Consider the following 144,179-nt stretch of genomic DNA (forward strand, 5'->3'; position numbering starts at 1 on the left):
TGTGGCTACTGGTTGTTGCTAAGGATGTGACGGGCAAGGAAGAGTAGAGGTAGTGAAATACGCTATTAGAAAAATTACCCATGGGATAGCATATTGGGTATTATAAAAAGTGCGGTGTTAGAAGGAGTGGAATTAACCCCAGAAGTAAATCTTCAAAGAAAGAAGGGTTTGACTTGGGGGTGGGCAGATGGCTGTAACAAGAAGAGGTAGTGAATGGTGTAGACTTGTGGATGGCAGGAGCTTCAAACCTGGAAGTTTGTAGGTAAGAGGGAAGAAGAATGATCTGGAAGCAGAAAAGAGTGCACAGAGGATACCTAGCCTACTTCTGGTGGGTCACCCAGCGTGAGAGGAAACAGAGAGCTTCTTGAGAAGCAGAGTCCTTCAGCAGGAACCATGTTTAGTTAGAGTCAGAACATGTAGAGAAGAGGTTAAGGATGTGGAGGGATGTGTGACAACTGCCTGAATTCCAGAAAGTGTATGGTGAAAAGTTTCCAAGAGTTGGATCATGGTATGTTGCTGAAACTCAGTCTCTGTTCACCAGTACTGAATAGAAACTCAGAGACAGAGTTTTGGGTGAAGTAGAAAAGACTAGCTTTTATTGCTTTGCCAGGCAAAGGGGGCCACAGTTGGCTAATGCCTGCAAAACTGTGTGTCCCGCCCTGGAGAGGGTAGTGTTCAAGGAACAGGGTGTGGTCAGCTCATGGACATTCTTCTGATTGGTTGGTGGTGAGGTAACTGGGAGTCAGCATCATCAGCCTTCTGGTTCCAACCGGTATGGGGTCTATGTGCTTATGGGCAGCAAACAGTTAACTTCCTCCACCAGGTGAGGGTTTCAGTAGCTGCAAAACAGCTCAAAGGACATGGCTCAGGATATTATCCATAGTCCTTGAGGAAGAACTAAATGCCCTTGACTTTGTTTAATGGCTAAAGTATTATTATTTTGTCTTGCTTGACTGTTTTCCTTTCTTTCTGCCTTTTCTCACTTCCCTGATTAAATTTATTCTTTCACTAAAGTTTTTCTACAGGCAAAAAGCAGGTGAAGGACATGGGTGGGGATCTATTCTGGGAAGGCCTCATAGGGTCCTTCTCGGTTACAGGTACAAGAAGGGAACAAAACTAGGGGTGTGCATTGCACACAGAGACACAGGGATGGCTGGGTTTCTCATGCAGCTGATGTGATCAGGTTTAAAGGGCATGTTGAGATATGACACACAAGGGTGGCACGACCTGAAGGGAGAGGAGCCTGGGGGTTCCTGCCGGGGCTATTGCATTTCTTGTGACAGAGGCATGGAGGTGGCAGTGTGGCAGTTTCCCTCTGACTAGATGGGGCTGATCCCATCATGAACATGGATTACGTACCAAATGAGTCCCCTCATCTTCCAGCTTCTCTCACTGCCTCACAGTCAGAGCTTTTCTGTATCTCCGTTAATTTTCTCCATTCTCAGAAGAGGCCATGTTCTTTCTGTTGTTGCTTGAGCTTTCGCTGCCTGCTTCCTCCAGGACTTTGCTCCATTTTCCTTCCTACTGGTTCCTTCCCCGAGTCTACAGACGTCTTCACGTCTATCCTGTTACAGACTAACAAGGGCACCTCTTTGACTGGACTTTCCCTTCTAAGTACTCTCCATCTCTCTTCCTCCTTCTCACCCAAACGTCTCAAAAGAGAAATCTCCAGCACCATCTTCTCTTTCTGCCTTTCCATTTAGTCCTCCGTCTATTACTCTTGGCTTTCTGTCCTGATCACTAGCCTTGGGTCTTATAAAACCAGCATTACCTATCTGACATGCTAATGAGACGATCTCATTCCCAATCTACAGCACATGGTTCTCAGTGTCAAAAGGACAGGACTCAAGCTTGATTCTCACCCAGTGCTGTTTTCCATGCCTTCACTCAGCTGGTTTCTTCAGCCTGGAAGACCCTTATCTTTCTCTTTACTAGGACTTAAATTCCAGGTGCTGCGTTTTATGGAGCTTCCCAGACTGGGTAGGCATCCCTTATCGCTTTTCCCTTCCTATTCTGTGCGTATGCTTTTCCGACTTGTGACTGGTCTATTGGCTGTTTCTTATTTGCTGTTATATCTCTAGCTCCTGAGTACCTGTCACACAGCAAATGTTTAACAAAATGGTTTTTGAATGAATAAAGAATGAATGAAAGAGAAGGTATATCCTCGAGAAGAGGCATTGGTATCCTGGCAGCAACAAAAGTAAACTTTCAATTTTCAATTCACATTTTAGCATTCTCATTCATGATATATGTCAGAAGTTTCACACATGCTTGGTGATTATGAGTCACACTGAACCTGCTAACCCAGAGTTAAATGGATAAAAGTCCTTGACCTCTGTGGGGTCATCACAAACACAGCATCTGGTCTGTTTTGAAATTAACTTTTATCCATGTTAACTTGCAACATTCCAGCAGCTCAACTTGCCAAGCTGCTCTTCTGTTGCCATGTCCTACAGTAGGATCTTCCTTGGGTTGTATTTCTTTCTCCGATAAATATTTTCACAAAAAAAGGGTCAGATAAACTATGAATATTTTAATAGATGTTCTCTTTGCCAACCATACACATGATCATAGGACAATAGGCAATTTATCAAAATAAATGAGATAAATATAATATGTAGAGAGTAAAGTCAAAATAAACCTTTGATAAGACTGAAAGTCTAATTTATTACGTGTCTCATAGGTCTCTTCTGGTGATTCTGAAGCCAAACCTCTGATCTTCACATTTGTCCCCACTGTCAGAAGACTACCAACCCAGTCCCAGTTGGGTGACACCTCTAAATTCATTGTTAAAATTCCTGAGGAACCAAGTGATAAGACTCCAGAAACTGTAAATAGGGTAGGATTATTTTTTACTATTTTTTATATCAAGCAGTTAACATTAAATTATCCATCATAATGACTTGCAAATTTGTATGGTTGTTTATTTTCTCTGCTTAAAGTGAGATAACTGGGAAATCTAAGATTGGCTAAAAATATAACTATGTAATAGGAACTTCAGTGTTATCAAATTTCAGGTTCTCTCCAATACATTATTCTCAACCCTTTTGATTTGATATCTTTTTGTTTGCTGTTCACGTGATATATTCGGCCTCCTGACACCTCCCCTCCCAAATGTATCTTAAAATAATAAAAACAAAATATTTACAAAGTTTAAATTTATCTTTAAAGAATACTAGATAAAACAGCAAGGTGTTATTTTACGTGTAACAGATTAGCAACATTAAAAAAGTGTAATATCTGAATTTGGGGCAATTGTGGATATGTTGGCAGGCTCACACTTTGCTGCTAGTTTTGTGAATTTGTACAATTTTGGTGGAAAACCCTTATCCACAGTCATACAACTGTGTATAACCCTTTAATGTTTAAACTCTTGGAAATGCATCCCAGGGAAATAGTACAGAGGAAAAAAAAGTGTTATATAGGAAAATAATTAGAGAAAAATAAAAGGAGCCTAATATCTAACAATTAGAGAAAAGCTAAGCATATGATAATACATCACCTTGACAAAGTTATAATTATAATGGTTATGTAATTTCATGGAACATGTTAATCTTACAATATTAAGTGATACAATAGATTATAAAGTTGTATTTATACCCTGATTGTACATATCTAAAGAGACACCAAGACTGAAAAAGAAATTAAAACAGACAAAAACCTAAAAATGACTTGTGTTAAGTAGTGACATTTTGGGTAAAAAATTTTTCTCTTTAAAATGTATTTTAATACTATCTTGTTATAAATAAAATGTGACTGGGGGAACTTTGTGGTATTTTTGAGCCAACTTGTAGGAGATAAAATTATCTGATTCTCGTTGTCTATATGAAAACATCTTATCTAGCAAGAAGTAATATATAACCTGGGACTTACAATGTCATCTTATTTCAAAGACTGTTGGGACCAAATTATTTCAGAGAAATTCTGAATGCCACATAAACCACTTCTGGGAAATTTCTCCCTAACAGTACTCAAGTACACATAATATATTCATGGGATCCTTTGTGATTAGGTGCTATTAGTGTGGGACTATAGATGTATGAATCAATCTTGGTTGCATATCTCTGAAGCCTCCGAAGATAAGGATACAGATGGCAATGGTATCTACACAGCCATAAGTTTTGCTTGACCATTAACTAAACCCATGACACATCCCCATTTGTTTTGTGAATGTCTTTATGGAAAACATTGCTCTCTTCCTCTCTTTTTAAAAAGTCATACCAGGATTTATTTGAAAACAGGTTTTGCTGACTTTGATCCTGAGCCCTAAATTGTTTGGGCTTGGACCAGGACAAACAAGTGGGTTAGTAAAAGTAAACCATTAGCTTCAACCCAAATCTCTCCTATGCCAACCTGATTTTTAGATATATTTGTAAAAACTTTTGTCCTTGGGGGTTATAAGCAGATTAAGGTTTTAAGAAAGAGTACATGCAAAAAAAATTTACCAAAGCAACATCAACGCTTTTATGTCTCTACATTTATTGCAGTCTGATTCCAATGAGTACTTGACCTTGAATGTTGGGAGCCAACGGGAGAGAGACCGAGGAACATTGACTTATCCTTTAGAGGTCAAGGACAAGGCTTCCCAAGGAAGGGGATTTAAAGCAAACGAACCTCAAGGAATGCAGCAAAGTGACCTCTTCAAAGCTGAATATGTCTTTATTGTGGACTCTGAGGGGGAAGATGAAGCTCCAAGCAGACAAGGTGAACAAGGCCCCCCAGGAGGGATGGGCACCACAGCTGCTCGGCCCACGTCTCTAGCAATCTCCTCCAGTCTGGTCTCTGAAGTGGTACGCCCCAAAACTCGGGGGGCAGACCTCCAGGTTCTGTCACATCCTGAAATGCCTCATGGGATGGCTCCTCAGCAAAAACATGGGCCGGTAGGTTTTTCTCCTTGTCATTAAAAAAAAAAAAATGTTTCATACCCTTTGTCTGCAAAGACCTTTCTATTTATTCAAGGCAGCAAGGTGTACAAAACTCTCAAGGAAAGAGATATTAAAAAACGAAAATCGCAAGATCATAAACCATCACAGTGTAAATATAGATAATAAATTCAAAAGAAATAAATTTCATAAGATGAAAAGGATTATATACAATTATGCTGTGAACTGGCTGAAGAGAATATGTAAAACACTTAGCTGGAGTGGATTTGGGGGAATATTAACCCTTCCTTCTGAAAATTCTTGGAGAAGGTCAGTACAGGGAATTTCTTAGGAGAGAGTTCTTGGTGGGCTGGGTGCATGAAGAAGCACATTTCAGAGATGAGAAAGATCCAGCAAAAAGACATCAACTGGATGCAGACACTTTACTTTTAAACTAGTAAAAGAGTAGTAAAAGGATACACTAGGAATTAAGAGTGTGTAAGGAAAATCATTTCCTCCTGTGTGACTTCAGGGAAATATTGACTGTATTCCTGGAAACCACCAGAAGCAGGGCTGGCCTCAGAGAATTGGGGAGAAGATCCCACCCCAAAGCTTAGCAGCAAGATTGAATGGTTCCTTTAAGGTGTCAAGGGTTTGATACTGTAGGAGAAGACTCATAGCTGTGACGGCAGGAAAGAAAGGGGGTGAAGAGGGTGGGATTTTGAAGGGAAAAAAATAGGATGACTGGCTATTTGTTGTCATGAAGCTATCAGATGACTTTGACAAGGCGTAGAATGTTAGGAATGCAGAGACTGGCTTGGCTTTGGGAGTAAATAATGGGTGCAGAGCTCCCTGTGACAATGAGGATGAGTCAGTACCAAGATGTTCTATTTAGAAACTGCTAGACCAGGCACTTGCAAGCATACCAAAGTAGTTGGGAGAACATTTTTATTGTTGAGTTGGCCTTTTGGTACTACTAGGACCTATGCAAAACTGTAGCTTAGGCATCTTATCTTTGGTGCCACCTTATCTTTATTTATGCAGCCTTCACTGGACTTCCTGATGATGTATTTATGTCACTCTCAAGCATCCAGTATCCTCATGCTGTCTTTTGGTGATAGAAGACTCTCACTGGGGTAGCACCACCCAGGTCTATTGGATTAAAACATTTATTTCTTCTTGAAATTTATTCTTAGCTAGTTATTGGGAATATTCTAATCATATAATTAAACATATTCTCAGTAAGTGGTGGTAGGCTTAAACATTTCTTTCTTGCCTTAGGAAAGATGATGAAATAAGCAAGTTGGCAATGTGGAAGTTTCCATAGTGTGTGGAGTGTAGTTTAACATGGCCTTTGAAGACATGGTGATACCAAATATAAATAAAGAAAAGTATTCTTAATGAAGCAATGTTTGGATTTTCAATTTACTCTTTTCCCCAACTGATAGATTTCTTCTGCTGAGTTGGTCATTTATTTTGTTTTCATGTGACCAAATATATAGAGGGCAAGCCAGAGACAAAACACACATTTGGGATCTTTTTGCCAAAATCAGTTAGTTAGAAGTAGGTTATAGCTCATGGTATCAAAGCTCCAAATGAAAAGGCAAAGCTCAGCCTAATTCATTAGTGGTGGATGAGCATTATGATTACTGTAAATGGAGGAAAACTGGGTCCTGAAATGTTTGGGAATAACCATTGTTCCGGATTCCATTTCCTATAGTAATCCATTTGAGTGATGAATAGTAGGTCATCATGAAATAAACATTAAAAAAAAAGAAAAGTGAAAATGAGATGACTGTTAAATGTAAGCTAATCAGAAATGGCCAGAGCATTAAAGAAGTCACTCTGAGAAGTTAGTACAGTCAGTAGTCGAAGCTTAGTGTAAAAAGCCCAAAGATTATCCCATAATTGGATTACCTGATGCCAACAACATCAGCTTTTCAATCAGAAATGTAGTTAATTATTTCTGGTAAAAATGAATCCATGTACAGAATTGTCTATATATTATCACTATCAGTTAGTCAGGAATAATTTATGAAGCTATTCCTAAAAAAATTTACTTAGCTCCTAGTCTGACCTTTATCCTTTCTATAACCTAGCCTAGATGTCGTTTTCTATCCACATTGGTACTTCTATTCTTCAGCTCTCCTGAACTGTCATCGAAGTATACACGTCATACCTTTGCATCCCTGGTCCTTGATTCCTCTGTGTGTGATTCTTCTCTCTTCTCAGCCCATCTACATGTGGCCACAGCTATTTGATGCTCTAAGCTCAGCCCAAGCAGTACCTTTTCCTAGAGACATTCCCTTTGAAGATGAGTTAGTTTCTCTCCTATATCTTTGTCATTTTCCTTGTAGTTTGTAGTCGTTTTAGAAAATCTCCAATATAACTCCTTTTCACCTGATTATAATGGTGGATTTTATCTTTCTTCCTCACTAGACTGAGAACTATTTGAAGTCAAGGCCTGTCCCTTGTACATTTCTGTACCTCTAGCACTTAGTAGAGTGTCTTGCATATACATGAGGTTCAGTAAGGTGTATGAAAAGCATAAATATTTAAAAATTCACATCTTTGAAGTCCTTGCTCAGATATTGACTCCTTCATGAAGCCTGCTTTGGTTCCTTCAGTGAAAGCAAACTCTCTCTCAATATAATTCTGGTAGCTTTTTCTGTACATCTTCTATAACAATTATCCTATTCCAGCATGCATTATAACTATTTAGGTTCATGCCTTATCTCACCTAACAGACTGTGAAGTTTTTAGAGGTAAGGTCCACGTTAAGCCCATTTTTATTAAACACTTTTTTCTCTATAGTGGTTACTATATTATCTTGAACAAAGTCAGTATAAATATTGGGTTGAGTGTATTTTGTGTTCCAAATACTTTTGCTGAGGTGGCATGTTTAAGCAAAAGTACATTATGTTAAAAATCATTAAAGAATTTAAAATTTTAAAGTGTAAGTCAAAATTAAAAAGACTGTATAATATAAGCAGTTGAATCAAAAGCCTTTCAAATAAAATTCAGAAAGAAAAGAGTAATGTTTTTGAATGTTAATGTCTTGAATGTTGGTGTAGATGGCTAAGAATTGACTTTCCTAGGGATAGTATTAGACTTAAAAGAGAGGTGAATATACACGTATAAAAACAGAATGATTTGTCTGAAAGACCTACAATAAAGCCTGGAGCTAAGACAGTGTCTGTGGGAATAAAAAGAGGGACTTTGTGGGGGTAGAATGAACTGGATTTGTTCATTGACCACATACGGAAAAAAAAAATCAGTGATGAATGAAATTTATAACCAAGGAAATTGAATGAATGTTGGCATTAACTGAGGAAAGAATAACAGGTCTTGGGAAGGGATAAGAAGAGATGACATATCTAATGTTGAGTTTGAGATGCCTGGTGGCAGAATGCAATGCTATCAAGAAAGAAGCTGGAAATATAAATCTGGACATAAGAGGGAGATGGGAGACTGGAAGTATTTCCCATATGAGCTGAAGCTATGAGAATGGAGCTGTTTACTCGTGGAAATAATGCAAAACAGGAAGATACAAGATACAACGTAGGACGCAGTCAAGTATAAAGGGTCAGTGAAAGATGAGAAGCCAAAGAAGGAGGCTGAGAGGGGACCAAAGAAGTTGGAGAGAGGGGTTTCATGCAGGGAAAGCTAAAGAGACTTTCGAATAAAAGGTAGTTTATAAATGAGGCCAAATACATAAACTATATAAACATTAATTAATTAATCAATAATTTAAACGTAGCTCAGTAATGTTTTCTTTCTAAAACTCAAATGAATCTGTTATCAATCATATCCATTCTGGGATACAAAATACCAACCGTGAAAGAACGTTCGGGTGGCATGACATGTTTTGAGAATGAACATGGAATTATCACATAGGAATCATATGGTTCTCCCTGTTTTACGCCGGGAGACCTCCTGGAGAATGCAGCTTTCCTCTCCAATATTGTACTTTCATATTTTCTAGCTGCCTTGATGACAGATTTTCTTACTGTCCTGCAGCAAGTAATTCTGCCAAGTGGGACAGCCAGGTTAATATATGCTGCTGCTTGATTTAGAGAAGATTAGAAGCTAGGAGATCAAGAGGCCAAGATCAAAGGGAAGGGAAGGATCAAAAGGCCTTTTGCTGATAGAGTTGGAGGTGAAGCACTAGGGGTCCCTGCAGGGAGGTGTGTCCTCTGCAAGGAAGGGAGGGGACCCTCTCCTGCATGATTATTATTAGAACCAGATGTGTAGGGATGGGGCTAGGGATGCGGGGTCTGACCTGGCCGCTGTCTCAATTTGGGATATGGGAGCCCTTCTGCTCTCCCAGGTTAGAGCCCAGAGTCTGGTCCCATTACCTGCTTGGACACACACCTCCTCTGGGCTCCTCCTCTGGGAGAGGGGATGGGATTGTCCAGCATGTGACCAGCTCTGCTCCAGAAGAGCAGCCTGGCACCTTCTACTAAAATATTATTCTATAATATGATTTATGAAAATAATATAATATATAACACAATAGAAAATATTATAAATTTAATACAAGTCAAAATAAAATACAAAACAAAGCCAAATAAAGTAGGGCCTTCAAAGTCCATTAAATATAGGACTTAGGAGGTCATTTGGTGACCTTGATGGGAACAATGTGAGTGGGGTGATGGGGCAGAAATCAAGTTGAGGAATGGATAAGTAGTGAAAGGGAGATCACACAGTAGAGAGATGGTATGAAAAAGCAAAAATGAGACTGGCAACTTATGTTCACACTCCTCTGGGCAGTTACTTGAGGTCGTAAACTTTAGTGTCCTCATTTGTAGAATGGGGTGATGCTATCAACCTTCCTTGGGAAGATTAAATGAGATTAAATATATGGCCTAGAACAGTTCCTGGCCCATAAGTGTTCTCAGGAATGATTCAGTGTATTTAAAAAGTTGGAAATGGCAGCATGTTTGGGGGCACAGGGTAAGGAACATGGGAGGAGGGAAACATTTTATATATTCGTTCAAACATAGCTTGGATGTCAGAACGGAAGAAAGGACACAAAAAATAAGATCAGTAGAACTAGTGGTGGCCAAATAGAGGAGGCTCTTACAAAAAATTCTGGGAAATTTGGACATTGGCACACATATTAATTAAGAACCTAGATTTTAGGGATCCATGGAAAAGAGATTGCAACAAATTATTTGGACAGGGCATCAGACATAGAAACCTTTTTTATAGTCGTGGGCCTTTGTTCTATAGTGAAATACCCTATTCATACCAGCACATTGTATCAGAGTAGCTTTTATATGTCTCTCTTACACCAGTAGATTTGTGAGCCCTGTGATGACAAAAAATCTTCTCGCCTTCTGTCTGCATCACCTAACTCCAATGCCTGAGACACTATAGGTACTAAGAGAGTATCTGATGAATGAATGAATGAATGATCCTCCTTTTCCCATGACACTGCCATATAAATAGGGAATAGACATCATTACGTAACTCTCTTAATTTACAGCAGAGAAAAATTATATTAGAGGAGGGAAGACAGCCTAGGACTCCAGCCTCATAGCTTGGCTGTTGTTTTGTATGTTGCCTGTTAAAACACATTGTCCATAGCTTTGGGCCTAGGGATTTAGAGGTTTAAGACTTTGAAAAAAGCTGGGAGGTTAAACTTCCATGTTAGTTCTGCTAACTGCTAGTCTTCTGCTACTCTAACTGCTGAGAAGACTAGCTTGGAGACACAGGTTCCTGAAAAATGGCATGTTTCTATTAAAATGCAAGGAAGTCATTTGTACATGCCCATCAGCAGGATGACTTCCTAACTGTAGGCAGAGCAGAGCTACATGGGGCCCAGCAGCAAAGAAAACAAAACAGGAGTCTGCCTTGCACAGCAGGTGGGAGGTCATCCAAGTAGTATCGCAGATTCTGGCTGGGCCCACTTGATCGTATAATTGCCTTGAGGCAGTTGAGATGATTAAAAATGTAGAGGGGGCTTCCCTGGTGGCGCAGTGGTTGGGAGTCCGCCTGCCGGTGCAGGGGACATGGGTTCGTGCCCTGGTCCGGGAGGATCCCACGTGCCGCGGAGCGGCTGGGCCCGTGGGCCGTGGCCGCTGAGCCTGCGCGTCCGGAGCCTGTTGCTCCGCAGCGGGAGAGGCCACAGCAGTGAGAGGCCAGTGTATGGCAAAAAAAAAAAAAAAAAAATGTAGAGGCCCTCATTCTTTTAATTGATATACATACCCCTGACCAACTGATTTTATTGCTTTAAAAACCTTTCTCTAGCGCTCTTCCCATTGCCAACTCCCCATTTCCTTTCTTGTTTAGGGTGAGTATATGATTCCATCCTATTCCACTCACTTAACCTACGTTGTCACCGTCCATGGTGAGTGACACTGGACACACCAAGGAGAGTTCCTCTGACTCAGTGGGGGACCCTGGCTCTGCTCTGATGCTGGCAGAATCCCTGTGATGCCTCGCTGGTCGTTGGTTGCTTCTTCTGGTTGAGATCAATTGTACCAATAGCCCGAGGGGCAGAGGAAGTGCATTTATGGAAAATCAAGTTGCTTTGACAATTTCAGCAGAAGGGTGAGGAAGACTTTTAAAAGGAGGGACTCCCGACTTTTGGTATCAGAACTCAAATATTTGTCTTGCTGATGAGGAAAAGACAGACCTGTGGATCTAAGAGCCATCAGTCTCTCCACCCTCATGCCCAGAGTCTGGAGCAGAATAAGAGGGGCCAACTGTGGAGGGAGGTGATGATGCCACTGTGGAGGGAGGTGTCAGGATGTGACACCACACCCTCCTCTCTGGCTTTCTGTTCCTACACCCACTTGACACTTTATTCCCTCATTCCTGCATGAAGGTAACATGCCAGACATTAGACACTAGGAGAGTAAACTTTAAAAGAACTTAGTACCTGCCTTCAAGGAGCTTGGAAAACAATTGCACCTGAAAATGATGCCAATGAAAGGTGACAGGTTCAAGGAACAGTGGGACGTCTAGAGGGAGGACACCTAGATCATCCTGGATCACCAGGAAGGGTTCACATTGTCTGAGCTGAAATGTGAAAGATGAGTAAAAGTGTTCTTGGCTGACGAACAGGGCCCAGGCATTCCAGACAGTGAGAACAGCCAGGGAAGTACTGACACACAAGAAGAGGGTGGAAAAGAGAAGGAGTATGATAAGGGCTCATCAAATATACTAGGAAATACACTAGGAGAGAGAGATGTTATAGAGGCCACAGATAAAACAGTTTTGAAAAGGAGGAAGAGATTGCAAGTCAGATTCTGTAGAGAAATCAGAAGAGATAAGGGATTCAAGTGCCTGAGGGGCTTAGGAAAAAATAAACCATTGTAGATATTGGTGATAACAGTTTCTGCAGAAGAGCTGGGGGTAAAATCTGTTAAGAAGTCAGGGGAAGTATATTACTTTTCTATTGCTGCATAACAGATTATCATATATTTAGTGGCTTAAAAAAAACACCTATTTATATTCTCCAGGGATTTTTAGATCAGAGGCCTGGGCACAGCTGAGCTGGGTCTCACAAGTTTGAAATCAAGATGTCAAGTTCATCTCACCTGGAAACTCTCCTAAGGGAAGGGTCCGCCTCTAAGTTCCCCCATGTTATTGGCAGAATTCATTTCCTCGAGGCTGTAGAATTCATGGCAGCTTGCTTCTTAAAGCTGCTACCTTGATCTCCAGCTTTCTGACCCTCTTTTAAAGGGCTCATTTTATTAGTGTTGCCAAGTCTGAGCTCGTACTGTTCACCGCATGTCAGGCTAATAAATTGAGAGATGAGTTGTTGGGGCCAGGAATAGTGACTTTATTTGGAAAGCTAGCAGACCAAGAAGATGGCAGACTAGTGCCCCAAGGAACCAGCTTCCCTGAGTTGGAATTCAGTCTTCGTTTATCTAAAAAGGGGAGGTGGTTTAGTTAGTTGTTGCAAACTTCTTGGTGTTGGAATCCTTTGTTTTTGCAGCTGTCCACATAGGTCTATAGGTCTGGTCACAATGTTCCTATAAACCTTCAAGACAGATGTTACTCTGTTCTGCAACTTTTTATCTCTATATGAATGGAAGAGTGTTACACCTTTAAAGGTTAGAGCCTTGAGAATGCGCTATCCTGCATATTTCAGGCTATAGGCAACATTCTTAACTTGTAGCTAAAGCAATAGATACACAGGTTAAAGTAAAAGAAACACATCCAATATGGAGTCAGATTTGTTCTTCCCTATTGCATTAGGGCATGCCTACTCAGGAGGATCTCTTATTTGATTAAGTTAAAGTCACCTGATTAGGAACCTTAAATACATTTGCAAAATGCCTTCACCGTTGCCAGGTTCTATTAGCTAGAATCAAGTCACAGTCTCCATCTACATTTAAGAGGAGGGGATTAAGGCAGTCTGTGTGGGGGCGGCTGTTTGAGAAGTCATTTTAGGGTGTGTTGGCCAGAATAAGTAAGTAAATCAACACAGTGATGGTAGGGAAAGGTGTGGCTGAGAAGAAATCTACATAGACCTGTAACTAGGGCATTTACAGGCACCACAGATCTTGGTGCATGTGTGTGCATGTGTTTTTATCAGTTAGATTTTGTTGCTTAACAAACAGTACCAAAATTGTGTTTTCAAACAGCAACCATCTATTTAGCTCAAAAATCCGCAGGTCAACAATTTGGCTGTGTTCAGCTGCGTGGTTCTGCAGCTCTGGGTCAGGCTTGGCTGATCTTTGCTGTGGTTCACTTACGGGTCTGCAATTGGCTGCTGGGTCAGCTGCTGGCTGGTTAGCTGTCTGGTGGTTGGTTAGCTGAGATGTGGTCTGGCATCTTCCAGTGGACTAGCCTGGGCTCATTTACATTGTGGTGATGCTCTGCACTCAGCAAGCCAGTAAGCCCCAATGCACAAGTGCTTTTCAAGCCACTGTGTCTTGTATCACATTTGCTAACATCCCACTGGTCAAAACAAGTCATATGGCTAGGTGAGGTTAAAGGGTGAATGAGGAAAAGGACTTTGCCTTTCTTACGAAAAGAGTAGAAAAATGTGGACATTTTTACAGTCTACTACATGATAGTTATTATTATCTTTTTAATGATGGGAAGTATTCTGCTTTATGTTAGGATGAGAGAACCAGTAAAAAAGAAAAAGGATGAATACATAGCATACAGGGGATAGTTAATGAAATGGGATCCCTGAGAAGGCAAGAGCTGCTGGGATTCAGAGTACAGAGGGAAATTTACTCTTAAAAAGGGAAAAGACATTATTTTTCTTTAGAATGAAGGAAAGGGGATAAGAATAGGTCTAGAAAAAATTTAATTTTCCCAGTAATCATAATTTTCCTTGGAGAAAAGGAATTTCAGTTATCTGTTGCACACAGTGAGGGAGGTTCTGGGAAAAGGGTTAGTGAGTGCTAACTTTGTGGAAGGCTGTTGTTTAGAACAGGAGAGGAAGCTGAGGTCAAAATATAAGAAAAGAAAAAAAAAATCCCAAATGACCCACAAAAAAGCTGAGTGGTACACAGCCCAGCTGAGACTATAGACCTTAAGTTTATGATGACACAAATTTACAGTGCCTTACCCAGCCCATGTGTGAATTAGAAAAATGTACCCCCTCTGCTTAGTGTAGGAAAGTTCAGCCCCACTCTCAGCTGGTGCCCTTGTACAGGACAAGTTCTTAAATCAAGTGCAGTGGCCCTGGGTTCCATTATATTTTTAAAATAACAGCTTTAAGTAGACTAGGTCTAGGAGCATAATTGATTTAAGAATAATGATTTGCCAAGTGGATTAGCAAAAGAACAAGATGGCTAGAGTGTTGACAATATTGGCAAGAAGGTTGAGATTAAATAAGTATTTCTAAAACCTAAAATGCAAAATAGCAGGGGATGAGGGAGATGAGACTGGCTAGGAGGAGAGGGGCTCTGTTGTGAAGGAACAATCTTGAGTTCTTGGCAGATGTGGGAAAGTATTGGTGACATCTTGAGCATCGGTGTGTTTTGATTAGATTTTTTTTTTTTTTCTGTATGTGGGCTTCTCACTCCTGTGGCCTCTCCCGTTGCGGAGCACAGGCTCCGGACGCGCGGGCTCAGCGGCCATGGCTCACGGGCCCAGCCGCTCCGTGGCATGTGGGATCCTCCCGGACCGGGGCATGAACCCGTGTCCCCTGCATCGGCAGGCGGACTCTCAACCACTGCGCCACCAGGGAAGCCCTGATTAGATTTTTAACAGGTCAGTCTGAAGATAGGTGCAATTGGGTGCAACTAGAAATAGGAATACCAAAAAGATGACTTAAATTGTTCAGGTAAGAAAGGCTGAGAATCTGCTCAGTCACATTGCAAGTGTCCATCAGTGAGAAGAGGACAGATCAGCAGGTTTGTTTAGGAGGCCAAGGAGCTATAATGTAATGATTGCATGCAAGGACAAAGGAGAATCGGGAGTTTCTGCCTTGCAGAAACTGTACAGATTCAGGAGAAAGATCACAACTATATGGACCAACATGGTTTAAATCTTGGGAACTATTCAGACCATCAGGCAGCAGATCAGACATTTTCGTTTTTATTCAGATGTTTTGGAATCTCATGGACACATTAGGAAAAACTGAATATACACAGAAGCAGTTAATTTTATTTATTTATTATTGAACTATAATTTATTTACAATGTTGTGTTAATTTCTACTTTTCAGCAAAGTGATTGTTACACATATATATACATTCTTTTTTTTTAATATTCTTTTCCATATGGTTTACCATAGGATACTGAATATATTTCCCTGTGCTATACAGTGGGACCTTATTGTTTATCCATTCTCTCTATATATAATAGTTTGCATCTGCTAATCCCAACCTCCCAGTCCATCCCTCCCCCAACACCCTCCCTTAGCAACTGCAAGTCTGTTCTGTATCTCTGTGAGTCTGTTTCTGTTTCATAGATAAGTTCATTTGTGTCGTATTTTAGATTCCACATATAAGTGAGATCATATGGTATTTGTCTTTCTCTTTCTGACTTACTTCACTGAGTATGATAATCTCTAGTTATATCCATGTTGCTGCAAATGCCATTATTTCATTCTTTTTTATGGCTGAGTGGTATTCCTTTGTATATAATACCACATCTTCTTTATCCATTCCTCTGTCTATGGACATTTAGGTTGCTTCCATGTGTTGGCTACTGTGAATAGTGCTGAGAAGCAGTTAATTTGAGATTGACTAAAGTGACAAGGCAGCTATACTACAGAGACTGGTTGTTAAAATAACTGATAGCCTCTATTATGCAGGATCCAATATGGATTTAAGATTAAGACCATCCACTTGATGAGAGCAGAGTATTGTAAGCATCCTCTGTTACAGAGATTACTGTGAATGTATTCAGAGCTCAGGATAGTTTTTCTAGGAGAAGAGAGTTCTGAAAATGATTTTGGAGGAGGTATGTGGTAAGGGGGCTCAAGGAATCAGAAGAGGGCTGGGGATTGGAGAACATAGTCAGCGGTGATTTTAGAGAGGTGCCTGAAGCGAAGACATCAACAAATATCAGGTTAGAAATAAATGGTGGAGAAGACAGAGAACAGGTTTGAGAGAGAAGGAATTAGAGAACCTAGAGAACAGAACTGGGGTTATTAATGGGAGAGGATGGAAAGATTGATATAATTTGTAGGCATCATCAGAGAAGTTTATTATCATCAGTAAGGGATTTACAGGAAAGAGCTAAAATAAAGGGCCTATTTCGAGCTACTTGACTGAACATTTGACAGGTATCCATCCTTTCTTCCTGCATAAAATCATTCATGTCTTTACTCGCTCTTTTTTTAAAGTTATTAATAAGAGGAACTCAGGAAAATGAATCTTTTTCATTAAAAAATGCATTCCCTTCTCCTGGAAATTTTATAAAAATATGGTGCCACATTTTTATATTAGTATAAATTAGGATAAGATCAAATTAGAAAAAAACATATTGCAAATGCTTATTAATACATCAAATAGGAAAATATAATAAAAAACATTCTTAGACTTTTCAGAATCTTTCCCTTTGAACTTTTCTTAGAAGTTCTTCAATGATAAGCTATTAGAAAGTACAGTAAAATTAAGAGTTACTTATATTAGGTAAGATATGACTTCATGTAATAGAATGTTTGGTAATTAGAAGCCATAGTCTTGGGGAAATTGAAGGGAACAGTCTTTTCCTCTGATGAGACCCTCAAAATCACAGTCCTGAGATTTTAACATGATAATTTGGTAGATAATCAGGATGAATTAATGAGTTTGTTATATAAACTGAAGTTATTTGGAAACATGACTGAAAAGGTAATGGAATTTTTGTGGCTGTTATTAATTTACAATTTTTTTATAACAAAAGCTATGGCATAGCATGCAAAGAGACTGTACATAGCCTCGAAATTTCTTCATTCCTTCCATGAGGACAGACCAATCATAGGAAACAATTAGAGAAGACCTTTCACTTATGGCTAAACACAAGAGTTGATTTTACAAATACTGGATAAGCGAATTGTTTTTAAGCAAAACTTATGTGAGGGAATTGTTAAGCTTTCTTTTTCAATTTTATTGAATTGTTTGATTTTCAATTATTGATGATTTTCAGATATTCTGGGTTGCATGCCAAAATTATTAAAAAATAATTTATGTGGCAAGAATTCTGTGTTGCAAATACACAAATGAATTTACATATAAAAAGAGAAGAATATTTTGGGTACATTTGCTCAGAAACTTAGAAGTTTGGGGTGAGTTGTTTGAATTTATCAGTCTTAAATATTTTTAGAACTCAAAACTCTATGATGTGAAAATCTTTGCATTAGGTCTGATGGACACCTTCTTAACATGTTATAGAGCAAAATCAAGAAATATCTTTTACTGAGTTTATAAATGAAGCTCTTGCTAAGTTTAATTATTATGGTCGTACACTTTTCTGCTATGTAATGCAATGTATATAATATTATACAACTTAATATATAACTTAATAAATTAAGTATATAACTTAACAAATACAAATTAATATTTTGAATAACAGATATTCCCTAAATTCTGTATTAGGTACAAATATTTTCTTTTCTCTTATGGATCAATAGACTCAAATCAATAATTTTAAAGGGAAACCTCTGTTTAAAAGATTTGGCTTTAGAATCATTTATAATTTCAGTATTTGTCTTAAAGTACTGGATAATTTTAAAAATAGGGCAAGAATAGAGCTACTCAGTTATTTTACAGGCTCTCCCTAGCTTCTCTTGAAAGTGATACAATATTTCTTTATTTTCTTTTTATTTGATGTGGGATTGGTGGCTTGCATTGTTTCAGGCAGATTAGATGAACCTATTTGCAGGGCACCTATAGAGACATAGACGTAGAGAACAGACATGTGGACACAGTGGGGGAAGGGGAGGGTGGGATGAATTGGGAGATTAGGTTTGACATAAATACACTACCATGTGTAAAATAGATAGCTAGTGGGAAACTGCTCTATAGCACAGGGAGCTCAGCTCGGTGCTCTGTGATGACCTAGATGGGTGGGATGGAGGCAGGGGTGGGAAGGAGGTCCAAGAAGGAGGGGATATAGGTATGCATATAGCCGATTCACTTCATTTTACAGCAGAAACTAACACAACATTGTAAAGCAATTATACTCCAATTAAAAAAAAAACAGATAATGTACTCTGGTTTCTTTCCATATGAAAGAGTATCTATTCATTCCTTCCAACATAACTCACATCATTTATTAACTGTTCATTCTGGCAAGTAATTAGGGAAAATATTTTTCATAAGCTAAAACTCCCTCTCTGTTTCAGCCTTGGCTTTCAGTCTCTCAGTTTATTACAGTTATGTTGATGTTAAGCACTGCATCTTTTGAATTCTGGGCATTATTTTCAGGTTTACAATATGTAGGAGTAGTCCAAGTTTTTAGAATTTTTAACATTCAAAGTGTGGTAAAGTTTTTAAGGATTGTAGTCATTATTATTATATTATGGTTTATATTCTTGCAATGGAAGAAGACCTATTTCCTTTTCCAAAGTGCATTTTGAAATTTATATTGACGGTGATTTAAATCTTTTCAAATCACACAATTCCAAAAGAAGATAACTCTTTTAGATTTTTGTCAATGAATTATCTTCCAAAGGGAGACATGCAAATACAATTTTATATTGATGTTCATTCTGGAGAATAAATGAGATATAGTATCTAAGAGTTCACTGTTTATTTATATTTTATTTCAAATTCAAAGCAATGCCTCATTAGCAAAACAGAATTTCTGCCATTTTCTCAGAGGTTTAAGGGCCTCTTTTTGTGTAAACTAATAAGACTGTTTGCATAAATGCACAAGTGACAAGAATGTTTTGACAGTTTCACAAATGATGTCCTATGACCCTGTCTGTTTCTCTTTCCTCTAGTTAACTTCTCCCACTGCCTCTGAGCAGCTTGCCTATAAACCACCTGCTTTCTCCTTTGTTTCTCCAACTAATCAGAAAACACCACCTGTCCCAGTCGACCTAGCCGGAGCCTCTGTCCTGGAGGAGTTCCACCCGAGGAGGCTGGATGTCAGTGGGGCCCTGGTGGAAGAAACAGCCATGTACTTTCAAACTTCCGCTCACTCTGCACCATTTTTTGCACCGAAGGGCACGTCCTCGACGTCACAGTTCCCCCATCCCGCTCAATTATCAGGTTCTCACTCATCCAGTCCAAATGCAGTCCAGCAAAAACCTGGCCTGACGTCTGAAGTCCTCAAGAAGACTGTCACCTCGCATGTCCTTAGTCCCAGAGAAAGTCCGAGAACCTCTTCTCCTTCGCTGCCCTCCGGTGCTTCTCTGAAGTCGAATTCAGCCTCCTACATCCCGGTCCGCATCGTCACGCACTCACTCTCTCCGAGTCCCAAACCCCTCCCCTCCCCTTTCCACGGCTCTTCTTCCACTGTCTGTAGCGAAGTGTCATCCAGCGGGAACTTCTCAACGTCAGGGGTGAAATCCCCAGTGCCCTCCCGGCTTTCCCTCCTCACTGCCATCCTCAAATCCAACCCTTCTCACCAAAGACCCCTTTCCCCGGCATCCTGTCCCACCTTCTCTCTCAACTCCCTGGCTTCTTCCAGCCTCACACTCGATCAAAAAATTAAACAAACCTCTCCTACGCCTAAAAAATCCCTCTCAAGTTGCTCCCTGCGAGCGGCGTCTCCAGAGCAAAGGGAAAACCAGGTTTCTGATCTCAGCCAGCAATCCTTTCCCTTCCCTTTTTCCACTAAAGCTGCTCCCCTTCCTCTGGCATCCTCCCTTTCTCCCCCGAAACAGGGCAGTAGCAGCCTTGCTTCTTTGAATGTAGAGAAAACGCCATCCCCCACTTCTTTAAAGAGCAGCCCAATGATTTCCCAGCTGCAAACCAGTACCTCCAGTTCTACAGGTCTGCCTCCTGTCCCTCCAAGCTTTTCTCCTTTGTTTTCCAAGGGCAGACAGGATGCTGACCTCAGGGGCCCAGGAAAGCCCAGGGATATTTCCCCACATCCTTCTACGTTAGCCTCGTCGGCATCGTCTTCGGTGTCTCCTCCCACCAACCCAAGAGCCAGGCTCCCCTCTCCAGAGAAATGCTACCATCCTTCCCCAGCTCTTTCAAACCTGATAAACAGATCCAAGAGAGCATCAGCACCTCTCTCTGGCCCGGGGCAGACACCTTTAGCTCCTCCCCCACACCCTGTCTCCAGCGCTGGCTCTGCCTCTCTTCCCCAACTGGGGTGCTCCGCTCTCCCTCGTGCTAATCCGCCCACCGAGGTGCGCCACCTCAGTCCCTCAGCGCTGCACCCAAATCTTACCCTGCCTTCAAGACTTGGGAAATCCGAAAGCTCCATATCTGACCACAGGTCATCTGTTTCATCCCCATCACCTCCCATCTCTCTAACAAGAACCAACGAGCTGATTTCACCTTGTGCATTGTCCATGTCAACAGGCCCTGAAAATAAGAAACACAAGGTATTTTTTTTTTTTTTTTTGCACGTTGCATGGTGCATGTTTCTTTTGAAATACGGAATCATTTTTTTTTCAGGGGAAAAATCATCAATTATGATATTCTTTCTGTTCCTACAAGGAGATAGTGCAAGGGGATCTAAGATTTGGTATATTTGAATGCATAGATGAATTATAAATGGTCTAAAATTGTGTATGTTTCTGAAAGCCTCTTTGATGTTGCAAATCCTCTTATGGTAACCTTTTATATCTGTGGCTCCAAGGGCATTTTTTTCCAGGCATAATATGAGTTATATTATTGATCCCGAAGATGGAATTTAGAGCAGTTAGATGGAATTTGGGAATATGATACATTTCTGATTCTTTAATAACATGGACCCTATTATCCATCAAAATATCCTGTACTGATAAAATAGTAGACAGGATTACTGTAAAATGGACTATTATCATATATCAAGCCCCATATAACTGCCCAGACAATCTGACAACTTTCTATTTCCTTTACTGGCATTTATTTATTAGTAGTAATTTTCTTCCCCTTCCACCATGATGATTTCTTTATTGCTCTCCATATACCTCAAGCTAAATCAATATGGATTTAGCTATATATATGTTGGGCAAAGAGAATAGAAATTTCCTTTGTATGTGAAAATTATTTGATTTATTATGAACACTGAATACTTAATGATTATAAAATACAGAAAGGATGGACAGGCTGGGTAGAGGGAAGTAAAGTTAAGAGAGGAGAAGTATTGACTTTTAAATGCTCTGAAGCGACCCATTGAGGAAGGATGTGAAATCAGCATTTACTTTAATATGAGAAGGGAAACATTTGAAGGAGTTACCCATAGCATTCATTGTTCCTTTTTCCTGGAGGAAGGCAACTCTGCCCTAGAGTGTAGCAGCTTCCCAACTGTTCTTATGTAATTTAAGATATGGAGTTTAGACACTTAGGGTTCAGTCAGTATTCTATAAATGAAATAAAATTATGAAAGTGTCTGTATTAGGAGGGGGTTTGGATTTTCAGTTCAGTGCATTGAATTAGCACCATTTTAGAGTGTCCAAGTTGATTTCATGGAGATTGTATTCAACTCTGTCACTGTTGGGATGATGAACTTACCATGGAAAAGATAAAACAGCCCACATGATGCTGTTAATATGTTACAGTACAATTCAACTTAAAAAGCATGCATTAGACATCTACTGTATGCCCACCACCATACTAGCTTTTTTGTGGATGTGTTTTATTTTTAAGGAAAATAATCCTTTATCTTAAAAATATATTTTATTCAGCAAAACAACATATACATATATATAATGTGGAGAAGCTATAGAGAGTTATTAAATCTACAGTAAAGCTAGAAAACAAGGATAAGGCAATATTAATATAACGTAATACAGATTGTGTATAAGAGTTCACTGAATTCAGTATAAGAGAAATATTATTATGGGATATGTTTAGTAAGGGAAGTTATCATAAATGTCAGGCCTGTCGGAAATGTTTAGGATTTAGCTTAATGAAGAGGAAAGCAGGTGGCATTTCAGAAATGGTAAACAACTCCACCAAATATACAGAAGACGATCCCAGAGGAGTATATGTGGACATGTAAGAAGATTGGCCTTATCATCGAATAGTGATGATAGTAATGATAATTACAGTAACAGATATCAAGTACTTTCTGTGAGTCAAGGACTATCCTAGTAGTTAAGCAAAGTAGTTAAAATTTAATTAACAGGGACCGTGTTAGTTAATTTTGTCATGACCATATGAGATTGGTAATATTATTTTCTTCATTCTGTATACCAAGAAACTGTAGTTCAGTGAATAACTTGCCCAGGTTACATTTCTTATACTGGCAGAGCTGACATTTATATTAATTGAAATCTACTGATTCCTGAAGCCATGTTCTTTATTACTGAGATTTATTGCTACAAAGCAATAACTCATATTAATTATCATTTTAGCCTTATTTATTAATTCTTATGAAGGAATGAAATGATGATTAGAATTATCAATTTGTATAATATTTGAATCACTTTAAAATGTATTTTTCAAGATTATTAAGTCCTTGTATTTTAAACTTCAAAGCAAATGGGATGGAGGAAATCTAACTTTCTCTCTAACTCTAAGTTTGAAAATATGATGTATTTGAGGTGAAATGACCTGGTGATTATCTTTTCAATACATATGTGTGATTATGGTATTCATTTGTAATGTATTGAAAAAAAACCCCTGGTGATCTAAACATTACTTTTTCCTGAATTTATTGGCAATTGTCTCTTAAACCATACTGCCTTACACTTATTCTTTACCTCTATGAAAAGTAGTGTTACTCCACAGGTTTCTTAGAGGGTTTCTGTTTGTGGTTCACTCTGTTTTGTTCATGTTTTGTCCCATTTTTGGAGAGTTGGAAAAGAGTGAGCCCAGAGCGGCTTCTGATGAAGTCCTTTTTTGCCCTAAAATCAAGTTTTTTGAAGACCTGTTCCTCCCCAGCTCATTTACTGCCCCCAATATTGAATTTTCAGTGTTAGCTTTATTTTTTCTGCTTATTTTCTTTATATCCAAGTTAATAAAGTTCAACTTGTAGAAATGCTTCTTAAATTTGATGAACATGTATGAAAATATGGAGAATGATTATAACTAATCCATTTTTATCTGTTCCTTTGAACAGAAAAAATGTTTCTTATAATGGGTAAAATTTATAATAACTTTTGCAAAATTGGTTTCTCTCGAGACATATTTGTCATATTTATCATATATATATCATATTTGTCATATTTATTTCCTCCTTGCTTCTTGCTGTTATCTCTGTAGGTAAAAAATCAGTATGTGTATATATATATATATATATATATATATATATATATATATATATATATATAACTATTCTTTGCAAGAATTGTACCTTGAGTGTAAAAAGTTCAGTAAAATGGACACTGTTGGATACTGGAAGAGATAAATCTTATCGCAGTTTCTTTTGATGTTTGACTCGTTTTGTTTAAATTGCTAAGATTACTTTATAGATTGATAGGAGGAAATAGACAAAAGCTTTGGGATATCAAAGAATTTATATGCTTTTAGGGACTGTTTCTTGTCTGGCTCGTTCCACTGTGGTGCTAATCTGAGCACAGGACCCTCTTTGAAGTCAAAGAGTTTCAGATTTAGATCAGCTTCACTCAGTGCCAGATCCTGAAAGGAAAGAGGTCCTAGAATACAGATAGCCATCAAATTAAAACATCAATGCTTGAAAGATATTAGTTCCAAGTCTGGCCTTACTGTCCTTTGATATGAAAATGAACTGGAACAGCTAGCTTAGGCTGAGCTAAATTCAGGTATAAGGTATGTTTGATGTTTCTTTCTCATAGATAGAATCTTAAAGTTCTGAATCTGCTTTTATTAGTATAACGGCTATATTTTGATTTCAGATATGGTTGAAAAATATTATTTCACATTAGAATCATGGTCCTAGACAGGATGGGTGTCTCCCTGAATGTTGCTCCCATGGCTCTTTGATCAATGTGTATATTGTCTGAGACACTTTTTCCCCTTGGGAAAACCTGAATATCAGAAAATTAATCTATGGAGTTGTATTTGGGTTCCCAATATCTTTTGCCTTCATTATAATTTACATTTTTCTCCTAGTGAGTTATTATGGTGTTCCAGATGGAAATTTGGGATGGCCATTACATCAAAACCTCATACATTTTGCCCCTCAATGATGATTGTCTGAAGCTCTGTGCGGGCTCCAGTGGTGTCACTGTCCTGGCCTGAAAGCTAGATGGACACATGGATTGGTTAGGGAATCAGTTGGGAGCTTTTAGATATTTTATGAACTTTTATAGTTGATGTTTTATTTATAAACTCTCATTCTTTTAAGGCATCATAACATTTCCAAGTATATCACACTGAAAACTTGGTGGTTACAAGCCTCTATGTGACTTTCTCCATTTCTGCTGATCCTTACATAATCTGGGAACAGAATGAAATGTACCTCTATGAGCAAAAATGGTCAATCTGAGTTCAAAAAAAATCACTCATTTGTAAAATAAATACGTATTGAGTGCTCATTATGTACAAGTTTCAAAGTTGTGAAGATGCTGAAACAAATAAAATTGCAAAAAATGCCTGCTAAAAGAACATTTATATTCTACAGTGAAAGAGAAACAGTCCACGACCCTCCCCCTCCCCAATAAGTAAATTTTCTTGTATGTTAGAAGATCATAAGTATAGAGAAAAGTATAGCAGGGTAAGAGGTGGTTGTCACCAATTTATGTTGGGTGGCGGAGATAGGTTTCTTTGAAAGGGTGACATCCAAGGAGGTGATGCTTCTTGAGAGAGTATGGTCAGGCCCTTCCTCAGGGTCTTGTTGTTTATGTAATTTGAGGTCCTGCCATTTACCTGTACTTAAAGTGTAACCATGAGTTCAAATCCCTGATTCTCAAGGCAAATAGTACAGTTTGTTTTGAGATCTCATAGGTCTTTATTACTAGAGCCTGTGGTGAATTTTATGTGTCAGTGATGGGGGTGGTGGTGAGGAGAGTGGTGGGAAATATTTTCTGAAGGGGAAGGGTGTGTTCTTGCTATCCCCACCTTCACACCCAAGATTTATGTTACAATATCTAGCACTGCCTATAAATAGAATTAGCTCTGATAAACTTACATACAAAATACAATTTCCTTTTTTTTTTTTTTGCGGTACGCGGGCCTCTCACTGTTGTGGCCTCTCCTGTTGCAGAGCACAGGCTCCGGACGCACAGGCTCAGCGTCCATGGCTCACAGGCCCAGCCGCTCCATGGCATGTGGGATCTTCCCGGACCAGGGCACGAACCCGTGTCCCCTGCATCGGCAGGCGGACTCTCAACTGCTGCACCACCAGGGAAGCCCCAATTTCCTTTTTTAAACCTAAACTTTGCCCTGTACCTGTTATGTAGTGAATATTTAACAGATATTTATGGAAAGATGACTAAAAACATAGATTGCAAATTGCAGAGATATAGTAGTTATCACTGAATTTTTTGCTGGATTCAAAGTCAGGCTGGTCGGTTCTACCTTGTATGACTAGCTAATGGTGATTCCAGCCTATTCCAGCCTATTCCAGCCTATTCTTATTATTTAAGTTATAATTACAGTGACTAGAGTGATCTGTAATTTTAAGCCAAGGAAGGGAAACAAATGAATTTGCTTTCATACCTGGAAGCCTTGACATACTAAAAAAGAAATATGCTCCAAATTTGGATATTGTTAGGAGAACCTAAAAGAAATATACTGAACACAAAAAGTATCTCTTATGGCAACAAGAATGATGTTTGGACTGAGAAGGAAAGGCTACATATGTCTTAGAGATGCATAAAGCCCAAGATAGATGAAGAACTAGAAAGGACAACTAGTTGCTCTAAATAAGTTCATATCTCCTGGTCTAGATAAATCGTATCTCAAAAAACACATGAAATTTCTAATTTTATTGCAAAAGAAGTATTGTAAATGATGGGAAAGAGGAGATTTACCAGAAAAAAGAAGCAAGCTGTTTTTTTAACACAAAAAATGGAAGGTAAATTCTGAAAATTATGGCAAATTCTTAGGTTGTGAATGTTTACCAAAACAGTTATAACTGGAAGTCAGACATTTTCTTCAGCAAAAGACATTTATTGAATTCTTTCCAGCTTCTAGCTTTTGTGATGTCTTTCATGATATCTTGAACAAGGAGAGATATTTGAGAAGTAGCGATATATTTCTGTGAATTCTGAATGCTTAATCCAAAGCATCCTCGAGATCACTGTCTATCTCATCACCTTATTTTAATTTTATGCATATTATTATCTCTCTATGGCTTTTCTTTTGCTTTCTTATTTATTTGTTTGTTTATTATTTGTTTCAGTTCATTAAGATGTAAGCTCTAGAGAGTAAAGGCTTTGTGTGTTTGTTTACTGCTGAATCACCAATACTTAGAGCAATGCATGTTACAAAGTAGATACTCAATAATATTTTGTTGAGTGAATCTATTAGTTGAACTGCCGTATCCAAATAAATTTACAAGATGGATTGATGCCCACCAGGTTGGCAGAATGCAGTAGGCAAGAGCTCCCTATCCTTGTATGTGACTTGAATGAAGATAAAGATGATATGCCTAAAAAATGGTTCATGAAATAATATAAAATTATTATCTTTGAAGTTTACAATGACTGACAAATCTAATCAGTGAAATTGGATAGAGATAATACCTAAAGTACTATTTTTGGATCTAGAAGGAAAAAAGCATAACTACAGGATAGAGGTTAATTTCAACAAATGTTAAGAAAAAGATGAAAGGATTAGGAATTTTAGGTAATAGTATACACAATGTGATCCAACAATATAAAATGACCTCAACTTCATTCTGTGTATTCTAAACACACCACAAAAACCAAGGAGGCAATGCCAATGAGTATCATCTTCACTGTATTAATTGAGTTTATTGTCAATATCATGTCAGTGATGATGATATTCTACTTCGTGTTAAAAATACATCTAGATAAACACACCTTTAAAAAATTTATATATAATAGTGTGTTAATCTCAAATTCCTAATTTATCCTTCTTCCCACGTTTCCACTTTGGTAACCATAAATTTTTATTTTTTATTTGTTTTTAGAAGAAATGTAAATGTTCTTTTATTTTATTTTTAATTTTTTTTTATTTTTTGGCTATGTAGGGTCTTCACTGCTGCGTGTGGGCTTTCTCTAGTTGTGGCCAGTGGGGGCTACTCTTCGTTGCAGAGTGCGGGCTTCTCATTGCAGTGGCTTCTTTTGTTGCATTGCATGGGTTCTAGGTGCGTGGGCTTCAGTAGCTGTGGCACGTGGGCTCAGTAACTATGGCTCATCGGCTCTAAAGTGCAGGCTCAGTAGCTGTGGCACACGGGTTTAGTTGCTCCGTGGCATGTGGGATCCTCCAGGACCAGGGCTCAAACCCGTGTCCCCTGCACTGGCAGGCAGATTCTTAACCACTGCGCCACCAGGGAAGTCCCCATAAATTTTTTTTTGAAGTCTGTGAGTCTGTTTTATAAATACGTTCATTTGTATCATTTTTTTACACATTGTAAATCAACTATAATCTAATATAAAATAAAAATTAAATTAAAAATATTTAAAGGAATATTGACAGAGGAAAGGGATAGTGAAATTCTTCAGCTGAGGATCAGTAAGGAAGGGGTAGGTGGAAACAGCAGTGTAACTATCACACAGAAGAGAGCTTTTAGTCCAAGCAGGGAAAAAGAGGACCAAAGTCCTATAGGAGTAAGTTAGCAGGAAACATATTTTGGCTCAATATAAAGGGGAATTTTGTACCAATTCTAACAATTAGACCTAAATATGCTGCCTTGGGAGGTAGGCAATTGTTCATGGTGTGCCTGAACAGAGAATCAGAGAGATTGATGCCTTGGATGAGGGGGTTGAAACAGATTGCCTTCAATATCACTTCTAATTCTAAGATTATATGGCATTACATTTATAATAAGATATTGCTCTGTAGAGGCTTCGTCAACTATATTCTTTAGGACAGCTGTGGATAGGAGAACAAGCATTATAAATGATCACGCATCCTGAAAGGAGAGGCAAGAGCATATGGCAGGTAAATCACAGTTGTTGAGCTGGAGCACCCTTGTCCAAATCCCAGCTATGATTTAGTAGCTAGTGACCCTGGATAAGTTTCTTAACATCTGTTTGTTTTAGTTTCCATATATAAGGTAAACATAATGTAATACCTACATAATAGGTTTGTTGTGAAAACTAAATGAGATAATACACATTAAGGTTTCAGAAGAGTACCTGGATTGTAGTGATTGTTATCTATTATTATTGTTGCAACTATTGCTACAGTTAAATATCCACAAACCATTGTGGAGTATTAATAACATATTTTATTCTGCATTATTTGTCTGTTTAGATATTCCTTGGGAAAAAGTATCTTATAGAGAAGCATGGATATTGGATCCAGATGGACCTAGATCCCAAATCTGTTTGTTTTTATGGGCTGTGGTCTTAGATGAGTCACCTGAGCTCACCACATCTTCTTTTCCTAATGACTCTTTAGTTATAGGGATTCTGCAAAATTAAATGAGGCAATGCATGTTATTCGTCTAGTCATAGATGTCAGCTCTAATTCCACATGCTGAGATGGCATTTTATTTTAGTACTTATCCAAATACATTATTTTCTGGAGACCATAGCAGTGCTGGATCAATAGAGAGACTTATAATTAATGACTTTAGTCATTAATTATAAAATTACAGAATTCTGCTTCAGTAGGTAAGCTCAAGTCTTGAAGGGACCAGAGACTTTCTTCTTCCAGGTCTGGCATTTTGATTTTTTTCTACTTGAACTTCTTCCTAAGGAATATGAATGTGCCAGCCTCTTACCTTCCTCACACCTGTTGAATGAGGGTACACCAATCCCATCCATAAAATTCAAGGTTTTATTTTACTTGATTACCATGTCTTCTTCTGTAGATCCTTTGGTCTTCTTTCCAGGGGACGAAGACAGCCTGGAGCTGTGTGCCAGTTTCCCGCTGGCTCTGGGCGAGTGGGGAAGTTGCCTGAGAGCTTTTGAAGTGAGAGGAACCTTGAGCTTAGTTAAGCAGCTTGGGACCCAGAACAATATCAAAACTGGGCCTTTGGTTATGTATATGATACTGGTTTCTACAACTTTCTCACGCTCAACCCTCTCCCCCAAATACTTCCCAAAACTGAACTAGATTACTCTGAGTTTTACTTAAAACTCAGAATGTTGGGCTTCCCTGGTGGCGCAGTGGTTGAGAGTCCGCCTGCTGATGCAGGGAACATGGGTTCGTGCCCTGGTCCGGGAGGATCCCACATGCCGTGGAGCGGCTAGGCCCATGAGCCATGGCCGCTGAGCCTGCGCGTCCGGAGCCTGTGCTCTGCAATGGGAGAGGCCATAACAGTGAGAGGCCCGCGTACTGCAAAAAAAAGAAAAAAAAAAAAGAAAACTCAGAATGTTTTATCATTTGATTCATTAACATCACTGTATTAGAAAGTGCAGGAAAGGGTGATGAGGTTTAACAAAATGAAATTAAGATCAAGAGCACAGCCTTCTAGTTTTTCCATTATGGAGTTAAATTGCTGATATCACTTCTATTCAAAATATACTACTCTCTAAAAATTACTGCTAAATTTTACGTGTTCTGATCATTGTTTTTATGAATGATGCAAGAGAATGTATTGAGTTCAATTAAACTTATTGGCATAATATTTGTTAATTATGACACTATAAAAAAAGAATTGCTTTCCTTTGAGAATCAAGCAAAAATACCCCAAATATTTATACAATAGTATTCTTCTCAGGGTATGCTGCTAATGAGAAATCTATATATAACTTTGTAAAAATGAATGTTTTTAAGTTCTGAAATGATATAGCATATACTTGCCTATAATCCCTAGGCTGATATTTTACTGTGATATTTCTTTGCTTCTCATTCTAATAAAATATTACCATGATAAACTAATTTTTTTCTGTCAAAAACAAGTTGTTGAAGTATAATCACTGTTTTCTTCACTTGATAACATGTGGTTTAACTTGGTAGAACTAGTCTAAATTTATGTCACGTTCTTTCCCCTTTTCAACTCCACTCTTGCTTTCTGGTTACCCCCATTCTAGCAATACAAGACCAAGTCCAGCTACAAGGCTTTTGCAGCAATCCCAACAAACACATTGCTTTTGGAACAGAAGGTCAGTGTTGGCTCAGAAGCAGAGTGAATTTTGGTGATGTTTTCTAAAATTGCTTATGTCATTTTTGTTATGTTTTAAAAAAAATTCTGTTTTCAAGTTCTGCCTTTACTAAAATAAAATGCTGCTCTTAGTTTAGGATGACATAGTGAAAGCATCTTGGATAGAATCGGAGACATCACTGATTTATTGGTAGAGTCTTGGTAGGAGCCTGGAGTTATCCAAGCTACTAAGCAGCTCTGAGAAACTTGATTCAGATTTGGGTACATCCCTGTCCTTTGGAATTTTAAATGGTTATTAATATTTAAGAGCTTCTACCTCTATTCACATTGATCAATAGAGTAGAGGTAAAATGTGGTTACGTGTGGGCAACTGGCCACCTTTGAAATTTGATGATTAATAGTGGCTTCCACAGGGTGGAAATATTATAGCCAAACATCCAACTTAGCCTCTTAAATCCCATCACGGTGTGAACATCTTTATCCATTTTCCTCAGCCATTGATCTGACCTCCATGAATGGGAGGGAGGGGTTGAGATCCCTTCCAATGACCCAGCTACTTTTACATGGCTCCAGGGTATTTTTGACTTGCTATTGAGTCATTAACTATAAAATTACAGGATTCTGCTTCAGTAGGTAAATTAAATTAAAGCCCCTTGTTTCATAAGTCATTACAAATACTCAAATGAAGCCCCAGTGGAGGATCATATCAGAATTGAAGTGAAATCAATTACCAAGTCTATGACATGATACATTTCTTATGTTATTTTTATGATATTTATTTTGGCAATTTATCTTTGCATGAAGCCCATTTTTTTTCTGTGCAATTATAGTGTTTCAAATAATGTTATAATTTGTCAGAATGTTAATGTTTGCAACCAGGTGGTATTTTGACCACTGGCTTATGAGCCTATATTCTTGTTATTTTAGCATGATCTGGAGAATAAAACTGTTATATATTCTTTTGTCTAAAAAAGTAGGAGTTGTTAGTGGGATATTCTAAGTGGTATATAGGTGAACATTGGTTGGCAGTATCTCTTATATCATGTATCTCTGATAACAAATTCCCAATTATCCACCTGTGGCCCAGAGTCTATGCTCTATATATCTGAATGCCTTGAACTGGAGGTGGGAGGTGAGGGGGCCATCTGTAACTTTTTCTCTAGCTTCTCTTCTGAATTTTGACCTTCTATGGTTCACTGAAAGATAAGATGGGCGTAAAACACCAATTTCAGGAGGTTTCAGGTGGCTTCAAGAAGTGACACCTTCACCAGATGCCCCTTATCCTATTTTCTAGAGTTAAATATTATGTGGAGTCATAGTAGAAGTGTTCCCTCACCATAGACCTTCTCCCCATTTCAGATGGACATTTCCAAAATCTGGTGACAAGTGCCTGCCTTCACAGAAATGGGAGAAGCTCTCCCACTCAGTAGCCAGGAAGACAGAATAGGGGCTGTTCTGCCACAGGGTCCTTCCCTCGTGCTGGCCAGCTCTCTTCTCTTCCAATTCAGTGGATTTTAGAGATTATAATCCATTAGTCAGTCATTAAAAATGAGGAATGATTAGCTTAATTTCAAATTGCATCACAAACCCATTTCATAAATGTCTATGGTGGTATTGCTTTGCATTGAACCTAATGCAAGTTCATTTGGGAGAGGTTTTGTGTTTTTAATTTTGAATAAAACATACTCTTCAGTAAAATTATTATTTTTATTTTTAGTACCACAACATGTAAATATCATGATATCTAGTTTAAAATATCTAAGTTTAAATATCATGATATCTAATTTAAAATATCTAATAAAATTATCTAGTGTGGATAATGGTCTCTTGACTAAGATGTTGGTTTTGGACAATAAATATTTGAATTCTTCAAAGGTCACAGGATATAACATGATGTTTGTTTTTCTTTAGAGCCTTTTATAATTCCACTTTTTTTTTTTTTGCTGGCTTTCCCATGTTATGTATTCCTCAATAAGAGATTTTACTTTGTAAGAATTTTTAAATAACAAAAGTATTATCCCAAGATTTATGAGAGTTTATTTCTATTTTCAGTAATATTTCTTGAATGGTATTGTGCTGTTTCTTTCATGGTTGTTGTTTTTAAAAAATAAATCTGGTAATTTCTATCTTTTTGCCCATCTGTTTATACAATAGAACTCATCCTATGCCATTAAAATCAAAGGGACTTATTTCTGAGTTGAGTGAGTAAATTAAAACTATAATCATCAGAGACTCATCTATTTGGGAGAGGATTAACATTTTGGAATATTTTAAATCACAGAAGCTTTTCTGAGATCCCTTTAATATCTTACAGAACAGCACAATTAAGGGGTAGGATGATGGAGCAGTGTCATTACAATATTCTGTTAGGGTCTGTGCTGTGGAACACCTTGAAGATAGAAAAAGCACATTTACTTCGTCTTAAGATAGATGGACAATTAATTCTCTCCCCCAACCAGATTTTTTAAACCACATTCTGTTTTATAGCATATAGTATAATTAATGAGGAACCAGAATCACTTTAAAAAATAATACTATTTTTAAAAGCAAAATTTTCTCCAAATTGAAATACAGGCATCCCTTCCAATCAGACATTAAGCTTTCATTGAATCCTTGGATTGGTTTCAGTTTTAATCACCCCTTGATGAAGCCCATAATTTTCAAAAGAGTACATTTTGTTGGCAGGGGACATGAGGTTTCTGATACTTCAATTCTGTAATTTATTGTCTGTGTCAAACTTAAATTTATAGCTTATTCCATTTTCTATCATTTTTTCCCCTATGAACTTTTAGGAGGGAAGAATTTTTAACTAAAGCCTTAACTAAGGCTTTACAGCCATCATATTTTAATGTGTTGGTGTTGGGGTCTTTGACTTAATCTCCTGCCAATAATCATCTTCTCTAAGATTGAGATGAGGATGTAATACAAGTGATTATAAAGCAGGAACAAAATAATCAGATGAACGTGCATTTGTGACTGTCCTTATTACAATATGTTCAACAATATACTGGACTCTGTAGAGGAAATAAGTTTGATATAGACATTATTTTTTAGTCTCAATGTGGGTACTGCTGTCCTTTTCAGAGAATGTTGAAGATCTCTCTCTCTCTTATTGACTAATTTTTCTTCTTAATCATCTGAGTCTGATAGCAATAGGTAAAAAGTTAAAATTAAACTGAAGGGCACATTTTAATATTCTAAATAAATGGATTATTATTTTTATTGAGCAATTGTATTAAGGGAAGGAAAGATGAAGGGATATTTCCTTGAAATCAAATATTGCGAATATATATTGTCTCAGAGTGATTAATTTTTTTCCATGAAAGAATACACTTTTTCCTTGTAAGTAATTTATCTGTTCCCTTCCTCACAATTATTTCTCAGGATAAAATCAAGGCTATGGTTAGGTACTGTTTCTCAACAAATGATATCACTATGCATTTAATTCATAAGCTTAATGTGTTTGAAAGAATTTTAGAGTAGCTCAATTTTATAAATAGCACCTATAAGTTATAGGATTAATTATTTAAATGAAAGTTACAGGAGAAAAATTATTTTATTTTTCCTGGTGGAAGGAGGATAAAGAACAACTGTTTTGAAGACAGTAGCAAAAACTGTGCTACAAAAATAGAAAGGTAAAGATTTGAGATATCTTGTCAATTGTCAAATCATTTTATTCTAAGTTGCCAGTTTAATTTTTTAAAACATGAGTTGGTAAACTCCAATCTGATTAAACATATGCCTTTGGGTGAGACTATTTTAGGATCTTTGCATGTCTCAAAAATTTAACAAAATCTGGTTACCGAATTAGCATATGGTCTAGACTAGAGAGACATCTCTTCATTTAGGTTAGTTCAAGAAGTAAATGTGTTCCCAATTTCTTTAACAATGGAAAAGTGCCCAGGACCCAAATCTATACCAATTGGTTCTTCTTGGGCAGTTGTCTACCATGCAACTATTTCTTTTAAGGCGCTTAGTAAACCATATTAAAGTATGCATACTGGTTTTTTTTTTTTCTACTATAAACTATTTGAGAAAACATAGTCGTTTTTGTTAAACATTCATTGAATGAATTAATTTAGTTTGCACCTGGGTAGGTCTCTTAAATTTCCAATTTTATTCCACACGATTTTAAAGCAATTTTTTCCTCATAGGATTGTAAAAATAAGGGGGCCTCGTATATGGCAATTAGGATGATGATAAGCATCTTCCTTTAGGGTAGAATGAGCTTCATCAATTCTAATTCCATGGAAAAGATATAAAAGGCCTTCTGCTACAAGGAAAGTAAGTTGGTTTTAGACTTGGTAATTTTTAATGGTTAAATAATACAATCACAATGGCTGCCATACTGAGTACTTTAGCATGTCAGACACTGAGCTAAATGCTTTACTATCCTCACAACTCTGAAAATTTTGATGCTCCAAAATGTCAACTAAATTTCCCAAAGCTGCAGGGCTAGTGAGTTGTTGAAATGGACCTTAAGTGGGATCTGATTATCCCCTAGCTTTTCCCTGTTCACCATGCAACAGTGACATCAATTAGCTAAAGTGAAATATTGAGCAAGAGGTGATGTTTTGGATAATTTTTTATTACTTGCTAGAATATATTTAAATCTTCATTAAATTAGAGCAGCAAAAGTTTATTTTTTTTATTTTTTTAATGAGGAAGAGTTAAAGGGAATTGGAAATAGCTTAGTTCTGACAAGACTTGAGTTAGTGAGGGTTTACAAAGCAGCCCAATTTTTTGAGTTATTAAAAGAGAGGTGGTGAATTACAGTAGAGGAGGTGCTGGCTGGGAATCAGGAACACCCTTCTGATATACTTGATTAAACGAAGAAAAAGTCTGGTGGCTTTGCCATTAAGTCTTCAGGAACAGGTTTGAAACTGGCCGTAATGACTTGCCAAAACTCCCTTCCTTCTGTGTGAGAAGAACAGACATTTAACCCTCCAGAGATCTTGGGATTAAAAACACCAAGTAAGTTTCCTCAATTCTTGAAATTTTTAAACCAATCATATGAAAATAATCTGCTGATAAATATTCCTAGACCTTTAAAGAAGCTGTGATTTTATATATTGGAGGCCCCTTTGGCTTACAGCATACATTTCCCCCTTTTCTTCAGATCTGAACGCTATTCAGACCTGAATCTCCAACTAGAGAATCAAAATGAGATTTATTTAGCTGAGAATATCTCCAATCCTACAAATGGTTTTGTATTAATGACTGAAAATCAAGCAAATCTCTTGTTCTCACAGGATTTATTCTACCAAATAGCTGGTCAGATTAACAAAGTATAGCAGTTTTGGGGTTTCTGCCTGAATTGTTTTTTGGGAGGTTAATTTTATCTTTATTAAAATACAGTACTCGCCCATTCAATTTTTGAAATCCAATCCAGTTAGATAGTCCAGGCATCACAAAAAGTTTACAAGCCCTTTTAGAGTATCCTCTCTTTGGAAGCAGTTTACTTTCTAACTCTTAGTGCAACTAATTCAATTTTCAGATTTTTAGAACTTAATCCTAGTTCCAAAGAGAGCAGGTTCTAATCAGTCTGCTGATTCAATATATCTGACTTAACAGTGTTTGTAATTCCATGAGAGATGCTCCTTTTGGATGGGGAACACCTATTACAGTGTGCGGTCATATATTCTCATAAAGACTTTGATTTACAATGCTTGCTCCTAGTTCTTGCCTCTTAATTATAATGTCATGCTGAGCTCAGAAACTATTCTCTTCTAAAAGGAGATTCACTATGTCTCTTTTCAAAAACTGGGCCCCAAAGTTGGTTGTGCTGAGTAAAATATAACCACTTTTAATGAGACTATTTCTAACTATTAGTTAAGAATCTTTAAAAATAGGATTCAGGGCTTCCCTGGTGGCGCAGTGGTTGAGAGTCGGCCTGCCGATGCAGGGGACACGGGTTTGTGCCCCGGTCCAGGAGGATCCCACATACCGCGGAGCGGCTGGGCCTGTGAGCCATGGCTGCTGAGCCTGAGCGTCCGGAGCCTGTGCTCCGCAACGGGAGAGGCCACAGCAGTGAGAGGCCCGCGTACCGCAAAAAAAAAAAAAAAATTCAAAGCATGTTCCATTTATGCCTCACTTGGCTATCGGCCAGTTTGGTAGAAAATATGTTTTTGAAATAAAATCTTTAATTGGAGAATATTCTGAGAGAACTTCACTCAAAATGAATAAATCTAAAGAAACATCAGTACAATCCTGCCGGGCTAAATTGTCAAAAAGCAATCTACGGTCAGGCTTCACATTAATGGAGATTTAATATATTTTCTTTTAATACATTTTTGTACTACAGAGAAAAAACCTACTTTTTATGGCTGCTAGAAGGAGTGGATCAAGATGATATATTTGACAGAGAACTCCTTGTCAATAAAAAAATCAATTCTAGTGAATTTCAAGGCTATTCAAACTTAGAATAATCCCCCTTCCAAATTTTAATGCAGTTCGAGTATTATCTCCATTTCAAAGTTTCAGCATTACTGACTGAATACTAGTTATCTTCCTTAATTTTCCAAGCATTCTGAGTAGGTAGTTTTTTCATTCTTTGAGTAAATTTCAATACTTTAAGTAGCATAATAAAAGTTGTGTTTGCCTATAGTAATTTCCCACGAAGTAACCAAGATAATAACCCTATTTGATTTTGGCTGAAAAAATATTTGCTCATTATATTAACATGGATCACATACTCAGATCTTTGATGGTAAACACATTTAATTGAAATATGGGAAAATAAATTGTTACTTAAAATATTCAGAGTTTAAACTCCTTCTCTAGAGCATTTTGCCGAGGCATATTAAGATCATCTTCTTTCTATGATTCATTTATTCATTTAACTCCATTTATTTGTCAGTCTGCCCTTTCAAGTCATCCTAAAGATCTTTACTGAAGACATATCATGTGTTCTATCCTGAGACTGCCAAGATAAATACCATAGTTTCCTAATTGTTATAGGACAAATGGTCCAGTAGAGAGGAGATACAGTTGAAGAGTAATGATGATACAATATGCTTAAGGCATGTATGGAATGATGCAGTGCCCCAAGGAGGGAGGGGCAGATTTTGCCTGGTGCAAACGCCAAAAAATATTATAAAGGAGCTGGATTAGGATTTTTAGGATGAATACGAATTCTAAGTGAGCTGAGGATGGAGGAGGGATAATCTAGGCAAAGTTAATAACGTGTGCTTGGAAGGTCAGCACAAGTTCAAAGAACTCAAGTGATCCATTGTGGTTAAAGAGCAGCATGCAAGTGAGGAGTGGGTAGAAGGTGTTGTTGGAGAGCAAGGAAGAGCTAGACCAAGGTTCTCTCCTAAGGAGTTTGTTGTTAATCCTGGTCACTAATTTTTTTCTTCTTATTTTTTTTTTCTTTTTTAACTTTGCAAGTATTTTCTCCCAGTCTATGGCTTTTTTTTTTTTTTTAAATATAATTGCTTTACAGTGTTGTGTTAGCTTCTGCTCTACAATGAACTGAATCAGCTATATGTATACCTATATCCCCTCCCTCTGGGTCATTAATTTCTGACTTTTTTCTTCTCTATAATGACCGTCATAGTTAGAAGCCATGTGTAGTGTAAAGTCTAAAATTAAAGCCCAATACTACCTGCTTGGCACCTGGTAGAATTGGGAGGGCCTCAGCTGGTCTAATTGCAAGCTCACCTCCCCACTCTGCTCCCCCAGATAAGGTCCCCTAACCGTCCCTATCAAACCGACCAGGTGCAGTGCCTACTTATTCAAACAAGCCGACCACACCCTTCTAAGGAAGCAGGGATGCCTCACTCTCTTGATCCTACAAAACGTGCCTTCCACAGTCCCTGTTGTTCACTGTTCCCCGAGCACCGAGCACAGCTCTTATGTGGCCCTGATGGAATGCACAGTTTCTTCCCCTGGGCCGTGGCCACCTCTGACTATTAAACTGCTGTTGATTTCACCTGTCCAGTGTCAGGTGTCATGTATTCGGCCATCCCCATCACCACAGAGTGGGAAGCTCTTCCTCTCCCCACCAGCAGGGTAAATAGGAGGTGATTAGAACACCATGTCAAGGAAAAATTAAGCTGTCTGAACACCAGCAAGGAGTTATCTTTACGACATCTTCTGTTCCCTGCTATCCATTACTCATGATTAATCAAAAATATAGAGGATGGGCTTCCCTGGTGGCGCAGTGGTTGAGAGTCCGCCTGCCGATGCAGGGGACACGGGTTCGTGCCCCGGTCCGGGAGGATCCCACATGCTGCGGAGCGGCTAGGCCTGTGAGCCATGGCCACTGAGCCTGCGCGTCCGGCACCCGTGTTCCGCAACGGGAGAGGCCACAGCAGTGAGAGGCCCGTGTACTGCAAAAAAAAGAAAAAAATATATAGAGGATGGAGGAGGAGAGGAAAAGAGATTTTTTTTATGGTAGGAAAGAGGCAGTCTCAAGGGTTTCTATTAGGTTATCATAGCCAATATTTTATATTTTATTTAATGCAGAGAAATAGATTTTGAAAAAATGATTTTCAGACAGTATTTTCCTTTGTGAGTTATTGAAATAAGGGGGATAGCTTAACATAATAAATGTTTATTTCCTACCCACAACACAGTGAGGTATAGCTCAACTTGGCCATTCAGTATGGCTCTCTGTCGGTGACTCAGCGATGTAGACTATTTCCATTTTGCATCTTAGGTATATGCTAATAAAAACATTTGGTTGTATCAGGCAAAATAGAGATTAAGACACAAAGCACTATTAGGGATATAGAGGGTTACCTCATAATGACAAATCTTTATTTCATGAGGAAGGTATACTTCTAATTATGAATGTAGCTAATAAAATGGTTTCAAACCACATTGAGAAAAATTGCTAAGATCACAGGGAGAAATTAACAGACTCACTACAATTCTGTGAGATTTTATGGTGACTTTCAATTAATTGATGATTTTCAATTATTAATAGAATAAAGAAAAAGAAAGAAAGTAGTAAAACTAAGATGATTTGAAAAAAATGAAAAATCGTGATCTGATAGATACATACACACACACACACACACACACACACACACACACAGCTCTGCAGCCAACAGTTAGAGAATAGATGTTTTCTTTAGCATAAATGGAATATTTACAGTTCTCTAATTGTAACTGGAATATTTACAATTAGAGAATAGATGTTTTCTTTAACATAAATGGAATATTTACAAAAAACTAATCATGTCTTATACCATAAATCTCACACTACATAAGAAATGGCTATTTTGAAAAGTTCTATGGTTATAACTAAATAAATAGGTAATTTAAAAATTGGGGGAAAAAAACCCTTATATTTTAAAAAAATTAGAAAGAAAAACTACCTTAATGGAAATACCTAAAAATGTATTTAGAATTGAATGACAGTGACCATACAACATATCACAACTTGTAGAATGCAACAAAAGGGATTCTTTGAGGGAAAATAGGATAAATCCAAAGAATGTAGAAGGAAATAAATAGTAAAGATATGAACAGAAACTACTGAAATGGAATGTGAGTATGCCGAAGAAGATCAAAGCCAAAAGTTAGTCCAATTAAGAGATTAGAAATGGATAATTCTACATGGAACTTGATTAAGAAAAAAGCAGGTGGACACAAATAGTTATTAGAAATGATGAAGGGGATGGACCCAGATGGCAACATAGGCAGTTTCTGAACTTCTCTCCTCCTAGGGACACATTGAATATAAAGCTGCACATGGAGAAATTCCCTCTGAGAGAAATCCAGAAACCAGCTGAGTGACTCCAGCATCTCAGATTAATAAGAAAACACCCATACGAAACCTGGCAGGAATGGCTGAGATACATTCTTGCCAGCAACCCCATCCCTGGCACAGTGCCAAACAATTGGGAGGGAAACCCCAGCTCCCAACTTTGCCCTGAGGTTTTAGGCTGTACATCTAATGTCCCAGCTTTTAAGGCTCCCACCCAAGGGACAAACCCCCAAAATACCTAGCTACAAAAGCCAATGGGGCTTGTGCCCACAAGAACTACAAGACTCCTTATATTGGAGATACTAGTTCCACAGGAGAAAGTAGGCAGTTGTGGGCAATGCCTCCAGGTCAGAGAATAGCTCATCAAATGTTTCAAAGATATTTCTTCTTGGAAACATTGAGACATACAGGGCTTTCTTTGAATTCAGAATTTACTACATGTATATTTGACTAAAATCCTCACATGAGAACTATTTCATTTATTATCACTAGGCACTAGACGAACCAGCCAAGACAGAGAGCATCTCCAAGGACAACACATTAGATCCACCTCTGGAGGTAATGGCTTCAGATCACCTCTGCTTTTGAAATGCAATCGCGAAACTCATTGCTAACCCAGTACCTGGTTTCAATTCTTCCAGTTGTGTTTCCCTGAACAGCTCAGGCAGCAAACTGAAGAGCTCTGTGCTACCATTGATAAGGTCTTACAGGATTCCTTGTCTATGGTAATGCCTTAGACTAGACCGTGCAATTCAAACCTTTGCTTTGCTTCACTTCATTTCCCTTTGCTTGGCTAGGATGGATGCATCATAAGCTTGTCCTTTTTTTTTTTTTTTTCCTAGCATTCTTCTGATTCTCCTTCAAGTTCCCTACAGACATTTTTGGGTTCTGACACAATGAAAGTATGTATGTATTTAATATAATTTACTGAACCATAATATAGTAATATTAATGATTTTTAAACTGCAGGTCAAGGCCCAGTAGTGATTTGGGAAATCAGTGGATAGCAACTAGCATTGTGGTTTTTTTGTTTTTTGTTTGTTTATTTGTTGTTAGCAAACAGCATATTAAAATAGAATAATAAGAATGTAAACTATCAATCAGACTGTATTATTCCAAGCAGTGAGTAGGTATTGTTGACATTTATTTCAATTCGTTTACATATACAGGTATAGGCATGTGTATATAGATTGCAGTAAAATCTATTTCTAACTGTAGGTCAAGTTCAAAACAGTTTGAAAGCCAAAGTATTAGACTGTGTTGTTATATGTTGGCATTTAGGATATAGAAATGTATGTAGAATTTGTGACTTATTCTCATCCCAAACTATAGCTTCAGTCCTTATGTAATTCAGAGCTCTTACACTTGTAGAAACTGAAAATGAGGTAGACTAAAGTAGTGTTAGTCTTAGAGCTTTAACACTGGTATTATTTCTGGAATTCTTTTCTTTTGGTTAACTGAATTTATTTCATTGTTCGTTGACTCAGAGGGACAGAATCCTGGATATTTTAGATAATTTGAGGACTACTAAAGCATTGTTATAATTGAATATTTAAGTACTCCCTTCTTATCATGTAGCCTTTTTCATTTGTTGGGATAAAATATTACATTTCTCCAAGTTATTTTTTTTTTGAATGCTTTGTACAGATCTACTTACCCAAATTTCAGAATGATTGTGGTTTTTCTTTTATTGATAATTGTTAGGTTTTTTTGGTCAGTTTTATTTTCTCTCTTGGAATTAGTATAAATACTTTTTGCATATTCTTTTTCAAAACTGGACATTGTATGTATCAAGTAGATTTTATTGTATTTTACTTATTGAAAATTTTTATTAGTTGATTTACAAAGTTGTGTTTCTTCAAACACAGATTTTAAATGTACAGATTTTAAAATGTACACATTTTAAAATGTAGATTTTAAATGTACAGAATTGCCTATAACTAAAACAGTATTTCTAATTTTCAATTGGAACATTATAGATGAATATCCTTTAATAATGATGTAGAAGCCAGGTAATCACTCATTGTCAGTATTATTACATTTCAGTAGAGAGAACCTGCAAATGGATAGTTATAGCTTCTCTATTTGTAACCTATTTTGTATATTCTTTAAGTCTTTTAATCTAAAGATAGAAAAGTTTGATTTGCCAGAGACTATATAAATTTTAAATGTATTTTTTTCTCATTTCATTTGTTGAACATATAAAAATACCCTATATTACATTAAATGTAATAGGAATAGGACTTAAGTAACATGTGAGTAATAACCTGTATTATTGATTTATTTAACAAATATTTAACGCTTATAGTGTTAAAGATACATTATTCTAGGCCATTCAATTTAAGGCAATTTTTCATTTAACAAATATTTATTAGTGCTTACTATGGGCTTGGCACTGTGAGGTACTATGGTGATAAGTGTGAGCAAGGCAGAGTAATCGGAGAGGCGTATTTCTTTTTTTTAATTGAAGTAGAGTTGATTTACAATGTAGTGTTAGTTTCAGGTTACAGCACAGTGATTCAGTTATACAAATATACATATATGTATTCTTTTTCAGACTCATTTCCCTTATAGGTTATTACAAAATATTGAGTATAGTTCCCTATGCTATACAGTAGGGCCTTGTTGTTTATCTATTTTATATACAGGAGTATGTATATGTTAATCCCAGCTTCCTAATGTACCCCTCCCCACACCCCCTTTCCCCTTTGGTAACCATAAATTTGTTTTCTATGTCTGTGGGTCTGTTCTGTTTTGTAAATAAGTTCATTTGTACTTTTTTTTTTTAGATTTCACATATAAAGTGATATCATACGGTATTTGTCTTTGTCTGACTTACATCAGTTAGTATGATAATTGCTAGGTCCATCCATGTTGCTGCAAATGGCATTACTTCATTATTTTTTATGGCTGAGTAATATTCCACTGTATATATGTACCACATCTTCTTTATCTATGCATTTGTCAGCAGACATTTAGGTTGCTTCCATGTCTTGACTATTGTAAATAGTGCTGCAATGAACATTGGGGTTCATGTATCTTTTCAAATTGGAGTATTCTCTGGATATAAGCCCAGGAGTGGGATTGCAGGATCATATGGTGGTTCTATTTTTAGTTTTTTAAGGAACCTCCATACTGTTCTCCATAGTGGTTGCACCAATTTACATTCCCATCAACAAGGTAGGAGGGTTCCTTTTTCTCCACACTGAGAGGTGTACTTTGGATATAACGATCTGAAAGTAGGATTCAAACTGAGACCATGAGGGAAAGAAGCCAGTCATAGAAAGATCAGGGAGAATAGCTTTCAGGAAGAGGAGTAAACATGTGCAAATATCCTGGCAGGAAAGAGCTTAGTGTGCATGAAGAAGGCCAGTGTGGTTGCAGTATGGTGAACAGTGTGAAATGAGGTGAGAAAGGGGTGTAGGGATGGCGAGGATACTTACATGCCATGCCATGAAGTTTGGATTCCAGGGAAAATGGGAAGATATAAAAATATGGGGGGAATAATATGAAACTATTGAGAAAGCTGGCTGATGGCTGCTGTGATGAGGCTACCGAGGTCAGAGGAACCATGACAGTGGCCTGGTGCAGAGGAGCTGCAGAGAAGCACTGAGTATGAAAGAGATATTGCAGCCTTGCTTGGGTTTGGATGTGTGCAGAGAAGGAGAGGAGAATCGTGGAAGAGCTCCTGCTCTTTGCCTCGACTGTAGACAAACGTGAAGGAGGCTCAGTGTGGTAGAGGGAAGAGGGTTATGTTTATTTGGATAAGGTAAGTTCAAGATGTGTGTCAGGGAGGCCTTAAACCTGTGTGGCTGGAGCTGGTACGAGAGATCGGGGAATGACTGGTACATCGATGCTGTGGACACCGGGTATGGAGCTCCCAGGAACAAAATATTGCAGGTCCAATCAAGGAGAATGAAAGTCTGTTGTGCTCAGAGCAGTGTGGTAACATGGAAGCTACAAGAGCACAGTGTTTAAGAGAGTGTGATCGTGGTGATTGTTGCCAAGAAAAAGAGAACGAATAAGGCTAGAGAAGTGTTCATAAGATTTGACTTTGATTTTGAAACTATATTGCTATTGCTTATGTGTTTATTCTCATCATTTTGATTTTTCTAGTCTTTATTAGCCTATAAAGTCCTTGTGAACCTGAGGCTGTTCTTTTTAGTCTCATATGAAAATTGTGACCTTATATATTGATACATAACATATATGTAATTTTTAATTCATGTTTTCCTAGATGTATCTTTTATTACTTTTTTCTATTATTATTATTTTTTTACTATTTTCTATTACTTTTTTTTTATCTTTTTGTACACTCATCTTATTTTCTTCAAGACAACATATTTCTGGATATCACTTTTATAGTTGATCTGAAATTCTGTTTATCTGGGACCTTAAGCCATTAGCAATTACTGTAATTCTTCTTATATTAGGACTAATATCTCCTATCTTATTTTATATTTACTACTTGAAATGTTTTCTTTTTTGACTTTCCTGCTTTCCTTTGGATATTTTGATATTTACTGGTTTGAAAATTTTACTTTGCTTTTTTGTTACTTTTCATATTTACCTCTAAATTATTAAAGACAATAATTATGTTTATTTTCCTATCAATTTTAAAGCTTACATACATCTTTTTCTAAACTTAAGTACCACAGGATTTTGCACTTTCCTGTTGTTTTTAATCAAGATCTATCTATCTATCTATCTATGCATATGTATGTAGACGTAGTTTGTTAGTATTTTTTGGACTTCTAGATCTGAATTTTATATGGTTATATTTTTCTTGATTTCTTCTTTATTTAGACACATACTTTATTTAGATCCTTATTTCTTACACATTCATAGCTTTTTCCTGGATTTATTTTTCTTCTTGTTGACCTCTTGGTTGTATTCAATAAGGTCTTTTTGTATTGATTCTATTGCCTGTGTTCCTGAGATCATCATTATTTTGCCCTTTCTTTTATTTATTTATTTATTTTTAGTTAAATTTATTTATTTATTTTTTAATAGATCTTTATTGGAGTATAATTGCTTCACAATACTGCATTAGTCTCTGTTGTACAACAAAGTGAATCAGCCATATGCATATATATATCCCCGTATCCCCTCCCTCTTGAGCCTCCCTCCCACCTTCCCTATCCCACCCCTCTAGGTTGTCGCAAAGCACAGAGCTGATTTCCCTGGGCTATGCTACTGCTTCCCACTAGCTATCTATTTTACATTTGGTAATGTATATATGTTGATGCTACTCTCACTTTGTTCCAGCCTTCCCCTCCCCCGCCCTCCATGTCCTCAAGTCCATTCTCTTCTATGTCTAAGGCTTTATTCCTGCCCTACCACTAGGTTCATCAGTATCATTTTTTAAAATTTTAGATTCCATATATATGCGTTAGCATATGGTATTTGTTTTTCTCTTTCTGACTTACTTTACTCTCTGTGACAGACTGTAGGTCCATCCACCTCATTACAAATAACTCAACTTCATTTCTTTTTATGGTGAGTAATATTCCATTGTATATATGTGCCACATGTTCTTTATCCATTCATCTGTGGATGGACATTTAGGTTGGTTCCATGTCCTGGCTATTATTAATAGTGCTGCAATGAACATAGTGGTATGTCTCTTTTATTTAAGATTTTTTTTTTAATTTATTTATTTTTGGCTGCATTGGGTCTTCATTGCTGCATGCGGTTTTTCTCTAGTTTGGTGAGTGGGGCTACTCTTCGTTTCAGTGCGTGGTCTCCTTGTTGCAGTGGCTTGTCTTGTTGCAGAGCATGGGCTCTAGGCAGGTGGGCTTCAGTATTTGTGGCACGTGACCTGAGTAGTTGTGGCTCGCAGGCTCTAGAGTGCAGGCTCAGTAGTTGTGGCTTAGTTGCTCTGCAGCATGTGGGATCTTCCCAGACCAGGGCTGGAACCCATGTCCCCTGCATTGGTAGGTGGATTCTTAACCACTGCACCACCAAGGAAGCCCACATGTCTCTTTTAGAATTATTGTTTTCTCAGGGTATATGCCCAGTAGTGGGATTGTTGGGTCATATGGTAGTTCTATTTTTAGTTTTTTAAGGAACCTCCATACTGTTCTCAATAGTGGTTTATCAATTTACATTCCCACCAATAATGAAAAAGGGTTCCCTTTTAACCACACCCTTTCCAGCATTTACTGTTTCTAGATTTTTTGATAATGGCCATCTGACAGGTGTGAGGTGATTGCTCATTGTAGTTTTGATTTGCCTTTCTCTAATAATTAGTGATGTTGAGCATCTTTTCATGTGCTTCTTGGCCAGCTGTATGTCTTCTTTGGTGAAATGTCTATTTAGGCCTTCTGCCCATTTTTTCATTGGATTGTTTGTTTTTCTGATATTGAGCTCCATGAGCTGTTCGTATATTTTGGAGATTAATCCTTTGCCCATTGATTCATTTGCAAATATTTTCTCCCATTCTGAGGGTTGTCTTTTCATCTGGTTTATGTTTTCCTTTGCTCTGCAAAAGTTTTAAGCTTAATTAGGTCCCGTGTGTTTATTTTTGTTTACTATTTTGTTTTCTATTTTGTTTTTATTAATCTAAGAGTTGGGTCCAAAAATCTTGCTGTGGTTTATGTCAAAGAGTGTTTTTCTTATGTTTTCCTCTAAGAGTTTTATAGTGTCCAGTATTACATTTAGGTCTTTAATCTATTTAGAGTTTATTTTTGTGTATGGTGTTAAGTAGTGTTCTAATTTCATTCTTTCACATATAGCTGTCCAGTTTTCCTAGCACCACTTATTGAAGAGAGTTTCTTTTCTCCATTGTATGTTCTTGCCCCTTTGTCATAAATTAAGTGACTGTATGTGTGTGGGTTTATCTCTGGGCTTTCTATCCTTTACCATTGACCTATATTTCTGTTTTTGTGCCAGTGCCATACTGTCTTGATTACTGGAGCTTTGTAATATATTTTGAAGTTGGAGAGCCTGATTCCTTCAGCTCCGTTTTTCTTTCTCAAGATTGATTTGGCTATTTGTGGTCTTTTGTGTTTCCATATGAATTGCAACATTTTGTGTTCTAATTCTGTGAAGAATGCCATTGGTAGTTTGATAAGGATTGCACTAAATCTGTAGATTGCTTTGGGTAGTATAGTCATTTTCTCAATATTGATTTGTCCAATCCAAGAACATGGCATATTTCTCCAACTGTTTATGTCATCTTTGATTTCTTTCATCAGTGTTTTATAGTTTTCTGAGTACAAGTCTTTCACCTCCTTAGGCAGGTTTATTCCTAGGTATTTTATTCTTTTTGTTTCAGTGGTAGACGGGATTGTTTCCTTAATTTCTCTTTCTGATTTTTCATTGTTAGTGTATAGGAAGACCAAAGATTTCTGTGCATTAATTTTGTATCCTGCACCTTACAAAATTCATTGATTAGTTCTAGTAGTTTTCTGGTGGCATCTTTAGGATTTTCTATGTATAGTATCATGTCTTCTGCAAACAGTGAGAGTTTTATTTCTTCTTTCCCACTTTGTATTCCTTTTATTTGTTTTTCCTCTCTGATTGTTGTGGCTAGGACTTCCAAAACTATGTTGAATAGGAGTGGTGAAAGTGGACATCCTTGTCTTTTCCTGATCTTAGAGGAAATGCTTTCAATTTTTCTCCATTGAATATGTGGTTTAATGTGGGTTTGTCATAAATGGCCTTTATTATTTTGAGGCAGGTTCCCTCTATCCCCATTTTCTGTAGAGATTTTGTCATAAATGGGTGTTGAATTTTGTCAAAAGGTTTTTCTGCATCTATTGAGGTGATCATATGGTTTTATTCCTTAATTTGTTAATATGGTGTATCACATTGACTGATTTGCATATATTGAAGAATCCTTGCATCCCTGGGATAAATCCCACTTGATCATAGTGTACGATCCTTTTAATATGTTGTTGGATTCTGTTTGCTAGTATCTTGTTGAGGATTTTTGCATCTATGTTCATCAGTGATATTGGTCTATAATTTTTTGTGTGTGATACCTTTTCTGGTTTTGGTATCAGGGTGATGGTGACTTTGTAAAATGAATGTGGGAGAGTTCCTCACTCTGCACTGTTTTGGAAGAGTTTGAGAAGGATGGGTGTTAGCTGTTCTCTAAATGTTTGATAGAATTCACCTGTGAAGCCATCTGGGCCTGGACTTTTGTTTGTTGGAAGATTTTTAATTACAGTTTCAATTTCATTCCTTGTGATATGTCTGTTTATATTTTCTAACCCTTCCTGGTTCAGTCTTGGAAAATTGTACCTTTCCAAAAAATTTTCCATTTCTTCATAGTTGTCCATTTTATTGGCATATAGTTGTTTGTAGTAGTCTCTTATAATTCTTTGTATTTCTGTTGTGTCAGTTGTGATTCCTCCTTTTTCACTTCTAATTTTATTGATTTGCATCCACTCCCTTTTTTTCTTGATGTGTTTGGCTAAGGGTTTATCGATTTTGTTTATCTTCTCAAAGAGCCAGCTTTTAGTTCTATTGATCTTTGCTCTTGTTTTCTTCATTTCTATTTCATTTATTTCTGCTCTGTTCCTTATGATTTCTTTCCTTCTACTGAGTTTGGGTTTTCTTTGTTCTTCTTTCTCTAGTTGCTTTAGGGGTGGTGTTAGATTGTTTATCTGAGATTTTTCTTGTTTCTTGAGGTGAGATTGAATTGCTATAAACTTCCCTCTTAGATCTGCTTTTGCTGAGTGCCATAGGTTTTGCATCATCGTGTTTTCATTGTCATTTTGGTTCTATGTATTTTTTAAATTTCTTCTTTAATTTCTTCAGTGATCTCTTACTTATTTAGTATTAGTAGTACACTGTTTAGCCTCCATGTATTTGTGTTTTTTAGAGTTTTTTTTCCTGTAATTGTTTTCCAGTTTCATAGTGTTGTCATCAGAAAAGATGTTTGATATGATTTCAGTTTTCTTAAATTTTCTGATATTATTTATTTTTATTTTATTTATTTATTTATTTATTTGCGGTATGTGGACCTCTCACTGTTGTGGCCTCTCCCATTGCGGGGCACAGGCTCCAGACGTGCAGGCTCAGCAGCCATGGCTCACGGGCCCAGCCACTCTGCAGCATGTGGGATCCTCCCAGACCGGGGCACGAACCTGCGTCCCCTGCATCGACAGGCGGACTCTCAAACACTGCACCACCAGGGAAGCCCTGAGGCTTGATTTTTGACCTCAGATGTGATCTATCCTGAAGAATGTTCTGTGTGCACTTGATAAGAAAGTTTATTCTGCCACTCTCAGGTGGAATGTTATATAAATATCAGTTAAATCTATCTGGTCTATTGTGTTAAAGCTTTGTTTCCTTATTTATGTTCTGTCTGGATAATCTGTCCATTGGTGTAAGTGGGGTGTTAAAGTCCCCTACTATTGTTGTGTTACTGTCGATTTCCCAATTCATGGTTGTTAGCATTTGCCTTATGTATTGAGGTGCTCCTATGTTGGGTGTATAAACATTTACAATTGTTATATTTTCTTCCTGAATTGATCCCTTGAACATTATGTAGTTTCCTTCCTTATCTCTTGTAACAGTCTTTATTTTAAAGTCTATTTTATCTGATACGAGTATTGCTACTCCAGCTTTCTTTTGATTTCCATTTGCATGGAGTGTCTTTTTACATCCCCTCACTTTTAGTCTGTACGTGTCCCTAGGTATGAACTGGGTGTCTTGTAGACAACATATATATGGGTCTTGTTTTTGTATCCATTCAGCCAGTCTGTGTCTTTTGGTTGGGGCATTTACGCCATTTACATTCAAGGTTATTGTCAATATGTATGTTTATTACCATTTTCTTAATCGTTTTGGGTTTGTTTTTGTGGGTCTTTTTCTTCTCTTGTGTTTCCCACCTAGAGAAGTTTCTTTAGCATTTGTTGTAAAGCTGGTTTAGTGGTGCTGAATTCTCTTACCTTCTGCTTGTCTGAAAAGCTTTTGATTTCTCTGTTGAATCTGAATGAGATCCTTGCTGGGTAGAGTAATCATGGTTGTAGATTTTTCTCTTTCATCACTTTAAGTATATCCTGCCACTCCCTTTTAGCCTGAAGAGTTTCTGCTAAAAAATCAGCTGATAACCTTATGGGGATTCCTTTGTATGTTATTTTTTGTTTTTCCCTTGCTGCTTTTAATATTTTTACTTTGAATTTAATTTTTGTTTTTCTGATTAATGTGTGTCTTCATGTGTTTCTCATAGGGTTTATCTTGTAGGGAACTCTCTGTGCTTCCTGGGATTGGGTGACTTTCCTTTTCCATGGGAAAGGATTATAGTGGGAAGTTTTCCACTATAATCTTTTCAAATAATTTCTCAGACCCCTTCTTTTTCTCTTCTTCTTCTGTGATCCCTATAATTTGAATGTTGGTGTGATTAGTGTTGTCCCAGAGGTCTCTGAGCTTGTCTTCAATTATTTTCATTCGTTTTTCTTTATTCTGCTCCTTGGCAGTTATTTCCACCATTTTGTCTTCCAGCTCATTTACTCGTTCTTCTGCCTCAGTTATTCTGTTATTGATTCCTTCTAGTATATTTTTCATTTCAGTTATTGTATTGTTCATCTCTGTTTGTTTATTCTCTAGTTCTTCAGACCTTCGTTAAACATTTCTTGTATTTTCCTACTCCATGCTTCCATTCTATTTCCGAGATTCTGGATCATCTGTACTATCATTACTCTGAATTCTTTTTCAGGTAGATTGCCAATTTCCTCTTCATTTATTTGGTCTTGTAGGTTTTTGTCTTGCTCCTTCATCTGTGACATATTTTTTGCCTTCTCATTTTTTTTTTTTTTTTTTGATGAGTGGGATTGTGTTCCTGTCTTACTTGTTTTTTGGACTGAGGCTTCCAACACTGGAGTTTGTAGGTTGTTGGGTATAGCTGCATCTTAGTGCCAAGATGATGACCTCTGGGAGACATCACTCCAATGAATATTCCTTGGGGTCTGAGGTTCTCTGTTAGTCCAGTGGTTTGGACTCAGAGCTCCCATCACAGGACCTTTGGCCTGACTCCCGGCTTGTGAACCAATATCCCGCAAGCTGTGCAGGGCAGCAGCAAAAAAAAAAAAAGAACAATAATAACGTAAAAAATAAAATTAGACTAGGAAACTAACAGATATGTTAGAAAGAATATAAAGATAAAAATATAGATGAAACAACAACCAGAAGGCAAAACAGAACCACAATAGTAAGAAAGAGGAGGAGAAAAAAACCAAAAAGGTGGAAATGGCCTTGGCTGTGAAAGGCGTGTCCTAAGCAAGGGTGGGGTTTGAGCAGTGGGTGGGACCTATGCTTAAGACACAGGGCTGGCAAAGGCCCTGGGAGGTATGGGGGGTGGGGCTTAGGCTTAATGGAACAGAAGGGGCCCAGGTGTGCCTCCCACCTCTGGTCTCAGAGAGCAGGGGCCCCACCTGGGAGCCCAGCAGGCTTCCCAGGCTCAAGTAGGCAAGGCAAATGCCCTCCGTGCCTCTCCTTCTCCTCTGGTCCTGGAAGGTCTCTCCCTCCTGCCTCTCTTCTTCTCCCCCCAGCCTCCATCCTATGCCCCCAGGACCAACGCAGCCCAGAGGGTGACTCTGAATGCTTAGGACATGGCCCAAGAGCCAGGCAGACTTCCCCAGCCTATTGGGCAGGGGAAACTCTGGGTGCACTCCCCCCAGTCCAAGCCCCTGAGGGTCCCTCCACTTGGGAACCCCTCCCCTCTCTCAGCCACCCCTCAGGGGCACCCATCCTGTCTGGCCTCCACTTCTCCTCCCCCCTCAGCCCCCCCACATCCTACCGGTTCGCTTGGGGGTTCCTCTCATTTCCTTGGGCATCGAGGTCCCCCACCAGTGTCTGGCACGTACTCTAGTTGTGGGGAGACACAAACTCCACATCTTCCCACACTGCCATCTTGACTCTGCCCTCCCTTCTTTTAAATTATGGTTTTGCTGGATGTAAAATTATAGGTCCCCTCTTTTCAACAGTTTTTGCCCTAGGTTCTTTTTTTTTCAACAACATAACTTGTGAAGTATTTTGTCAGCATGATATTTACTCCTCTGCTACAGAGTGATCATTTACAGAGTGGCACTGTGATCTTTTAGAATTTTATATTTATCTATGATGTTACTGATTTTTCCTATTATGTGTCTAAATGTGCTTTGTTTTTCTCTTATGTATCTCTTTGACCTTTCATCTGAAGTTTTCACTCTTTTTCCCCCCTTACATTTAAGATAGCTTTAGTCATTATTTTTTTTCAAACATTTCTTTCCTCCTAGGACTCTTACCAGACTGATTTTGTCACTTTTGCTTCTGTATTCTATAGCTCTTAATCTTTAAATATTTTCTTAATTTATTGTTTCCTAATGCCTCTAAGAGGATTCGTCAATCTGATATTCCAGTTCAAGGATCTGTTCAGTATCTACTATATTCTTCAGTCCCTATGTTCAGTTCTTTATTATAGCTTATATAGTTCTGTTTTAAAAGTCAGGTTTATTGAGGTATAATTTACCTAATGTAAAATTTTCCTTTTTAATATATAGTTCTATGAGTTTTGACAAAGCATAGAGTTGTGTAACCTCCACCACATCCAAGATATAAAACTTCCATCAAAAGAAAAAGTTTCCTTGTGCTCCTTTGTAGTCTATTCCTCCCTGCAACCCAAGTGCACTTGCATGTATCCATAGCTAATTTCTTATTTTTTATTGAAATATAGTTGATGTACAATATTAGTTCATAATTTTTAATGGAATCAGTTAGCTTAATTAAGAGAGTTTCCTCAGCCATGTTTTGCATCTCCAGTACAAATTTAGAGAAAATATATGATACGGTCCATCCAGGTTTTTGTTATTGTTGTTAGTTTTTGTGAGTTTGTCACAAGGAGAGAAGGAAGCAAGATAAATTAAGGTACTATTAAAATGGCTGAGAATATGAAACATGTAATGAGAGAGGCAGTAAAGCCATAATGGAGCTGGGAAGGCTCACTGATTTTGAAGTCTCAGTGAGGCTGAAGAACTGTTGTTTTGGGATATTTGAGAAATGAAGATGGTAGATGAGAAGTAGAGTTCTAAGAGGAGGATGTGAAAATGAAATTTCAAAAGTTTTCCATTTTATTTGTGAAGGTAACATCTAGGAATGGTCCTGGCAGCGGATGATTGAAAAGGAGTGGATAAGAGTATCTTTGGAGTTGAGCGGCTCAAAGAATTGAGGGGATAGAGACTTCTGTGTGAATTTTGAAATTGCCAAAATTACATAAGGAACTATTATGATCCATGAATGAACATCATCAATAAATAAGATAAAACTTCCTAGAAAGCTGATCAATAACAACAATGAAAAAAACAATAAAGTGATAGTATTTAATGAAATAATTTCAAAGGGACAGGGGGTTTTGTAAAGAAAACAGGGAGCAATGGTTAGAAAGTCTTAATAGGAAAAAAAAAGGTGAACATATTTATCCCAGAAGTTGATCTTTTAACATTTTCTTGATTACTTCAGTAGTGTAATTGTTTTTATTTTCATACAGATGCCTACAACTCTTCCAAGAGCAGCTGGTCGAGAAACCAAATATGTGAGTCCCTTCATAATTATACATACTGCTTTTTATTTTATTTTATTTTATGTTTTTTGAGGTACACAGGCCTCTCAGTGTTGTGGCCTCTCCCGTTGCGGAGCACAGCTCCAGACTCGCAGGCTCAGCGGCCATGGCTCATGGGCCCAGCCGCTCTGCGGCATGTGGGATCTTCCTGGACCGGGGCATGAACCCGTGTCCCCTGCATCGGCAGGCGGACTCTCAACCACTGCACCACCAGGAAAGCCCCATACTGCTTTTTTAATGGGTGCATATGCATGCTTTGGAGGAAACTCAATTATATAGTCATTTAAATTGAATTAGTTGAATTTTTCATAAATGGAAGGGGTAGGTGGAAAATCACGTTATGTCAGGTAAGTTTATTGAATAAATTCCTTCTTAAGTGAGGTCTCATTTGATTAGTTTGGCTGAATCAAACAGAATTCTAACACCTGCTTTCTGTCTTTCTAATTATCAAGGCTTAGATGACATTTTCATTTCTGTAATGGTTTATCATGCTTATTATGAAAGAGTCAACTCACATAGCTGAAACATTAAGATTTGTCTGTTTCTAATGGGATTGCCAATTTATTTGATTTGGACTAGTTTGTTGCTTTCTTTCATTTAAATTGTTTTCAAATAAATCGATTTCCACCTATGAGCAAAAATATAGTAATAATGGGTACGTAGGTATAGACTCACACACTTGATTCAATTAATTGTGGAGATCTGGCTCCGAACATCCTAGATGCACACTCACACACATAGCCTCATCCCATTCCTATTCTTTATTTACCTAATAATCCATCATGTGGCCAACTTCTGCTTCTGACCCAACATATTCTAGTATAAGCCAGATTGTCTCATAAGCAAGTGTTTAGCTTTTAGTTTAAAACAAACCAGTAAACTATTCCCTTTAGTTTATACTTCATATTTTCTACTATGTAGTTTTCATCATCATCATCATTCAGAGTCAATAATTAGTAAATATAAATTTTGTGACATATCTTCTTTGTAATTTATACATTTCTGCCTTCTTTAGAACCTCCCTAAGGCAGATAATAAATTGGGTGAAGTTACTGAGCTTCATCACATTCAGAAAATAATGTTTGGAAGGTATGGATGGGAACACTGCTTAGAACATTTTCTAGAAGGCTTCACTGTTATTTTCTGTTATTACTGGAAGTCATTTGGAGTAATACTTAAAAGAGTGGAGGCATTTAGCGGGCTATACCCAAGTTTTAATCACAGTGTTGCTGCTTGCTAATGAATCCTGGAAAGTCACTTAACCTCTCTATGCCTTAATTTTTTTCATCTATAAAATTGGGATACTAATATTTAGTTGATGTAAGATTTATAACTGTTAACATATGAAAAGCCCTTACTGTAGTCTGACACATAGAAATGATTCAATAAATAATGGTTCTTCCCTTTTTTCCCTCTCTTTTTCCTTTGTTTTTCCCTTCATCCATGTCTCCCCCCTTCTCTTCCCCCTCCTTATCTTGGAAAGACTAGACGCACCATGATTTAGCTGAGTTCCTTGATTCTTCAGTTGGATATAAGAAAAGAAAGTCCCTAAAAATGCTTCTATTTTTTTTGTGACTGAGACATTCTACAAGAGCCAGACCCAAGAAAAAGTAGCTAGAATATTCTTTACTCTCACCTTCCTTTCTCATCTACTCCTAATTTGCACCTAAGTGCATCTGATTTAGACTCATTTATAATGAGGTACAGAGAGCTGATGCCTCCTCCCACACCTCCTGGAGGTGGATAATTTGATAACAATGGAAACAATTCTGGAGGGGCTGCTTCAATCTCCATAGTTAGAGGTTATGTCACATTGTTCTTCTGTCAGTTATCCGACTTGATTAAAGGAGGTTAACATTTGCCGCAAACTTTGTGAGAGCATTTGAGTCATTCAAAGTTACACTGAATCATCAAATAGATTTAATATAGCCTCGAACAAATATAAACTCTAATTCAGATAAAATTATTGGCTTTGATTAAATTTGGTTTCTTGGAAAAGCTTTGTTTGTTAATTTCTCTCACAAAATGACATTTGAATTGTTGTTTGTGACACCTCAAATATGTCCATGTCTTTTGAAAGACTAGATGGGATGATTTTATGGTGGAATGGGAAAACCAATTTTTGGTGCCATCAGAGAGAAGTCACACTTGTAAATATTTGGCTTCAGTTATTACATTTACTAAGTGATGTCTGATATAGTGTTTTTGAGGAGAAAAATGAAATTTTAGAACAGAAGTGTTCCTTAGCTATAAGCCTTAGTCATATGTCAACAATTGACCTTGAATACACTATGTCCTGAGTTTTAAAAAAGAATTATACTGTAATATTTTCTTTCTTAAAAACTTTTTAAATTTTTAAAATTATTTTTATTAAATTTTTTTAAATTTTATACTGGAGTGCAACTGATTTATGATGTTGTGTTAGTTTCCAGTGTACAGTAAAGTGATTTAGTTATACATATATCTATTCTTTTCCAGGTTCTTTTCCCATGTAGGTTATTACAGAGTATTGAGTAGAGTTCTCTATGCTATGCAGTAGGTCCTTGTTGATTATCTATTTTATATATAGTAGTGCGTAAATATTTGTTAATCCCAACCTCCTAATTTATCTCTCCTCCTGACACTGTAATATATTTTTCTAGAAATTCTAATATTCATATTAGCAGAGCTACAAATGCCTCATATTAAGTGCAACTTGCATAGTTTTCCCTTAATTAATTAATTAATCTCCACATTTTTCTCCCTTCCTCTCCCATGGAAACTCAAAAGCAAACCTGAGAATCCTACAAACTGTAACATTTCAATATTCTACCATCTCTCTTCAAAACTTTGAAGAAAGTAGGCATCTTCACAGTATACAGCTGCTGGGACTTGGTGTATCATTGCCTTTGTAGAGCTTCTTGGATTCTATTCTAAAGCAGGGATCATGCAGTTTACCAATGTCTGCACCACAGAGAAAAAAAAGGGAAGACTTAAATTAGAACCAAAAAAAAAGTTTTGTTACACTTGAGGGTGGCCTCAGCTGCTTAGCACAGTCCACTCAAAATCCCTATTTCTGGGGGCTCTTTAAAAGTATAGTATATAGTCTGTGAATTGTGATGAGTAGAAAGTGTAGTCAGTTCTTAGCTCTATTATTCAATTTTCCACTGTTTTGACAAATATTTGAGTGTCTGCCATGCCCCAGTACTCATGTGGAGTCACTGAGGTGTGAGGGATGAATAGAATAGCAAGGCCCCCATTTCTGAAGCATACCATGTGGGAGACAGTAAACAAAATAGGAAAGAGCAATCTTGCAGAAATTGGAGGAGAGCTAGCCAGAGCACTGGCTGATGTTAAAACAAATGTACAAAGTTGCTAGTTTTCAATGTGTCAGTATGTCCATTGGATTTCCAATTTTCCTGGGATGATGAGAGTGGTTTAATTAAATAATGAGAAATGATATGACTAATTCCTCTTTAGGGGACTTTGATAAAAAGCTGACTTTCCTTCATCAAAAAAAAGAAAAATCCATGTACAACAATTCATTTCCTTTTCTTAATCTTGATTGCACATATTGTTACATTTCACTTAGTCTGTTTTTTAGGATGAGCCAGATACAGTAAAGGACCTTCAACTTAGACTAATTAAAGTCCAGGTTTTTCTTCAATTCATCGTGTACTTGAATTGCAGTTTAAAGTAATTTAATTGAGGTTCTCTTAAGTGTCATAGAATTTAAACAAGGCGAACAAACATGTTGAGTGGTCCTGATCTCCACAGGTCACCTGTCGGATTGATTAATTTATCATTCGTATTTCACTTGATTGTTTTTAACAGATGCCAAATTCAACAATCACAATAACTAGTGTTTTGAGTTCTTACCTTGCAAATCAGTTTTAACTATCTCATTTAACCTTATACCAGTCCTATGAAGTGGGTATGATTATTTCAAATCTCCATTTTATGGAGGAGGAAACAAAGTCACAGAGAAGGCAAAGTCCAACCCAGGTCTTCCTCATGTCAAAGCCCCTGTTGTTATTATTTGCATGTACCAACAGGGGCTAGAAATAATTTGTCTTCCTTAAATATTTTATCCATTAGTATTCATATTCTGGGTTTAAATTAATTCTTCATCCCCAGTAAACTCCAGCTTAAACTTTGAATGAATAATTTCATATTTGGTGACAACTTCTAAGATGATAATGTTTAGTATATTTCTAATGTTTTAAATTATTTGCTTGCATGTAAATTAACTCATAATTTATCAGTTAATCTACAAGTGATTTTTTCTCATGGCACTCATTTTTAAAGAGTTTCCTTCCCTCTATGTAATGGAATGAATTTTCTAATTAAATTTCTATTTCATTCTGTTTTCACTCTATCATCTTTGGAGGGGAGTGTTATTTTTTTTTCTTTGCATTACACTTGCCTTAGTAAATGTTTATTATTTTTCATTAACTGCTACCAGTATAAATTCATTTCACTCATGTAATTCAAAACCACAGTATGCTTTCTTAATAAAGAGCAACCTCAGAAAATAGGGCAAATATTTGGACCTATTACTAGTTTATCAAAAAAACTGTCATTTGGAGTCACATTCTATTGATAACAACTTATTTAATAAACTCTCTACATTTAATAAGTTACTTTTAAGTGCCAGAGAATTAACAAAGACAGCTTTATTGAATATGATATAGCATAGAGGTAAAATCTCATTTTAATGAGCTTGAGGGACAGAAAAATATCATTACAGTGGAAGCATATTGCTTTAAAAATATCACAGAATATGAAAAATGTGTCAAACTTTATTAAGAATATTTCCCTCTATATATACAGATGTTCAAATAAAGGTCATCTTCTCCAATTAAGCCACCTCACACAGTCCCCTTGTTGCTATGCTTGGAAACGTTGCTATGCTGGAGTGTTTCGGAGGTGATGTGCCCAAATGCAGCCATAATTCTTAAGAGTAAGAGGTGAAAAATCCAATCTACTTAAATCCAGACATGGATCCAAATCTGCTTCTATAGGTTGTGACCAGAGATTTGATGAGTTATGAACAATATAAGCAAGAAATTCCACTCTACTGATCATTCTTCATTCTGTCTTTCTTTCCTTTTTTTTTTTCCACTGTTCAGAAATGTTTCCAAGGTATGCATGTGTGAGAGGGGATGAGGAGGGAAAGGAAGGTAATTATATAGGCTGAGCTAAATGAGGAAGAAGAGAAATGATTTAATGAGACATCCTTTATGCCTTGGTCCTTCTCTTCATCATTTTAGATGTCACCAAAAATGAAGGCGCCATATTTCAGCCACACTTCCCTTGATCTGATTTTTTATTCCTCTTTTGCACATGTAAACTGTGACTGTCGCTGGTCACTATGCCCTTTTATTCTACCTACCAATTATGTTCATAACAATGTGGAATCATCATTCCCTAAGTTACTGAGTCAAACTTTTTAAATACTTTCAACTCTACTTTTTATATTTAGACCTTTTGGGGACATATCACTAACTCATAATATAGCTCTTAGTGAGGTATTCATATAGGGTAAGGTCTACAAGTAGAATAAACAGTATGAAGCAAGAAAAATATAACGTCTCATACATATATCTCTCTGTCCTTGGTGCCTACCATGCTCACCATTGGATTCAACTTTTTAAAATTTTATTGAAGTGTAGTTGATTTACAATGTTGTGTTCACTTCTGCTGTACAGAAAAGTGAGTCAGTTATACATATATAGATTCTTTTTCATATTATTTTCCATGTTGGTTTATCACAGGATATTGAATAATTCCCTGTGCTATGCAGTAGGACCTTGCTGTTTATCCATTCTATATAGAGTAGTTTGCATCTGCTAATCCCCAACTTCCAATCCTTTCCTTCCCCACCTCTCCTCCCCCTTGGCAACTGCAAGTCTGTTCTCTATGTTTGTGTGTCTGTTTCTGTTTCGTAGATATATTCATTTGTGTCGTATTTTAGATTCCACTTATAAGTGATATCATATGTTATTTGTCTTTCTCTTTCTGACTTACTTTGCTTGGTATGATAATCTCTAGGTCCATACATGTTCCTGCAAATGGCATTATTTCATTTTTTCTATGGTTGAGTAATAAGCCATTGTATATATGTACCTCATCTTCTTTTGGATTCAGTCTTTTGAGTAGTGCCTTATGTACAAATAACAGGAATGTTCTCTAGATAAAGGGTAAGACAGTGTCTTATCATCTTATAATTTTATATTTCCTCAATGCCAAGCTCAGCAACTCAGGGATTATTAGAGGCTCTGTTGATATTTTAAGTTTTACCTTTTTGCTTGTCTGTAGATCAGTCTTATCTGGGAGAACTAAAATAATTCAATTAACACATTATCACTAATTAGAGTTCTTTGAGCCTTAAGAAAAGAAAACTCAGGACAATTAAAGTCAACAGAGAAAAGGTCAAAGAGAAACATTTTAATCCTATTGAATTGGATGTTATATTCAGGGAGGAGGGACATGACTGCTGAAAGGGAAAAAAATATTGCCCAAAGTAGAAGTGCATAGGGTAGAAGGCAAAAGTAACTGTTCAACACTTTTTACCTGATACAATTTGATTTTGTCCCAATCTCCCAAAAGGTGTCTGCTAGTGTGATGCCTGACACCCATGAGTCGAGAATGGGGAAAAGCTGTGGATTGCAAGGAAAAGCAAATCTAGACAACAGCTGAGGAGCTTGGATATACTTTATGTGCCTCTGGCATGAGGTCTTTGGAAGAAGAAAATGGTTTCTCCAAAGTGGGCTTGGCCTAAGTGGTGGCTTTTGTGTAGCAATTTATTTTTCAGTGGTTCTTAAATCTTCATTTCTTTCCTTAGTCTTAACTCTTTCAGTTTGCATATAACCTACCGCTTTAATAGGTTTTCTTTGAAATATGAAATTTTGACTTCCCAATTTTTTGACTGCTCTGTTTGTTTTAAAGTTTTGTTTGTTTCTTAATGGTGATATGCTGGTTAAAATCCTCCTACTCTATCTTCCTCTCACTTTTTTTCTTTTGTAATTAAAATGATGTCAAAGGCTGTAGAATACAGGTTATGGGATCTTGTTTCACACAAGAGTCATTCTTATACTCATCTCTAACCTTCTTCATGGTTAGTATTAGCGTGGATAGAACAAATGACTAAAAACATCAGTGCTGTTCAAGTCCAATTTCAAGTTTATTTTTAGGTACCTCATGTTGCTTCTCTTCCTTAGTTTAGTTGACCAACTGGCAGTTTTTTAAATATAGTAGCCTTCTCTTGCTACTCACCATTCCAATCTCAGCTCACCAGGAAATCTTTCTTTACTTTTCAAAAATCATTGCTGCAATATTGTAACATAACTATAGCTACAGAATTTAATAAACATTAACATGTATTGGGCAAGCAAAGGGAAGCTTCTCAAAGAGTTTGACACAACTGGGTTAGTTGAAAGCATCTGGTTATATTTGTGATGATACACATAAGCCAATATTCTTTTTCTCTGATAAAGGATCTGCAGTAGATTTATAAATATTAACTCTACCCTGAGGTTCAAATTTAATTCTGTTTTTTCCTCTAGGAATAGTTTCTCATAATAGTGATATGAAGTCCATTATATTAGATGAAATAAAACTGTACTGGGGATGTCTAAATCACCTTATTGTTATGTCATAATTCCCAGTGAAGAAATTTTGGGGACTTTTGGAGACTGGATACTAAGATATTTGTGTTTTTCCCTAATTTAATTAATGTGTTTGCCTGAGCACTTTCTCTTTTTTCCCTATGATAGTTTGGTATTATTTAGCACAAAGTACTGAAAAATGTTAGTAATATAGTTAAATTGTGCAAATACTTTATTTTTAGTGTGTGACTTCTTTTTTCCTATAAGTATTGAGGTAAAAATATAACTATATTTTGTTCCTGTCAAGATACATTCAGTTCAGCATATTTCATAGAAGTCATTTAACTTAGGGAATTCATAGAGAATTCTCTCATTACTGCAATAATGAATTAACCAAAAGGAAAAGATCCTAAGACATTAGAAGAAATCGTTATTACTCATATTACATTATGAGGTTAAAAATGAAACCCTAGGTGAATTGAAAAATCACTGGGATAGGCATTCTGCAGGGTAATTTTCTGCAGCACAGAATAACCATGAACCTCAGCGCATGGTAACCTGGTCCACAGCAATTAGAGGTGGGGAGAAATTAGCCAGGACATACTGCTGCTGTAGAGCAAGCAGGGATGGCAGTGAGCAGTGACCATCCTGGTGAAGAATGTCATTAGTCAAAAAATCAAAAACAAACCATGTTGGACACAGTATGAGAAGGACAGCAGGCGCCTGGTCGTTATGTTTGGTGACTCACACTCTTATGTACTTGGCAATACCATAGGAACCACTCAGCTTTCAGTTATCATTCACTTCTCAGAGAGTAAAAGCAATATTGACACATCTGTCATAACCCCGAAAATATCTGCAATTTCAAAAAGAATAGAGATAGTGTAGGAACACAACTTTATCATGTGTCAGCCAAGTATATTTATGATTGTGCATCTGTATGTTGACCACTTCCCTGATGTGGAAGCCTGGTCTCCCATTCAAGGGCAGCAAAGCTTGAGAAAACATAACTATTAAAAAATATATATGTAACCCAATCTAAAAGAAAGAAAGAGTAACTGTGAGTGTCAGAAATGAAGAGGGAGCCCCAGGTGGGAAAGTTAAGAAGAAGCTTAAGCTCTGGGGGAACACAGGTATGTCAGAACCCAGGTGACAGTAGCCAGGAGCTTAGAGTTTAACTTTCACTATATAATGAGTCAGAGCTGTGGATGAATCCTTTGTGTGCATCCAGGAGCCTAGAAGGCCACATGGCCATGAAGCATGTGATAGAAATAGACATAAATCCTCCCACCATCTTTAATTTACACTCTTGGGTGGTAATATAGTCATCCATGAGAAAATGGGTCCTAAACCTGTGAAAGTTGAAGATGTGGGGACCTGCCACCCTGTAAGTTCAGGAATATGAGGGTGATGAAATAAAACGGAAACTGGTCCAGAATCAGTGAAATACCTGGGACCCCATTAGGGCAAATGTGAAATGTATTGTAGGCATGGTTTCCCAACCCAGGGTTTCTCAGATACCTACAGAAATCATCACTGAAATTACCCTGACTGAAGAGGAGCTCAAAATCAAAAGTAAAAAGCCATCAAATGAGTAAAGAACATCATGGGGCAGAGGCATGAAGGAGAGTCAGCAGGTACAAGAAACAAGGGATTTAGCCAAGAGAGATTATAGAAAAATCTGGAATGAATTTATAAATATAATAAAATGTTGAAATAGTTAAAAGGAATTACAGATACCATAAAGAAGATTTGATAAAGAACCAAATTGAACTTCTAGAAGTTAAAAATAATGTCATTAAAATATAAAATTCAATGGCCATGTTAAATGTATTAATATACTGCTGAAGAAAAATGTGTCAGCCGTCAGACTTATATGTGGAAACGATCAGGAATGCAGCATAAAGAGATAAAAAATATGACAGGGAATTTTATAGAGATGGAGAATGGATTCAGAAGACCCAACATATATTTAATCAAAGCTCCAAAGAAGAGATTAGATATAATGGGAGAGAGGCAATATTTGAAGTAATTCCTGGAGAATTTTCCAGAAATGAAGAAAGATATGTATTCTCAGAATGAAGGACTACACCAAACCCCCAAAAAGGATACATAAAAAGAAGTCCATGCCCAGACACATCATAGTGGAATTACAGAATGTCATGGAGAAAAATCTTAAACACTAAGCAAATGTGAAGACGGATGATCCAAGTTATGACGTTTACATTGACAGCAGTAACAGAAGTCAGAGCAAGTGGGCAGTCCTCAGAATGCTGGGAAATAATAACTATTACCTTAGAATTCTATGTCCAAGTACACTCTCATTCAGGATGAGAACAAAATAAAAACATTTTCAGACAAAGCCCAAGACAGGAAGTTCTGAAAAAACTACCAGAGCATTTACTTCAGCAAGAAGGAAACTAAATCCAGAAGAAAGGAGTGAAATTCAGGAACCAAGGATGATGAAACAATATTAGCCTCCTCTTTAATTTAAAGCAATTAAAAATTTTTTTCATGAAAACTATTTTCTAATATGAGTAATTTAATGAAAAAATCTGTTATTTGTTTCATTTTGCTGTACATAAATATAAGTAGCTAACAATGTTGGTAAGTTTGAGTAAAATATGGAGTATACAGAGCATGACATATTACAACACCTTGAAGAATTTTTTATGTCTTACGCTAGTACTTGTGTTAAGATGTTAAGGAAAAGCAACATAGAAAACATCATATTTACTATTATGTGAGCTGAATAAAAATGTGTAAGAGAAATATTGTAAGGCAATGTACAAAAAATGTAAAAAAAAATCATTTTTTGGTGGCATAATGGTATTTTTTCTTTTACTTAATACCTGTCAAAATTCTACAAGGGACATGTATTATTTTAGCAATAAAAAACTTCAGAATACTTGAAAACATAGATATATTATCTTACTAAATTATGAATTTCACTAAATAAACACTATGTTTATAATTTTGCAGGCAAACCTCGCCTCACCATCTTCTACGGTATCTGAGAGTCAGCTGGTACGTATCCTCTTACTAGACATAGACCTGGTACTTTAGAAAATTCTGATCTTTTAAGACAGCTTTATATAAACAAATGTGAACTGAGAACAAATTGACTGTATATAAGTTTATTTGCTTACTTGTCTAGTAAAAGTTCACCGATGCTTTACTAAAGCTCCATGTGGTTGTTTTGCAAGTCACAGACATACATAAAAACATATATAGAACTTATTTGCCAGTAACTTGCATCCTAGTAGTGGTGTTACGATAGAATGGGCAAGGCCAGAAGGAAGATGCAGATGGACGTTAGAGACAAGGACTCACTTCCGGATGGGAGAGATCAGAAAAGGGTTTAAGGACAATGTAGCCTTTGATCATGTAGAGTAGGTTCTGCAATTGAGGAAATGAGATATTTCAGACAGGAAGATTAGCATGTGGATGATCTAGACCAGGGACGAACAATAGAAATATAGTGTGAACCTCAAATACAAGCCACATTTGTAATTTAAAATTTTCTAAGAGCCACGTTAAAAAAGTAAAAAGAAATAGGTCACATTAATTTCAATAATATATTTTATTTATATACATATTATCATTTCAATATATAATCAGTATAAAATTGAGATTATTTTACATTCTTTTTTTGGGGGTAAAGTCTTTGAAATCTGCTATGTATTTTACATTTACAGCATACCTCAATTCAGGCTAGCCACATTTCAAGGGCCCAACAAGGGGGCTGGTGGCTACTGTGTAGGACAACACAGATGTAGGCTCTAGAATCTGTTATTTATAGATAAAAATTTGATTAAGTAGGAAAATTACTTTTTCTAACAGTGTTTTGTATTATTGTTACAGTGATGAGCAAATTGGAACCATGATATGTTACCTAGATATTATTAAATATTTTCTTTATTATCTTTTAATTTTTATTGTTTATAATTAATTATAAACACCTTCAGTAAAATCGAATGAAAATATCTAGTAAAGCACTGTAAGACATTAAGAAGACAAAATCGGTTTAATACTGATTTTTCCCCCTATTTTAAGCAATTATTTCTGTGTCCTACATCCATAGCCAACAAGTCATCTTGTCATTATCATGCCAAAATGACAATGATATTTTTATTTGTAGTGCTGGGAAATCATAAAAAGTGTAGTTTGACTCTTAAAATAGCATGATTGAAGCAAATGGCTTAGGCATGTTGGTGTTTATACATGCAGTGTGTATATGGGGTGTGTTTGCGTGTGTGTGCATGTATGTGTGTGTGAAGTGTTATTTTAGTGTCAGTTGATTTAGAATAGTGGGCATCAGTATAGGATAGTTGAAAGAATGCTGGAACGGGGCCAGGAGACCCATCTTTTACTTCTTGCTCTAACGCTAACTACTGGGCTGATAGTGGAGAAGTCAAGAATCTGGGAGACTGGGCTTCAATCTTCTAAATGAACAACGATTATACTCTGTCCAAGCCTCTCTAAGGCAGTGAGTCCATGGTTACTAGTTCAGGGGAGCAAAGGAGTTGCCATGGAAATAAGAGGTACAATAACATTGTGAAGTTGAACAGTTTCCCACTTTAGTATGGAACTATTGTTACAACTATTTTAATATTTAAAATAATGATATATGTACTCGTTTCTTGAGAGTAATGTGTGAAAATTAAAAAATATTTTGTATACTCAACATAGATACAACAGATTTTAGATGTTGAATGTGTGTGAATATATATTATCAGACTGACATATACATATATAGATAGATAGATAGATAAATATCAGTTCTTGACAATATTTTAAGAAACTATTTCAAAGAAGCAAATATAGATAATGATTTCATAAATTAAGACATAGTATAAATGACCCATTGGAAATGTAATAAGTGAACTTTTTTGGCCAAATAATTCTATGAATTTGATGTTTGTGTTCTGAGAAAAATACGAAGTGTTGCTTTGACTGACTTTGATGATATTATTTTTGCATTTACTTTAGACATTTTCTCTAGAGAGTTCAAGGAATTTCTTAACCAAGTTTTAAATTAAGTTTTAATACCAAAATTCACTTGAGATCTAGGTAGGTTTGTGAAGGGATTATTATCAAGCAGGCTATCACACACAAAAAGAACATCTCTTGGATGGATGTAATTATTCAATTCAATCACTGACTTCTACTTCATGATATTAACCCTGTATTTACATTCTGTGAGTATAGAATAGAGTAGAAGTAATTGCATGCAAGGGATGCTATATGGATTTGCTTTTTTAAGGATTTGTAATATTTTCACTCCTAAGCATTGTAATTTATGAATGAATTATATTTTTATGAATGGATTTCCAATATTTGCCATCATGAACTCTCTTCAGGGTTAAGTTCTGAGTAATTTCAGTAAATAAGAATGCCTTTGAAAAACAAATATGTATATATACACACACAGTATGTGTGTGTGCTTATAACATATACTATACATATAGATGCCATATGACAGATAATTCTGATAGCACACACACACATATACATATTGCTTTCTGTTTATATGTGTGTGTACATGTGTATAGCATATAAATACAAGATTTTGGGGAACACATGATAGATTATAGTTAAATTATGTAAGTAAATATTGTATGTTTTGCATAAAGTAAGCAATTAAAATTATTTGATTCCTATTTTAGGGGAGAAATGTAATAAATTGAAGTGAAAATAAATGTTGAATTGCTATGATAGCACAAGCTTAACACAGAAACCATTTTGCTTTTGAGCTTTGGCTTTTTAAGAATATATCATGTTTTCATACTTTTTCTTTTTAATGTGGCTTAGCTATTTGCTTGTTTACATTGCAACTGTACCCATTCAACACTGGAAGGAAAAAAAGAAATATGACCTTGCCCATTACTCTTAAAATATTTCCACCGTTTACTCTGAAAACCAAATTATGTAGCGTTAGGCTCAGAGAGAAGTGTTTTGGGGGTCCTTATGAAACTAGTTCACCATTTTGTGCCTCAGTTTCTCTTCTTCTATTAAACAGTAATGCAGTACATCAAAACTGGGAAGGACTTAGAGATGAGGATGTTTTAAATACACATCTAGAAAAAATGGAGGTTGGGACAACTACCCTGTCAACCTGAAAGCGTTTTTGTAAGGCTCACATATCATAAAATGTAAAGTTGCCAATGTAGCCCTGTACATATGGGGTGGGGGATGTTATTATTGCATATAAAGTCTCTGAAATATTATCTCTGAGATTTAACGAGTGGCCATTTTTTACAGATAAAGAAACAGAGGGTCACAGAGTTTGAGTAGATCAACTAAGATCACAGTGTTCGTGGTCATCTTTGTTCCGCGTGACTTTCAAAAGGAATCATTATTGATTTTAAATAATTCAAGGGGAATAAAAAAGGCTGATGAAGGAGTTGGGAAATAGGGCCTCTGCGGAAGTGTGACTTCCACCGGCACATGTGATCATTTTCTGAAGAGAAGGGGCTGAGTAGGATCAGTTAGGGTCCTGAGGCTTCACACCTGTGGATAGTGCATCCCCTGGCATCAGAAAGGGAACAAAAGGAAAGGAAGATTCCGGATCTAGGCTGAACCTTCACAAAGCTTTCCTAATTGCTGAGCTGACTCATCATAATATTAACAGAGGCTGGTGGGGTCTCTTTTCTCTGGGTAGGAAAACAGGTTAGGCTTTATAGAATGGGTAAACACTGGTCTTCCTTGGCAATAGGTAAGGGAACCTGGTTTAGGAGACATTTGGCTTTTGCTTTTGAAATTTCATGCCATTACAAAATGCTCATTGTTGCCCAAGATGGAATACTGAATTTAGAGAGTACAAAACAATAGATTTAAAAAATAAACCACATGGTTATATATAGGTAAAAGCAAAATGGAGCTTACTGGAACACTGTACAGAAGAGGCGCTTAACCTTGCAGATACTTTGTTCCCAGTTCTGAAAGCCAACTGATGTGTCCTGTTTTAGTGGTGCATGACTGATCTTTCTAAGGGCCCTTGAGGTCTCTGTTGTTCAGAAAATGCAGCCCTGAAAGCTTTTGCATAGAACTAATGTCTTCTTCAAGCTTGAAGGTGGTTTGTCCTTGACTAATTTTCCTTGACACTACAAGCTCAAGTGCTACAGCATTTATCATGTATGCCTCTTCAGGTCTGAGTCATGCTATTTTCTTTTAACTGTTGAAATATTTTAAACTGGCCAATCTGTGTTGTGTACGTTCCAAAAAATATTTTTGGAGTTGTGAGCTGTGGTTTATAATTATTGAAATCCTGCATACGTTTATTTTAATACAGCTATCATAGTAATTATAAAATATATTTTTGGAAAAAGTTCATCAGATAAGTATTTTCCTGGGTAGTCTAGATCATTTGGTATCAATACTCTGTATTATATAATACAAAGTGCAAAAACAGGAAAAAGGAAAGGTTTTTTTTTTCCTTTCAATTTCCTTTTATATTTTTTCTTTACAAATTTCTGTCACGCATATGATCTCCTTAGATTCACACAATCATGTTGTGAGTTAGTATGGCATTGATTGTTATTTCCATTATTCTGATGGAAAAAATCCTGAAGTCTAGATATCTACCATGTGTCAACAGTCTCACACCTAATGGGTGGTATTAAAAACTGTCTGCCCCCTCCTCCCTAATCTTGGAAACTTTACTCTGTACTATAGTGTTTTAAAATGTTTCTTTGAGGGGAAAAAAAAAAAAGCTTAAGTATTTGCTTCAAGCATATAATATTTTTATTAAAAAAAAGAATTAGAGTTAATAAATTTTTATTAATTGTGAGTGAATCAGCTAAATAATTTAGAAAATATTGCTTTTGTCAACAGTCTTGACTAGGAGAATGTTTTTGAGTTTCTCTGAGCTTGTTGCCACAGAAATTCTAAAGAAAAAAAAATAACACTGGAGAATATAGACAAGACAGAAGCAAATGGCTAAAAGAAGCAGTGATGGTACTTTCACAAACTCCTTGGATCCATCAAATTAGTCAGACTCACAGAATTTTCTATATGATGTGTTTTATTACTTTCTTGCTTTTTTTTTTTACACATCTTATTTCTTCAAAAAGATAGAAATAAACCCTTGAAAACTGGGATCCTATTCTTTATTTCTTTTCTTTTCTCATCACATGACTCCAGAGCTTACTACTTCAGTCAAAGGCAATTAAAAACACTAGTCCACTAGTTGGAGTTAATTTATGAAAGATGTGGTTCTAAGAAGGCATTATCCATATAATGGATTCTCTAGGTCAGTGTTGACAGTTAATTTTCAACTTTGGTCTCCAGCCAGAGGCAGTACCAACTTGTTGTCATAGAATTATGATTATAAGTTCCAAAGGACAGAAACAATATCTATTTTCACAGTGCCCGAGTAGCAATATTCAAGGATAAGTGTATACTTGATGAATTATAAACACAAATGAATAGTGGGATCAGTGCCCTACAGGCCATTAAAACCTGCCCCCAGGCCCCGGGACTCCACATACTGTATCTCTTGGACTTTTTCTCCCTTAAGACTAATAATAGAGTTAGATGTGATCGCCCAAGTTCCACCCACTCTTGAATTCTCCAAAGAAGATTATGTCATTTTCTTCCATGTTAAGACCTAACGCTTATCACTGCAATCAAATAGGGGGAAAAAGAAATGATTTTTTAAAAATAGAGTTAAAATCTTGCAAAGTCCTTAAAGATGTGGCCTCTGGTCCCTGGTCTTGACTTCCTGTATCATTGGAGATGATAACTTCAGCTTTCTACTCTTTCTTATCTCTGAGGGTGGAGCTCACCAACTCACATTCATTCTTCTGGTCCCCTAGGGGTGAAAGGCACGTAGATCTTCTATCTGGCGAAGTTCCTTCTTCCTGGTTATACTGTAATCAAAAAGTCAGTCCAGGAAAAATAAGGGGAGACCCATACTGGATCATAGCCAGCATATTGAACTTCTGCCTGTCAATTAGTTTATTCATCCTTCAAATGTCTATTTAGCATCTATTAGGTTCCCAGCACAGTTCTAGGTTTTGGAGAGATAACAGTGAACAAAACAATGATCTCTGGTCTCACAGATCTTAAATACATTCTAGTGGAGGAAGGAAGAAAATAAACATAAACTGAGTTCAGATTGTGTTAAGTACTATGGAAAAAAAATAGGGTGAGTAAGAGGAGGTGGGGATTGATATTTTACATGGGTCATTAGGGAAAACCTGTCTGCTAATAAGGTGGCATTTGAGCAGAGACTTGAAAAATTGAAAGAGAGAGTCCTGGAAAGGGAGAAGAGAGTTCCAGACAATACAAAGAGCAGATTCAAACTCCCAGAGTAGGGAACACAGTGTGTGCCAGAGTGGAGAGTGAGGGAGAGAGAGGGGCAGTAGCAGGAGACAAGATTGGAAAGGGAGAAGCTGGTTGGAGAGTGAAAGATTAGGTCATATGGAGCCTTGTAGGCATCATCCTGCAGGCATTGTAAGGGTTTGGGTTTTTACTCTAAGTGAGAAGATGAGGAATTTCAGTGCTTTGACTGGAGTCCTGTGACATGGCTTGATTTACTCAGTGATTGTTCTGTGCTTAACTCACCTGAATTGTGAGCCCTCTGAGTACAAGTGTTATGTCTTATTCATCTGGGTAGACACTACAGTTACTGACATAGAATAGGTCTCACTTGGCAAAATGCCTGCAGAGAGCATCTGAGAGATGGTCTGATAGAGGAATGCTTCAGAGCTCCAAGACAATGGTTGCTTTGTCTTTAAGGCACTTCAAAAATGTCAAGAATACATACATATATGTCATACATACGTATATGTCAAGAATACATGCATACATACATGTATATATATGAATACATATATGTATACATATATATGTATAGCAACATATACATATATATGTATAACTGAATCACTTTGCTTTACACCTGAAATTAACACAACATTGTAAATCAACTATACTTCAGTTTTTAAAAAAAGACTTTATCAGTATTGTGCGAACTACTCTTCTCATCAAAGCAAATGGAGAGCAGAATTGTCCATGACTGTTGGGATCTAGCACTCTTGGAATTGTGTCAAGAAGAATATAAACAGGCAGACTCCGCATCCAATAAAAGCCCATATGTACTCCTGGCTCTAATGAGGTTCTCAGATTTTAAAACTTACAATAACAGAATCACAGTATTCTGTTATCAGAATCACAGTATTCTGGTTCCAGTTAAAAATAAAACATCTGCCTACCCTTTTCTGCAATGATAATGCTTTTTTTCTAAAGGTGGGGGAAATATTTTACTAGCAAGAATGAAAGATTAACCTTTTTTTGTTTTCAAAATATAGCTCCAAAAGAGGGGGGAAAAGTCTTACATCCAGTGTAAATCAGTTCTCAGGAGGTTCATCACAATACATTGAAATTTGCTATTTGGAGAACCTTCTTGTTGTTCTTTCTGTGCTCCTTTTGCTGACTATGGGAGTCATTACCTGTTTTTATTTCTCCACGTAGGCTGGAACGAAAATTATGGTGTTGCTTTCCCTGGCATTGTAAGAATGACATTTGTTTGTATCACTCACGAGTCTAGCTGGATCTTTCGATTCTTTAGCAGCTAAAAAATGAAGGAAGGGCCTCCTCGGGTGAGTTTAGTTGTCATGTTGCTGTCAATGATCGTCTTAGAGTAGCTCACCTTTTTAGAGTCTTCTCACTTGTTAATCTAATTTCCTTTGTTTTTGTTTGGATGCAGACTTAGCAAATTAGGTTTGCCAGAATTAGCGAACCAGTCTACTTAGAGTCTGAAGATACCAGGTGACTATGAGCAAGGAGGCAGCATAGATTAGGAATTGATAAAGGACAGTCTGTTCTAAGACTTATGCAATAACTTTGTGTGGTGTGGTTCTTGAGGAGGCAGGAATGTAAATAATCAAATGTGCCATTATTCATTATTAAAGGACCTAATCATGCAGGAGGATTAGGATCCTTTAGTTGATGGTCCAGACAGGTCGAATGGCTTTCTTCCAAGGTCATACAGTCTATTAACACTATTGCAAAAATCAAAATCTATGTCCTTATACTTTCCCCCCACCAATATCATGCTGCTTCTTGGGACTGGATTTTATACCAAGTCCAGAGAAATATCAGTATAAATTTTGACGTCTGGCTGTGCAAACTACAGAATCCTTTAGGAGGCTAAATGTAGTGTTTGTGCCCTGCTTAAGGTAAGAAAAACTGGATTTACTAAGACTAGTGAAAAGAACAGTAAAATGACATGTAATAAGTTAACCATGGCCTAAGTCATGAATGTGGCAATTGGCAGTGGAAATAAAACAGAAGCAATGGATTTAGAAGGAATCAAAAACATAAAAATACTAGGACTTTGTTAGTGATTGCCCAGAGGACGTTATAGAGAGGTGGGTGTTTAAAAATCATGTTAAGTTTCTCTCTATGCTGTTTCTCTCCCTGTCTCTATCTCTGGAGTAGACATCAGAGTAATTAAAACCCTGGGTTTATGATCAGACTAGACCTGGATTAAACCTCGACTTGTTCACATATTAACTGTATGGCTTTGGCATGTGACTGATTCTAAGTCTCTCACAGGGTTGTTGATAAGGAATTGATGAGATAATCAATTTAAAATATTGAATGTAGTGCCTGTAAGATATGGAATCTGGGTCTATGGGATAATGATGATGTCATTATCTGCAATGAATCCTCAAGTGTTTTGAGGCTGGTTTCAAACCATGTGGAATGGTATGAGCAAGGTGCAGAGGCTGCCATATACAGGATTGATCAGTGTACCATGGTTTATGGAGAGTACATGAGGCTCAGAATTGGGCCAACAAGGTTTGAGTTTCAATTTGACCAAAGGCCGACACACAGTTAGGTGTGAAGGGTATGGTTAAAGGTTATAGGGCAGGGCTTCCCTGGTGGCGCAGTGGTTGAGAGTCCGCCTGCCGATGCAGGGGACATGGGTTCGTGCCCCGGTCCGGGAAGATCCCACATGTTGTGGAGCGGCTGGACCCGTGAGCCATGGCTGCTGGGCCTGTGCATCCGGAGCCTGTGCTCCGCAACGGGAGAGGCCACAGCAGTGAGAGGCCCGCGTACCGCAAAAAAAAAAAAAAAAAAAAAAGGTTATAGGGCAGGAAGTGTGAACAATGTCAAAGGCAAACTATGTTTAGTCTTCCTTTGCCTGGAGTTGGCTTCCCTGTCCATGAAATGTTGGCTGGTAAGTGACAGCAAGTTATGGTGCAGGAATAAAAACAGGACTAAGGAAAGAGGTAATGAATATAATGGAAGAATTGGGGCAACTGTATTGAGACCAAATACGCAAACTAGAATGAGGAAAATTCAGAGATTTCAGGTAGACCAAAGCCTAGGAACACAGAGTCCAAGAAAAGAGCAGGTGGAAATAGAGGAAATAGGGAAAGAATCCTTGTTCAATTGCCAGACAACTATCAAATCCAGGAAATTCATAACAAAAAAAGCATCAAACCTGGCAGAGAAATAAGCATGAAGGGTCAGTAACTGATTCTGATATTAAAGCTACTTGATATCCAGCCAACCAGAGGACTGTCTTTTCTGGATTCACCCTGGAGGATGATGATCCCGAGAGAGATGATCTGAGTGGAAGTTTCCAGGCCAGGATGACCCAGAACATCCACCTGCTAGCAATGCAGGAACCAGGGCATCAAGTTTCTCTGGCAGGGGGATTCTCACAGCATATCAAGTGCTTCTGGTCAGATTTCTTCCCTCTGCTTTCATCTTTTGGCTGGTGCCACCAAGTTTAGTGTCTAAACTTCCGTGTTGGTTTTAGAACCCAGTAAGCCCTGAGTACCGGAGTTGTACTGATTGCCTGCTTCCCAAAGGAGCAGGAGAGAAGGTACAAGAGTAGGAGCAGCAGGAAGGAGAAATGAAACAGGAAGTCACGTGGAAAAGAGAGACAGGAAATCTGGACAGTTTCGGATCATGACCCAGGTATCAGGCGTCTCCCTATGACAGGTGACTGTAGAAATCAGCACCTGCTTGAGCTTTGCTCTCGTGCTGAGTTCATTGGAGGATATTACTCTCATATGTATACTCAACTGTGTGACGTCATGCATAACTCGTTGTTACTTGCTCATCTTTTCCCCTGGAGAGAAATCAGAGTTTCTTAAGTGGGAGATATTTCCCTGCCTGGGGAAGATAGAGATTTTTTTCTCAATCTTTATTCCCCCAGTTGGCATAGATATGAAAGCCAGCTGGGAAAATATGGGTTGAAAAAAATATTGCAGAGTGGCATTTATTCAAGACTCAAAACATAACGGGTGGCTTATAGGGCAGAGAGATAGATGTCCTCCCTTAAGGCTTAATTCGAGAGCATCAGCACAGACTGAGGAGAGCTAATTTACTATTTTCTGAAAGGAAATGGGCTTGAGAAGAATGATTACAGCAAAATGCTCAAAGAGAAAAAGCATCACAACTTTTTACTGAATTCTTGTTTGGGATTTTTTTTGTAAACTTATCAATCATTTTGTGACATTTTACAGTGTAACGAGATTTTGGTGTTTGTGAAACATCATTTTGAAATTGCCCCAAACTAGATTCTTCTCTCTCTCTCTCTCTTGTCAGACTGACATTGGGTACAAATCCACGAATCTGAAATGACTGGTCTATTCACTCAAACTCTTTTGATTGCAAGTTATAGAAGTCAAACTGAGTTGGAAAAAAAAAAGGGAATTTTGTGTAAAAGAAAAGGAAAATCTTAGGAAGCCTCAGAGAAGAAATTCAGCTGGGTCCCAGGAATGTTTTGGAATTCAATTCTGGAGAGCCCTCAAGTGTGTCTCTTCTCCATACACTTTGCTGTATTTTTCTTGGTCTCATCAGATCTGCTTTTATGGCAGATTAAGTCTTTCCCATAGCTCCCAAATCCACGTATTATAATTTCAGTCTCCCAGCATGGCTGCAGAGCAGTTTAAAGCAGTGTTCCATATTCATGGAAGAGAACATCTGTTTGCTACCCAGCCCCCAGTCCCTTGTGTCAGAAAGCCACCCTTGGTTTCATCATACACAGTCTGAACATGACTTCTGGGATTTTAGGGTTTCCAGAAAAAGAAAGTTGTTTTGGGCTTGCTGGATTGTACTAGATTCGTCTATCCTATCATGCCCCAAATTAGTACGCTGTCTGGCACCGAGGATGCTCTCAATAAATATTTGTCAAATGAAATATTTATTGACTGAATACACTGGCAAGGATATAGGAACATGTTTGACTAGATAAAAGAAGATGTTTTTGCATTTTGAACGTCACAATAGTAGATCTTAATGAGTTGATTGTGCTGTAACAGGTAACTAAAACTAGTTACATTAGTTAAAAATCATTTGATTTCTAGATGTTTTTATGTATTTATAAAATCATTTTAAAATAAAAAAATTGCTGTGAGAATATATGAATAACTTAATATACCTATGTATTCATTTTAATAGTATTTTTTCCTTTATTTTTTAAAAATTTGATATTCATGAAGACGAAGCCTGGAGTAATTCGCCCCGTACCTGTAAAATCAAAAATATTACTGAGAAAAGAGGAGGAAGTCTATGAACCCAACCCTTTCAGTAAATACCTGGAAGAGCACAGTGACTTCTTTTCTGATCAGGTGAGTGTGCATATGAGAAAGTCTTTGATATTTGGATAAATAACTGTACAAAATATAGAGATGCCTCTATGAATATGGTGTGTGCAAGAAAATATTTGTGATTGGAATATCCTTAGTAATAAAAAATATCTATTTTTTTACATAATAAAACAATTCTTAAGTATTTTCAGGATGATATTTTGAAGTATTTAAATGTTTTTTCCTAAAATTTTTCTACCTATTGTTGGTATTGTTTTGGGGACCAAGATATTACTTCTTATAAAGACATCATGGAGTCACTGATTAAATGAGTCATATAGGTGCTGCAGTCTTAGTTCTAATATCTGCTTCCTTTTGAAGTAATGCAATGCTTTAGGTTTGGTATATTAGTACATTTGACAGAAGATCTATTGTTTCGATTCATATCAACATAATAGAGATGATGTGATACCCTAGATTGAGTGTTACTAGATAGGGAATAAGGGCTTAAGTTCTTTTAAGGCATCATTGTTTTTTTGGTTTATGTGCAAAAAAGGTATACTATCTTCCCCTTATATATCCTATATGTTGAAGAAGGTATAATGGAAGGTTGTTGATGGTGCTTTATAAAATATTCAGGAAAAACATGAAAATATACATTTATGCAATATAAAATTTCATAAATTATCTCAAAGGGAAACCTTACATCCTTATTCGTCTTCTTCAAATGCAACAAAGCGACATGGGTTATATATTTTATATCTCAAATATTATTACATGCTTCAGCAATGCAAGCAATCCAGAAATCTTTGTGGGTACAACCAGGATACGCAAGATCACCACCACATTTGGTAATCTATAATAGAATAGACTTGCAAAAGAATGTAAGGTGCTATACTCTTTTTAAAGTTCAGTTGGAAAATGATAACTAACAATATTCTTGAAAATAGAAATTACGGTCATATTTGTGAAGCATAAGAAATATCTTGTCTCGTATTATACTAGCTCTATGACACTGAGCAAGGTATTTCATCTCGCCCAGTTTGTGTCTTAATGCATAAAATGAGGCATTCAGAAGAGGTACTTTTTAAGGATCCTTCAAATTCTAAAATCTGGGTTATTTAAAATCTAAGAACTGTGAGTAGGCTAAAAGCCTTGAAAAAGTTCATTATAAATACTTTCTCATGCTTAGCTACAGTTTTTATTTATAAAATGGAGATGATAATGTTTTCTGCTTATTTATATATACTTTGTGAAGACTGATAGGATTTCAATAAGTTAAGCATTTTTAGGAGACTAATATCATTGAAAATGATAATTAGAGGCAATTATTCTCATTTTATAAAATAAAAGGGAGCCCTTAATTAATTAAATTAAATAGGGAAATCTTATTGATATATAAGGTGTGTTCACTAAATCTGCACATAAAAGAAATGGAAATTCCTGTTTGGAAGGCATATTTCCATCATCAATGAAAATATTCATTATATATCTATTGCTTATATGACACTGATATTTTAGAGGCTTAATGTGACATTCTAGACAGTATGGGATTATTATAAAAATTTATAGAAGTAATCTAGTATTATATGACAAAAATGCCAACAGTTAAAATAAATTTCACATATCGATGCAACGTATTCTTCAAATATGATCTAATTCTGTAAAATAAAAGTTTTGTTCTTTTGTATTAGTATAATTTTAAATTCATGCATTTTACCTTAAACAAGATTCTTTGTAGAATGTCAAGTTAACCTAACTATAATTTATCACCATTTATTGTCCTCTGGAATGATAAACTCCATTTTCCGCTGTAAGAAATTCTTTTCGTTAAAAGGAGTTGCCAGTTCTTTTCATAGCTTTTCCTGACTATACAACAAGTTTAAAGCTCTGTTTATGTACACATAAACCTATGTATTTTCAGATAATTTGTAGAAAATTTGAGTTCTTCTGCAAGTATTTTGGTGGTGCATAGACTTATTTATATTTTCTTTCAATCAGTTTATTCTTGTGTATATCCCAACTTCTGTGTCAGCAGACTGTCAGAATTGAAAGAAGTCTAGCAGAGCACTTAAAAGTGAATTCCAGACCTTTCCTGATCTTATTCATTGACCTTGCAGGAGAGGAAAAATGAATATACTAGGAAACCGGGAAGCTGCATATACTATCAACTGGCCTCTACATGAAGCTATAACCACCACTTCAATGTGGCCAAAATCTACAGTGGAGGCAGACACAAAAGACAGCTCACAAGCATAAATGCTGAAAGCTCCTTAAATAATGAATTGAGTAATAACAATTTATGATCTCAGCATGGCTACTTCATCAGAACTTAACTCAAATTCAGTTCTGGTCGCTATTGCGTTCTCTTTTGCTGCTGCCACAGAATAAATTGAATGGTTCTAAACTCAGTTGATCTCACCATCCATCCATGTAATGGAAAATTCTTTAGCCTGACAGTTGAGCCAAACTGAAACAGCTCACATTCACTGATCTGTCCTGTCCTGGGGACAGTCCCACATGACAGGAGATGTTAGATAGGATTGTTAAATCCATGAATTTCCCCTAGCAGCTTCACTGCCATAAAATATGATTTCAAAACTCTGTTACAAAAAGTTACACACCAAAGATGATGAGACAAGACAAAAATGTATTTATTGTAGCATAAGAAGGTACAACCAGGCAGACTTTTGAACTTATAATGAACTGAAAAGTTGCCTGGAGATAGCCCCTGAGCACTAAAAGCAAAGTTTGAAACCAAATGCTTAATCAAGTAATTGAAACTTATTAATCAACAACTTTTACATCAAAATGGCATAGGCCAGGAAGCATCATTCTATTTTTTTAAAAAATTTAACAACTTTACTGGAGTAAGTAAATTACTGCTTTACAATGGTGTCTTAGATTCTGCTTTATAACAAAATGAATCAGCTATACATATACATATATCCCCATAACTCCTCTCTCTTGCATCTCCCTCCCATCCTCCCTATCCCACCACTCTAGGTGGTCACAAAACACTGAGCTGATCTCGCTGTTCTATGCGGCTGCTTCCCACTAGATATCTACTTTACATTTGGTAGTATACAAAAGTCCATGCCACTTTCTCACTTCATCCCAGCTTAATCTTCCCCCTCCCCATGTCCTCAAGTCCATTCTCTACATCTGTGTCTTTGTTCCTGTCCTGAACCTAGGTTCATCAGAAACATATTTTTTTGTTACATTCCATAATATGTGTCAGCATGCAGTATTTGTTTTTTTCTTTCTGACTTCACTTTGTATGACAGACACTATGTCCATCCACCTTACAACAAATAACTCAATTTCGTTTCTTTTTATGGCTAATATTCCATTGTATACATGTACCACATCTTCTTTAAACATTCATCTGTTGATGGACACTTAGGTTGTTTCCATCTCCTGGCTATTGTAAATAGAGCTGCAATGAACATTGTGGTACATGACTCTTTTTGACTTATGGTTTTCTCAGGGTATATGCCCAGTAGTGGGATTGCTGGGTCATATGGTAGTTCTATTTTTAGTTTTTTAAGGAAGCTCCATACTGTTCTCCATAGTGGCTATATCTATTTACATTCCCACCAACAGTGCAAGAGGGTCCCCTTGTCTCCACACCCTCTCCAGAATTTACTGTTTGTACATTTTTTGATGATGGCCATTCTGACTGGTGTGAAGTGATGCCTACTGTAGTTTTGATTTGCCTTTCTCTAATGATTAGTGATGTTGAGCATCCTTTCATGTGTTTGTTGGCAATCTGTATATCTTCTTTGGAAAAATGTCTGTTTAGGTCTTCTGCCCATTTTTGGATTGGGTTGTTTGTTTTTTTGATATTGAGCTGCATGACCTGCTTGTAATTTTGGAGATTAATTCTTTGTCAGTTGCTTCATTTGCAAATATTTTCTCCCATTCTGAGGGTTGTCTGTTCGTCTAGTTTATGGTTTCCTTTGCTGTGCAAAAGCTTTTGAGTTTCATTAGGTCCATTTGTTTATTTTGTTTTTATTTCCATTTCTCTAGGAGATGGGTCAAAAAGATCTTGCTGTGATTTATGTCATAGAGTGTTCTGCCTATGTTTTCCTCTAAGAGTTTTATAGTGTCTGGCCTTACATTTAGGTCTTTAATCCATTTTGAGTTTATTTTTGTGTATGGTGTTAGGGAGTGTTGTAATTTCTTTCTTTTACATGTAGCTGTCCAATTTTCCCAGCACCACTTATTGAAGAGGCTATCTTTATCCACTGTATATTCTTGCATCCTTTATCAAAAGTAAGGTGACCATATGTGTGTGGGTTTATCTCTGGGCTTTCTATCCTATTCCATTGATCTATATTTCTGTTTTTGTGCCAGTACCATACTGTCTTGATTACTATAGCTTTGTAGTATAGTCTGAAGTCAGGGGGCCTGATTCTTCCAGCTCTGTTTTTCTTTCTCAAGATTGCTTTGTCTATTTGAGGTCTTTTGTGTTTCCATAGAAATTGCAAAATTTTTTGTTCTCCTTCTGTGAAAAATGCCTTTGGTAGTTTGATAGGGATTGCATTGAATCTGTACATTGCTTTGGGTAGTACAGTCATTTTCACAATGTTGATTCTCCATTCTAAAAACATGGTATATCTCTCCATCTGTTTGTATAATCTTTAATTTCCTTCATCTGTGTCCTATAGATTTCTGCATACAGGTCTTTTCTCCTTAGGTATGTTTATTTCTAGGTATTTTATTCTTTTTGTTGCAATGATAAATGGGAGTGTTTCCTTAATTTCTCTTTCAGATTTTTCATCATTAGTGTATAGGAATGCCAGAGATTTCTGTGCATAAATTTTGTACCCTTCTACTTTTCCAAATTCATTGATTAGCTCTAGTAGTTTTCTGGTAGCATCTTTAGGATTCTCTATGCATAGTATCATGTCATCTGCAAACAGTGACAGCTTTACTTCTTCTTTTTTGATTTGTATTCCTTTTATTTCTTTTTCTTCGCTGATTGCAGTGGCTAAAACTTCCAAAAGTATGCTGAATAATAGTGGTGAGAGGTTTCCTGATCTTAGAGGAAATGGCTTTAGTTTTTCACCATTGAGAATGATGTTGGTTGTGGGTTTGTCACATATGTCAATATACAGCCTTAATTATGTTGAGATAAGTTCCCTCTATGCCTACTTTCTGGAGGAGTTTTATCATAAATGGGTGTTGAATTTTGTAGAAAGCTTTTTCTACATCTGTTGAGATGATCATATGATTCTTCTCCTTCAATTTGTTAATATGGTTTATTCCATTGATTGGTTTGCGTATACTGAAAAATCCTTGCATTCCTGAGACAAAGCCCACTTGATCATGGTATATGATCCTTTTAATGTGCTGTTGGATTCTGTTTGCTAGTATGTTGTTGAGGATTTTTACATCTATGTTCAATAGTGATATTGGCCTGTAGTTTTCTTTCTTTGTGACATCTTCATCTGGTTTTGGTATCAGGGTGATGGTGGTCTCGTAGAATGAGTTTGGGAGCATTCCTCCCTCTGCTATATTTTGGAAGAGTTTGAGAAGGATAGGTGTTAGCTCTCTCCTAATGTTTGATAGAATTCACCTGTGAAGCCATCTGGTCCTGGGCTTTTTTTTGTTGGAAGATTTTTAATTACAGTTTCTATTTCAGTGCTTGTGGTTGGTCTGTTTATATTTTCTATTTTCTCCTGGTTCAGTATCAGAAGGTTGTGCTTTTCTAAGAATTTGTCCAATTCTTCCAGGTTGTCCATTTTATTGGCATATAATAGTTTGTAGTAATCTCTCATGATCTTTTCTATTTCTGCAGTGTCAGTTGTTACTTCTCCTTTCTCATTTCTAATTCTATTGATTTGAGTCTTCTACCTTTTTTCTTGATCAGTCTAGCTAATGGTTTATGAATTTTGATTATCTTCTCAAAGAACCAGCTTTTAGTTTTATTGATCTTTGCTATCGTTTCCTTCATTTCATTTTCATTTATTTCTCATCTGATCTTTGTGGTTTCTTTCCTTCTGCTAACTCTGCGGGTTTTTTATTCTTCTTTCTCTAATTGCTTTAGGGGTAGGGTTAGGTTGTTTATTTGAGATGTTTCTTGTTTCCTGAGGTAGGATTGTATTGCTGTTACCTTCCCTCTTAGAACTGCTTTTGCTGCATCCCATAGGTTTTGGGTCATCATGTTTTCATTGTCATTTGTTTCTAGGTATTTTTTGATTTCCTCTTTGATTTCTTCAGTGATCTCTTGGTTATTAAGTATTGTATTGTTTAGCCTCCACATCTTTGTATTTTTTACAGATTTTTTGCTGTAATTGTTAAGTAGTCTCATAGCATTGTGGTAAGAAAAGATAGTTGATATGATTTCAATTTTCTTAAATTTACCAAGGCTTGATTTATGACCCAAGATATGATCTATGTTGGGGAATGTTCCATGAGCACTTGAGAAGAAAGTGTATTCTGTTGTTTTTGGATGGAATGCCCTATAAATATCAATTAAGTCCATCTTGTTTAATGTATCATTTAAAGCTTGTTTTTCCTTCTTTATTTTCATTTTGGATGATCTGTCCATTGGTGAAAGTGGTGTGTTAAAGTCCCCTACTATGATTGTGTTACTGTTGATTTCTATTTTGGCTGTTAGCATTTGCCTTATGTATTGAGGTGTTCCTGTGTTGGGTGCATAAATATTTAGAATTGTTATACCTTCTTCTTGGCTTGATCATTATGTGGTGTCCTTCTTTGTCTCTTGTAATAGTCTTTGTTTTAAAGTCTATGTTGTCTGATATGAGAATTGCTACTCTAGCTTTCTTTTGATTTCCATTTGCATGGAATATGTTTTTCCATCCCCTCACTTTCAGTCTGTATGTGTCCCTAGGTCTGAAGTGGGTGTCTTGTAGACAGCATATATATGGGTCTTGTTTTGTATCCATTCAGCCAGTCTATGTCTTTTGGTTGGAGCATTTAATCCATTTACATTTAAGGTAATTATCAATATGTATGTTCCTATTACCATTTTCTTAATTGTTTTGGGTTTGTTATTGTAGGTCTTTTCCTTCTCTTGTGTTTCCTGCCTAGAGAAGTTCCTTTAGCATTTTTTGTAAAGCTGGTTTGGTGGGGCTGAATTCTCTTAGCTTTTGCTTTTCTGTAAAGGTTTTAATTTCTCTGTCGAATCTCAATGAGATTCTTGCTGGGTAGAGTATTCTTGATTGTAGGTTTTTCCCTTGATCACATGTCCTACCACTCCCTTCTGGCTTACAGAGTTTCTGCTCATTCCCTTTTATGTTATTTGCTTTTTTTCCCTTGCTGATTTTAATATTTTTTCTTTATATTTAATTTTTGATAGTTTGATTAATATGTGTCTTGGCATGTTTCTCCTTGGATTTTTCCTGTACGGGACTCTCTGTGCTTCCTGTACTTGATTGACTATTTCCTTTCCCATATTAGGGAAGTTTTCAACTCTAATCTCTTCAAATATTTTCTCAGTCCCTTTCTTTTTCTCTTCTTTTCCTGAGACCCCTATAATTTGAATGTTAGTGCATTTAAAGTTGTCCCAGATGTCTCTAAGACTGTCCTCAATTCTTTTCATTCTTTTTTCTTTATTCTGCTCTGCAGTAGTTATTTCCACTATTTTTTCTTCCCAGTCTCTTATCCGTTCTTCTGCCTCAGTTATTCTGCTACTGATTCCTTCTAGAGAGTTTTTAATTTCATTTATTGTGTTGTTCATCATTGTTTGTTTGCTCTCTGTTCTTCTAGGTCCTTGTTAAATATTTCTTGTATTTTCTCCATTCTATTTCCAAGATGTTGAATCATCTTTACTCTTCTTACTCTGAATTCTTTTTCAGGTACACTGCCTCTTTCCTCTTTATTTGTTTCATCTGTTGGTTTTTATCTTGCTCCTTCATCTGCTGTGTGTTTCTCGGTCTTCTCATTTTGCTTAACTTATTGTGTTTGGTGTCTCTTTTTGCCCACTGCAGGTTCGTAGTTCTGATGTTTTGGTGTCTGCCCCCAGTGGCTAAGGTTGGTTCAGTGGTTTCTGGATACTTCCTGGAGGAGGGGACTAGTGCCTGTGTTCTGGTGGATGAGGCTGGATCTTGTCTTTCTGGTGGGCAGGACCACTTCTGGAGTGTGTTTTGGGGTATCTATGATCTTACTATGATTTTAGGCAGCCTCTCTGCTAATGGATGGGATTGTGTTCCTTTCTTGCTAGTTGTTTGGCATAGGGTGTCCAGCACTGTAGCTTGCTGGTTGTTGAGTGGAGCTTGGTCTTAGCATTGAGACAGAGATCTCTGTGAGAGCTTTTGCCATTTGATATTATTTGGAGCCAGGAGGTCTCTGGTGGACCAATGTCCTGAACTCGACTCTCCCACCTCAGTGGCACAGGCCTGACAGCTGCCCCAAGCACCAAGACCCTGTCAGCCACACGGCTCAGAAGAAAAGGGAGAAAAAAAGAAATAAAGATAGAAAGAAATAAAATAAAGTTATTAAAATGAAAAATAATTATTAAAAATTAAAAATATTAAAAAGTAATTTAAAAAAAGGAAAGAAAGAATGAAGGGAACATCCAAACCAAAAAACAAATCCACCAATGATAACAAGCACTAAAACCTATACAAAGAAAAAAAACAACGGACAGACAGAACCCTAGGACAAATGGTAAAAGCAAAGTTATACAGACAAATCACACAAAGAAGCATACACATACACACTCAGAAAAAGAGAAAAAGCGAAATATATATATATATAAACAGGAGGAAGAAAGCATCCAAATCAATAAAACAATCTACCAATTATAATAAACTCTAAATACTAAACTATGATAAACATAAAACCAGAAACAAATTAGATGCAGAAAACAAACCCCAAGGCTACAGTTGATCACAAAGTGCCCTGCCTCAATTTTGGGATGATTCTTTGTCTAGTCAGGTATTCCACAGATGCAGGGTACATCAAGTTGATTGTGGAGGTTTAACCCACTGCTCCTGAGGATGCTGGGAGAAATTTCCCTTTCTCTTCTTTGTTCGCACAGCTCCTGGGGTTCAGCTTTAGATTTGGCCCAGACTCTGCCTGTAGGTCACCTGAGGACATCTGTTCTTGCCCAGACAGGATGAGGTTAAAGTAGCAGCTGATTAGTGGGCTCTGGCTCACTCAGGCCCGAGAGAGGGAGGGGTATGGAATGCGGGGTGAGCCTGCTGCAACAGAGGTCGGCATGACGTTGCACCAGCCTGAGGCATGCCATGTGTTCTCTGGGGGAAGTTCTCCCTGGATCACGGGACCTTGGCAGTGGTGGGCTGCACAGGCTCCCGGGAGGGGAGGTGTTGATAGTGACCTGTGCTTGCGCATAGGCCTCTTGGTGGCTGCCGCCACAGCCTTAGCATTTCATGCCCATCTCTGGGGTCCATGCTGATGGCCACAGCTTGTGCCTGTCTCTGGAGCTCATTTAGGCAGTGCTCTGAATCCCCTCTCCTCATACACCCTGAAACAATGGTCTCTTGCCTCTTAGGCAGTTCCAGACTTTTTCCTGGACTCCCTCCTGGCTAGCTGTGGCACACTAACCCCCTTCAGGTGGTGTTCATGCAGCCAACCCCATTACTCTCCTTGGGATCTAACCTCTGAAGCCAGAGCCACAGCTCCCAGCCCCCTCCCACCCCAGTGGGTGAGCAGACAAGCCTCTCAGTCTGATGAGTGCTGGTCGGTACTGATCCTCTGTACAGGAATCTCTCTGCTTTGTTCTGTGTACCCTGTTGCTGCACTCTCCTCCGTGGCTCCGAATCTTCGCACCCACCCAGCCCCTGTCTCCTCCAGTGAAGGGGCTTCCTAGTGTGTGGAAACTTTTCCTCCTTCACAGCTCCCTCCCAGAGGTGCAGGTCCCATCCCTCTTCTTTCATCTATGTTTTTTCCTTTTTCTTTTGCCCTACCCATGTATGTGGGGAGTTTCTTGCCTTTCGGAAAGCCTGAGGTCTTCTGCCAGCATTCAGTAGGTGTTCTGTAGGAGCTGTTCCACATGTAGATGTAGTTTTGATGTATTTGTGGGGAGGAAGGTGATCTCCATGTCTTACTCCTCTGCCATCTTGAAGGTCTCCTCTCATCATTCTATATTAGATGGATTTTTAAACAAAGACACTTCAGAATGAAGTTTATGCTTCTCTGAAATTACCATTCAATCCATTATTATATCAATTTGTGGTCCTTTTGAGTTCTTACAAAATATCCTCACACTCCACCTACGGATATAAAACTATGGTGATGTACTTTGAGGCATAGTTCTATTGATAACTAAAGACAGAGTTAAATAACTAATAGAATTGATTGGACAAATGGGCATCCAGAAGACATAGAGGCTTAGAAAATCAATTCACTAATTAAAATGAAGATACCAAAAAGAGGAATGGTGTTTTGTTTATCTGACTACTCGTGAGTTTGCAAAATATACTGATTGCTTTCTGGTCATTTAATGTATTTAATTAGACAAAAGTGATTTCTGCCCTGAAGAGTCTCAACTTAGTAGAAAAAGCAATTGCTAACCTCAGTTATATAAAATGTGGTATAAAATATTTTTCTCTCATTCTTTATAAATTAGTAATGAAACCCATGATATTAGGTATGTCATTTCTTTCTTGAAACCCTAGAAAAATGTATAAAAATATTGTGGACAGAATTGAAAGGGGGTTGTATTTTAGTTTCATCTCATTTTCCTGGAAATGTTTTCCTTTTTTCTTTTTTTTAAAATGAGAAATAGTGCTTTCCAGCATGTATGCCTCTTAAATTTTATTTTCCTCCTAATTTGCTTCAATAGGGAAAAGAGCATGTTTTTGTGTGAAAATGACCATTTAACGAGTTTCCTTCCCACCAAAGAGAATGTAAATGAGTAATTACAGGGAATTTTCTTTATTGTAGTATTTACATTCTTTCTTTTCTTCTGAGTTTTCTTAGACATCTGACTTCCCAACCAAACTATCTGTTTGACTTTCAACTTTGACGACAATGCGGGTGACTTTCAGTTTTCTATCTAATTATTCATTAAATTTTATATATATATATATATATATATATATATATTTTTAACATCTTTATTGGAGTATAATTGCTTTACAATGGTGAGTTAATTTCAGTTTCTGCCTTATAACAAAGTGAATCAGTTATACATATACGTATGTTCCCATATCTCTTCCCTCTTGCATCTCACTCCCTCCCACCCTCCCTATCCCACCCCTCTAGTTTGGTCACAAAACACTGAGCTGATCTCCCTGTGCTATGCGGCTGCTTCCCACTAGCTATCTATTTTACGTTTGGAAGTGTATATATGTAGCTGTGACAAAGTGAGAGAGTAGCATGGACATATATACATCAAATTATATTTTTACTGTGACCTTCACCTGCACTTCCTTATCACCCATGTGTTACAATTATAGAGCAAACACCTTTGTTAAAAGGTGAACTAGATAATATTGCCTTTTATTATGAATGACTACTGGCTTTGTCACAAGTTGCTACTTTTTCAACATTTGTTTCTCAATCAAGATGGCTCAATCTCTTTTGTCATAAAATTATCTTTTTATCATTGCTAACCTTTTATCAAGAAATTTTTTCAGTTTAAAATGTTTAACATTTTTAGATCTAGAAATGATTAAGTGGTTTACTGAATAGTTTTGAGGGAAGAGAACAAAAATTGTTTGCAGGGTTACATTTCTTTTGGAAGAGTTAAGACCAGAGATTTGGCTTCTCCAACTGTTACTAGGTTGTTTTTGATTATTCAAGTAATGAAATCCTTGTGAGTTTTTCTCTTCATCTTTTCCCTTTACTCCCTCTGACCCTCCCTCCCTACTCCTTCCTGCCTTCCTTCCTTCCTCCCTTCTTCCCTTCCTCTATATGTAATAGGTAACAGACAATTTATCATATACAGGTTATGTATGATATGTAATAGATAATTTATCAGCACAATAAACTTTTTAATGTTAAAGAAATTTTCCTATAGAGACAATATTTACTTTTTCTTCCAGGATATAATCATATAGGAGCTCTTCGTCAAACTTAGGCTTTTATCTCTCCCATTTATTATTTATTTATTTATCATTATTTTTATTATTATTGCTTTAAGATTTCTCTTGACCTTGTGTATGTACCAAAGAAGACAGGAACTAAGGAGTGCAGGTTTCCACATTGCTAAGGGTGCGGGTTTCCACAGCAAAGATTTCTTCTCCTGCCCCTCTTCCATTGCTTTATGTAGGTTTAAAAATCTTAGATTTTTACTTGCTTTATTTATTTATCTTTTTTAATTTTAGAATTTTCTTTAATTTTTTATACAGCAGGTTCTAATTAGTTATCCATTTTATACATATTAGTGTATATATGTCAATCCCAATCTCCCAATTCATCACCCCCCCCCAACACTTTCCCCCCTTGGTGTTCATACGTTTGTTCCCTATATCTCTGTCTCCATTTCTGCCTTACAGAATATTTGTTTTTCTGACTTACTTCACTCCGTATGACAGTCTCTAGATCCATCCACCTCTCTACAAATGACCCAATTTTGTTCCTTTTTATAGCTGAGTAATATTGCATTGTATATATGTACCACATCTTCTTTATCCATTCATCTGTCGATGGGCATTTAGGTTGCTTCCATGACCTGGCTATTATAAATAGTGCTGCAATGAACATTGGAGTGCATGTGTGTTTTTGAATTATGGTTTTCTATGGGTATATGTCCAGTAGTAGGATTGCTGAGTCATATGGTAGTTCTATTTTTAGTTTTTTAAGGAACCTCCATACTGTTCTCCATCGTGGCTGTATCAATTTACATTCCCACCAACAGTGCAAGAGGGATCCCTTTTCTCAACACCCTCTCCAGCATTTGTTGATTTTCTGATGATGCCCATTCTAACTGGTGTGACAGGATACCTCACTGTAGTTTTGATTTGCATTTCTCTAATAATTAGTGATGTTGAGCAGCTTTTCATGTGCTTCTTGGCCATCTGTATGTCTTCTTTGGGGAAATATCTATTTAGGTCTTCTGCCAATTTTTGGATTGGATTGTTTGTTTTTTTTAATATTGAGCTGCATGAGCTGTTTATATATTTTGGAGATTAATCCTTTGTCCATTGATTCGTTTGCAAATATTTTCTCCCATTCTGAGGGCTTTCTTTTCATCTTGTTTGTAGTTTACTTTGCTTTGCAAAAGCTTTCAAGTTTCATTAGGTACCATTTGTTTGTTTTTATTTCCATTACTCTAGGAGGTGTATCAAAAAAGATCTTGCTGTGATTTATGTCGGAGTGATCTTCTGATGTTTTCCTCTAAGAGTTTTATAGAGTCCACTCTTATATTTAAATCTCTCCATTTTGAGTTTATTTTTGTGTATGGTGTTAGGAAGTGTTCTAATTTCATTCTTTCACATGTAGGTGTCCAGTTTCTCCAACACCACTTATTGAAGAGACTGTCTTTTCCCCATTGTATATCCTTGCCTCCTTTGTCATAGATTAGTTGACCATAGGTGTGTGGGTTTATCTCTGGACTTTCTATCCTGTTCCATTGATCTATATTTCTGTTTTTGTGCCAGTACCATACTGTCTTCATTACTGTAGCTTCGTAGTATAGTTGAAGTTAGGGAGTCTGATTCCTGCAGCCCCGTTTTTTTCCCTCAAGACTGTTTTGACTATTCGGGGTCTTTTGTGTTTTCCATACAAATTTTAAGATTTTTTGTTCTAGTTCTGTGAAAAATGCCATTAGTAATTTGATATGGATTGCATTGAATATGTAGATTGCTTTGGATAGTATACTCATTTTCACAATGCTGATTCTTCCAATCCAAGAATATGGTATATCTCTCCATCTGTTTGTATCATCTTTAATTTCTTTCATCGGTGTCTTATAGTTGTCTGCACACATGTCTTTTTTCTTCCTAGGTAGGTTTATTCCTAAGTATTTTATTCTTTCTGTTGCAATGGTAAATGGGAGTGTTTCCGTAATTTCTCTTTCACATTTTTCATCATTAGTGTATAGGAATGCAAGAGATTTCTGTGCATTAATTTTGTATCCTGCAACTTTACAAAATTCACTGATTAGCTGATTAGCTCTAGTATTTTTTTGGTAGCATCTTTAGGATTCTCTATGTATAGTATCATGTCATCTGCAAAAAGTGACAGTTTTACTTCTTCTTTTCCAACGTATTCCTTTTATTTCTTTTTCTTCTCTGATTGCTGTGGCTAGGACTTCCAAAACTATGTTGAATAATGGTGGCAAGAGTGGACAACCTTGTCTTGTTCCTGATCTTACAGGAAATGCTTTCAGTTTATCACCAGTGAGAATGTTGTTGGCTGTGGGTTTGTTGTATATGGCCTTTATTATGTTGAGGTAGGTTCCCTCTATGCCCACTTTCTGGAGAGTTTTTATCATAAATGGGTGTTGAATTTTGTCAAAAGCTTTTTCTGTATCATTTGAAAAGATCATATGGTTTTTATCCTTCAATTTGTTAATATGGTGTATCACATTGATTGATTTGTGTATATTGAAGAATCCTTGCATACCTGGGGTGTGTGATCTTTTTAATGTGTTGTTGGATTCTGTTTGCTAGTATTTTGTTGAGGATTTTTGCATCTATATTCATCAATGATATTAGTCTGTAATTTTCTTTTTTTGTAGTATCTTTTTCTGGTTTTGGTATCAGGGTGACGGTGGCCTCATAGAATGAATTTGGGAGTGTTCCTTCCTCTGCAATATTTTGGAAGAGTTTGAGAAGGATGGGTGTTAGCTCTTCTCTAAATGTTTGATAGAATTCACCTGTGAAGGCATCTGGTCCTGGACTTTTGTTTGTTGGAAGATTTTTAATCATAGTTGCAATTTCATTACTTGTGATTGGTCTGTTCATATTTTCTATTTTTTCCTGGTTCAGTCTTGGAAGGTTATACTTTTCTAAGAATTTGAAAATATCTTCAAGGTTGTCCTTTTTATTGTCATAGAATTGCTTGTAGTAGTCTCATAGGATGCTTTGTGTTTCTGTGGTGTCTGTTGTAACTTCTCCTTTTCCATTTCTAATTTTATAGATTTGAGTCCTCTACCTCTTTCTTGATGAGTCTAGCTAATGTTTTATCAATTTGGTTTATCTTCTCAAAGAACTTGCTTTAAGTTTTACTGATCTTTCTTATTGCTTTCTTTGTTTCTTTTTCATTTATTTCTGCTCTAATCTTTATGATTTCTTTCCTTCTAGTAACTTTGTGGGTTTTTTTTTCTTCTTTCTCTAATTGCTTTAGGTGTAAGGTTAGGTTGTTTATTTGAGATTTTTCTTGTTTCTTGAGGTAGGATGTTATTGCTATAAAGTTCCCTCTTAGAACTGCTTTTGCTGCATCCCATACAGTTTGGATCATTGTGTTTTCATTGTAATTTGTCTGTAGGTATTTTTTGATTTCCTCATTGATATCTTCAGTGATCTCTTGGTTATTTAATAATGTATTGTTTAGCCACCATGTGTTTGTGTTTGTTATTTTTTTTACCTGTAATTGATTTTGAATCTCATAGCATTGTGGTCAGCAATGAGATATGAGATATTGATATGATTTCAATTTTCTTAACTTTACTGAGGCTTGATTTGTGACCCAAGATATGATCTATCCTGGGGAATGTTCCATGTGCACTTGAGAAGAGAGTGTAATCTGCTGTTTTGGGATGGAATGCCCTATAAATATCAGTGAAATCTATTTGGTCTATTGTGTTATTTAAAGCTTGTGGTTTCTTATTAATTTTCTGTTTGGATGATCTGTCCATTGATGTAAGTGAGGTGTTAAAGTTCCCCAATATTATTGTGTTACTGTCAATTTCCCGTTTTATAGCTGTTAGCAGTTTCCTTATGTATTGAAGTGCTCCTATGTTGGGTGCATATATATTTATATTGTTATATCTTCTTTTTGGATTGATCCCTTGATCATTATGTAGTGTCCCTCTTTGTCTCTTGTAACATTCTTTATTTTAAAGTTTAGTGTATTTGATTTTTGATTCCCATTTGCATGGAATATTTTTTTCCATCCCCTCACTTTCAGTCTATATGTGTCCATAGGTGTGAAGTGGGTCTCTTGTAGACAGCATATGTACGGGTCTTGTTTTTGTATCCATTCAGCGAGCCTGTGTCTTTTGGTTGGAGCATTTAATCCGTTCATGTTTGAGGTAATTATAGGTATATATATTCCTATTACCAGTATTTATTTGTAATGTGCTTCTTTCTTTCTTTCTTTTTTTTTTGGCCATACATGGGCCTCTCACTGTTGTGGCCTCTCCCGCTGCAGAGCACAGGCTCCGGACACGCAGGCTCAGCGGCCATGGCTCATGGGCCCAGCCACTCCATGGCACGTGGGATCTTCCCGGACTGGGACACGAACCCGTGTCCCCTGCATTGGCAGGCAGACTCTCAACCACTGCGCCACCAGGGAAGCCCTGTAATGTGTTATTTTTTTAGGTCCTTTTCTTCCATTGTGTTACCCATTTAGAGAAGTTCCTTTAGTATTTGTTGTAGAGCTGGTTTGGTGGTGCTGAATTCTCTTAGCTGTTGCCTCTGTGTAAAGCTTTTGATTTCTCTGTCGCATCTGAATGAGATCCTTGCCGGGTAGAGTAATCTTGGTTGCAGGTTCTTCCCTTTCATCACTTTAAATATATCATGCCACTCCTTTCTTGCTTGTAGAGTTTCTACTGAAAATCAGTTGTCAACCTTATGGGAGTTCCCTTGTATGTTATTTGTCATTTTCCCTTGTTGCTTTCAATAATTTTTCTTTGTCTTTAAGTTTTGTCAGTTTGATTACTATGTGTCTTGGCGTCATTCTCCTTGGGTTTATCCTGCTTGGGATCATCTTCACTTCCTGGGGTTGCGTGGTTGGGTGGCTCTTTTCTTTCCCATGTTAGGGAAGTTTTCGACTATAATATCTTCAAATATTTTCTCAGGTCCTTTCTCTCTCTCTCTTCTCCTTCTCCTTCTGGGACCCTTATATTGTGACTGTTGTTGCATCTAATGTTGTCCCAGAGATCTCTTAGGCTGCCTTCACTTCTTTTCTTTTTTTTTTCTTTATTCTGTTCTGCATCAGTGAATTCCACCATTCTGTCTTCCAGTTCATTTATCCGTTCTTCTGCCTCAGTTATTCTGCTATTGATTCCTTCTAGTGTATTTTTCATTTCAGTTATTGTATTGTTCATATCTGTTTGTTTGTTCTTTAGTTCTTCTGGGTGTTTGTTCTTTAATTCTTCTAGATCTTTGTTAAACATTTCTTGCATCTTCTATATCTTTGCCTCCATTCTTTTTCTGAGGTCCTGGATTATCTTCACTATCATCTTTCTGAATTCTTTTTCTGGAAGTTTTCCTATCTCCACTTCATTTAGTTATTTTTCTGGGGTTTTGTCTTGTTCCTTCATCTGGTACATAGCCCTCTGCCTTTTCTTCTTGTCTATCTTTCTGTGAATGTGATTTTTGTCCCAAAGGCTGCAGGACTGTAGTTCATCTTGCTCCTGCTATCTGCCCTTTGGTGGATGAGGCTATCTAATCCTCATCCACTGAGGATGAAGGTGGGGCTGATGGGTGGGGCTGGATTCGCTCCCTCTTGGTTGTCTTGCCTGAGCTGACCCAACAGTGGGTCATACCCAGCTCTTTGGTGGGGCTAATGATGGACTCTGGGAGGGTTCATGCCAAGGATTACTTCCCAGATCTTCTGCTGCCAGTGTCCTTGTCCTCATGGTGAAAGACAGCCACCCCCTGCCTCTTCAGGAGACTCTCCAACACTAGCAGGTAGTTCTGGTTCAGTCTCCTATGGGGTCACTGCTCCTTCCCCTGGGTCCTGAAGCACACACTACTTTGTGTGTGCCCTCCAAGAGTAGAACCTCTGTTTTCCCCAGTCCTGTCAAAGTCCTGCAATCAAATCCCACTAACCTTCAAAGTCTGATTCTCTAGGAATTCCTTCTCCCATTGCCAGACCCTCAAGTTGGGAAGCCTGATGTGGGGCTGAGAACCTTCACTCCAGTGGGTGGACTTCTGTGTTATAAATGTTCTCAAGTTTGTGAGTCACACAACCAGCAGTTATGGGATTTGATTTTATTGTGATTGCGCCCCTCCTGCCATCTCATTGTGGCTTCTCCTTTTTCTCTGGATGTGGGGTATCTTTTTTGGTGAGTTCAGTGTTTTCCTGTCAATGATGGTTCAGCAGTTAATTGTGATTCTGGTGCTCTCACAAGAGGGAGTCTTTTTACTTGCTTTAAAACAGACACACAAAGAAGACCTTTGCCACTTCTATCATAATAGATGGAATACTTCTAATAATTAGTTAAGCAACTGAATTCTAATAATTAGTTAAGCTTTGAAGCATTAGTAGTTTAACAAATTGGTGAATATGTAGTGTCTGACTGTACCCCAGTCTATTGGAAAACAATGATAATCTGAAAGCTTTATATAAATATGTCCTATGTTTTGTTAACTCGTGATGTCCCCAGATATCTTTATTTATGAGAGGTGATGATTACCATATTTAGAACCTCTCATGTAAATTATATTCCTTTTCTTTGTTTTTTGTTTTGGTTGAATTCAATCTTTATTTTCATTTTTATCTACATCTAATAGGGTTGAAGTTTATGAAATAAAAAGCTGTAGTCATTATATCTAAACTTTTATTACTTCTATTTGGAAGGCTAAGTTTCTTTTCTTCAAATTTTTAAAATTAAAAAAAAATTGTTTTATTTTATTTTTATTTAAACATTTTTGTATATTATGGTTTTAAAGTAAGGTTTTATTTCCTTTATATTTGTTTGAGAAAAGCCAGGGAAAGGCAAGACAAATAGTACTTAAAATAAGGTTTTGTTAAAACAGAGTTTAAAATTCTCCATTGGTTTCACCTGAAAAGTATCAGACAACAGAATTTTAAGAGGAGAAGGTAGCTGTGTAAAAATAATTTTAAGTAATAGCCAAGATAAATATTATTCAAAGTTTAGAAAGTTCATTTTATTTGTTGGCAAGAGAAAAGATGTGTTCTTATGTTTTACTTCAGAGGAGTCTATTTCTCAAAACTTCTTGAACTTTGAGTCAGTGTCAGCCTGTGAATACAACTATATGGTGACAACAACATGGCTTTGGTATAGTTTTGTCTTTTATACTGTATGTCACACCTCTCCCAGGACATTGTCTACAATGATCTCCTCCCTCCCCCTCTAAACAGATTCAATTCTACAACTTCCTTAACATATCTGGGGGGCTAGTTATCAATAAGTGTACATAGGAAATGCAACCTGGGTGAGGGGCTTGTGGTTTTCTTTTCTCTATGAACATTTTCTTTGACCTATGAGAAATGGACTCTAGGTAGAATATATTTAGAGGAGGATGTAGTAAAAAACTGTATGTATTCTTTGAATATAAATGCTAAGATTGATGTGTTTAGAATAAATGTTATAATCTCTAACTATTGGAGAGATTGTTAGATATTTTAAAGTGTGGGTGAGATTAGGCCAGCTTTGCATGATGACAAATGTAAAGGTCACAGCAAGATATAGAAATTTGAAGCTGAGTCATATGAAGAGACTTGGAAACTTTCTCTTCCTCACTGTGATCTAAGATAAAATAACTGTGAGTTTGTCATTTTGGCAGAGAAAACAATAAATCCAAATGAGAAGAGCAATCAAGAGGGTGCACAGGACAGAATGAAACAGAGAGCTAAAACTGGTAAATAAACTATTTTTTAAGTTCCGTTAAAGAAACCAAAGACAGCTTTAGAAGTCCAACCTGTGAAAACTGAAATCAGGTTAGTGAAGCAAGTGATTTAAAATAAATATATGGAAAAAAAAAGCGCCAGGATTAAAAATGTACTTTTCTTTATCTCAAAGGCTGTGTGAAAAGAACAATTTGTAGTAAATTTGTAAGTTCAAAACTGGTTATTCCTTTGAGATGGGAGAGCTGGTAGGTTTATAGGGTTTTTAAAAATAATGTTCTAACCTCCAAATCTAGACATCCTAAGTGAAATTTAATCTACTGTAGCCCAGCCATCCAAATACAAATTTGTTTTTTGAACCTTTAGATCTTTAATATTTTTTACCTTACTTTTCCTTGAAAACAGAAAATGCATTTGGTAAGAAACAACTTACCAGGACCCAGATTGTCAGTTATCTTTGTCCAGTAGAGCTGAGAGGCTTAGCATCTTTTACTTGCTCAAGTAAAAGCAAGTATATATGATATTTATCCCATAGGGTAGGCTCAGAAAAATAGAGGTGTTTTTCTCAATCTGTGGCTTAATGGCTTTTGGGAAGTATTAGGCCCTCATGAATTGCATTTGATAGAAGGACTGGCCCTTTGCAGCATATTCTAAAGTCAGGCTAGTTTCACCTCACATTTCAGAAACCACATTCATGCAAATCTGATGCCCTTATTCATTATGATACATAATTGAACCAAAGGGAAACTAGGGCAGGTTGGTTTTTCAGAAAGAGCTCTGAAGTATGTGTTCTAGTTGTGATTGTGTGGTTAACCAGTTCTACTCAGTGCATTTGTGAAATGAGGGGACCAGTGGTTCTCAACTGGCATGACTTTGCCCCAGATATTACTGTCATGACTGGGGCTGAGCATGCTGCTGGCACCCAGTGGGTAGAGGCCAGGGATGCTGCTAAACATCCTACAGTATCCAGGACAGTCCCCCACAGCAAAGACTTATCCTACCTCAAATGTCACTAATGCTGGGGTTGAGAGACCCTGGGTTGGCCCACCTATTGCCTCCCTTCCAGCTCCAAGAATTCTATGACTAATGATGCTCAAAGCTACCCCTGCCAGGGGCATTTCCTTTCAAACAACATTGATTAGGTGCCTTCTTTTTTGTTTGAACTAAGAACTTTTCCGTATTTGATTTACACAAAAGAGGTAAGTAAGCCTCCATTTATGAGAATTTCCACATTCCATAGAGCCACTACTCATAATGATAGCCCTGTTTGACAAGGGACATACATTTTCCTTGGCTCTATGTCAGCAAAATTATGGCTTTACCACTTTTCTAGACATTTCTCTTTCTTGTATTTCCCCAATTGTTAGGTGTAAGGACAATTAACTGAAAGAGAAATTTTAAAAAGTCAGGCAGTCTGATGTTGACTCTTAAAATGCATGCTGTTAGACTAAGTCATTCCTGATCCTGGATTTAATTACACATCTGCAAAATGAGTGTGTTGTATGAAGTACTTTCGAAGGTACCTCCTTACTATGAAATTCTGTGTTCGTGCCCTTAAATATTACTGGAACCCTTCTGATATTTCACATCCTTAGATGATCCCAAAAAAAAAAAAAAAAAGAGCAAGTATTAATCAGGTCATAACTTTGGAGAGATGGAAAATCTTATAATCTACTGTCTAGGTCAAAATCATGACAAATAAGACTACTTCTACCCCCACAGAGTTTACTTTGATTCTTTTCTTTTTGATTGAGAAAATTGGGGTAGGGAATATTTTCTTTTATTTTGATTTTTTTCCTTTTTAAAAAAATCATGTCCTATTTACTTCCTATTTGTGGAGTAATAAGAAATTATCAATATGATTCATTGTCATTATTTCCCTTTGAATAACTATACTTTGTTTGCTTTTCCTTAAACTAAAATCCCTGGGAGAGAAATGATTTCTTTTCAAAATTAAATTCATATATACATATATAAATGTATATATAACATATATACATTTATATATACATATATAAATGTATATATGACATATATACATTTATATATACATATATAAATGTATATATAACATATATACATTTATATATGTGTGTGTGTGTGTGTGTGTGTGTGTGTGTGTTCATATGAAAGACACCATATATAACAGCCTGTATCAGGGTCCTGGTATTTGCTACTAAAATTACTTTTTTCCTGTTTTTACATTGGCAAACTTGACAACTATTTCCGTTGCAAATATCCTGAATAGGAAGGCTAAGTAGGCAACCTAAAATTTAAACAAAGATGCTTTCTATAATGAAAGTGAAGTCTTGGCTGTGTCTGGATTTCTTGTTTCTGCATCCTTTAAGTGTAGAAGACACCATGCTTCGATTCCTTTGTTTCATAATCACAAAAGACTCTGGGATAATCCTTGTAATGAACTTTGGGGATAATTTTTGCCTTTCTAGATCTCTCTGAAAAGTGATTTTAGACTGGGTGACAGGCTGTGTACAGGAAACACAATTTAGTTGGTGAACATCAACACTTTCACTTAAATTTCTTGGTGAAACAATAGTAGAGTCAAAGGAACAAAACCTCAGGATATTAAAAACCACAAGATCATTTTTTTTAAAAATTATAACACTTTGTTAACATGAACAATATGAAGGATACATTTAATGTATCTTGTACATTAAATGTACTGAATTTCTCTTTGAAATTCAGTTTTAACAGTCACCACCAAAATCCTACCCTGAGATATGAAGATGGTATTAAGCCTTAGCTGCCCATGTTGGTGGAAGGACCACAGAGCACAGGAGTGTAGGGGAGAAGGGACTGGAAAGTATTCCTGGGCTTGTAGTCCTTCCTGTGGATGGTGTCCCTGATGGATGGTGTCGCTACTTCTATCCACATTCACTTCCGTTTTGTCTCTTCTTAGCATCCAGCCATTTATGTTTGTGCCAATAAAGATATGGGTGCTTTCTCAGGAAACAGAGCAGACAATATCCTTGATCCCATGGAGCTTATATCCTAGTGGGTTCTAAATATCTGAACCTTGGTCTCTGTCTCTTTCCTGCTACTCTTAACCTTCTCTGCAACCCTCTGTACTTTCTCGCTCTTACCTGTCTACTTCACACTCAGGCTACAGACTCCAAGGCCTGGCCCTCTGGTTGCCTAATCCATTAAGGGACCCTACCTTCACTATTGGTTACTGGAGCCTACTGCTCCAGCAGTAACTTTCCTGCTTCCTGCAAAGGAGAGAAACATTACGATAGAATGCAATGGAAAGAACATGGGCTTGGTGTGATCCTGGGAAGATCAGTCAACTCTCTGAACTTCAGTTTCATCCTAGAAAAATGGGGCTACTAATCTCATTTCTAATGGTACCCATACTCATATCCATTCATGATTAAATGAAACAGTCACTGTGAAAGAGCTCTGGACACCTTAAAGGGAATGCAAATTTTTAAATGTTTACTGTTGTTATCATTTCTTTTAGGAGCATTATAATTTTGGAAGAAAGGAGTTGACTTCCTACTAAAGGGCCGCCAAATACATTCTCTTCTTTCTTCCCACCATGATGAGAAATCAGAGAAGCCTCTTTTCTGTGTTACTTTCTAACTTCTTCAACTTAAATTGCGCCTTTTTCCCCAAATGAATCCATGTCAGAATGTAGGATGAAAATTAAACTATATGTATAGAAAAACATAAAACTCAGCATTTTCATGCTCTAGTGCCCACTGTGATTGATTATAAAATACTTCCTCTTTCTTTTCTCTTGAGCATGTCTTAGTCAAATATCTTCACACTTTATCTATGTTATCTGCTCTGTGAAACTTGCTTTCAGACAACCACAAACTTTCAGAACTAAATAGTCCAAATCCTATCTTCACAATTATGTTTTAGTCCTTTAATTTTTTTTAATAGGGAATTTGAAGTAGCTAAGCATATGCTAACTTTTTCATATTTAACAAGTTCAAATTTTTTTGTTCAAGTCAGTGTCTGAAATAGATGTGTTGCTTTAAGTATGTCTGTTTTTAAAATTCACATGGATGCTTTAAAATTAGGGCTGATAAGCAAGAAGTTATGCCATATGTTCAAAATTAAGAGACCTAAGTTATCTTGGTTTGATCTTAGTGAAATGTAGATGATTAGAATCTCTTCTTAGTAATTTGGAGTTTCTGAGATCATGTCTGTAAAATGTTGATACCTCTTTGGCCGAAGGAGGCACTCTTTAAGAAATACATTGTAATCGTCCTTGACTTTATGAACGGGATGTTGTTTTAAATTAAAACTTTAGCAGAAATGCTAAAATTCTGATTTTGGATTACTATAGGCTCCAGGCAGGAAAGAAAAGCTGACTATAAGTGCTGCATTTAAAAATGTGTTGTTAACAAAAGAAAAAAATTCATTTTCCCAAAGAGGTGGGAAGAGGGAAGAAAGGATGGAGTTAAAGGCTCCAGTAATTTCACGCAGTGGTGCTCTGAGTTTCAAAAGGCACAGATAACTGTGTGTGGTGTGTAGAGGGGACAGTGAGAGCAAAGGGAAAATGGATTTTCACCTTTCACTACCAAACCACAGGAAAGGAGGTTTAAAAAAACAGATGGAACAAAAGAGCCTCAGATGTGTAGGCTTTAATGAAGAGCCCATATGCATTCCAATGTCCTTTTGAGTGTTGCAATGGAAAGAGCTTTTATGGTTAAACAATTTGACTTGATGGCTGAGTAGAAAGTGGGCTTCTTCTAGAGTGATGAATGCGTCAGATATTGCTATAGCATTACTTTTATGATGTCTCTGTCAATATCTAATTCTACTGGCTCTGTAGTTCTTTTAACAAATAAAACTAAATGAATTTATTCTCTGCATGTTTTTGGTAATCCTTCTGTAATGAACAAAGATGTTATTTACTTCATAACTTCATGTGTTCTTGAAGTTTTGCAGGATATGATAATCAAGCCAAATTGTCAATTCTTTTTTAAAAATAAAGCTCTTAAATAAAGCTTCTTTTCTTTTGAAAAATTTGTTCTAAGTATTTTTACATTGAAAAAGACAATTCTCAAGTAAGTGAAAAGCACTGTAAGGATTTTATGGGAAATAACTATGTTACATATCTCACTGATAAAAACACATACAGGAGAATTTTACGATTCCTGTTCTTCCCTCAAAAACTAGAACCTTATGAGATTCATCTATTGAATACCAAAGCAGCGTAGAATGATGTTCATTTTCAAGAATCATTTTGAATAGTGATCTCCAGAGAAAAATGTACCAACCTCAAGATAATTCATTGGAAGGGAGGTAGGGTGCAGGTCAAACGTTAAAAAGATTTTATTAATGTGTGTTGTTTTCAAACCTTTAGGTTTAGAAGCTATAGCCTGTGGGTCAGATCTGATTCACCACCTCTTAAATAAAGCATTATTGGCACACAGTCATGCTTATTCATTTATATATTATCCGAGGCTGCTTTCACACTATCATAGCAGTAGTAATTACGACAGAATATATGGTTTGCAAAGCCTACAAAATACAGTATCTGGGTTTTTTTTGTTCTTCTTTCTCTAATTGTTTTAGGTGTAAGGTTAGGTTGTTTATTTGAGGTGTTCCTTGTTTCTTGAGGTAGGATTGTATTGCCATAAACTTCTCTCTTAGAACTGCTTTTGCTGCATCCCATAGGTTTTGGGTCATCGTGTTTACATTGTCATTTGTTTCTAGGTATTTTTTGATTTCCTCTTTGATTTCTTCAGTGATCTCTTGGTTATTTAGTAGTATATTGTTTAGCCTTCATGTGTTTGCATTTTTTACAGATTCTTTTCCTGTAATTGATATCTAGTCTCATAGCATTGTGGTCAGAAAAGATACTTGATATGATTTCAATTTTCTTACATTTACCAAGGCTTGATTTGTGACCCAAGATATGATCTATGCTGGAGAATGTTCCATGAGCATTTCAGAAGAAAACATATTCTGTTGTTTTTGGATGGAATGTCTTATAAATATCAATTAAGTCCATCTTGTTTAATGTGCCATTTAAACCTTGTGTTTCCCTATTTGTTTTCATTTTGGATGAGCTGTCCATTGGTTGGAATGTAAATTGATACAGCCACTATGGAGAACAGTATGGAGGTTCCTTAAAAATCTAAAAATAGAACTACCATATGACCCAGTAATCTCACTACTGGGCATATACCCTAAGAAAACCATAATTCAAAAAGAGTCATGTACCACAATGTTCATTGCAGCTCTATTTACAATAGCCAGGACATACAAGCAATCTAAGTGTCCATTGACAGATGAGTGGATAAAGAAGATGTGGCACATATATACAATGGAATATTACTCAGCCATAAAAAGAAACAAAACTGAATTATTTGTAGTGGGGTGGATGGACCTGGAGTCTGTCATACAGAGTGAAGTAAGTCAGAAAGAAAAACAAATACTGTATGCTAATACATAAATATGGAATCTAAAAAAATAATAATAATGGTTCTGAAGAACCTAGGGGCAGGGTAGAAATAAAGACACAGATGTAGAGAATGGACTTGAGGACACGGGGAGTGGGAAGGGTAAGTTGGGGCAAAGTGAGAGAGTGGCATGGACTATATACACTACCAAATGTAAAATAGATAGCTAATGGGAAGCAGCCGCATAGCACAGGGAGATCAGCTCAGTGCTTTGTGACCACTTATAGGGGTGGGATAAGGAGGATGGGAGGGAGATGCAAGAGGGAGGAGATATGAGGATATATGTATATGTCTAGCTGATTCACTTTGTTATAAAGCAGAAACTAACACACCATTGTAAAGCAATTATACTCCAATAAAGATGTTAAAAAAAAATACAGTATCGGGGCCTTTACAGAAAAAGCTGGCTAACTCCTAACCTAAAGCAGTAAAAAAGATTTTAAGCTTTCCTGTTGTATATGGTTTTACATTGGTCTCTTTTGTAGTTCTGAATGCTAGACACAGCTCATGTATATTCTAGGTGAGATTTCCTGAGTAAGGGTCTCTTGCCCCATCCCGTACTTTCCATCATCATTGAGATTCTTTCAACTACAAGAATCTAATAAGTATAGTCCTGAGGGTGAAAAAAAGAGTCATGGCTCTCCAACTTGTTGCAATGGACAGAGAGTCCTTAGTTGGTTATTCCTTAAGCCTGTTGCACCCTATTGCCGTTCATGTGCCCAACTAGGTATATGACTTATCATTTCAATTATGTTTGACTAAAATAATCTTCAGAGAGTGAGAAGATAACTTTACTAAAAAGACTCCTGCAAAATAATCTAGATTGAATATTCCACTATTCATATAGACATAAACAATAAGAAATGACAGAGGTCATCACATAACACCTAGGTCTAGATAAGCTATGTTATCAACCATAAATATAAGTTATATATTTATCAGTGTTAACCTACTGGAATTTGACAAGAAGTAGGCTAATTTTTTGAAATTTTTGAAATTATTTGCAATAAGATTTTATATCTGCTTTCATTATTTTTAAAAATTTTATTGAAGTATAGTTGATTTATAATTTTTTGATAATTTCTGCTCTACAGCAAAGTGATTCAGTTATACACTACATTCTTTTTCATATTCTTTTTCATTATGGTTTATCACAGGATACTGAATATAGTTCCCTGTTCTATATACAGTAGGACCTTGTTGTTTATCCATCCTACATATAATAGTTTGCATCTTCTAATCCCAAACTCCCAATCCATTCCCCTCCCCCACCTCCCACCCTTGGCAAACACAAGTCTGTTCTCTATGTCTGTGAGTCTGTTTCTGTTTCATAACTACTTTCATTATTAACATACCTAGCCCTAACCTTATATTTTTGCCTTGAATTTTAACTAAAAATTGTATTATGACATCATAATTAGTAAGACATTTCCAAAGTAGGCATCTGGGGCTTGGAAATGATGTTCAATTTTCAGGAATGTTTGAAGACAAAGAGTACTCAATATTATAATTTTTAAAGTTTTGCTTAAGTAAATGTTGAGAGTCTTTTATGAGGAATCTTAATAAAGGAAAAATTGAAAACCCAGTTTAATTGGGGATACATGTGTTCTTCCTGCTACAGTAGACATCATAATATAATACATAGAAAACAAAAGAATGATGAACTGAAATTCATTCCTTTGTATCAAATACCATTAGAAAATGCATAGAAAATGCCACTGAAGATTGGAAAAAGTAAGAATAAGCAAATTATGTTATATTGGAATTTTATTATTCAGCCGGATCAAAGTATAAATTTAAAAATATTCTCAATTTATAATATTTGTGTTCTAAATATGAAATATATGAGTGACATTTTTTTCAGACTTAAAGGAAAAATAAGTCAGCACATATTTTATTTTCTAAAATAAGTGACTTTAATAAAATCATTTTTTCAGACTTTAAAGGAAAAATAAGCCAGAAATAAGTCAGAATATATTTTATTCTCTAAAATAAGTGAATTTAATGAAATCACTGTTCTTTGGGAAAATACCCATCTTGGATGTGTGGGATACACCTTAATATGCAAACCCCCAATCCCTTGTCTTTGCATGGGTGCATATGTTGGCAACAGAAGATCCCTGAACTGATTTTGTTCTAGGAATCGGAGGAGGTAAGGCTATAGAGTGAATCACAGAGGAAGTCATATTTGCAGGAGGCTCTCTCTTTCTGTGACAGCCTGGACACAGATAAGTTGCTTATCTGTGAAATACTGTATGTGAAATACTGTATAGCTGACAGTCTTCATTGTTTGAGGAAAAATAAAGACAAAACAGACTCACACCCCAAAGCCTGTATCTTTGGAGCACAAAGACAATCTCAGGCGGTGGTCCCTTCCTCATATGAACCTCTTGCAAAAACTTATGGTCTAGGAAAGATTCCTTTACTATTGAGATAAATAAATTTTTAAAAAAGGGAAAAGAAAAGTTCCTAGATTAGATAACAGAAAAAGCAGTCTTTAAGCTGGGACTGTTAAACCAAGTGATTGAGAACAGCTGAGGATAACAAAGTGTTCTAGGTGCTACAAACAAAAGGAAAGGAGAGGTTATAATGTTCAGAATGGGAAGGTTGAATTCAGGCCAAAATTTCCTTAAACAAGACAAACAAGACCCCCTTATATGCTAAAGGATAAACTTTACATGGAAAATACAATCATTAGAGTATCTAAACATTAAAATATAACATCAACGCTCATAAGGCAAAAGCAAGAGATAGGATGAGAAAAAGTGAAAATATATTGGTGGTAAAATACTTTAACTCATTTTATAGTTGTTGATAGATTACATAGGACAGTAGGTAAAAATAGATCCTCTAAAGTAAATTGAATTAATATAAATGTAGTTGGGCTCTGTATCCTGCAAAAAAGCCAAACCAAAACAGAAACTATTCTTTTGCACATCTGTGGACTCTTCACAAAACCCAACCATGTATTGAGATTAGGCCCAAAAGGAAAAGCTTTTAGTTGGCATGATAAAAGTAATACAAGATAGGGGTAGGGAATTAAGAGTACAAACTACTATGTAGTTATTTATTTATAAAATAAATAAGCTACAAAGATACATTGTAGAGCACAGGGAATATAGCCAATATTTTATAATAACTATAAATGTAGTATAATCTTTAAATTGTGAATCACAATGTTGTACACCTAAAATTTATATAATATTGTAAATCAGCTCTACCTCAGTAAAAAAACTATTAACTTCCAAGATAAAAATAATACAGAGAAATTTCTCTGATCACAAAAATTTTATAAATTAATAACAAATTTAGAAAACACAAAAAGTCCCTGTCATCTGTATGTTGAAAAATTTGCTCTTTAACAAATTATTTTATTAAAGGGGAAATTCAAAATAAAATTTCTATGTGGAGAAAAAGACAATGAAAAAATTATCTATTATAACTTATAGAATATAGTTAAAATAGCCCTTGGAAGAAAATTTATAACTCTAAATATGTTTAATGAATAAGAGAATAAAAATAAATCAATTAAATATTCAATTTGGAAAATTAAAGAACAGTAAGATCTCCTGCTCATAAGAAAAGTAAAAGAAAGGAACTGATGAGAATTGACAAAAATAACTGTAAAACAGAAAAGCTGTAGAAATCATACATAAAAAATATGTTTTTGAGAAAAGTGTGTAAAATAGTAACAGTGTAGTAACACTATTACAGTGTAACAATACTTTCAAAATTCTGAAGGAAATTATTTTGCAACTTAGAATTTTGGATTTAATTTTAAAAATTAAATGATTTAATCCAAAAAAATTAAATGATTTAGTACAAAAAATTGTGCAAGGACAGAACAAAGTTTTCAACATGCAAGGTGTCAAAAATTGGCTTCCCAAATTCCATTTCCCCAGGAAGCTCCTTTAAGTCCCAGTGAATGAGAAGAAACATGGAAAAGAAAAAACATGGGCTACTGGAAACAGGAGATCAAACACAAGAGAAAAGCAAAGCAAATTCCCAGGACAAAGGTAAAAAGAATCGCAGGATAACAACCTACACAAAGCATAGAAGACAAGCAGCACGGATTGGAAAACGTGCCTCCAGTGACATACCTGTAGAGGCTGTCACCACCAACGGTCCTTTCTGCTTTGTACAGTCCTGACCACAGACAGTGCTCAAGTGAGCTTGTCCAAAATTCTTAGCTCTCTTTGGCCTGTGCAAATGCTGATAAAATTCTGCTCTCTCCTCCCTGCCCAGCTGCCTGGAATAGCTGATGCCATCTGACCCTACAGAAGTGTTCAGGTTTGACCGACTCCTGAGAGATGGAGGTTAGCCCAGAGAGCTTAGAAGCGTAGAACACAGGGCAGCACACCCTCTTCAAACTTTTCCCTCTGGATTGGTTAGACCTTGGTTAGATTGCTCCCTATAAGGAACTCTTGGATTCCCCTGGATCACTACAGGCTGCCTCCTGACATTTTCTCACAATGGATTCTTGAACCATCTGAGACAAATGATACAAATGAACTTATATACAAAAGAGAAACAGACATAGAAAACAAACTCATGGTTACCAAAGGGAAAAGGTGGGGGGAGGGATAAATTAGGAGTTTGACATTAACATATACACACTACTGTATATAAAATAGATAAACAACTAGGACCTACTATATAGCACAGGGAAGTATACTCAGTATTTTGTAATAACCTATAAGGCAAAATAATCTGAAAAAAATAGATATATGTATGTATAACTGAATCATTTTGCTGTCTACCCAAACTAACACAATATTGTAAATCAACTATACTTCAATAAAGATAAATAAATAAATTTTAAAAAAACATTCAAGGGAAACAAAAAAAGCTGAAGCCAGACTATAAACCAGAGACTGTTCAGCTCCTCTTCCTAGGCACTGTCAACTATCAATAACAATGCTGTCTTTTTCTTACACAGCTAGTCTTTGTGCTTACTACTCAATTTTCATATTAATCCTTTTCCACACCGATTAATTAGTTGTTGATAAAATAATGAAATGGTTGATTGAGAAATAAAACTCAATTAGAATACATTTTAATCTAAAAGCCATCTTTAGTGGGCAAATACTACAACCCTTCCATTAAATTGCACATTAACGTGACTATTATTTAATAATAATAATGTTAGAGGCAATAGCCAATGGGATTAGACAAAAGAAAGTCCTGAAAAGTATAAAAACTGGCAAAGAAGAGATAAATTTATGACTGTGTTAAGTGATTTAATATTTTAGGTGATATACCTGGGACTTCCAAGAGAATCACTGAATGATGATTATCATCAGTGAGATAACTCAGTAATGTGTGTTATAGGGAATCCATAGCTTTCATGTACTGATATAGAAATGTTCCAAAACTGTAATCAAATGGAAAAAAAAAAACCTCAAATAAGATGCAGAACACTGTGTATAGGATGCTATCTTTTTAATAAGTGTATGTTTGTAGTCTGTGTGTGTGAAATGAGAATGTATATTTGTAATTGCTTGATATATAAAATAAACACTTGAAGCACAAACAAGAAACTAATAAAATAAAACACTTTTAGTCATATTTTCAAGGTACATAAGGTTAAAACCCCTCATTTTTACAAACTTAAAAACCCTAGAATTTAATTTTCTAACCTGCTTAAAATTTTCCAAGAGTTTTTTAAAGTATGTTTTGGAGTAAGTTTTTAAAGTAAGTTTGAACCCATTGTGGGGGCATCTACTGACACAGCAAACACATTCAGCATAAATTTTAGAAAACCAATCAGTGGCTTAAAAATACATGGCTTTGGCAAAATCAATTCAGCTTACATGAAAAGAAATATTAATTGTATAGTCTTAAAAGTTGAATTTACCTGTTTAGCTGAATGTCATTTTGAGCAATGTGCATTATTTTGTACTGAATTTCCATTTCACACAAAGCCAAACACATTCATTCATTATTAATGGCATTCTTGACCTCATTGAAAATATTATATTCTTTTGAAAACTCAATTGTTACTGCATTAAACATCTGCTCTATTAGGCATTATGCTTGATGCTGAGGTCTCAAAGGTGAATAAAACAGGTTTTATTTTAGAAGTTTTATCCCCTAAGAGATTTTACTGTAGGATAATCACTGTCAATTTATTACCTTACATTAAAAATTTCAGGAATATAAGAGGTGCTTTAAAAAGATCTGCAAAATAGTAGCCCTTTTCTTTTATGATGGGTATATATATATATATATATATATATATGTCTTATATATATATGTCATATATATATATATATGTCTTTCTTGTGAGTTTTCTTTGTAGATTCAGGACTTCCCTCTTGTGGTTTCCTTGTTCTGTTCGCATAATTCAAGGCCTCATCTAGCAGCTCTTACTTTCTCAAAGACTTCCTCAGGCAGGCATCCCTTTCCAGGGGATGGAAAGACCCTCTCTAATTAAGACCTCATTACCTTTCCCCTCTACATTTGAGCACGTCTGTTTGTTCTCCAGTTTCTTTCCAAAGTAACACCCTGCCTGGAATGGACATCTTCGTTCATTCTTTCTAGACTCACCTCTTCCTGAGCCCTTCCCCATACTCAGCTCAACCGGAAACTCATGGCACCATGAATTATACAATGATTTGATACCCTCTATGATGCCCTCCCCCTTTCTGCCCCCAGTTTCTTCCAGACCAAATCACAAGCACCTTTAAATTAATTTCCACTGTTACTACCTCTTCAATGAAAATTCTTCTAGTCCCATCCTCCCCACTTTGGGATGAGCTCTCTCCTTCCTTAAACAAACATGGCCCTGTTGGGAGACTCTGTGGGCACTTGATCAGTTCTGCAAGAGAGGCTGGAGATGGGCGACCAACGGGAATTACTGGAAGAGACAGACAATGCACTATAAAAGCAGGAGTCTTGTGAGGATCCAGAATATGATGGGAGGTTTTCTTCCAACTAGTATAAGATTCTGATGCAAAGTCTATAATATTTAGACTTAATTCCAAGTGAGCTTGACCTTTGCCCACTAACATCCTCTTTATGCCTTTCTTCTTCCCAGGATGTGCCTGTCCCTCCCAAGCCTTTTTCTCTCCATCCTTTATATCAAACTAAACTCCATCCTCCTGCTAAGTCTCTGATGCATCCACAGACCCTCCCACATGCTGACTGTCTTACCCCAGGACCCTTCAGTCACTTGTCCTCCTTCTCCCTGAGTGATGAACAGGAGAATTCTCACACCCTGTCTAGTCACAACGCATATAATAAGGTGAGAATGCCCTGTGCTGTGAACCTTCTTCATGCTTAACTTTCGAAACTTATATGTGGACGAAACATATATTAAGAATATTTAAATATATTAAGAATGTTAAATATTTGTGTGAAGACACATGTCCTTAAAAAAAGATAATAATTAACCTTGGGGAATTATGAAATATTTATGTTTCCTTTAAAAGTCATTTCCTAATTTGCATTGCTCATTGTTTCATGTTCTAATCCCAAGGTGGAAATCCCAAGACATGTTTCAAAACCTTAAAAGATGCCATTATTAATTTATCTTCTAGTCTTAGTTTAACATTCTTAAAAAGCTTCTTAAAATGACAATACCTTGATGAGGAAGCATTTATAATTGCATTCAGTGGGCAAATAAATAATTAGAATTTCTGCAGATATCTGCAATAAATATTAATATTTTATTTAAAAATGTATCTATCTGCCTCATAATGTATAGTGATGGGATATGTAACAAGTAATGAGGTGTTCAGTACCTAAAAATATGTATATATATTTTTAAAAAAGCAAAAATACTTATAGTTGGCTTTGGAATGTAATCATAAATATTCTATTAGAAGCAAGCAGTCAATAGCACATAAGGCTTATGTATAAGCATCCTTTGCTCTTCTGAACATCACCATAAAGACATTCTGCCTTAACACAGACTCTCAGACCTTGAAACTTTTCTAAAAGAATTGACTAGTCAAAATCAACCTGCAATTAAATCTTTTTTTAAAATGTAAAATCTTGTTTTAAAACATTTTTTTGCAAATTCTCTATATTTAATGAAATACACCTCTATATTTGGAAATCAATCAAGGGCATATGTAGTTGAACAATATTCCTTGGGCCTTAAAGCATTCACAAAAATGTTCATAAACCCAGTCTAAACACAAAGAATCATCTAAAAAGTGAATATAATTATATGAGGAAAAATTATCTTTTTATATTTAATAACATTTATCATGACTGAGTTGTCAACCCTGAATTAAATTTTTAAAACATCCGTTTTCTGCAAAACAAATGCTTTTAGGCAAAGTTCAGGATGACATTTGTATGGCCTTTGGTTGCTTCTCATTCTAGGTCTAGAAAAAGAAGTATTTCAGGGAGAGTATGATATTTTAAAATGATTTTATATTATCTGTAATTCTCCCTCTTTTAGTACTAGCCAACGTCTATGACATCCATTTAGCTATTAAATAGAGTTAAAAATTCTGATACTAACAACCATTTTCTTATATAAATTATCATCTACGATAGGATTATAATTGTATTTTATAGATATCAATTGCTTCAAATAGCTCTTCTTTTGACATTTTTAGTGGTGTTTTCTGGAGACATTTAGCAAAGGTAGAGTCAGTATTTCATACATAATTTAGCCTTTGCTTGGTCAGGCTGTGAAAAACAATATATGAAAGCCATTTGAGGCTAGACAACTATTTTCAGTCTACACAAGCTTCACAATAGATTTCATCTCTCAGTGTCTGAGATTTATTGATATTTTCACACCTGAAATAATAATAATGATGATGATGATGATGTTGTAGTTAGACAACATTTCTTGATGGAAGATTCAGTTGCTTAGTTTTGTATTTTAATTGCTCCTATTAAAATGTATGAATTTTACTCAATTTGATATCAATGTTTACAAACACTGTGTTGTAAATATTCAGCCAATAGCATACCAAGTTATCAAGACTTGTGTTTCTTTTTTACTGAAAATAGCTTCTTGTCTGAAATTGTAAAACATAACTGTCATTTAAATTAACTTCTCTCCAATATCCTAACATCCTTCCCAGATCTCACTTTGCAGCTTTATCTGCTGGGCTCATCTCCAAACTCAAACCTTCCCTTCCCTCCCCTCCCCCAGAGGTCCACATTGAACTTGACCTTACATAACTGCCTCTGGGGCTCCCTTATCAACTGGGGCTACAGAAGATGTTTGACAAGTTTTGTTCTTCTGTTTCATCTGTAGTGTGTGCTTCTCTCTTGTCCTAAATACTTACACTAATCCCTGTTCTATTCTCTTACTGTCATTAGTTCATATGATGAACTTCATATGATGTCCTATCATATATGAAGATGCTCAGGTGTTTCCCTGTTATTGTGCTTAAACCAGTATTTCCTCTCTTTTCCCCGTCTCATGAAGGGAGTCATTACTCTTATTTCCTTCTTTAACCCTTATAACTAGCATAGCCCAATGGATAGAGCATGGTGTCTTTAGTCAGTCCATCTGAGTTCATTTCTTGAACCCACTCCTTCCAGATGGTGATAGTGGGCAAGTGAGGATGATAATAGTACTGTCTTAATAGAATATTATGAGATTAAGATGGACTAATATGTATAAAGCACTTAGAATAGTGCCTGGGACATAACAAGAACCATACAAGAGTTAGGTCTTTGTATTAATAAGCCTTCCTGAATTGTCATTGCCATCACTCTCTTACATCTTATTTGTTCTTTTTCCATTGAACCCATCCTTTTAGTATGCATGTCATCACTCTCTTACATCTTCATTTGTTCTTTTTCCATTGAACCCATCTTCTTTGTATGCAGAAACTTCAAAACACAAAATAAAATGAATACTTCCCCTTCCTTTTCCTTGCTGATGCTACAAACCTAGAAATTTCAAGACTTTCTCTCAAAGTGATCAGTAGCCGTCCCTCTTCTGTAAATTACTCTTTAATTCATTCTTGAAGGCATTTTGTCTTTCACCTCAACCACTCTACTGAAATTTCTCTCTCAAGGGTAAACTTCTTGTCAGTAAACTCAGCTGAATTTTCTGAGTCTTCTATCTCTTTTATGCCTTTTAGCAGTTGACACCGTTGATCATTCACTCTTGAATCTCTGTCATCATTCTGCTCTTGGGATAATATGTACATTTCAACTCCCTGACTGTTCCTTCTTTGTTTTCTTGGTGGACATGTCCTCCTCTACCTCTTCTCTCTAACTGCCTCACTTCAGATATTCACCTACTCACAGGCTTCTGGGGTGATCTTACTTGTACTGATAATCCTCAAATCCACATGTCCACTTCTGCTTCTCCTCTGAGATCCAGTTTTATACCTTCAGATGCTTGCTTGTCAGTTCCCCCAGGGTGCCATGTTGTCACCTCAGACTTATCATTCATGTCGTCTCAAACCAATTCTGTTCTGGCAGAACCCCAAATACCCTGTATCGTAAACAACCCAACCCATTAAACTCAAACACAATCTCCACCTTCTCACTCTCTAAAACGTATAACACTACTAAAAACTCTACCACTAATCCTAAAAGAAATGCTCCTAACACAACCTTATTAGAAACCCAAACCTCAGGGTACTGCTCAGTAGCCATAGCTGTTGTGTAACCAAACACAACCAACATTCCCCCAGATAAATCAAAAATACTATTAAACCTAAAAATGAACCACCGAAGTTTAAAACAACCCCACACCCAACACCACCACCCACAATCAATCCTAAACCCCTATAAATAGGTGAAGGCTTTGAAGAACCCCCACAAAACTAATTACAAAAGTAATGCTTATAATACAAACAATGTATGTCATCATTATTCTCACATGGACTTCAACCATGACCAATGACATGAAAAATCATCATTGTCATTCAACTACAAGAACACCAATGACCAACATTCGAAAAACACACCCACTAATAAAAATCCTCAATTACACATTTATCGACCTTCCCACCCCATCAAACATCTCTTCATGATGGAACTTTGGCTCCCTACTTGGTCTCTGACTAATTGTACAAATCCTAACAGGCCTATTCCTAGCAATACACTACACACCAGACACGACAACTGCCTTCTCATCTGTCACACATATTTGCCAAGACGTTAATTACGGCTGAATTATTCGATATCTACATGCAAACAGAGCTTCCATATTCTTCATTTACCTTTATGCACACGTAGGACATGGCCTATACTATGGCTCCCACGCCTTCCAAGAAACATGAAACATTAGGATAATACTACTATTCACAGTTATAGCTACTGCATTCGTAGGCTATATCCTACCCTGAGGAAAAATATCATTTTGAGGCACAACCATCATTACCAACCTCCTATCAGCAATCCCCTACATCGGTACCACTCTAGTCAAATGAATTTGAGGTGGCTTTTCCGTTGACAAAGCAACACTAACACGCTTCTTTGCCTTCCACTTCATTCTCCCCTTTATCATCCTAGCACTAGCAACCGTCCACCTACTATTCCTCCACGAAACAGGATCTAACAATCCCACAGGAATTCCATCCAACACAGACAAAATCCCATTTCACCCCTACTACACAATCAAAGACATCCTAGGTGCCTTACTACTAATCTTAACCCTACTTACACTAACCTTATTCACACCTGACCTGCTAGGAGACCCCGACAACTACACCCCAGCAAACCCACTCAGCACCCCAGCACACATTAAACCAGAATGGTACTTCCTATTTGCATACACAATCTTACGATCAATTCCCAACAAACTAGGAGGAGTTTTAGCCCTACTACTCTCAATCCTTGTCCTAATGTTCATCTCAATACTCCACACATCTAAGCAACGAAGCGTAATATTCCGACCCTTCAGCCAACTTTTATTCTGAATACTAGTCGCAGACCTCCTAAGCCTAACGTGAATTGGAGGTCAACCCGTAGAACACCCATACATAATTGTAGGCCAATTAGCACCCATCTTATATTTTCTCCTAATCCTAGTGTTAATACCAGTAACTAGTCTTATCGAGAATAAACTCCTAAAGTGAAGAGTCTTTGTAGTATAACAAAATACCCCAGCTTTGTAAACTGGAAAAGGAGAAAACCACACCTCCCTAAGACTCAAGGAAGAAGCATTGCACCTCACTGCCAGCACCCAAAGCTGAAATTCTACATAAACTATTCCCTGAAAAAGGTTTATTGTAGAATAACCACAAGGCTACAGTGCTATGTCAGTAATGAAAATAATTTATTTTATAATACTTTTGTTATATAAATCATACACACATGTACCTCCACGTGTCAATAATAGCATCTTACTGTAAATGTAAATGTACATGCTATGTATAACTGTGCATTCAATTATTTTCCCCACGAGCAGTTAAATCTCATATTAAATTTTATTAATTTTACATATTACATAAAATTATTGATCGTACATAGGACATGTCCTGAAACAAATTCAAGTCAGCTAACACTATGGCCACTCCATTAGATCACGAGCTTAATCAGCATGCCACGTGAAACCAGCAACCCGCTCGGCAGGGATCCCTCTTCTCGCACCAGGCCCATAAATCGTGGGGGTAGCTAACAGTGATCTTTATAAGACATCTGGTTCTTACTTCAGGACAATTTTAACTTAAAATCGCCCACTCGTTCCCCTTAAATAAGACATCTCGTTGGGTTAGTGACTAATCAGCCCATGCTCACACATAACTGAGATTTCATACATTTGGTATTTTTTATTTTTTGGGGGGGGGATTTGCACAGACTCAGCTATGACCTTAAAAGTTCTCGTCACAGTCAAGCAAATTGTAGCTGGACTTGTATGTATTTGTTATTTGACTAGCACAACCAACATGTGCAATTAAATTAATGGTTACAGGTCATAGTACTCCACTATTCCCCCCGGGCTCAAAAAACTGTATCTCGTAGTGGATCAAACCCCCCTTATCCCATACAAAACTAATCATCTGCTTAGATATTCACCACCCCCCTATACAGGTTCCTCCCTAGATCTATGAACCATTTTATTAATAAATCAATACTAAATCTGACACAAGCCCCATAATGAAATTATACGAACATCTTTTACACCCCATAGGTTAATGTAGCTTAAATTTTTCATAAAGCAAGACACTGAAAATGTCTAGATGGGCTCGCCAGCCCCATCAACATAAAGGTTTGGTCCCAGCCTTTCTATTAATTCTTAACAGACTTACACATACAAGCATCCACATCCCGGTGAGAATGCCCTCCAAATCACAAGGATCAAAAGGAGCGGGTATCAAGCACGCTACACTAGCAGCTCACAACACCTTGCTTAGCCACACCCCCACGGGACACAGCAGTGATAAAAATTAAGCCATGAACGAAAGTTTGACTAAGTCATGTTAACTAGGGTTGGTAAACTTCGAGCCAGCCACCGCGGTCATACGATTGACCCAAATTAATAGAGACACGGCGTAAAGGGTGTTAAGGAATCACACAGAATAAAGTCAAATCTTAATTAAGCTGTAAAAAGCCATAATTAAAACTAAGCTAAACCATGAAAGTGACTTTAGTACAATCTGAGTACACGACAACTAAGACCCAAACTGGGATTAGATACCCCACTATGCTTAGTCGTAAACTAAATAGTCACAAAACAAGACTATTCGCCAGAGTACTACTGGCAACAGCCTAAAACTCAAAGGACTTGGCGGTGCTTCATATCCCTCTAGAGGAGCCTGTTCTGTAACCGATAAACCCCGATTAACCTCACCAACCCTTGCTACTTCAGTCTATATACCGCCATCTTCAGCAAACCCTAAAAGGGAGCGAAAGTAAGCATAACTACCATACATAAATATGTTAGGTCAAGGTGTAACCTATGGGATGGGAAGAAATGGGCTACATTTTCTATACTAAGAACACCCCTCATACCCACATGAAAGTTTTTATGAAATTTAAAAACCAAAGGAGGATTTAGTAGTAATTTAAGAGCAGAGTGCTTAATTGAATAAGGCCATGAAGCACGCACACACCGCCCGTCACCCTCCTCAAGTACCACAGCAAAGCCCCAGCTCACTAACCCATGCTAAGCTATGAGAGGAGACAAGTCATAACAAGGTAAGCATACTGGAAAGTGTGCTTGGATAAAACAAGATGTAGCTTAAACAAAGCAACTAGTTTACACCTAGAAGATTCCACAACCCGTGTATATCTTGAACTAAACCTAGCCCACACCCCCTCCCACAGCTACTACTATAAACTAATCAAATAAAACATTCATCATACATCTAAAGTATAGGAGATAGAAATTTAATCACCAATGGCACTATAGAGAAAGTACCATAAGGGAAAGATGAAAGAAACACTAAAAGTAAAAAAAAGCAAAGCTTACCCCTTGTACTTTTTGCATAATGACTTAACTAGTAACAACTTAGCAAAGAGACCTTAAGCTAAATTACCCGAAACCAGACGAGCTACTTACAAGCAGTAACCAGAACAAACTCATCTATGTGGCAAAATAGTGAGAAGACTTATAATAGAGGTGTAAAGCCTAACGAGCCTGGTGATAGCTGGTTGTCCAAGAAAGGAATTTCAGTTCAACGTTAAATAATACTAAAAACCACATCAAGTCTTAACGTATATTTAATCGTTAGTCTAAAAAGGTACAGCTTTTTAGAAATGGATACAACCTTAACTAGAGAGTAATATAAACATAAACCATAGTTGGCCTAAAAGCAGCCACCAATTGAGAAAGTGTTCAAGCTCGACAATAAAACAATGTTTTAATTCCAACAATAAGTAAACCCACTCCTAGCCTGACTATTGGACTACTCTATACAACTATAGAAGCAATACTGTTAACATGAGTAACAAGAAATTTTTCTCCTCTCACAAGCTTACATCAGTAACTGATAATATACTGATAATTAACAGCTAGTAAATATAACCCAACACTAAATTATTTATTAAAAACACTGTTAACCCAACACAGGCGTGCATTAAGGAAAGATTTAAAAAAGTAAAAAGAACTCAGCAAACACAAACTCCGCCTGTTTACCAAAAACATCACCTCTAGCATAACCAGTATTAGAGGCACTGCCTGCCCAGTGACAATCATTAAACGGCCGCGGTATCCTGACCATGCAAAGGTAGCATAATCCCTTGTTCTCTAAATAAGGACTTGAATGAATGGCCACACGAGGGTTTTACCGTCTCTTACTTTTAATCAGTGACATTGACCTCCCCGTGAAGAGGCGGGGATAACAAAATAAGACGAGAAGATCCTATGGAGCTTCAATTAATCAACCCCAAAATCACAAACCCAAACCACCAAGGGCTAACAAAGCTTTATATGGGTTGACAATTTCGGTTGGGGTGACCTCGGAGTACAAAAAACCCTCCGAGTGATTAAAGCCTAGGCCTACTAGCCAAAGCATAATATCACTTATTGATCCAAAGTTTTGATCAATGGAAGAAGTTACTCTAGGGATAACAGCGCAATCCTAGTCTAGAGTCAATATCGGTAATAGCGTTTATGACCTCGATGTTGGATCAGGACATCCTAATGGTGTAGCCGCTATTAAGGGTTCATTTGTTCAACGATTAAAGTCCTACGTGATCTGAGTTCAGACCGGAGTAATCCAGGTTGGTTTCTATCTATTATGCATTTCTCCCAGTACGAAAGGACAAGAGAAATAAGACCAACTTCAAATAAGTGCCTTCAAACAATTAATGATCTAATCTCAGCTTAATAAATAAGCGCAAATCATACCTGCCCAAGACCAGGGCTTTGTTGAGGTGGCAGAGTCTGGCAATTGCATAAAACTTAAACTTTTACACCCAGAGGTTCAAATCCTCTCCCCAACAAAATGTTTATAATTAACATCCTAACACTCGTCCTCCCTATCCTCTTAGCTGTAGCGTTCCTAACACTAGTAGAGCGCAAAATCCTAGGTTATATACAACTCCGAAAAGGACCAAACATCATGGGCCCACATGGCCTGCTCCAACCCTTTGCTGATGCAATCAAGCTATTCACTAAAGAACCCCTATGACCAGCTACATCCTCCACCACTATATTTATCATCGCACCCATACTTACCCTAACCCTAGGCCTCACAATATGAAGCCCCCTACCCATACCATATCCTCTCATCAACATAAACCTAGGAATATTATTCATGCTAGCAATATCCAGCCTAGCTGTCTACTCTATCCTGTGATCCGGCTGAGCTTCCAACTCAAAATACGCACTAATTGGAGCTCTCCAAGCAGTAGCACAAACAATCTCATATGAAGTAACACTAGCCATTATCCTCCTATCAGTACTCCTAATAAACGGCTCCTTTACCTTATCCACACTAACCACAACGCAAGAACAACTATGATTATTTTTTCCTTCATGACCATTAGCCATAATATGATTCATTTCCACCCTGGCAGAAACTAACCAAGCCCCCTTCGATTTAACAGAAGGAGAATCAGAACTTGTATCCGGCTTCAATGTAGAATATGCAGCAGGCCCTTTCGTCCTATTCTTCCTAGCAGAATATGCCAACATCATTATAATAAATATATTCACAACTATCTTATTTCTAGGAGCATTCCACAACCCCTACACACCAGAACTATACATAAAAATCCTCATTGTCAAAACACAAAACACTACTGCTCACAATATCCTTCCTATGAATTCGAGCATCTTACCCCCGATTCCGATATGATCAATTAATACACCTACTCTGAAAGAATTTCCTTCCCCTAACACTAGTCCTCTGTATATGACACGTCTCACTGCCCATTATAATAACAGGCATTCCCCCTCAAACATAAAAGACAAGAAATATGTCTGACAAAAGAGTTACTTTGATAGAGTAAATAATAGAGGTTTAAACCCTCTTATTTCTAGAATAATAGGAATCGAACCTACCCCTAAGAATTCAAAGTTCTCTGTGCTACCATGTTACACTATAATCTACAATAAGGTCAGCTAAACAAGCAATCGGGCCCATACCCTGAAAATGTTGGTTTATACCCTTCCCATACTAATAAATCCATCCATCCTTATCATTATCCTAATAGCCCTCATCCTAGGAACAGTAATCATAACCACCAGCTCTCATTGACTATTTGCCTGAATTGGATTTAAAATAAATACAATAGCCCTTATCCCCATCATAATAAAAAATTCTAATCCCTGAGCCACAGAAGCCTCCACTAAATATTTCCTAACACAAACTACCGCATCCACGCTACTCATAACAGCAGTCATTATTAACCTACTACACTCCGGCCAATGGACCATCACAAAACTATTCAACCCAACAGCATCTATACTAATAACAATGGCCCTAGTTATCAAACTAGGACTATCCCCCTTCCACTTCTGATTACCCGAAGTAACACAAGGCATTCCCCTAACTACAGGCCTAATCCTACTCACATGACAAAAACTTGCACCCCTATCAATCCTCTATAAAATCTCACCATCAATCAACCTACATCTAATACTAATTATATCTTTACTTTCTATCCTAGTTGGAGGCTGAGGTGGACTAAACCAAACACAACTCCGAAAGATTATGGCCTACTCATCAATCACCCACATAGGATGAATAACAACTATCCTACTATATAACCAAACCCTAACTTTACTAAACTTACTAATCTATATCACAATAACTTTCACCATGTTCATGTTATTCATCCAAAACGCAACCACCACTACATTATCACTACCCCAAACATGAAACATAATACCCAACACCACAACCCTCACCATGCTCACCCTACTCTCCATAGGAGGACTCCCTCCACTTTCAAGTTTCATACTCAAATGAATGCTTATTCAAGAATTAACAAAAAACGATATTCTTATTATACCAACATTCATAGCCATTACAGCACTAATCAACTTATATTTCTACATACGCCTCGCCTACTCCACAGCATTAACCCTATTCCCCTCTACAAACAACATAAAAATAAAATGACAATTTCACTCCACAAAACAAATAACCCTTCTACCAACAGCAATCATAATATCCACAATACTCCTACCTCTCACACCAATACTCTCCATCTTCCTGTAGGAGTTTAGGTTAAATCAGACCAAGAGCCTTTAAAGGCCTAAGCAAGTATAATTTACTTAACCCCTGCCTAATAAAGATTGCAAGACTATACCTTACATCAATTGAATGCAAATCAAACACTTTAATTAAGCTAAATCCTCACTAGATTGGAGGGATACATCTCCCACAAACTTTTAGTTAACAGCTAAATACCCTAATCAATTGGCTTCAATCTACTTCTCCTGCCCCGAGAAAAGAAAAGCGGGAGAAGTCCCAGCAGGATTGAAGCTGCTTCCTTGAATTTGCAATTCAAGATGAACATTCACCACAGGACTTGGCAAAAAGAGGACTCTACCTCTGCCTTTAGATTTACAGTCTAATACCTACTCGGCCATTTTACCTATGTTCATAAATCGCTGACTATTCTCAACTAACCACAAAGACATTGGCACCTTATACCTGTTATTTGGCGCCTGAGCAGGGATAGTAGGCATGGGCCTAAGCTTATTAATTCGCGCTGAACTAGGTCAACCTTGCACACTAATCGGAGACGACCAAGTTTATAATGTACTAGTAACAGCCCATGCCTTCGTGATAATTTTTTTCATAGTCATACCTATCATAACTGGTGGGTTTGGAAACTGACTAGTTCCCTTAATAATTGGAGCACCTGACATAGCTTTTCCCCATATAAACAACATAAGCTTCTGACTACTTCCTCCTTCCTTCCTATTACTAAAAGCATCCTCAATGGTTGAAGCTGATGTGGGCACAGGCTGAACTGTATATCCCCCTTTAGCTGGAAACCTAGCACATGCAGGAGCCTCAGTAGACCTTACCATTTTCACTCTACACCTAGCCATTGTATCCTCAATCTTCGGAGCTATCAATTTCATTACAACTATCATTAACATAAAACCACCCGCTATAACCCAATACCAAACACCCCTCTTCGTATGATCAGTCCTAGTCACAGCAGTATTACTCCTATTACTACCCGTCTTAGCAGACGGAATTACCATACTATTAACTGGCCGGAACCTAAACACAACCTTCTTTGACCCTGCAGGAGGAGGAGACCCAATCCTGTATCAGCACCTATTTTGATTCTTTGGCCACCCCGAAGTATATAGTCTAATCTTACCTGGCTTCGGAATAATTTCACACACTGTAACTTACTACTCAGGAAAAAAAGAACTTTTCGGGTATATGGGAATAGTCTGAGCCATAGTTTCTATCGGGTTCTTAGGCTTTATTGTATGGGCTCATCATATATTCACAGTTGGTATAGACGTCGACACGCGAGCATATTTTACATCAGCCACTATAATCATTGCTATCCCCACAGGAGTAAAAGTCTTTAGTTGATTAGCATCACTTCACGGAGGGAATATTAAATGATCCCCTGATCTAATATGACCCCTAGGCTTTATTTTCCTCTTCACAGTAGGTGGCCTAACTGGCATCGTTCTAGCTAATTCATCACTATATATTGTTCTCCATGATACCTACTACGTAGTCGCCCAATTTCACTATGTACTTTCAATTGGAGCTGTCTTCGCCATCATAGGAGGGTTTGTCCACTGATTCCCACTATTCTCAGGATACACACTTAACTCAACATGAGCAAAAATCTACTTTATAATTATATTATTAGGTGTAAACCTAACATTCTTCCCACAGCATTTCTTAGGCTTATCCAGCATACCTTGATGATATTCCGACTACCCAGACGCCTACACAACATGAAACACTATTTCATCAATAGGCTCTTTCATCTCACTAACAGCAGTTATACTAATAATTTTCATTATCTGAGAAGCATTTACATCCAAACGAGAAGTATTAACAGTAGACCTCACCTCCACAAACATTGAATGACTAAATGGATGTCCTCCACCATATCATACATTTGAAGAACCAGCATATGTCAACCCAAAATGATCAAGAAAGGAAGGAATTGAACCCTCTCTAATCAGTTTCAAGCCAACACCATAACAACTATGTCTTTCTTTATAAATGAGATATTAGTAAAGCCTTACATAACTTTGTCAAAGTTAAGTCACAAGGGAAAATTCTGTATGTCTCCATGGCATATCCCTTTCATCTAGGCTTCCAAGATGCAACATCATCCATTATAGAAGAACTCCTACACTTCCATGATCATACATTAATAATTATTTTCCTAATTAGCTCCCTAGTCCTCTATATCATCACCATAATACTTACAACCAAACTAACACATACCAGCAAAATAGACGCCCAAGAAGTAGAGACTGTTTGAACTATCCTCCCAGCCACCATTTTAATTCTAATTGCCTTACCCTCCCTATGAATCCTCTACATAATAGACGAAATTAATAACCCTTCTCTGACTGTAAAAACATTAGGCCACCAATGATACTGAAGCTACGAATACACCGACTATGAACACCTAAACTTCAACTCTTACATAATCCCAACATCAGACCTAAAACCAGGAGAACTACGACTACTAGAAGTGGACAATCAAATAGTCTTACCTATACAAATAACAATCCGAATACTAGTCTCCTCCAAAGACGTGCTACACTCATGAGCTGTTCCCTCCCTAGGCCTAAAAACAGATGCAATCCCTGGACGCCTAAACCAAACAACCTTAATATCAACACAACCAGGCTTATTCTATGGGCAATGTTCAGAAATCTGTGGCTCAAATCATAGTTTTATACCAATTGTTCTCGAACTAGTACCCTTAGAGAACTTTGAAAAATGATCTGCATCCATACTATAATCTCATTAAGAAGCTGAACTAGCGTTAAGCTTTTAAGTTAAAGATTGAGAGCCAAAGCTCCCCTTAATGACATGCCACAACTAGATACATCAACATGACTCCTTACTATCCTATCTATATTCCTAACCCTCTTCACACTATTCCAACTAAAGATCTCCAAACATTTCTACTCCCCCAACCCCAAATTAATATTCACCAAAACACAAAAACAACAAACCCCTTGAAACATTATATGAACGAAAATCTATTTACCCCTTTCATGGTCCCAGTAATACTAGGCATCCTTATCATCACTCTAATTATTATATTCCCCACTATGTTATTCCCAACACCAAATCAACTAATTAACAATCTCACAATTTCCATTCAACAATGACTAACCAAACTTACATCAAAACAGTTAATAAATACACATAACCTTAAAGGACAAACCTCATCTCTAATACTTATCTCACTTCTCCTATTTATTGCCTCCACAAATCTTCTTGGAATATTACCCCACTCATTTACACCTACCACACAACTCTCAATAAACATAGGAATGGCTATTTCTCTATGAGCTGGCACCATTATTACAGGTTTCCGCAACAAAGCAAAAACATCCTTAGCCCACCTTCTACCACAAGGCACACCCACTTTCCTCATTCCCATATTAGTAATTATCGAAACTATTAGCCTACTTATTCAACCAGTAGCACTAGCCGTATGACTAATCACCAACATTACAGCAGGCCACTTATTATTACATCTAATTGGAAAAACAACTCTTGCACTAATAAGCACCAGCCTATTCACAGCTCTCATCACATTCTCCATTCTTACTCTGTTAACCATCCTGGGATTCGCTGTCGCCTTAATTCAAGCCTACATATTCACTGTCCCAATAAGCTTATACCTGCATGACAATACATAATGACCCACCAAACCCACTCATACCACATAGTAAACCCCAGTCCTTGGCCCCTCACAGGAGCTCTCTCAGCACTTCTTATAACATCAGTCCTAATCATATGATTCCACTTCAACTCAATAATTCTACTAATCTTGGGCTTACTCACAAACATCCTAACAATGTGCCAATGATGGCAAGACATCATCCGAGAAAACACTTTCCAGGGCCACCACACACCAACCGTCCAAAAAGGACTTCGATACTGAATAATCTTATTCATCTTATCAGAAGTCCTATTTTTCACAGGCTTTTTTTAAGCCTTTTACCACTCAAGCCTTGCCCCCACTCCCGAACTAGGTGGATGCTGGCCACCAATAGGCATCCACCCCTTAAACCCTTTAGAAGTCCCACTCCTTAACACCTCTGTATTACTAGCCTCTGGTGTATCTATCACCTGAGCCCATCACAGTCTCAGAGAAGGAAGCCGCAAACATATACTTCAAGCCCTTTTCATCACAATCATACTCGGCCTTTATTTTACCCTACTCCAAGCATCAGAATACTACGAAGCCCCATTCACAATCTCAGACGGAATCTACGGGTCCACTTTCTCTGTGGCCACAGGCTTCCACAGACTACACGTCATCATCAGATCCACTTTTCTCATCATTTGTTTCATACGCCAAATATAATTCCACTTCACATCAAATCACCACTTCGGTTTCGAAGCCGCTGCTTAATACTGACATTTCATAGATGTCGTATGACTATTTCTCTACGTATCTATCTATTGCTGAGGTTCATAGTCCTTTTAGTATTAATAAGTACAACTGACTTCCAATCAGTTAGTTTTGGTACACTCCGAAAAAGAACAATAAATCTCCTATTAAAACTACTAACAAATACAACACTAGCCTTACTATTCGTATTTATCGCTTTTTGACTCCCTCAACTAAACATGTATGCAGAAAAAACAAGCCCCTATGAATGCGGATTTGACCCTATAGGATCTGCCCGCCTACCTTTCTCCATAAAATTCTTTCTGGTAGCAATTATCTTTCTTCTCTTTGACTTGGAAATCGCCCTCCTACTTCCCCTCCCCTGAGCAACCCAAACAAACAACCTAAGCACAATACTTACTATAACCTTATTCTTAATCTCCCTACTAGCAGCCAGCTTAGCCTACGAATGAACCCAAAAGGGCTTAGAATGAGACAAATATGGTACTTAGTTTAAAACAAAACAAGTGATTTCGACCCACTAGACTGTGATTCAAACTCACAATTACCAAATGTCTCTAATCCATATAAATATCCTAATAGCCTTCACCATATCTCTTGTAGGCCTATTAATATACCGATCCCACCTAATATCTGCACTACTCGGCCTAGAGGGTATAATGGTATCACTCTTCATCCTAGCAGCCCTCACAATCCTAAATTCACACTTCACCTTGGCCAGCATGATGCCAATTATTCTCCTAGTATTCACAGCCTGTGAAGCAGCCATTGGACTAGCCCTACAAGTCATAATCTATGACACATACGGCACTGACTACGTACAAAGCCTCAATCTCCTCCAACGCCAAAATTCATCATTCCCACTATCATACTAATACCCCTAACCTGACTATCAAAAAGCAACTTTATCTGAATTAGTTCCACAACTCATAGCCTACAAATCAGCTTTACCAGCCTACTCCTCCTCAATCAACTCAAGGACAACAGCCTTAATTACTCCCTAACATTCTTCTCTGACCCCCTCTCCACACCACTCCTAATCCTAACAATATGACTTCTTCCCTTGATACTAATAGCAAGCCAATCCCACCTTCTCAAAGAACCACTCATCTGAAAAAAGCTTTATATACAATACTAATTATATTACAAACACTCCTAATTATAACATTCACCGCCACAGAACTAATCCTATTCTACATCATATTTGAAGCCACACTAATCCCCACTCTCATTATTATTACTCGCTGAGGTAACCAAACAGAACGACTCAATGCAGGACTCTACTTCCTATTCTACACACTAACCGGGTGCCTCCCTCCCTTTATTAGTAGTATTAACATATCTGCAAAATACAACAGGATCTCTAAATTTCCTATTATTACAACACTGAGCCCAACCACTATCCACTTCCTGATCCAATGCTCTCATATGACTAGCCTGTATAATAGCTTTCCTAGTAAAAATACCTCTGTACGGACTACACCTTTGACTACCCAAAGCACACGTAGAAGCCCCTATCGCAGGTTCAAGTCCTTGCAGCTGTACTACTAAAACTTGGAGGTTACGGCATACTACGAATTACATCAATGCTTAACCCTTTGAGAGAACATGTAGCCTACCCTTTCCTCATGCTCTCCTTGTGAGGAATAATCATAACCAGCTTTATCTGCTTACGTCAAACAGACCTAAAATCACTCATCGCATACTCCTCAGTTAGCCACATAGCACTCGTTATCGCAGCTATCCTTATCCAAACCCCCTGAAGTTACATAGGAGCTACCACTCTAATAATCGCCCATGGCCTCACATCCTCTATACTATTCTGCCTGGCAGACTCAAACTATGGACGAATCCACTGCCAAACCATAATCCTAGCACGAGGCCCACAAATCTTTCTCCCACTAATAGCCACCTGATGACTACTAGCAAGCCTCACAAACCTCGCTCTAACCCCCACCATCCACCTGATTGGAGAACTACTCGTGGTTGTATCAGCCTTCTCATGATCAAACCTCACTATTATCCTAATAGGAACAAATATTGTAATCACTGCCCTCTACTCCCTGTATATGCTAATCACAACAGAACACGGCAAACATACTCACCATATCAACAACCTCACCCCCTCCCTCACGCGAGAGCACGCTTCAGTAGCCCTACACGTCATTCTCCTACTACTTCTATCACTAAACCCCAAAATTGTCCTAGGTCCCCTTTATTGTAAATATAGTTTAAGAAAAACACTAGTTTGTGAAACTAGTGACAGAAGACCAAAACTTCTTATTTACCAAAAAAGTATTGCAAGAACTGCTAACTCATGCCTCCACACCTAACAATGTGGCTTTTTCAAACTTTTAAAGGATAACAGTTATCTATTGGTCTTAGGAACCAAAAAATTGGTGCAACTCCAAATAAAAGTAATAAACCTATTCACTTCCTCTGCTTTACTCACATTACTAATCTTAACTGCCCCAATCATAATATCCAACACAAACCTCTACAAAAGCAACAAGTACAAACACTATGTAAAAAATATTGTCCTTTCCACCTTCTTCACTAGCCTAATCCCAACAATAATATATCTTCACACAAACCAAGAAGCACTTATTTCAAATTGACACTGAATTACCATCCAAACCCTTAAACTAACACTTAGCTTCAAAATAGACTACTTTTCACTCACGTTCATGCCCTTGGCACTGTTCATCACATGATCAATCATAGAATTCTCAATATGATAATATACACTCTGACCCCCACATCAACCAATTCTTCAAATACCTGCTCCTCTTCCTCATCACTATACTTATCCTCATCGCAGCTAACAATCTCTTTCAACTCTTCATTGGATGAGAAGGAGTAGGCATTATATCCTTCTTACTCATCAGCTGATGATTCGGATGGACAGACGCAAACACAGCCGCCCTTCAAGCTTATATAATCGCATCAGAGATATCGGATTCCTTATGTCAATAGCATGATTTCTATCTAACATAAACACTTGAGATTTACAACAATCTTCATACTCAACCAAAACTCCTTAAACCTTCCTCTCATAGGACTCGTACTAGCCGCAGCTGGAAAATCAGCCCAATTCGGACTTCACCCCTGACTCCCTTCAGCAATAGAAGGTCCCACCCCAGTCTCAGCCCTACTCCACTCAAGCACAATAGTTATAGCAGGAATTTTCCTACTTATCCGCTTCCACCCTCTAATAGAAAACAACAAACTCATTCAAACAATAACTCTTTCTCTGGGAGCCCTCACCACCTTATTCACAGCCATTTGCACCCTCACCCAAAACGATATCAAAAAAATTATTGCTTTTTCCACCTCCAGCCAACTAGGCTTAATAATAGTAACAATTGGTCTCAACCAGCCTTACCTAGCATTTCTACACATTTGCACACACGCCTTCTTCAAAGCTATATTATTCTTATGTTCCGGCTCTATCATCCATAACCTAAACAACGAACAAGACATTTGAAAAATGGACGGACTATACAAAGCCCTTCCCTTCACCACAACTGCCCTTATCATTGGCTGTCTGGCACTAACAGGAATACCATTCCTCACTGGATTCTACTCTAAAGACCATCATTGAAGCTGCCACTTCGTCTTATACCAACGCCTGAGCCCTATTATTAACTCTAACCGCTACCTCCCTCACAGCTATTTATAGCACTCGCATCATCTTCTTTACACTACTAGGACAACCTCACTTCCCTCCCTTCATGAACATTAATGAAAATAATCCCCTATTAACTAACCCTATCAAACGTCTATTAATCAGAAGCATCTTCGCTGGATTCATTCTATCCAACAATATTCCTCCAATGACCACGTCCTTAATAACCATACCCTTACATCTAAAACTAACCGCTCTCATAATAACGACCTTAGGCTTTATTCTTGCATTCGAAATCAACCTCAAAACACAAAACTTAAAATATATACACCCCTCAAACTCCACTAAATTCTCCACTCTATTAGGATATTTCCCCACAATCATACATCGCCTATCCCCTCACCTAAACCTATCAATAAGCCAAAAACTAGCAACCTCCCTACTAGACCTAACTTGACTAGAAATCATCTTACCAAAAACTACAGCCTTTATTCAACTAAAGGCTTCCATACTAACCTCAAACCAACAAGCCCTTATCAAACTTTACTTTTTATCTTTCCTTATCACTATTACCCTTGGTATGCTCTTATTTAGTTACCCCGAGTAATCTCCATAATAACCACAACACCAATAAACAATGACCAACCTGTAACAATCACCAATCAAGTACCATAACTGTATAAAGCAGCAATTCCCATAGCTTCCTCATTAAAAGACCCAAAATCCCCTATATCGTAAACAACCCAATCTCCCAACCCATTAAACTAAAACACAATCTCCACCTTCTCACTCTCTAAAATGTATAACACTACTAAAAACTCTACCACTAACCCTAAAACAAATGCTCCTAGCACAACCTTATTAGAAACCCAAACCTCAGGGTACCAGGAGGTCTCTGACCTTCCTCTGTTGTATGTGGATGCTGATATCCTTTGGCGTGTCCTCAGTTCTGGCTGGTACATGACCATCAATCCTATAATACATCACTGCATCCTTCTTTCTTCACCTGCAAGACATGACTTTATTGGCTCTAGGTCAGCTAATCCTGAACATCTATAGCATGTATGGGAGCATCTATAGCATGTATTGCTATTGATACCTACATTCTGGGAGCAGATAAATTCTGAGGCCATCTCAGAACCATCAGCTTAGAGACTCTACATATTCTCTCCTCTTCTGTTCCTGCTCCCTTTGCCATAGGGAATTCCACAAGATTCCATATTTGTGAACTTGCCTACTCACTAAAATGTCAGTACTCACTGCACTTCTGTGGTCATGTGTGGACATATGGGAACAGGGGGAAACTTGATTGACCTGTGCACATGTTCCCAGCTGAGGTGAACAAGGTGATGTTTTGTTTTGTTTTTCTTACGTTATAAGTAATGGTTCTTTTCACGGACCATCTGGTCCCACGTGTTTGGAATTATTGTGCTTTTTTGTTGGTGATTTTGCTATTTTAAATGGCCCCTAAGCCTAGTGCTGCAGTACTGTCTAGTGTTTCAAATGCAAGAATGTTGTGATGGATGTGCCTTACAGAGAAAATGTGCATGTCAGGTAAGCTTCCTTCAGGCATGAGTTATGGTGCTGTTAGCTGTGAGTTCAGAGTTAATGAATCAATAATATATATTAAATCAGTTGTCTTTAAACAGAAGACAAGGTAAACAAGGTGATGTCTGATGAAAATGTAATTAGAAGCTCACAGGAACCCAATCCTGTATTTCTTCTCAGAGCTATGGTTCAGGATTTGCTAATTCCATGGTTGTAGTTACTTTATGGGACAGAACTACCGCCAAGTAATGAGAATCAGTCATATCTTGGTTTGGATTTCCCTGAGAAAAGGATTCATATATTAGTAGTTAATTTGGGAGGTTCTAAGGAATAGCAATTAAGGTAGTGGAGACTGAGACGGGTAAAATAAAGGGTGTATCACCAAGCAAGGTGCCACTGTAGATAACTGGAGCTTAAGTTTCCCAAGGGATTCTGGGAGCCAGTGGAGAGCAGACAACTCAGAGTTGGACAACCTGAGGTTGGGGAGGGGAGCATTCCTCCTCAGAAAGAGCCCTCAGGCCAAGAGAAGCAGGGACAGGTTTTTTAAAGTTGAGAGGCTGGTATTAAAATGTCAGGGTCTGAGATGACACATGTGGTTCCATGATTTATAAAATATATATCCACACATACCATGTTTCTGATCTAAATTTGAAGTCCGGGATCCTGAAAACCAAAACTTTGGCTATCAAAAATAGAGAGAATTTTCTTTATTTTTAATAATTATGATTTGCTACCTATAACTGCTGAAAAAATAAAGCTACCAAGGAATTTGTGTCTGGGTGTGTGAGGCTACTCTCTTAAAATTGTCTCTCATCTAGAGTCATTTTGCCAATTTTTCCTCCATTTTGCAATGCATTTAAAAAGGTTTATCTTCAAAGCTAATAAAGTACCACCCACAACACATCTTTTGTGTTCAGGTCTAGTGCCACCCACTCTCTGTTTTTAAGAATTCAGTTCATTTAGAAAGACTCCTCTTCTCTGGCCCCATTAATACATCGTCATGGGGTCTCAGCTACTTTCTTGACCCTCAGGTGAGAAAACCTACGTGCATATAACGTGCATCTGTGGGAAGTTTATCGCTCTCCCAAATGTTTAACCTTTTCTCCAGCCTCTGCCTCACTTATTCTGTCTTCCACTCTCACAATCTCTGAGGTAGCCCTGTCTTTTTAGTCTAACCCAAATTCTAACTCTTCCGGCCCACTTTCACAGTGGGTACTCAGAAGTACTCACAGTGGGTACTCACAGAAGTACTCAGCTTTGTGCACCTTTTCCTCTTTTCTTATCCCACCTACATTTTTGACCTTTTATTTAGCACAACCATAGGCTATGGAGACAGGATGTTATTTTTTATATTTCCAGCACTTTCAATTTGAATATTTCAGTGCTTGTCTCTGGAGTAGCCTCTGAAAATCCCTTCCACTCTAGCTTTCCCTTCAGAGCAGGAGAGAGGTAGTTATTCATCTCCTACCTCTATTCTTCCTGTCCAGAACACTTTTCAGCCCTGTCTGAGGTAGGAGGTAGATGGGCTCTGGGGATGAGCAGCTGGAATTTGTCAAGCTGAGTAAATTGGGGCTTGTCTCCAACTTCAAGGAAAAAGTTAATGGCAGGAGCTGAGCTCTGCTAGAGTAAAGGGATAAGATGACCACATCTATCATTCTTGGGGTCAAGGGGACCTCCCTGACTGCACATGTGCAGAAAGGCTCCTTGGGGGTCAAAAAAGCAGGGGATGCTATCCCTCTGGGTGCTGTCAATCTCCCAGAGGACTGCCCCCCAACACTGGCATCCATCTTGGCTAAAAGATGCATACACATATCGGAGAGGGCCCTGGGCCAGGGCAGATGTGGGAAACTAAGTGAGATGATTGGACAGAGGTAAACAAAGACCCAGAAGAACTGCCCTATATAAGTGATTTAAATCACCTCCCTAGTGCACTCCTCATTCAGGAGGACACCTGCACTCTTCTCTGGATGTGTATTTCTGCCTTGCTTCTGTCTTAAATAAACTGCTTCTTTGTGTGCTCTCCCACATGTTGTGCTGTGCCTCTAATAATAAACTTTGTGCCTATTTTTACAGCTTCTGTCTCCTTGAAAAATTCTTGTTTTCAAGGGGGACAAGAGCCAGGGTGGCTCTAGTTCCAGCCACTATCCCCTGGTGGACTAGCAGTTAGAATTCCTGGTTTTTACCCAGGCTGCCCAGGTTCAATTCCTGGGCAGGGAACTAAGATCTCACTTCAAGCCACTGCTCACTGCTGTCTCCCCAAGGTAATGACCACTCCTAGTGCAGACGCCCAGTCTGCTGTCACCATTGCTAGATGTTAGGGCAAGACTTTAAGGTCTCCCACAGAGAGAGGAAAATGTATACTCCTATATAGGATAACCATTCATCTTGATCTTTCCCAGAAATGTTCTTTTTAAGTATACCAATGTCTTTTTCTATTTTTAAAAATAATTTTATTTAAAAAAAGCTTTTTTGTAAGTAAATATTTTATAGGTGTATTAATGTAACAAACCATTTTAATCAATCAATAAATATTTTAAAATGATATGGTTTCAGTTATTTTTACTGAGCCTTCTCATTAGCAGGTGTTTTGATTTGATCAGTGGGTATACCTATAGTGAAATACAGCTTAAAGTTTGTCTGCAGACTTTATAATAAGATATCAGTTACTGACAATTTGGTTGAATAAATGAATTGTTTTATGTCTGTATTTGGAAAAGCAATTCAAACTCTTTCTTTAGTTTCCTTACCTATAAAATAGCAATAAAAATAGAATCTCTAGCATAGAATTGTTACCATGATCAACTGGTAAATGAAACTTTCACATTCCACCTTAAGTACCCAGTTTTATATATTTTTCAACATGCTGTCTATTATTTGTAGAATTTCGGTGCTGGAGTAAAGAAATAATCCATCAACATAGCTAGTAGGACAATACTCTCATCTAATATAGTCTTTTTTCTTTTATTAGAATCTATTCATTACTTTTAATCCCTCCAAATTTATTCACATATGTATTCTCTTTCATTCTGATTTTTCACTTTGCTTTCCTTCCTCCCCTAGGCAACTATACTGAAGTGTTTTTTTGTTTCCATTTTTTTTTTTAGTATATTTTCTTTCAAAAGTTGCATTATTATTTTGTGTGTCTATAATTAAATTTACATAAATGCTATTGTGTCACATACTTCACTCTTTTTCTGTGGGTTTCTATTTTTTTTAGCTTTATTTATTTATTTATTTGGTTAGTTTCTGCTTTATAACAAAGTGAATCAGTTATACATATATGTATGTTCCCATACTCTTCCCTCTTGCATCTCCCTCCCTCCCACCCTTCCTATCCCACCCTTCTAGCTGGTCACAAAGCACCAAGCTGATTTCCCTGTGCTATGCAACTGCTTCCCACTAGTTATCTATTTTACATTTGGCTCAGTAGTGTATATATGTCCATATATACACTACCACTCTCTCACTTTGTCCCAGCTTACCCTTCCCCCTCCCTGTATCTTCAATTGCATTTTCTAGTAGGTCTGCATCTTTATTCCCATCTTGCCCCTAGGTTCTTCATGACTTTTTTTTTTTTTTGGATTCCATATATATGTGTTAGCATATGGTATTTGTTTTCCTCTTTCTAACTTACTTCACTCTGTATGACAGACTCTAGGTCCATTCACCTCACTACAAATAACTCAATTTTGTTTCCTTTTATGGCTGAGTAATATTCCATTGTATATATGTGCCACATCTTCTTTATCCATTCATCTGTCAATGGACACTTAGGTTGCTTCCATGTCCTGGCTATTGTAAATAGAGCTGCAATGAACATTGTGGTACATGACTCTTCTTGAATTATGGTTTTCTCAGGGTATATGCCCAGTAGTGGGATTTCTGGGTTGTATGGTAGTTCTATTTTTAGTTTTTTAAAGAACCTCCATACTGTTTTCCATAGTGGCTGTATCAATTTACATTCCCACCAATGGACAGGTCATCCCAAATGAAAGTAAATAGGGAAACACAAACTTTAAATGATACATTAAACAAGATGGACTTAATTGATATTTATAGGACATTCCATCCAAAAATAACAGAATACACATTATTCCCAAGTACTCATGGAACATTCTCCAGGATAGATCATATCTTGGGTCACAAATCAAGCCTTGGTAAATTTAAGAAAATTGAAATCATATCAAGTATCTTTTCTGACCACAACGCTATGAGATTAGATATCAATTACAGGAAAAATATCTGTAAAAAATACAAACACATGGAGGCTAAACAATGCACTACTTAATTACCAAGGGATCACTGAAGAAATCAAAGAGGAAACAAAAAATACATAGAAAGAAATGACAATGAAAACACAACAACCCAAAACCTATGGTATGCAGTAAAAGCAGTTCTAGGAGGGAAGTTTTTAGCAATACAATCCTACCTTAAGAAACAAGAAACACCTCAAACAAACAACCTAACCTTCTGTGGGTTTCTTTTTTCTCATCAGTAATAGTAGCATATTGGGTTTGGTTCCAAAACTCTTACTCTTGGAGATAAACTGGGCTGACTGCATCAGAATTACCTAGAGATCTTAGGCAAATGCAAATCAATGGGACTTAGTTGGAACTTCTAAACTTAGAACTTCCACTGGCCTGAGTGATCTTAAAGTATTTACTCCATTGAAAAGTCCATGCTTCCTCCATGATAGCAAAAGTTTCCTCTTTTGCTTTTTAAATTCTGTAATGATTCAGCAAGAAAATGAACTTCATTATGAAAAATAACTTTACAGAAAAACTGTTTATACTGACATGTTTATAAGTGTTTGATTATAATTGATTTTTTTCTCATAAAACCCCTAGTAAGTAAAAACAACTGTTAAGTAGTATATATACATATTTAGGTCACAGGATTTTTTTTTTTTTTATTAGAGTAAGTTGTAAAATGTAAGGTTGAGTTCTTAGTCAAAATTGTACCTATGTGCTTGTAGCATTTACAATTGGGTTGAGTGTTTATACATCCAGTATTCTTGGACTTATTGAATCAGAGGTACATATCTTTTTTTCCAGTGCACTACTTCAATCATTAAAAGTCATTTCTCTTTGAAAAAATACCACAGCTGCCAACATGCACTTTCTTATGATTTACTTTTTAAGAAATTAAAGTGTCTTTTTCATAAAAAGAGATTTTAAAATATAACAATCTTTTATATTAGAATTATGTTTTTACTAAGAAAGATGAAGTATTTTACTTGAAATGTATTTTATCCTTATGATATGTCAACAGAATATTTACTGATCCGTTTTATTAGGCTGTTTTCCAAACAGCTGCTTTTGAGATTGTAGATTAAGAATAAAAAGGAAATATAACTTCGCTGTGATGAAAAATGAGAGTTCAGTGAGCAAAATGGTGGTGTTTTCAGCCCAATTCCATCCATTATTTGTCTTTTCTACATAAAGGATCATTCCACTTATAATAAGCCAAGGGTGAGACATCTATTAGAATAGTGAGGAATCTACCTAGAAAATGTATTATGAACAAGAAGTACACAGTTTCAGAAATAGGAGGGAAAAAAAAAAAACGATTGTAATAGACAGTCACATCTTTGAGGGAACTGGGTCCTACTGACTTTTATTTTCACATAACAGAGTATTAGGGGGTAGGTGCACGGACTATGAATGAGGTAGGAAGCCAAGGAAGGAAAGAAACTTTTGTATCCAGGATGGTCAGAGGGACAGGTCTCTCCATAAATTGGCTTTAGCCTGCTTCCTAAATCATGACCATCCTTTCTTTAAAAGTTTTGGATATTTCACCTTTAATGTTGACTTTTCTCATTCTTTTTTCCCCTATTTTTATCTCCTACTTCTTAATTTTCAAATTTAATCCATTTGTGAAGTTTATATTTTTACCTTTATTGAGACTATCTTAACTGGTACAATCATTGCATAGCTACTTGGAGAACTGACCCTATGAACCTATAGAAATTCAATAAATGAATTAAAATATTAATATTAAAGACATATTTCCAACATGAGTTAAATTTTTTAGTAGCTCCTCTGAAATGAGATTTCTTTTCTGAGGTTTCTTTTGATATTTTAACAAAATCAATCAACAGAAGTTAAAGCAGATTATGACTCAGCTGGAGAACGGAAAAATTTAAAGTAATTCTAACTTTCATCAACTGCTTCAAAGGCTGAAGGGGCTTCGAAATAAAAACTTGCTTTTCTAATGTAAGCTGTAAATATTTAGATCTAAAGATGTGAAAAATCTTCTACAAATATATAAAGAATAAAGCAACACCCCTTTGAGCTAAGCAGTTTATAACTGGGCATAGCTTCAGAAGGAGAAAATGAACACTAAGTTATGTGACTGGGTTCAAGTTTACAAAATCCTTGTCCAACAAATAGCCTAATTCCCCACCAATAACAAAGAGCATAGACCTTGCAACTTTTTAATTTCAACACAAAATCTAGGAACTCTGGAGTCTGGCAGTCGACAAAGCACAATATATTCATTTCACAAAGATTTATTGAGTACCCCTTATTTGCAAAGAGCCGTGTCTGTGACGGTCATGCATTGGAAAGCAAGGGCCTTTGCCAGGTACATTTTCTCTATTTGGGAAAAACAGATGTAACAAATAAGCAAAAAACAAATCATTGTAAATGATCGTTGTGACACCTGCTATGCAGAAAACAAGTAGTTATGAGCACATAGAACAGAGGTCCTGATCTCATGTGATGAATCAGGAAAGGCTTAGTAAGGAAATGATGTCTCATCTGAGGTTTGGAAGGAAGCAAAAGTTGGGGCCGGGCTGGACATCCAGGCAGAGGGAACAGCATGGTTAAAGTTTTCCAGGCAGGAAAGAAAAGAAACAGGATGAGCTTGAGAAAATGAAAGCAAGCCAGAGTATTGAGGAAACCACTGGGATTGGGAAATACGGTTTAAAGTTAGCAAGAAGTAAGACTGCTGGACCGCTCTTCCTCTCTGGCCTCATCTGAACTTGTGAGAAGAAAGCAGGGAGTGAGGTGAGGCATCTCCAAGATTTTGTGCAAGAGGAATTGATATTTATAAAAAGTAGACCACAGGCCACTTCCTTTGTAGACAGTATTTTATTTCAGTTTCAAAACAATCATAAAGTAGGTTTTATCCCCTTTATTTTACATATGAAGAAACTGAGGCTCAGAAAGTGTAAATAATGTGTACAGGATTCCACAGAATGGGCTTAAAAGCTGGTACTTGACTGATTTTTCTTAAGAAACTGCCCCCCTTCCCAAAAAAAAAATCTATCGCTGAAGCTGCATCACCACCCTCTTGGACATCTCCCCTCTGGAATCACAGGCTGCCTTCTGGTTAAATGACAGGATAGGACGGAGATATCAGAACAGGAACTAAGTAACCACCAAGGCCACCTGACTTCCTTCACTTTCCAGATGAGGAAACTGAAGACTAAAGATGCCAAGTGACACACCCAAGGGCCAGTGTGAGTGATTGCCAGAGCCTGGGTTTATTGTGAACCACCTTCTTTGGCAGCCACAGTTCCAAAGGTTAGTGGCTAAGAGAGCCATCGTTTATCTAAAACTCTGACAAAAATTTACTGAGGTAGCCACATTTATTGAAAAAAGTCATCTTGACTTTTGGAAGCAAAACCTCTTTTTATCCTCCTCATTAATAATGTCTGTTTGTGTTCTGTCTACATAATTAGAAATCCTTCTGAGTATATCAAGGTAATTTATTTTCTATCATCATGGAGATAACCTGCCTTGCTCCTAATTCTAAAACTTCTCTGACAACTTTTGGAGTTAATGAGAATTGGATAACTATTAAGATGCTTTAGAAGAGAACATTTGAGGTGGGTGGAATAGGAGAAGAACCTCTATAAACTCAAAATTGGTTTTTAATGTTTGAGATTTTTCCGGAAACCAAAACCTGAGCCCTGTTGGCCTAAGCCAAATTGTTTTCTAAATGGATGAATTTGTATAATATGTTCAGGAAGAACATTCTGTTTAAAATGGCTAAATGCAAACTAATTGGACTTTTAACATTAAAAAAAAAAAAGAATGCCAGTGAGCAGGTATTTTAATAGAAGCAGTTCTGAAAAATTAAGTATTAATTATATTTTGTTAGGTTCTCCACTAGAGGGCAAAAAGAACATATCAACACAATAGGTGCCTTAATGACAGGCTGGCATTTGAAACCAGGCATGTTTTGGGTTATCTCACTGTCAGTTATCATTTAAAAATGTACTTGATATAATCACAAGCAGTTGACTTGTATATTTATTCCAGGAAAGAAGAACAATCCAATTTTTATGTATCTGTCCCTAAGCCCACATATTGCCATCTAGCTGAAAGTTTTCATTGTAATGCTTTTAATAAAATCACCTTAAAAATTAAGAATTTGCTAATTCGAAAGAGATGTGCAGTAGGATGCAGGCTGGATGGCATTTTTAGCATGGAAAAGTATATTTGGAGAAAGATTCGTTTTAAAGCTCTTGTAAAATAACATGCTGGCCCCTTAGAATTGATAGACCATGCTTGTGTTTCGTAGGCATTGTTTGCACCTTGTTCAGACGGAGGCACTAAGGAAAAATGAGCCCCTGGTGTTTCAAAGCACTCAGCTGCCACCTGTCCCATCCCCACTGCCTGGTGTCTTAGACCAGGTTCCTTAGAAGCTGAGCCTGAGACAGGGTTTCTGGTATTTGTGATTTGCTGAGGGCATGGCTCTCCAGAAAAACGTCCTGTAAGGGAGGGTGTACATTGTGATTTGGAAGGGCAAGGAGAAGAGGAAGTGTGATCTCAGACAGGCTAGCCATTGCCTAATTCACAGGGAGAGGGCTCTGGAGCATAAATTGCAAGGTCACCCACACTTGAGGCAAAGGAGCTGTCCTTGGATACACCTTACCAGTCATCATCAGCTGTGGGTCTCGGTGTGGGTAGAGGGTCAAGGAACTCAGCGTTGGGATGCTCCTCTCAGCTGAGGGCGATGGTCTGTAGAAGGAGGCAGCTGCGGACTCTGAAAAAATGAAATCCCTGATGGAGGCGTTTATCTTTGCAAACTGAGTCTTTAAAATATATGTATTTTGTACGTATGTATTCTGTGCTCACTTCGGCACGTACATATATACAAAATACATACATATATTTAAAAGATATTTAAATATGTATTTCTTAAAAGATATTTAAGAAAAGGAATAGCATTAAAAGAAGGTTAGATAAGCAACTATCTTTTATATGGGGTTGATCCCTATGAAATTGCCTTATTCAATAGTTCTTGATGTAGGAAAACATCAGTTTTATCAGTTTCACATAGTTCAACCTAATTGTTGGTCTCATTGCTTTCATTTATTTTACCTTTCTACTTATTCCATGCAACAAAAGCCATATGTGATATGTGGCATTTACATAGTTAAGGAGTCTCTTATTTTGAAACTTAAGGGCAAGTTTCCTATGTTGCTTCCTTTTGCTTAATGTAACTACTGTTTTACTTCTTTTACTAAAATATGACCATAAAATTGTTTCCGATTACTAAATTTGTTGACGTTTACCCATGTGTGACTGATCAAAGTACAACTAGACACTTGATTAACAGCCATCAAATAATGATACCCATTTGTCCACATATAAGCCATATGTTCCATATGTCCTTTGAATCAAATAGAAATCTCTTTTGCACAAGAAGGATATCACAGTGGGATTGGACCTTTCCTCAGGTTGTATAAAAGTGTTCACTTAGCTCCAATTGGACACTGAAATGCTTCCTTAGTTCTTAAGACATTCAAACGATGTGTAAGATCACTCCTCAAAGAATTACAGCTCAATCATTGGGACATCTGAAAACTTTGGGACTATATTATTAGGAATGCATATTTATGATGGTCACATCTTCCTGTTCAGTGAGTTTTTTTTACCAGCATGTAATTATTTTTGGTCCCTTATAAAACTTTTTCTTGAATTCCATTTTAAAGATAATAAGGCTGCACTTCTAGTTTTATCTTGGCTCGTATTGGACAGATACATCTTTTCCTCCTTTTTTTCAATTTTTATATGTCTTCTTGTTTGTGTGTGTCTCTTATTGAGCGTATATTCTCCCATCTTGATTTTTTATTTTATCACAAGAGACTTCTCTTCGTGTCTGAGATTATCTTATTACATGACATTAATTCTGCCATATTATTTTACATTTTCCATTACTATAATTTCTTATCTCTTCTTTCCAGTTTTCCATCCAAGAGATATGGGTTTATTAGCATAGAATTTATTCATCCTACTTTGTTGTTATGGTTGCCCTTAGCTTAGGGCTCATATTCACTTTTATACACCCCTGTCAATATCTATGTTTTCTCCCAGGAAGACAAGTTCATTTGGTCCCTTCCATTATCTTTCATCATGTTCATATTGTCCAATTCTAGATTTTTATTTCTGGGATTTTATGGTTATAATTTCTCTCTTTCTTTCCCATAGCTTTTTGTGGCTTTTTTTTATGGCAATGATACACTTGCTCAGGGTGTTTTATTACCTTACCTTCTTATATTTTTTGCTCCCTCCTTCTGTGTTTATTTATCTTCTTATTTGAGTCCTTGGTCCAAGAAAGTTTTAAGGTGGGTCTTTATTTGACAAATATTCTCAGGCCCTGTATGACTGAGAACATATTTTATGCTTCTGTATTTATATGATATTTTATCAGTGCATCTAATTTTAGGTGATAAAAATCTTAGACAAATATGGTAGCATTTTTACCCTGATTTTCAAAAGGTATCACTCACTCTTTGGAATGGCTGAAACCTACTAACATAACATAACTAAACATAGAGTTTTTCCATGGGTTTTTAGCAACCAGTAAATACCCCACCTATTTCATGATTTTTAACTTGGATAAAGAGATACCTTGATGTTAGGATGTGGTTCTAGCAGGAACGTAGCAGGGAGTGAAAGAAGACAGTCTCCAGAGGGGAGATCTTAGATTACAACAAGGCTCCAGAAAGCAAGGCTGTCGGAATCCCTCAGGAATGGCTGCCATCTAAGACCAAGTTGCAGCGCCTGGCAGGACAATATAGTTGGGGCAGGGGCCGGTGGTGGGGCAGAGAATATGCGTGCACTGAAAGCTCAAAGGCATATAACTGACACGATAAGAGTGTTAGGAGGTGCTTACATCGTTCCTGAAATGTAGCTTGGAATAATGCAGAGGGAGATGTGGGGATGAAGGAACAAGGTCCAAGTCCAGGGAGGCAGGACTGGCAGGCACCATGCAGGAGGCAGCCTTCCACTTGACCTGTAGGCTTACTGTCCTCAGCTCATCTGCCTACCAACGATTCACATGTCCTCTCCCTCAAAGATGCTGCTGGGGTTGTCGTTTTAGGAGAGAGCAGAGTGGGGTCTGGTCCGGGGTCTCTGGAGGTGATGGGGGCACAGACTGACCCCATCACAGTCATGCCTGTTCTTCATCTTCAGAAACACTTCCAAATTTTTATGATACACCAGTTGACATCTCTTGACATACTCCTGGGTTCTAGGGTAAGTTTCTTGCAACTAGTTACAAATTAGGAATAGCTGGGGTGGGGCTAAGGCAGGGCAGGGATTGTATGTCACATTGGAATAAAATGGCTAATACCCTTTCTGTTCTATAGAAGAGAGAGAATAGAGGGAGAAAAATTCTGCCAACATTATCTTTTGTGAAGGAGACATTTGGTTTATGATTGTACTAGAGTTAGTACTAGATTCTGAGAACAACTGAAAGGGATGTTTTGCCTGTATTACTAAGCAACTAATTGTGCCCTTAAAGGATAGAGGAAAGAAAGAGAACAGCAAATATGCTTCCTTGTCAATTCCAACTTCAGGTTCTGGAATTTATTCTGAGTCCTAAAATGTTGTTAGAAGGTAGATTTTGCTTCCTTTCCATTCCAACCCGGGAGCTGAGTGATGAAGAAAGTGAATGAGGTAATTAATCCCCCAGGGGATTAAGATTTTTCAATTAAGAAAGAAGCAACTTTAGATGAAAAATGTGAGTAAACACGGGGAGGTGGTGTTTGCCTTCAAAACAGGATGAACACATAGAAGAAAAAATTCCATCCTGCTGCCCTTTTGAAGGTGGTCTTTTGAGGAAGAGGGAATTCAAATGTGTCCCGAGTCTGGGCCTCCTAGGGTGGAAAGAAAAGGCCAAGAATAAAAAATAGTATAATTGCGGAATTTACAGCCATATCTCAAAAGACCTATTACAAAGATCAGAGCAGAAAATTCCTGTTTTCTTACTGGTATAAGACTCAACTGGTCCTTAGACACCCATATAATGATATTAATGATCAGAACTTAACAGGGAGTTGCCTGTGGGTTTTTAAAACAATTAACATGTACCAAATTCCACCTCAGCATTTGAGAATACTCAGGGAATACCCAAAGGAATGCTGTGAAACTTCATAGTGTTTATAAAACTTCACACACGGAGCAAGTGGCACAGCTAAGAACTGATATTAAAGATCCCAGGTAAGATTCCATGGAGAGGTCATTTTTACCATCCCTGTAGGTGTACCTTCTGCCTCAGCTGTGGCTCAGTGCAGGAGATTCCAAAAAGGAAGAACTCTGTTTTTTTGGAGACAGCATCATTTATCAATGAAGAGATTTTTGCTTCATCCAAGGATAGAAGGAACTGGCAATCACCTAGTTAGCACCCAGAATTTAAAGATGAGAACACTGAGGTCCAGAGACAAAATGGTTTTTCCCAGTTTACATCAGAAGCTAGTGACATAGACAAATGTGTAAACCTTTGGGCATCACCCAAAAAAAGATGCTGTACCTTTAAATTCTAAAAATAAATATTCAAGCTACTGAAGTTTTATAATTTAAAAAAAATATCCCAGGCTAATGCAGATGAAATCTTTAAGACATATGGATAGGAGTGGCATGTTTCTGATCATCATGAAAGTAGGTGTGTCCTCATAGCACATATTGTGAACTGACCTCATTAAGGACAAACTCAGAGCACTTCCCATGTTTTGTTCCAGGAATAGAATCTTTTTTTTTTTTAATGCACATAGTCTAATCTCCTGACTTTTTTAAAAAAAATAAAGTATAATTGATTTAATACAATGTTGTGTTAGTTTCAGGTGTACAGTAAAGTAATTCAGTTATATATATATATGTGTGTGTGTGTGTATATATATATTCTTTTTCAGATTCTTTTCCCTTATAGGTTATTACAAGACATTGAGTATAGTCCCCTGTGCTATACAGTAGGTCCCTGTTGTTTATCTATTTTATATATAGTAGGTGGATATGTAAATCCCAAACTCCAAATTTATTCCTCCCCCAACCCCTTTCCCCTTTGGTAACCATAAGTTTGTTTTCTATGTCTGTGGATCCATTTCTGTTTTGTATATAAATTCATTTGTATCATTTTATTTTAGATTCCACATATAAGTGATATAATATGATATATGTCTTTCTCTGGCTTACTTAGTATGATAATCTCTAGGTCCATCCATGTTGCTGCAACCAGGCATAGAATCTTGAGCAGTAAAATCAACCAACTAGTGCTAGCATATTAGAGGACCCTGTCCTCTAGCAGCTTGCAGTCTTTCTGGGCAATGAGACGGACTCATATTAAACAGCCTTGATTCATTTAATGAGTATTTTCAAGGGCTTAATCCTTGACTTCCGAAGTGGAGCTGATGCAGGCAAAATCCCTGCACAGTAATTCTCTAGCCTGGGTTTCTGATTTTCTCACTCGTTTGGTCCATTCATTCTGAATTTTCTCCTTATTTTCCCATCAGCCCAACGGTGAGTAACTTCTTTTCAGCTACTTACACCACATGAACTGTGTCTCTCTTATCTCTATGACGAGAATTACCCTGTAGATTTCAGCCTCTTGGGAAGAGATTCCTTCCTATTTCTAGACCAGGTCTGATTTATCTGTGATGAACCCTCCTAGCACTCTGAACTTGCCCTTCAGAACACATTATATTGTGTTTGTTTCCGTATATTCCTGATTATATAGTTAATATCTTCCTCTCCCACTGCACTGTGGTCTCCAAGAACAGGGAGGATGCCTGGTCACTTGCTGTCATATCTCTAACATCCAGTAAAGTGTCTGGTACATGAGCACGTACTCAATAAAAAAGTGCTGTGGTAAAGTATTTAATTACACAAGCACAGTGTAACTTAACTGATGAGGACATTTTGAATACAGCTAATTTGAGTTGTGAATAGATAAATATTTGAAAAACATCAATTCCATCAGTTCATACAAAAATCTTGGCTGTGGTCTCGCTCCTCAACTTATAGTATTGTTGGTCTCAGCTGAGACCTGTTAGAAATGCAGACGCTCAGGACCCTCCCCAGACCAGCTGCGTCAGAATCTGAAATTTACAGGACTCGCCAGGTGCTTCCTATGGGCTGGGATGTGTTGTAAATCAGAGATTAAAAACTCAAGTGTTTCGTTTGGCCAGGCAGATCCCCTAGGTGAGTGAAGTAAATCAGACATTTATGTATAAGCATGATCATAGGTGACTTCTGACCCTTGACCTCCCTCACTGGGAGTGGTGGGCACTGTGTTGACCTGGAGATTAGCTTCATCTAACAGGGACAGCCATGTGCATATCAAGACGATTGCA

The 144,179-nt window shown here is 37.0% G+C and overlaps 1 protein-coding gene across 1 annotated transcript; it reads left to right on the forward strand.

Moving 5' to 3' along the window:
* The first annotated feature begins 2,140 nt into the window (after positions 1–2,140).
* On the forward strand, positions 2,141–109,267 carry MLIP (muscular LMNA interacting protein). The gene is made up of 12 exons (XM_073787805.1): positions 2,141–2,200; positions 2,684–2,839; positions 4,488–4,880; positions 19,215–20,774; positions 30,414–30,485; positions 40,695–40,760; positions 40,844–40,927; positions 41,045–41,104; positions 53,680–53,724; positions 64,323–64,367; positions 75,812–75,940; positions 109,022–109,267. Exons 1-12 carry the CDS (start codon positions 2,141–2,143, stop codon positions 109,265–109,267), a joined length of 2,916 nt encoding a protein of 971 aa, XP_073643906.1.
* The last annotated feature ends 34,912 nt before the right edge of the window (positions 109,268–144,179 follow it).

The sequence above is a fragment of the Tursiops truncatus genome, chromosome 10, assembly GCF_011762595.2.
Source record: "Tursiops truncatus isolate mTurTru1 chromosome 10, mTurTru1.mat.Y, whole genome shotgun sequence".
NCBI classification, from domain to species: Eukaryota; Metazoa; Chordata; class Mammalia; order Artiodactyla; family Delphinidae; genus Tursiops; species Tursiops truncatus.

Coding starts and splice junctions, on each gene's coding strand:
- MLIP (XM_073787805.1), top strand. CDS start 2,141: ATGAATGAAAGAGAAGGTATATCCTCGAGAAGAGGCATTGGTATCCTG. Junction 20,775..30,413: donor CTGAAAATAAGAAACACAAG/GTATTTTTTTTT, acceptor CCCCCATTCTAG/CAATACAAGACCAAGTCCAG. Junction 30,486..40,694: donor CATTGCTTTTGGAACAGAAG/GTCAGTGTTGGC, acceptor TATTATCACTAG/GCACTAGACGAACCAGCCAA.